Here is a 144,179-nt window from a genome sequence, read left to right on the forward strand (position 1 = left end):
TGCCCACACTTGCAAGAAATATGAGCTGGCACCCTGTTGCAACAAGGAGAAACCAAGACTACTTTTTTCTTCTTTCTCTTCCTCCTTAAAATTCACCCATTCAAGTAAGGATAAGATGATAGTTTCCAGGCAACATGCAAAAATAAGGGCAGCATTCTTTGGATTTCTGGTAAGTTTATCAAGCAGATTATGCGTTAACTGATGGCACTAGACGGGTTAGCTACCATCTGTGTTTTTCCCTGCTTTTATCTCCAGTCATATGTGCTTCCTCCACATCCCCCCACTGCTGCATGAGCTTCCATAAATAACCATACTTCTTGATGTATAGGCTCCACCTTCATCCTTGCCAAAGAATGTCTCCACCCCAACACCGTAGCGGTGACTTCCATCCACGTAGCTTTCTGTGGTGCCCACAGCGGCGCGCACCCATTTGTGTTCTTTATGGTTTGCTTCTTTTACTTCCTAGACAGAGCTTCGGCATAGAGATATGTGAAGCCATAGATGCTTTCCTTTGGGATCTCCTTCTCATTTCCTCCTCAGCACTCAGGTGGCCACTTTGCGATTGCACCTTTTCCTGTCTAATGTCTGCTGTTGAGCAGCTCTCTCTGCCAGGAAGCCCTCCTTATGCACAGTGACGCTTGCCAAATGCTTTCATTCCCAAACCTTCTCCCAGCTCCAACAACTTTAATTCCTCTTTCCCGAGTCTGCCTTCTAGGGTCACCAGGAACACCTGTGTGCTTGGCTAGAGCACCATGTGCTTGCAGAATTGAGTGAAGACTGAAGTCATGTCTTCCATTAGGGCAGGCCGCCTCAAAGCACTCCCTCTTTTCTATTATGGTAAAGAAAAATGCTTTTTTATTCTAATTAAACAAAAAGTCTCAGAGACAAGGGCTTAACAGGCAGCATTCCCATGGTCACTCCTCCTCCCTCTCTCTCACTGCTCCCCAGCCATTGGGCCTTCCTGCTGTCTCTCAAACACCCCAGGGACCCTCCCTCCTGAGGACTTGGCTCTCAGGTCCCTCTGCCTGCACTGCTCTTCCTGCCCAGTCCCAATGGGCTCACTCTTCGCCTCCACCAACTTTACTCCAATATCACCTGAGCCCCCACGACCTGCACACTCTGTCTCAGAATTCACGCTGCCCCAAATTCTTGCTCTATTCCCTTGTTCGTAGAAAATGATATAATTTACTTACTTACTAAATTTATTGCTTATAGCTCACCTCCCCCAGGCCTCTCCAGGACAGCAGGGATGTTCGTCTCTTCATATCTCCTCACCACATATCCCAAGTGCTGAGAAAATGTCCAGTACATGGCAGGTGCTCAATGAATTCATTACTATATGAACAAGTTAATGAAAGGGAGCGGGGTATAAAAAAGTGAAAACATATTACTTGTAAGCAAATTTCAACTGGTTGCCTTTTCCTGATGAAATATTTCCAGCTCTATTTACTCTTGATGCTTTTTCACAGCTCAGTGAAAATTGGCCATTTGGAAACAGGATAAAAGTTTTAATTGCCAGAAACCCTAATTTTGACAAAGGATCATGTGGTGGGTGGGTTTTGAAAGGAGCTGGTGGCAGCCCAGGTGAAAGAACAAGGTTGGATGGATACAGATGCAGGAGCAGAGGTAGAGGAGAAAGAGCAGGGTGGCATTCAGGTCTATGGATGGCTGGACAGAGGGAGTGACCAATTCCAAATGAAGCCGTGTGTTCTTGAAAGGGTCCAGGCAGGAGAATGTGCCGTTGCTGCTGCTCCGTCGCCCTTGAGGAGGGAAGGACTTCGAGCAGAGCCAGAGCCAGAGCCAGAGCCAGAGCCAGAGCCAGAGCCAGACGGCCAGGAGACCCTGTACTGTTCCGGCCCAGAGAACACCAACCTCAGGGCAGACGAGCCTTTGTTAAGCAAACAATAGGTATGGGTTTGTGTTTGAATCAAGGTAGTGCAGGTGCTGCCACAGTGGTGCCTCCTGGAGGTGAGCGTGTGTTATAGCATCGGCAGTGACCTCAGAGTGTTTTCCCCTGCGCTTAGCCATCTCTGGGCTAGAACTCCTCATTCTCAAATTCCCCAAACTGGGAAGAGGAGCTTTGCTAAGCGGAGGACTGAGACCGTCCGAAGCGGCCTCTTGGCGCCTGGCTGTGCGGGCGCTGTGAGGCCTGAGGGAACAACACATGCGGCTGCCCTCAAGGTGTCGCCATCCAGGGAGAAGCAGGCGTGTACCTGACCACACAGCTGCCGTTCACAGGCTGATACAAAGCCTTTCATCAGAGAGTGGGAGGGAGGGGGTGTTTGGGTTGGAAGGATCGGGAAAGCGTTTACAGAGGAGGTGACGGTGAGGCTGAAACAGGAGAACTGGTGGATGTTAGAGGGGACTGCATGGGAAGAGACATGGAGATGTCAGGCAGCAAGCATACAGCGTGTTTTCTTTCCAATCAAATACATGGCACGCTTCAGGAGCAGTATGACAGCGAAGACAGTCATGTTCCAACTGGGGAGCACCCCAAAGTCCGGTCAGGCATGACCTTGATTCTGGCCGCAATGACAAGCCACTGGGTGTTTCTAGTAAGTGTTTCCCTGGGTCCGTTTAGATGCTGAGAACTGGAAACAGAGAAGAACCCATTTGGAAGGAGCTGCGCAGTCATCATGATTCTCAGGCGCAGTCACGATCGACACTGGTCATCAGGAGGCAAATGAACTATCACAGACGCCCAGGAGGTGCTCCCACTGCTCCAGGCTCCGGGTCCCCACGTGCAGGCCTCTCCAGAGCGCCCTGAGCAGGGACCGCAGGCCGAGATGAAGGTGTGCATCAGGCCCAGGAGAAACGGCAGCCATGTATCTGAGATTTATGCTTCCTGAATAGATTTCGTGCTGCAAATCATTCCTGTCAGCTTGCCAATTTCTTTTTCTGGCTTTACATTAAGTGAAAAAAACATTTTAAATACAACCTTTAAAAGGAAACATAATAGACAAACCGAGTGAAAAATAAGCGGACGGGAGCTGTAAATCATATTTCTAAAAGCCGTAAGATGAAATAATCACATCCATTTGAGAACCGCGGTCACCAAGGCATCACCTCATGTCTGGTTAGAGAGTCCTCTACATGAATAAATAGAGATGCTGGCAATTTTGTTGCTCTCCGTGTATGCCATCCTGGGCCTGGCTTCTGCAGAGGTTACAGGGCACGAGGAGAAAAATTGCTTTAAAAATAATCCTCTGTCATTTTTCAATTTCTAATCAAAACTGGTTACTTGGCTCAGAAAGTACTGGACGAGAGATAAATCATTTTTAAGAAAATTGAACTGTCATTAATTTTTTAACTTATGTGGTAGACATTTTAAAATAACATATACTTTACAAATGAAAGTGTGCCAGGAGCATTTGTTCTACAGGATCGGATAGGAAAACATGTTTAAAGGAGGGTGCCACCTGTTACCCTGCCTTGTGTGACATGTCATGTGCCTACATGCCTGGGCATACGTCATACATTAATAACAGACTGTGTGACAGATGCCCCCATTTCTGCTGCTTTTTGAAGCTGTAACATATTGTATTTAGTTATTCCACAATTACCTAGTCTCGTGTGGAACTACCCCAGTAGACTTAGCCAAAGCTAAGCACCAGCCAGTTCTGTGTCTATGACCCGAGCATGCTGGCTGGGGAACAGCACGGTAAGACCATGGTTATCTTGGTCTGCTAGGGCTGCTGTAACAGACTATCCTAGACCAGTGATGGCGAACCTTTTGAGCTCGGCGTGTCAGCATTTTGAAAAACTCTAACTTAACTCTGGTGCCGTGTCACATATAGAAACTTTTTGATATTTGCAACCATAGCAAAACAAAGATTTATATTTTTGATATTTATTTTATATATTTAAATGCCATTTAACAAAGAAAAATCAACCAAAAAAATGAATTTGTGTGTCACCTCTGACACGGGTGTCATAGGTTCGCCATCACTGTCCTAGACTGTGTGGCTTCCACAGAACAGAAATGTATTCTCACAGTTCTGGACACTGGAAGGTATGCGGCCAGGGCACTGGCAGATCTGAGTCTAGCGGGAGCCGCCTCCTGTTTCATAGCCTGCTGTCTGGTCCCTGTGTCCTCACATGGCAGAAGGGGGAAGGGAGCTCTCTGGGGTCTTTTAAAAGGGCATTAATTCCATTAATGAGGGCTTTGCCCACATGACCTAATTGTCCCCCACAAGCCTTACCGCCGAATACCATCACATTGGAAATGAGGTTTCAACATGCGAGTGTTTTGGGGGTGGTAGTAACACAACCGCTCAGTCTACAGCGAAGGTACGGCAGCCTCATCTGCCTCCTCAGGCCTCTCTGCCCTCTCTTCTGTAACAGGCAGTGCTGGGCTTAACAGGCATTGTGGTTTTTAACATTCCTGTATATGTTGACGTGTGCAGAAATACTTCATTCTCAGTTAAAAACAAGGCATTGTGTGTATGTGCACACATGCATGCTCACACACAGGCACACACCAGGGTGTTGAGGTTGCATGTGTCCTTAAAGCCCACAGCGCCATCCCAGTACTTGAGGTAAAATCCGATTCGAGTGCATCGTCAATCAATCCCCACATTTGTTTCAGTCACTCCACTCAATTCCACTTGCACACATCTTTGTCTTTACCTAATACATCTTTGGGGTGTCTCTACTTGGTTAAAAAGCAATGCCAATACATTTGTTTATTGTTTTAATACAGTTACCAGATAGAAGCACAGTATGTGCCTGCTGGTGACAATTTATAGACCTTGCTTGACAGCTCGGTCCCTTCACAGAGTGTGGGAGCTGTTTTATAGCGTGCTGTTGAATTCAGGCTTATCGTGCAGCATGGATGCATTTATTAGCTTACATCGAGGGTCCTCTGTTTACATGCAATCATAGTTTTATTTTCTTTTTGTCTAAACACTTCTGCTGAACACATTGTATCCTGCAGTTAAGGGTGCCATTTCCCTGCTTCTCTTTCACCCTGTCTGACCCATGCCCATTCGCTGAAGACCTCTGTGCTACAGGACGTGCATACCCCTTCCCACGGCATGATGAATCTGATCGAGTTGTGTCCTAGAGAAGGTGAACATATTGAGGCTGATGTGCAAGGGAAGCTGGAGGGGAGAAGGAGGAGCCAAGGCTCATGGCAGAAGGGGGGAGGGAGCTCTCTGGAGTCTCATAAGCAGGGCCATCCTCAGGTGAGAATGTTACTAGGAATATTAACATTATTAATATTAATACGGCCTCCAGGGCACCATGCTTCAGGCACCTGAACCCTTCTGGGTGATGTCCAGAAACTGCCATGCAAAGAATGAGGAGACTGCTGAGGAGCCTCTAGCCTCCCTCACTCCAGCCACAAAAAGGAATGAGTTGGGAAAAGGAGGGGGAAAACTGGACCTCTGTCATTCCTGAGAACAGAGTTAGAGTCAGGGTGGGGAGGTCCGAAGGGGTTGATTTAGCATTCTAGCAATGCGATAATATTGTGCCTGGATTTGCCCCTAGTGGAATAAACGGCCTTGGGGACTCAGTGGCACTGACGTTTCTATGGGAACGACAGCTGTTCCTCTCTAGAGGATGAAGTTGGCCAGATCAGTGGTTCCTGGAGGTGGCCCCCCTCGAGAACCACTGGAAGAATTTCTTCAAACTGAAGATTCCTAGGCCCCACACCAGTAAACGAAATCCGGGACGCTGAACACCACCCGCCAGGAGGCTGGGAAAGGGGAAGGGAAGCATGGGCCCTGTGCCTGGTGCGCAGTGAGAGTGGGAGGACATTTACTGAGCTTGTGTTGGCGGGAAGGAATTTCAGAAGCCTGTCATCTCCTTTCACTTTCTCATTTATTTTACTGTCTTCTTCTCTGGACATGCCGGTGTTGCAAATGAAAAAAAATGTTACTGCTTTTTCCTATAGAAATTCCAACTCTTTGGCCATTTTTAAGGTCGTATTTGACAAAGAATACCCTGTCGTCATAAAATCTGTTGCAAAGTAATCAAGACAGGGGCCTGAGAGCCAAGCAGGAGGTGGTTTGGGGCACGATTCCACAGGCAACCTGTCCTCCCGGGAGCTGCCACAGGCCTGGACTGTGCCAGCTCAAATTATTTTTGGATCCACCATTCTACAATTCTCACTTAAACAAGAGACAATGGAGTGACTGTCTTGACTTTTTCCCCCTAGAATTTCTTTTGCCTCCCACCATCTAAACATGACAGACACATTTTCTGGAGCGTTTTTAACACCCACAGCCTGGCATCTCAGAGGAGGAAAAAAACTCATGCACAATATATACTTAAAATAGTTTTAGCTTCTCCCATGAAGTGACATTTTATTTTACTCTTCTTAAAAACATTTAACTGTCAGCAATGGCTCATGTCTGCTAAATTCTGAAATTCCTATGAACTTACTAAGTTCTTCAAGACCATCAACAGCTTTATCCTAACCTGTTTGCCCAAGTCATAGCAGGCTCTGAGCAACAGGGGGTGGTTGTGAAACAATGAAGTTTGCTGAGAAGAGTGGTGGAATCTGCTCTCTAGACCCCAAGTCCTAATCTAGAAGCTCCAGATCTACCTGACATGGTACACATGGGATGGATGAGTGCCCTGGGGGGAAAATGTCAGATCCAAACCCGGGTAAAGTAAGAAGAGTTCTTACAATGATGTGGGCAGGGTGTTGGGAACTAATAAAGACATCCCCAGGGCTAGCAACAGAAGGGAGTCACCACCCTGGGCCTCAGATGGAAGGAACAGTTATAGAAACCCAGGAAGAGTCGCTGCAAAAAGAGAACTTCCTACCCAGACCTCGCTCTCTGCCCACCTTCCAGTCTTCTGCCAGCGAGTCCCATTAGCTGGACCTGTCGGAGCCAGATGGCAAGAGAGCCCATTGATTAGCCTCCTGGACCACAGAGCAGATGGAGAAGGGTGGACAGTGGATTCCAGGGCCAACAAAAAATATGCAGTAAATGGGCAGGTAGGGAAACAGAGGTGATCAACTGAATGCTCTTCATTTCTTTGATCATTCTGTCATTCATCAAATATGGACCTGTTAAGCACCTTCTATACTAGTAAACAAAAGCAGGTGAAGGTGATAAGTGATCCCTTCTCTCCAGGAGCTCTGAATAGAAGAAAAGAGACATAACCACGTGGAGAGTCATAAGACAAAAGCTTGCTGCCCTGGCCAGTGTGACTCGGTTGGTTAGAGCATCATCTCATGCACCAAAGGTTGCAGGTTGGATTCCTGGCCAGGGCTCGTACACAAGTTTCAGGTTCAATCCTCGGTCGGGTCACATGCAGGGAGCAACTGATTAAGGTTTCTCTCTCACATCAATGTTTTTTCCTTCTTTCTCTCTCTCTCTCTGCCCACCCCTCACCCCCTTTCTCTAAGATCAATCTATACTAATAATAGCCTAGGTGTTACGCCCTCATGCATCATGCCCTAACATTGTCACAAGATGGCCGTCACAAGACAGCTGCATGCACAGTGGAGGCGGGGCCCGGTGGCTGCTCTGTACAGTGAGGCCTGGGGGTCCTGCGACTCTGCGCGGAGTGGAGGAGGCCAGTCCTGGCATCTCTGCCACCTCTCGCAGAGGCGACAGGTCCTGGCGGAGGAGGTGGGTTGCTGCAGGGGAGGGCAGTTGTGGGCAATCGGGCCAGCAGGGGAGGGCAGTTGTGGGTGATAAGGCCAGCAGGGGAGGGCAGTTAGGGGTGATCAGTCTGGCCGGGGAGGGCAGTTGGGGACAATCAGGCCAGCAGGGGAGCAGTTAGGGGCAATCAGGCAGGTAGGCGGGCAAGTGGTTAGGAGCCAGCGGTCCTGGATTGCGAGAGGGATGTCCAACTGCCAGTTTAGGCCCAATGCTGCACTGGCAGTCGGACATTCCCTAAGGGGTCCCAGATTGGAGAGGGTACAGGTCAGGCTGAGGGACAACGCCCCCCCCCAACATGAATTTCATGCACTGGGCCTCTAGTTAAAAAATAAAGCTTGCCGAGTGTAGTAGGGGAGTAGGGAGTGTCAGAGGAGGTGGCAGTCAGTGTGGGCCCTGAGGGAATGGGGGTTCAGGGGGAAACATAAGAGGATTTTAACAGGCCTTTAGGCAGGGGGCCCGAAGCCTTCAGTCCCTGCCCTCAGCACCTCTGTGGAGTGACGGACTTTCCTAGTAAATTCTGTATGTTTTTATTGAGTACTTACAACGTGTCAGGTATTGTACATATAATATCTCACTGAAGCCTTATGAGGACATTGCTGAGATGAATATTCTTTTCTACATTTTATGGATGAGAATAAGTGAAACAATAGCTGGAGTGTCTTATCTGAGGTCAGACATCTAGTAGCAGAGGAGCTGGATTCAGAGCTAGGTGTTCTTGACATCAAATTCTAAGATACAACCTCCTTAAGTAACAAGGACAATAAAGGACTTAGAATGGTACCTGCCTTGGGTTGAAACATTTCCTCTGGTAACACCCCGACGTGATCTCAGATGATCGGAAGTGAGAACCTTTCTTTTAAGAAGCTGCTTGACTTGCAAAGTAGGTTGTGTTTTCATATGAGCTGCTTGCACTTAGGTATAGCATTGGCAGCTGAGGACATGTGTACTGGGTCTAACTTAGTATCATCCCTATTTAAAGCCCTCTAATGACTTCTCATTGTGCTTGGAATTAATTCCATGATTGGTATGGACAAGTGATCTGGCCTCTCCTACCTCTGATTCGATTCTGGTCTTTGAGTAAGTCTCACTCTTCCCACCATGGTTCTTTGCCCCAGGTGTCCCCTCCATCTAGAATCCTCTCCCCACGAATCTTCACAAACTGGCTCCTTTTGATTTTCAGCCTCAAAAGAAATGTCAGAGCCCTGGCCAGTGTTCTCAGTGGTAAGAGCGTCAGCCTGTGCACTGGAAGGTCATGGGTTTGATTCCTGGTCAAGGGCACATACCTGGGTTGCAGATTCAATCCCTGTCCCCAGTAACCAATCAATGTGTCTCTCTCACATCGTTGTCTCCCTCTCTCTCTCTCTCTCCCCGCCCCCCTTCTCTCTCTCCATGCTCCCTCCCTTCCACTCTCTCTAAATATCAGTGGGAAAAAAATATCCTTACTCCTTGGATGAGGATAAAAAATAATCAGAGAATTCTTTTCTGACCATGCCCCCCACTCAATCTCTCATACATCACCTTGTCTTCTATCTAACCCTGATCACTATGTAATATTTCTTGTTGGTGCATGCACTCTCTGTCTATGAGGCTAGAAGCTTTCAGAGCCTTGTGCCCTGCCAGAGATAAGCCCCTGCCTTGGACAGTGCCCGCTTCTTCAATGTCTGCCGCATGAAGGAATGAATTCATGGAGATGCACCCTGGTTCAAAAAGAAAAGTAAGAACAGCCTGGTGTATGCATGTGTTTGTCATTTACTAGTCCTTTGCCGTTTAGGCATTGTTCCTACTTATATTTCAGAATGAGCAAGGTGAAGTTTAGAGACGCCCAAGGACACGCAAGCAACAGAGCAGAACTGTAACGGGCACCTTTTGACTCCAAGTCTATTGAGCTTTCAAATTCACCATTGCTGCCTGTGTGAGTTATGTCTGTGATTATGCGGCCCCAAGTACAGTGGCTTAAATAAGACAAACTGGTTTTCCTCTCAGGTGTTAGGACAGAGTGAGCGTCTATGCCAGGCGGGAGGTGTGGCTTCCCTCTCTGGGTCCAGGCGTCTGCTGCAGGAGTTGCCATTTCCCAGCCAGGAGAAAGGGGCGGGAGGGAGTGGCTGCCTTGGCCTCCCTCCCTGTGAAGACACACTCAGGCGGTTGCTCGCCTCACCTTCACCAGCTACAGAGAGACTAGGAGATCTAAAGGCTACTTTGAAGAACATGTGTCCAATGAAAACGTGCTGAATTCAATTACTAAAGAGACGGCAACACTCCATGTGGGGGATAATAAGACGTTTAGGACTTAGATTAGTATCATCTCCATTCAGAGAATCTGGGGTTAAGATCCACCATTAGTTAGTGAAAGGGCAAAAGTCTCTCTCTCTTCTCTCTCTCTCTCTCTCTCTCTCTCTCTCTCTCTCTCTCTCTCACACACACACACACACACACACACACACACACACTCACACACACACCCACACTCACACAACTCAGTGTTCCAGGCTTGGATGGGACTTACTCCATTGTCATCCTTGGAATGTTATTCAGTCTTGACCTCATAAAGAGAATTCAACCAACAAGGACAAGGAGGGAAGTAGAGGCAATGTCCCGAGGGCTGGGACCCTGTCTGACCCTCTCACAGCAGAGCTTGCCTCCTCCGGGTGCACAGGGCTCCTGGGAAGCTTCTTTGGGGGCAGCATGTACTGACGAGTCAGGACCTGGGTCTCAGGTGGACAGGTGGAGGGGCTGAATGTGCAGGGGAGGCTTTGTAAAAAATGAGAGCAGGGTCCCGAACTCCCCAGCAACAATAACAAGGCCATTAGTAGGTACAGTGGCTCGTGTCTTCTCATACTGGGATAAGTCCTGTTTACAGTTGTCCCTGTGTGCTTATTAAAAATGCCCCAGTCTGGATGATAAACTATATAGTCACCCTACCAATAACCCTACGTTACCACTGGTACTGGGCCTTAAAAATGTTGGGGGAAAAGTCCTAAATCGTTTGGCTCAGTGGATAGAGCATCATCCTGTGGACTGAAGGATCCCAGGTTCAATTCCGGTCAAGGGCATGTACCTTGGTTGTGGGTTCAATCCCCAGTAGGGGGCATGCAGGAGGCAGCTGATGGGTATTTCTCTCTCATTGATGCTTCTAACTCTCTATTCCTCTCCTTTCCTCTCTGTAAAATTAATTTTTAAAATGTTGGGGCAAAAATGATGGGGGATGTTGAACAGCTAACTAAGGCAGGGGAGATGCCTAAATATGAGTCCCTGAATTTGCCATTGTAAAAGTCCCAATAAGAAATTGATCAATGGTTCAAATTAACAGGAATTCCATTCTGCTGGATAAACCCAAACAATCTAATTATAAAGGTTAATTTTATAATTCATTCTTAGATTACCAAACAGAATAAAAATGTCTTGAAGGGTGTTTTATGATTGAATGCATTAAAGATTAAAATGTCTGAGAACAGAAGCATGCATAGTTACAAATTATTCAAACCACATAAGGCTTTATAAAATTCTGTCTATGAGAGGCATTCAATAAATAACCCAGAATTCATCTAGTTCATGTTCATGCCCTTTGGTTTCAATGACATTCTCATTTTTCAAAACAATATTGAGTTACACCGCACATGGACTTTCAGAAAAGTTCTTCCTAGCTAATCAAAGTTTGCTCCATTTATAACACAATAATTTCGTTCCCCAGAGGTCATCACTGATACTCCATTTCTATGAACCTGACCCAAAAATCCTGGAGGGAGTTTGTCAAAATGACATTCCTCAAGGAACTTTGTGATTTGGAATAAGAAAGATGTAATTAACAATCACATTAAAGAAGTTTCTCCTTCTTCAAGTTAGAATGAAATATAGTACATATTCATTATCTAAGGATGATGGGTAAAAGGAAAAAAAACATGTTATAATAAATGATAAAAATTGAAAATGGCTCCATAGGATTTCATGAAATTAAAAATTGCAGATTTTTGGTGTAACTTTCCAACAAAAAATTGTACTTTAATGTAGACCACATTTCTTGTGATGCTTGATTTTCAGGACCTGATGACCACAAGGAGGACCTTTTAATAACAGTGTGCGAGGGTTTCATGGGTCTCCCTAGGGGAGTGTCTTAAACCTTTTCATACTCAAATATCCTCTTTGGGGTACTTAGCCAGTCAGCCGCTCAGGGGCCAATCTAGTTCCACCAGTGCCTCACTTGTCAAAGTCTTAGCATGTGTGATTTTGAGCAGTTCTCTACCATCACTTCCATCAACCTCTTCAAATCCTGCATCTTTCACAACCAACAATCCCGGAGTCCGAAAAACAAAGACATGGAGGGAACTGGTAAGAACCGACAATAATTGGAGCAGCATATGTGAATGGGAAATAATTTATGATGGTTGGTCCATTAGGTGATATCTTCCTTTTAAGCTCCCCCCTTGCCATCTCTATACCTGCAAGGCCTTACATAACAAACTCTGGACCTCCTTGTACTTCAGGCTTGAATTCTAACTCCATCACCGTATTGCATAGTCTTGTCAAGTCACTTTATCTCAATGACCCTCCGAGCCTAAGAAACTCAGATTCTTTTTCTGGGACGCGCGTTCTGCATATTTGTTTTAATGGTAATGTTCTCAGGGAGTGTGCTCATAAATTTCCTCAAGTTCTCAAAAGAATCCAAGCCACCAATTGTGAAGAATCTCAGATGTTCTCTAAAAGCTGCTTCTAGCACTCACATTCTCCTATGTCTGACTCTCCCTGGTTAGACTACCTGTGGGGGGTGGAAGTGGAGGACTGCATTAGGCCAGGGGGAAATATCTAAACTGCTACCTGTAATCAGGGTTGAAATATAGGTAGGTAATCCATTCAGTGTAACAATCTACCTCCCAGATACCCCCTGACCCTTGTTTTGAGAAACTAAATGAAACATTTTCAAGTCTGTTTCAGGGCAGGGAGAATGCCACATTGATGCAATGACGCATGTGCAGATCTTAGAGAAATACAGGCACTCAGCTGGAGCTGTACTTAAGGATTGGAAACGTCACTAAATAACCACTGTCCTGATTTGTAGTTAATTATGACTAAAATCATTGCAAATACTGGAACTAGAAAGACAGAAAATGATACATAGCATCTGGTGTGGGCAGAGCAAGTAGGTTTTCTGAAAATCGTAGTAGCTGGGCCTTTAATAGGGACTCCAAACCTTGACAGTGTTATGGCTGTAACTTGATTAAATACTAAATGCTATATTTACATTCTAAACTCCAGAGACCTCAATATGATAACCTTGTAACAGCGAATACAAGGAGAAGAAAGGAAAATTGCTTTGATAACAATAGTTCTACTTTGTAGGCCTCAAAGGATCTGAGTCTCATTTATTTATCTCTTCACTGGAAATGGGACTGTGGGTTGGGAAATCTGTTTTGACACTCCTGTGTTAGTGTAGGCCTGAGCTCATGAAATCTTGACTGACAATGTTCGACAGTGGAGGGAATAAGGCCCAGGAATTTAGGAAAATAGTTTATGTATTTTTATTAGGCATTCATAGGCAAATAGAGCCTATTCCTCTGACAGCATGAGGTTTGAGAACATTGCGGAAAAATTTAAAGCAGGTTATAGAGGCGGAGTTAATTCACATATAATCAGAGAGGACACAGAAAGTGGTTAAAGTGACTTCCTGTTTTTTTCTCAGCCATAGAAATTTTTGGATTTTCCAAAGGGTCTGAGAAACCAGATTTGTTGGGCTTCTGATCAGCCTTCTTTATAGACATGAAAAGTCAAATGAACAAAATGATTGAACTTGTATGAAAAACAGAGTATAGCTTACTAATTCAAGAATATGCCAGGATTTAGATGCACATTGAATAGAAATGTTGAGTGACTGACAACAGACATATTTTCTATTGCCAAACTTCCAAGAGCTTATTAAAATAACAGATTTTCCAAAATTGGTGAAAGTAAACTAATAGTTTCAGAAGAGACTTATAAGTTTTTAGGAGCATGTAGCTAGCAGTGGACATTTGTGGACACATGTCCACAATTGCCTTCCCAGCATGCATTTTCCCTCCTTTCATAGAGTTACCCCGATTTTTCACTGGGATCTGCCCCTTCCCCACTATCAGTCCACATCTATGGGACACCATCCAAGGATCCAGGGGCGGGCCTTGTGCTCAAACATGTGATCAGGCCTGAACAATGACAGCTCCACGTCTCTTCAGGCCCAGTGACTGGAAGAGTAACGGGTACAACCAAATGGTTGCAATACTATTGACTCTCTGGCCTGTTGGGGAAGCTAGTGAAAGAACCCTCTTTTCTAGACTTGGGCCTAGGAGGGTGCGGGGAGGTAGCTGCTGTAAGGACTTTGCCAAGCACCATCTTGAGGAGCCTGAGAATGAACCCTGTCGTCATCTAAGCCTCAGATCTCTCTCTGGTTTAGTTCTGAATCATGCACTGCATGTAATGATGATGTCTCTAAGGACCCCGTTAGTCTGGAATAGTTTCTCAGTTTTTCCCTTAGAAGTTCTTCTAAAGGCCTCACATTGGGATTTAATTTGTTCTCATTATGGATGATGTTTGTTCACTTTGACAACACAAATAAGGTGATATCTGCCAAATGCTTCCACTGCAGTTACCGTTCTACCCTTTGCAATTTTGTGAAGTACTTAAAAATTATGTAAATGTACTTTTTTATCAAAGTATAATTTACTTGTTTATTTATATATAAATGAATCCACAGTTTCCTATTTTATTTAGTGGGTTACAGTCTTTCATGATCATTAATTGATATACAAGTTGTTCCCAACTTGGCCAGTGAGAGTCCCTTCTGCTGCCTGTCTCCATCATTCTCTGGTCACTACCTTTTCTGGCTCAAGGTCTTACAGGCTCATCTTATACTTTTCCTGTCCTGTCCCTGGGGAATCAGCCATTTTACTGACAAGCCCTTATTCCTCTTAGTGGAAGTTTGTTTTTGGAGACCAAGGTGTGAGTGTCAGGATTATCATTACACCTAAGCATCTCAGTGGACAGAGGTAGGGGACGTTTGTATGCACACACATATCACATCTTTATTTCTTTATCAACATATACTGAAAACCATGAATTCACATGGACATGCCCAATTCCAATCAACACTACAAGGTTCATTCTAGTTTCCTCCTTCTCTACATTTGTAACTTCCTTTGCTGACAGTGACAAATCTGGAACCCGTATCAGCAATATTTTTATTTTATCAACCTCCCTGGATGTAACTCCCCCCCCCCCCCCCACCACCACTATCCTGCCCTCACCTCACTGGTTCTCTGAGCTGGGTTGCCCTGCCTGGACGCCATCCTCACCCAGTGTGGCATTGATGCTCTCCAGCAGAAAACCCCCCACATGCCTCCATCCCCACCTTTCAGCTTGGAATGTGATTACCCTGGTGGGCTATTCTCTGTAGGGACCCTCTACACACCTGTTGGACTCCAATACCGCACCCTATGGGACGTGAACATGTCATGCTATGCTGCCTCGCCATGGAGATGCCTGTAGGGCGCAGCTATAGGGTTAAGCCTCGGACTGACCTGTTGCAAAGCCACAAATAAGTCCCAGCTTAGAGGGCACAGTCCTCTTAGCATAATTAGGTTTGACCTTATAACTCCCTAGATCTTATCTGGGAAGCTAATGGGCTGAGGGAGATGCAGCAAGTGCTGCCAAAACAAGTGAAACTCACAAGAACATTGTAACTATGGTGACCACTACCTTGTTTACCTCTGGCTGTAAAATAAAGGCTCAGCTTGCCTCTGATCTCTCTCTGTGGCCTCAGCCAGGCTTATTCTCTTTGTCATTTCTCCATCCTTCACCGCCCTCACTCAGGCCTTCGAACCCTTGGCAGAGCTGGCTCGGCCCAGATGCCATTCTCTTTGATCAGAAAGAAGGAGAGAGAGAGAAATTTTGCGAGTTGCCAGGTGGTTTCCTGGTCCTCCCTATGCTTTCTGTTGAGGGAAATGGGTGAAGGGATTATGAGCACCTATAAAGGGGCAGCCTGGAAGTGCTTTCCCCTTCATGGGTAAAGGAGACTACTGGCCTGGGAACCAGCACTGCTGGCCTAATCTTAGGAGTACATAGCTCGGTCCCTCAACACCGACTGCACCCCATAGTGGACGACTGCACACATACTTCAGGGGGCTCCTGGCTCATGAGCCTGGCCTCCTTAACTGCTACCAAACATTCAAAGTAGAATGAATACCACTCCTCCTCAAACTCTTCCAAAAATCAGAAAAGAACACTTTCAAACTCATTTTACAAGGCCAGCATTACCCCAATACCGAAACCAGACATGAACACCACAAAAAAGGGAAAATTACAGGCCATTACTACTCATGAACATAGATGTAAAGATTTTCAACAAAATACTAGCTAACCAAATTCAACAATCCAAAAAGATATATGCATGCCATGTTTATTGCAGCATTATTTACAATAGCCATGATATAGAAACAACTTAAATGTTGAATCATGAATGAATGAATGAAGAAATTGTAGTACATACATACCATAGAATATTATTCAGCCATAAAAAGAAGAAAATCTTGTGATTTGCAACAACATGAATAGACTTTGAGAACATTATGCTAAATGAAATGTCAGAAAAAGACAAATACTATATGATCTCACTTATATGTGGAATCTAAACAAGCAAACAACCAAGCTCACAGATAAAGAGAACAGATTGGTTGTTGCCAGAAGCAGGGGTGCAGGTGGAGGTGGACAAAATGGGTGGAAGTGGTACAAACTTCCAGTTATAGAATAAACAAGTCGAGAGGATGTAATGTACAGCATTTTGACTAACTATTGTTAATAATTCTTAGTATAGGGTGTGCAAGGCCCTGGAAAATATTTTTGTTGGGCCCTGGTCTATACAAATAATTTAATTAAAAACTATATCATAGAACCCATGGGCACATGTGAGGTCTGGTGATTTATCAGTCAAGATTTAGAACAAATAATGAGCAAAGAAGACACATTTACATATTTGTTTATGGTCCCATCAGTGCCTGTGAAGATTTTTCATATTATCCAGGCACTATTTCTCCTGTCCAGGCCCAGGAACCATTATTTGTGTTCTTTACTATTACATGCACTTTCTGGGCTGATTTCATATCTCCCACAGCGAGAAAATGCAGCAGTGTTATTACGCGCAATGCCATGGCCGTTCAGGACCAGTGTGTATTTGAACAATAGAGGTCACCTTGCCTCTGCAGTCTCCTAATTCCATTTAGTTAATGCTGACCAGTCATCTGTGCATACCAACTTCCAGTGACTATCACTGATGACCACATATGCAAGTCTTACCCAGAGCATGAAGGAAAATGTGAACAAGAATTTATTGTCTAGATCAGTGGTTCTCAACCTTGGCTGCACATTAGAATCACCTGGGAATCTTTTTAAAATCCTGATTTCTGGGCTTCATCCTCCAGAAATTCTGTTTCTTTGTTACTAATGGCCCCAACCCATAACAAAGAAACAGAATTTCCGGAGGATGAGGCCCAGAAATCAGGATTTTAAAGATTCCCAGGTGATTCTAATGTGCAGCCAAGGTTGAGAACCACTGGTCTAGATACTTTAAATGTACTGCCTTAGCTAAGTCTGAGAGAATAAACAAAACAGCGTATCTTCCAGCTATACCTTCTCTTGACTTTCTTAGGCTGTAGTCGCTGCATTCCTAGAATGTGATCTCTTTCCCTGTCTTCCTCTCCCATCATATCATCAGGGAGGAGGGGCAGTAGGTGGAGGGAGAAAACCAGTTCCTTTTGCACAAGAAATGCCAGTCCTCCTCCAGCATAGTTTAAGACCAACCTGACAGCAGGATGTCACCACGACTGGAGGCAGCGGAGGACAGGGATGGGAAGGGCCGGCTGGTGTTGGGGAGCAATGGTCCCAAGTGTCCTCAGAGGAGAGGGGCACAGTCACCCCGGAGACCGCCCGCTGGGGGTGGGTAACTGCCCAGGTGCCAGCGGTGGGGTGGAAAGGGTGCAGGACACCTGCTGGCTTTACCTGAGTGCCACAGAGCGGGAGGCATGTCATGACATGGGTCCACACGTGCAGCTCCAGTCAAGACTTGCATGTGCTTGTTTCTGATGTGAGAGACACTCCAGTACCTCTGGGAGCCTAATCTTGCCCACTCTTGTGAAAGGAAAACCCTGCCAGTCAGTGGGAGAGTTGCTGACCTAGTCACCCTCCTGGAACCACAGCCTGGCCCCGGGGCCCCAGAATAGCCCCCAGGCGAGAGTCCTGGGACCCCTTCCGGAGTCTCAGTGAGCCAACTTGCAGGATACAGGGTGAGAGAGCACCCAAAAGGCACACAGGATGGAGGGCCCACACTGATCTCCGCCCAGCCACTCCCAGGCCCAGGAGGGGGGCCTGGAACATTTGAGGCAGGAGCTCCCAGGGCAGGAGCCCGGCTTGTGACGCAGGGCGGGCAGGCCTCAGGGGCAGTGCTGCTGTCCCTAACAGTGAACTTGGGACTCATCCTGACTGAGCCTGCGTCCAGCACAGCCAGAGCAGGTCTCACAGGAGGGCTGCCCTTGGAAAAGCAGAGGCCACTGCTCACTTGTAAAAGAGGAAAAGAAGCTGAGACAAGCAGGCCAGTTTACTCACCCCAATCCCAACCGGGTGACGCCTCGCCAGCAAGTAAGGGTGGCAGCCCCGCCCCCCCCCCACCCCCCCCTGTGTCTCAGCAGTGGCGTTCCCTACAGCTGGAGGGAAACGTGGAGAATGAGAAGTGTTCCCACCTGAACGGGAGAGGATCCTCAGTACTTGCGTACTGAGAGAAATACCACCTGTATCTGTTTTATAGATGAGGCAATATGGAGGCCAAGTAAGCTGCCTAAGACTTCATGGCTGGTACTGTGGGATTTCGGGTTTAAACTCAGGCAATCTGGCTGATGAAGAAAATGGGTGAAGGAAGGGGAGCAGGGAGAGAGGGAAGGAAGGAGGGTGAAAAAAGGCTAGTGCCTGTCACCTCTGGAGTAACTGGCAGGAATGGAAGGTTTTTTCCTTCCCTTATAAACTGGAGTGTGCAAATACTGCCTTAAGCTTCCCCCTTTCCAGGCTCAAGAAAGTCTGCAGAGAACAAGCCTAAATTCGTATTGCCATTTGAAAGGAAAATATTCTGCGAGGGTGCAAAGAAGCTGATCCTCACTTCTGTAGACACCTGACATTAGCAGGTCACTAGGGAAGGCTGTTACTCAATTTACAAGACAAAATGTTCCCTTCCTTGTGATTTATTTATTGAGACCCAGCAGGTTTCTTACTTCAGGACCATGAAGCAATCACCGGTCCTCGGCATTATTCATCAATGTTGTCATCATTACAAAGCTCAAAATTTCATCCTGTACTTTCATTTTAATAGAGGGCCTGCTGCAAAGAAGCTCTCAGAAATGCAAAGGCAGGTGAGACCGGCGAGAAGAGACGAGACGAGCCTGACCTCGAGTGCGTGCTGCTTCCCCGGAGCCTCCTGCAGACTTACAGGGTGGCCTACCGTGGCCCACAGGTGGGAGGTCAGACTGCAGACGTTTCTGCAGGGTCCAACAGAGAAGGGAAAAATCTAATTTTTTTAAGACATGAATTATGATGAAGAACAGAGTGTGACTCACCTTTTACAGTGACTTGGGAGCTCGGCATTACAGCAACGTAGTCTCTTAAAGCCTGCAGGGAAGCAAGCTGATCTAGCCGCTGCCTGAGCAGTTGTGACCCATCCAGACCACAGCAAACAGAGGTGTTGGGGGACCATGGAGAGAGCTGTGAGCTGTGAGCTGTGAGCAGGGACACCTTATACATTCCCAATGTCTCTCTCTGAGCTTGCAGTACTTCCTCCAGCCAGCTGATCTGAGCTGACAAGTTAGGCAAAGCCTATGTACATCTTGACCACAGGAGACCTACATGGTTTTAGGAGGGTCTCTGAGGAGTCAGGGAGTGAAGGTTGAAATCAAAACAGCTTTCCTAGGGAACAATGCCCTTTTTTGAGGAAAAGGAAAAGCCATATATACATAAATATACATATGTGCATTTTTTGCCAACATGGTAAAAATGTTAATAATTCTTAAATTATCAAATCCACTACAGATAGATGACAAGTGGGGGTTTGTTATGTATTCTTTTAATTTCTCATATATTTTAAAATGTTAATTAAAATTTTAAAAACATTGACATTTCTATTTTAAAATCTCTGAGTTTAACGTTTGTGCTCTCTGAGTGTGCCAGGTATCTGCTGAGAAAGTTCCAGTTGCTGGAAGCTAGAGAACCACTGACATTTGCTTTTATTTTGGATTTCATTCCAGTTCTCCTGCTCTGCCATTCTGTGTTCTCCTTCCCTCCCCACCCAAACCTTTCCTAATTAAAACTGACCCCAAAATGGAAGCAGACAAAAATAGCAAATGTCTTCATCTGCTAATTTGTCATTCTTTTCCCACTTTGTCTGCTGGCAGCTCAGGACCCAGGCACAAAGCAGGTTTGTAAGTAAACACAAACCTATTTCTGATCTAAACTTAGCGGCTTTCTGGACTCCCCGAGGATTGCACAGGGTGAGAAAGCAGGAGCCTAGCTGCTGGGGAGTGGGAAAACCGCGGTTGTAGTCAGACCTGAATTCAAGTTCTGGCTCCAACGTGTCTGGCTGTGCCAGCCACTGCCTGCTCAAGAGAGGATATATTTATATATATATGCAACTTAGTTAATTTTTCATTAGTTCTAAGTACAAAGCAGTCTATGAATAGACAAGCACCTTCTGCCAAGTTGCTTTGGCAGTGCTCCCCCAGCCTCCCGAGGTATCTGTTACTGGAGATGATGAGGCCGTGCGTATTCATTAACCAAAAGGATTAGCTGTCTGGGACAGAGACTAATCAGGACACAACAAGACCATGTACAGCGGATTTAGCATGACTGTGGTACTTGACATTTACTCCTATTCAATCACAGCCTGCTTTCTACCCAAGTGATACCAGTCTGTAGAGACACAAGAGTTCCCTCTGACCAGATCACTGTTCTTGCTCATTTGGAGATGTGGATAGTGGTCACTTGCACTTTGGGTACCACAGGGACTGACCAGGAGAAAAAGGATGAGACAGACTTCTCTCTGCAGTGAACTTCAAAGTAACACAAACGTCTGCATCTGCTGAGATCATTTTTATTCCAGGTAGGAGAATAAATCAATGTTTAGGCTACTCTCCTTAGCCTCCTTGGGCTTATTCTCTGGTTATTAAGACAGGTAACTACCAATTTCTGCATAGTTTTTGATCCAAATGTTTAGTGTTTTCATCTCCACTGAGACAAAGTTATAAAAAGCTATTGAACTTGCAGGTTAGGAGCTGAAATTTACTTCATTTGTACTTACCTTGAATATTAACCCACCTATGATCCCAACTCCCTTACTAGCTGGGTGACCCTAGGCAGCTCTTTAACCTTTGGATGCCTTTTGGAGAATAGTCTAGCTCTACGAATGTTCGTTAGGATAAACTAAAATAATGCATATAAAACCACCTATTAAAGTTTCTGGTGCATGTAGGATGCCCTCAGTAAATGTTAGCCATTTCCCTTGCTGTCCTACATTTTTCTGCACCTCTTCTGTTCTTTATAACCAGAGTTTCCTTAACTAAGAGACTCACTCAAGTTCTCTGCAATAATATCTGTGTATGTGTTATTATAAAGGATGCCCGAACAGTGTGGGTGGCAGAGGGTATTGCACAGTAAGATGAGATGCCTTGGGAAAGGACAGCTATGGCTGCTTCTATGTTCTAGTGTTCCATCCGTAACGAGGCTCAGCTTCCTTCTCTGCGCCACAGTTGGCGTCCTTTTCAATCCACTTTTAAAAATATATATGTATTTTTATTGATTACTGAGATAGAGGGAGAGGGGAGAGATAGAAACATCAATATGAGAGAATCATTGGTTGGCTGCCTCCTGCATGGCCCACACTGGGGATGGAGCCTCAACCTGGGCATGTGGCCTTGACCAGAATCAAACCCAGGACCCTTCAGTGGATAGCTGATGCTATATCCATTGAGCCAAACCAGCTAGGGACAATCCACTTAAAATTTTATTTTTTGAGAGAAAGAGGGAGAGGGAGAAAAACATTGATGAGAGAAAAATCATTGATGCCTTCTGCACACCTCACACTGGAGATGGAACCTGCAACCTGAGCATGTGCCCTGACGGGGAATTGAACCGTGACCTCCCAATTCATGGGTTGACACTCAACCGCTGAGTCACACCCGTTAGACTTTCAATCCTCTCTTGATTTCTTTTACTTGTGGTTTCAAGTTGCTCTTAATTTTGGCTTCCTCATGTCTTGGCTACTCACAACTTTAATATCTCATGCAACCCTTTTGTTTCAGCCCCATTTCCTACTGGGAATTCCTTATTTCCCAACATACATTAGCAATAGAACCTGGCTGGCCGGTCTTGTCTTTAGTGCTTGGTCACTGGCCAACCTCTGAATACACAGGCCTTGGGTCTTCCCACCACAGTCTAATCAGCTCTGGCTAGGAGTGAGTTTCTGTGCCCTGCAGTGTCCCAAAGTCTGTGGGTGTTGGGAGACAATTCATGGGTTTCCTGTGTGTCTGGAGTCTTCTGAGAAACAGGCACTGACAGCTTTGTTTTGCCTTTTCAAAGCGTTTATATAGGAAAGTTTTAGAAGACAGGTATGTTATCCTCCCCTACCCCCAGGGCAGAGGACAGATTTGTACCCTAACCAAGATAACAGATGTCTTGCTCTGGCAAAGGCCAGGCTGGCTTGTCCAGCAGCTCGCAGACTGGGGCTTCCTAAGCTCAAATTTCAAGTAGAAGAGCCATGGCAGGCACTGCGGTGAAGCCATCTAATAATGCAGCTCTGCACTCCCCTTCCTCGTCATGGCGTTTCACCTACATATGGATTAAACAAGCTCTCATGGGTTCTCCAAGGCCTTTATTTTGGGGAGGAAAATGCATTATACAGCAGTGGGAAGAGGGAGACACAAGAACCCAAATGGCTGTGCAACTTTTCTGCCCTCCTCACCAGATGTGGCACCTTTCTGTGCCACGTTGTTGCTAAGGTAGGCAGGGGCTATCCTAAAAGCTGCATCGCGTAGCACTTACCACGCTGGCTGCAACAGCCTGTTTTCACGTGGTTCACTGTTGTGAGAGTCAGGATATGGCAAAGCTGACAGTGGCCCTTTACTGAGACAGTTTTCAGTGTATGTTAGACCGGATCCACCAGCAGGTTACCCAAATATTTTGCACCAGAGGCTACATACCCAGTAGGAATGCAATGTTTCGGAATTGCCTGTTCTAAGTTCCATTTCCTGGATGCTTAAATGTAAATGCCTTAGAGTACAGCGAATAAAGGGGAAAATTAATAAAAACATAGCGCAGGAAACAAGGCGAACCACTTTTCAGTTTGCTTCTGTCCATTCTTCTCAGCCCCATCTCTGAGAAACATTTTTCAAACTTCCCTGGTTCTGAGACATCATGACCTGCTGGGGCAATGAAGCTCCTAAGAGATCAACCAATAGATGAAGCAACATAGCTATACATCTGTGGGTCTGAGGGTAGTCGCTGACGATCTCCCCTTGGGGGCTCAGCACTTATTCATTTTCCCTGCTCTGGTTGTTTCTCTCCTCAGGCTCTGTGAGCCCCTGGCCAAGGGGAAACCCTTCCCATACAGTGAATCCAGCTGCTGGGGGGCGTGGGACACATGACATGTAATAGTCTCCTCACTATAATGCACACTCCAGGAGGCCAGGGAGTTTCACTATTTTGTGCCAGAGTAGGTACTTGATAAACATTTTTTAAATGGACAGAAGCTCAGGATATGTAGTTAATTTGTTAGGTTTGATGAAAGTGTCTTTCCAGCAAATTCAGGGAGGATGCCACACTGATGTCCTATTATTTTCATAAGCTAACTTGTATTTAATAATTTTTTAACATCTTTCAGGTGTTTGTATGTGGGTGTAGTCAAGGTCTGCACTTTTTTTAAAAAGGTTTTCTATTTATTTATTTTTTAGAGAGAGAGCAAGGGAGAGGGATAGAAACATCGACGAGAGAGGAACATCATCGATTGGCTGCCGCCTGCACGGCCTTTACTGGGGATTGAGCCTGCAACCAAGGTACATGCCCTTGACCAGAATCGAACCTGGGACCTTTCAGTCCCCAGGCTGATGCTCTATCCATTGAGCCAAACCGGCTAGGGCGAAGGTGTGCACTTGTGATTCACCATCATCCAATCTAGGCTAGAACTTGCGTTCCAGACAAGATTGGTTTTGTAAGCTCCCAATCCCTATGTTCATCTACCCTAAATGTGAATTTAAACTAAAATTAAAAATTTGACCTTCTGTAATGGTACCAAACACAGGGTACTGCAATGCTAGGGTTGACAGATCCTGGGTCTAGGTCAAGAGGAGGAATTCTTTGGTAAGGCCAAAGGCTAGTCAGTATGATGTTATGTAATGAAGCCCCTTACTACAGTTGTCTCTAACAGTTGAGTCCTCTTAACAAGAAAATGGGAATAAAAGACAAATAGAATTAGAGCATAGCTTTAAATGCCTGGAAAGCACTTAAAATAGCATTTAAGGACTGAAATCAAAAGGAAACCCTGTCAAATGTCTCTTCCTACTGATAAAACAATTTGGGGGTAAAGTCTCTCCTCTTTGGAGTGACTGCAAATGTCCCTGGCTTCTGAAGGAAGAAATGCAGATACTTTAGCACCTGTCTAGGTGTCTGCACTAGTGAGCTCTCACTGGTTTGATGTCATACACCTATCAGGGCACAGAGAGTCTCTGCAGAATAATTTAAGGATCCCAAATCATCAGGCAAAAGTAGTTCTCACGAGGTCTTAGTGGTGACTAAGAAACTTCATTAACCAGGCCATTAGAAATTTGGTAAGGGGTACATTACTTAAGGCAAACATGCCTCTTTATAGCTATTTAGCAAAATAAGTAAACACTAACAAAACAGTTTTTTAAAAGAAATTTGAACAGACACTCCTTCCACTGCCCACCCCCATTTTTAAAACTCAGACTATATCTCAAAAAACTTAATTATTAATGTTGATCAGGTAGGATGCTCCTACCTAGGAAGGTGGCATGAACCAGAAAGAACCCTCAGGCTCTGGCTTAAGAACCAGGACTCAAATTTTTATTTGTAAAGTTGGGACCACCTCAGATTCATTATGAATTATTAGCTAAAACAGAGAGCCTAACAGAATGTCTAATTTTTAGCACTTCATAAATGGGAACTAATCTTATAATATAAAAATACATTTTTCAATGAATCTTATTAAGAAGAAATACTGTGTTATAATCACAGGAAAAAAAAAAGAGAACTTTGTGGAGAATGTCAGTTACAGTGAATGATTATGAGGTAGTATCTTTTTAAAAAGATAAAAAAGACAAAGACCTCTCCTTTCACTTTCCACTATTAAAACTATATACTGATTATAACCAAGATGCAATAAATTGCCACATACAGGCATGTAGTCTTTTAGCAAAATTACTATTAAATTTTATTTATTATGATTTAATAAAGATCACCTGTCAAATTCTTTTAACTCCTGAGAAGGGACTAACATAGTTTTTAGGTTTTCATCTGAAATGTTTATCAAACCTAAAGGTAGTGTTAAAATCAAACAAGGATGGACGCAAACCAAAGAACATTTATTAAAAACTTTATTCATGCACCAACCAGTGGTAATTTAGATTCGTTACTTTATAGAGAAAACAGAAGCAGAGAGGATTAAGTGACCTGTCAAGGTCATATTACTTCAAATACCACATATTTGAGAGGAAAAAAGTAAACTCTAAAAATTAGAAAAATGAACTCGACAATGATCACTTATCAAATTGTAGGTCAGATTAATAAAGGGATGGCATGTGAGCAGTTGGAAAAGGAGGTGGTTTCACTAAGAATGAGGTATTTCCTGCTAACTTCATTTCCTTTCTTAATTTTAGCAGGCAAGGCTATTTCCATATACAGTGTAATCTGCCTGTCGGCCAAACATGATAAAATTTCTTAGTGTTGTTTTAGGAAAGATGAAGAAACATGAGCATAAAAGTGCCTGGTAGTTGCTTCAACAACTATATTCAAAGTACTGACTAATGGATCAAAGTCACCTGGAGGGCAGTCTATAGTGGCATTCATCCTGTTCTGGTCAATATTTATCAATGATTTGGACAACACCACTAAATACCAAAGGCATGCTTCATCAAAATTGGACTGACACAGGCTAAGAGGAAGAATCAAGAGGTCATAAGGACCTTTATAAATTAAACTTAGTAAGGATGAATTAAGTAATTATTAGGAATGGATTTGACTTACCAGCAATGCCTGTAAAGTTCACAAGAGACAACAATGTGATATGCCTGCCAAGTAATGTACAGTAACGAAAATAATATCAACATAGACCAGTCATAGGAAAATCACTCTGAATTTGGCAGTAATGCTCCTGGACCCAGTTCTAGTCAGACCACAGAGGAACCATGTTTAGTTCTGAGACTACATATATATAATTTTTATTGATTTCAGAGAGGAAGGGGGAGGGAGAAAGAGAGAGATAAAACATCGATGAGAGAGAATCATTGATTGGCTGCCTCCTGCACGCCCCCCCATTGGGGATCGAGCCCACAACCCAGGCATGTGCCCTGACCAGGAAATGAACCTAGGACCCTTCAGTCCACAGGCCAAACTGGCTACGGCTGGAGCACCATATTGTAAGAGAGGGACTGAAAGAGCCAATGCCAGGCTGGTCTGGAATAGTTACCATGAAAGATCTGAGAAAAGTGTGAAGCCTGAAGAAAGACATGAAGAGATGGCAATACACAAGAGACAGGACCTTTCTATGTAATTTCACATGTGTGCTATTTATAAAATCATTTGGGTGACAATTCTAACAACAAAATCCATCTCTTATAGGGAGTGCTGAGTGACTCCAACTCTGGAAGCAGTGGCTTCAAAAATATATGACAATTATAAATGGATTTTGGCACTAGAAAGAGGTGTGCCATTGCTGTTTCTGTGACTGCATTTTTCTAGAAAATGTTTATTATATTAAGGGAGAATCAAAGTGATTACAGTTTTCTAATTTAATGCAGACATGATGGTTCTCAGTTTACCCTTCTGAAATGGGTGAGGTTTTTGAACCTTTTGGAAAGCACGAGGAACCCTCCTAAACAGTATTTGACAATACTGCCATACCTGATTTGGAGAAGCCACTGAATCGAGGCGGTGTCCATCCTGGAACTTTGAGGGTGTCTGCAGTCCTGAGTTAGTGTGGAAGTCAGGCTCTGCTGAACACACAGGACTGCTATGATGGTTGGGCAGGGGAGAGCAGGACTACTTCTTCAGAGCCCTTCCAGAAGCAAGTCCACCAGCCACTTCTACACAGCTGGGCCTTCTTAGATCACAGTTCAAGGACTATAAAATCATGTGCTTGGGAGCCTGCTCCAGACTTCCTTGACAGCTGTATCCTTTGCCATTAATGTTAAATCCTCCAGGGGTTACATTATAGAAGTGATACGACTGCCCAATTAAATATTAGAAATGACCACTGAGTATATCCTGTTTATTGTTTATGATTTACAGAAAATGAGAGTGGAGTTGTAGAACAATAAACCAATCATTACATTTAGACCTGGGCTTTTGAAAAACTTGCATTCCATTTGAACAGTTCTTACATATTTAACAGCTTATATATAAATCCAGATCACAAATAATCTTGAGAGTTAGTTAGCTTACAGATAAACAATTAAGCAACACAAAAGAAAACCATATGGATCTATCTTTAAATATCAGCATTTATATTACAAGAAGAAAATGTAAAAGAAAAATTATTAGGTCAAGTAACTTAACATATAATAGAGAAGTAAGGGAAAAAACATTTTTATTATTTATACTTATTTCTAATTTACCTTCATGTAGTCTTAACTTTTTCAGAAGGATCCAAAATCTGATCAAACAATATTCTGGTGTCTGAACTTGTCAACCTCAGCTTTTATCAGCTTGTTACAATGAAAATACCTAAAACCTCAATTTTCTTTTAAAAAATTTTTATAATCCAACTCTTATTTAACTTTCTTCCTTCATAACAGCTGTTTATAGGTAACAGAGAGCCAAGAATGAAGGACAGAAACAGATGGAAAGCAAAAAGTACAACAGCTATCTTAAATTCAGCTCTCAACGCTGCTGGTTGAGTTTGGAACCAAAACTGCCTAACAACTGGCAGATAATAGCTAAATCTTAACAGGCAAAGAAGAAATATTTTCTTTGGGACAACTGCTATCTAGGAGAAAAAAACCAAGCTCCCTTAATACTGCCTAAATATAACGTGTGGCTTATTAAAGAGAAATCTGTAGCAGTCAGTTTAACCAGTAACTGATCAATATTACTTAAAGGGAAAAACAACAACATAAAAAAACACTAGCCACAAATTTCTGGAAACCAAAAAAGAAACAAACAAAATCATACTAGTCACAAATTTTCACAATATACACATGAGAATTCATTTTAATCTGATTTGACTCCTTGACACTAACTGATCAATGAAATATGGTGTGGAAAGATCACAGAGTAGAAAACAAGCAAAGATTAGTTTATACAACAGAGACTATGTACATCAGAAGGAAAACATGCCAGCTAATGCAACATTAAGGCCTGAATGTAAGCATTTCCAAAGTCACAGAAGCCCCAAAGAACCCCCAAGTTACAAAGTCACCACATCACATACATGCAATGTTCAGTTTGTTTTACTCATAAAAGGATACACAGTATTTGCTGTAAATACCAGACACATTTACAATATATGCAAAAATTAGAATGCAAGTGTTATATTCCTATATATTTAAGCCTCAAATATGACAACAGTGAAAATTCACTTATTTTTAAGAATGAAGAAAAGAGATGGAATATAAATACTCAGAGAAATTACACATATAAATGTAATTTTGCATTTGGGAAGCCACATAAATATTCCTTTTATATGTCCAAACTAAATTATAAATTTTCTACTCAAATGGATGTACACTCACTATGTGCTTTACTATTTTACTTGCTCAAATGTGGTATTCTAACAGCCATCATTCTCTGGTGTTTGATATCAAATCATATTCATAAGTTAAATATAGCATCCATGTTTATACATAATTGTCTATTGGTTGAGATCACCTAAGCAGAAAGCTGTGCAGTCTTCGTTGGGGGTTATGTAATTACAAAGATGGCCTTGTAGGTCAATTTCCCATAAAAAGAATAAGGAAAACTGACTTCCTTACTTTTGTAGAAGAAGCTTTTGAACAGAAAACTCTTTTAGAGGGTAAATCTGAGGTCAGGATCTTCTTTTCTCCTTTAAACAAAGGAAAATAAGAAAGAAGCTGTGTTACATGTTAAGTTCTGTTCACACAGTCACTAGGCAATCATATAATCTACTTCCTTTTCAGCCATGGCTTAATTTGGCTTAATTTGAAACTACTTATTTTTATTTTAGTTCCAGGTGAATAATTTTACCAAAATAAATTAGTGTAAAGAAACAAATACTGATAATGTGATATAAATAATATTTGTTCAGGAAACTTTAAAGAAATAAATTATAACATAGTAAAGTTTAGATATGTTGTAAAAAAGGTATGATCAATTTTGTCCTATACCCCATCAATTTTATGCTTTATACAAGTCAGAACAGTTAACACAGTTTTTTTAAGGATTCAGATTTTCCTTTAGGATACAATAGAATGAGTGTTAAAAACCCTTTATGCATGTTTTCAGACTTTCTAAAATATTTCAGAACCAAAATCATCTTACAATAACTATGCCTAATAGTTATTAAACAAATGTGCCAGGGGTGTTCTGAACCTTCAAGTATCATTTTAACCAAGTAGAAAGAATTTCTATAAGGCCATCTAATTCACCAGGCGCTGAGCACACTAGATAGTTCATATGCTTTACTAACCTGACTTTAAGCACATCCAACATTAAAAAAATAATTTATCTTACTACCTAACCATTTCCAGGGGGTTACATATAAGATTTTGAAATTTTGTGATGCTCAGCCACAATTTTAACCAGTTTGAAATTCTTTAAAAGTCCTAATTTTAAACAAAGATGGAAGACTATAGACACCTTCCTAAAAACCACTCAGTATTATAAACCAAGAGGTTTTGATGTAGCAAAAGCAAAGGGACCAATGGAAAAGCATGCTTTAGAATTCTTTTTATTTCCAATGAAACCAAACTTTACTACTGTTGTGATTATAGTCTTCACATTTGATGCAAATAGGAGAGCTAATTATAATCACTTAGTGGCAATATTCAGACAAAACCAGTAACGCGTGCCACACAGATAATTATTTCTTCTGGAGAGAGTCAAATGATCAGCTTAACTTTTACAATTAATATCAACACCTTCAACTAAAAAAAAAAACTGGATGTACTGCTTCAACATTCAGCTTGAAAATGTTAGTACTTTCTGCAAACCTATACTAGTTTAGAAAGGTCAATATTCTCTTTCTAAACTATGGCATAGACTATATATAGCATTTTAATATATTTATATATAATTATTTGCACATCAGGTTTAGAAGGAATTTTCAGATTTACTTTATAGAATGATCTCATTCAAGTGTTAAGGTTTAAGGAGCGTCTGCAGTACTGTCATTTGAAGGTGGGGCATCGTGACCAGGCTCAGAGGAAGCAGCTGCAGATGCTTCAATAACTGCAGGTGGGAAATGACGACGGCACACAGGGCATGTTCCTGACTGGAGGGAGAAGAACAAGTTCATAGCCAATGAGAAGGCCTTAACTACCACACAAGTATCTTAAAGACAAAACAATATCATTATCCTGAAAACAAAACAGAAAACTTAAAAACCAAATAAACGTCAAACCTACACAGTACAGAAAGGAAAATCTTTGATGCTATTTCCTTTTATCCCAATAAGGCACTAATTCCTTTAGGGTAAACTGTGTCTCTTAATCATGTTTGTATCTTTTACATCACTCATCTTTCATTTAGTGACTATTCATTGAGAGTCCACTACACTCCCTGGTTGGCAATGGTGCTGCTGTAGGGAGTGAGCAAGGAGTCACAGGGCATGTCCTCACCTATACTGGTGATGATACTGATGATGATGTGGCGAGTCAGATGCTTTCTAAATGACAAAACAAATCAACCACAGACCTGACAGGGAGGGTGGGACAGGGACAGCAGCTATAATGGGAGTACACCATTGTAGGAACAAACGATTCCAGAGATATGTCATCTGATGTTAAGATTATTCTTTTGCAAGTCTGGTCTTTTTCCCAAAGCAACCTCCCTGATAGAAAGCGGGTTGAAGAAATCATGCTGTTAAAGGTGACCAAGATTTGTATCTTGGGAACCTTCTCCCTAGAGGAAAGGCTTCACACTAAGCTGTTTCCTGACAGGAAAGAAACTACAGAGATTATTGCCTTGAGTTATAGCCAAGTCAATGACAAGTCATGACTATACAACAATATGTTTACAATTCAAGAATTTAATCCTGCCAACATTTTGTTGGGCACCTGCCATACAGATTGGGGCCTTAACAGCAACATTTTAGAGTCAGATAGATGTGTGTGGTTTCTACACAAGCACATACTAGCTGTGTAACCTTGTACAAGTAACAATCATTGGAAAATGAGAACAAAGATACCAATGCAGAGTGGGAAAAAGTAGGGTTACAGTTGTTTGTATGGAAAATAATATAATAATAAATAATAATACAAGAATAAACTCTGTTTCATGTGCTCACAATTATAGACCCATTTTTGCCCCATCTTGTATGTCCCAGAGTTATTGTGAGGAATAAATGGGAAAATACACATGAATCATCTAGCACAGCGGTTCTCAACCTGTGGGTCGCGACCCCTTTACAAGGGTCGCCTAAGACCATCGGAAAACACATACATAATTACATATTGTTTTTGTGATTAATCACTATGCTTTAATTATGTTCAATTTGTAACCATGAAATTGGGGGTAACCAAAACATGAGGAACTGTATTAAAGGGTCGTGGCATTAGGAAGGTTGAGAACCACTGATCTAGCAGTTCCTGACACACAAAACACTAAATCCTTATTAAGGCTTTGGTACTATTGTAGATGTTTAAAGAATGGGGATATTAATAACAGAAAAGGTGAAATTTAAGCAGGACTATCTAATCTTGCAGGTGCAGAGGAAGACCACACCAGGCTAAGCAAACATGAGCGAAGTTACAGAAGTAAATCTGCAGAGGAGGCTGGGAGCAAGATCACAGAAGGCCTTAAAAGCCAAGACAGAAACTTTAGAATTTATAAAAGAATGGTGACATTTTCTGCATTGGATATTAAAAGTGTTAAGTAGAGTTTTGACTTTTAAGGGGAGCAACAGCAAGAAAAGAGAAGGGAGAGAGGAAGAGGAGGCGAGGAAGAAAGGAAGGGGAAAAAGAAGGGAGCAGTTACAGGAAAGAGAGAGTTATTTTCATAACTAAGCAGCTGGGAAAGTGATTTGGGAATTTCCACTAAACTGCATGTAAAAATTCTTTATGCAAAAATAGAGGTAACAGAGATTTAAATAAAACTCTATTTTTCTTTAAGTATATAATTCAAATATACTTAAAATTTTGGGATAAATATTTTAGGGTAATATATGAAGGTTTGAATATAAGATAGTTGGTAGTTTATTAAACATTTCTCATGTAAGAGACACTGATACATATTATCAGAATATCGGTATATTGTTACATTACTCTGAGTAGTGCCAAAAGCTTCTTTGCTTGAGGTATTTCTAAAAACACCTAATTTCTGGGATATGATTAAATATGTTAAGTAGTTCAGGTTGTCTACACTGTTTTTTAGACAATGTCAGTAAAGTAAAATAGTTTGATATTATCATTAATCTGTAGTCATTAAAAGGTAACTGACTTTAATTAAAATGAATTAAACTGAACTCAAAAGTACTATAAGTACGTAGTGAAATAAATAGGATTAAAAGACATTACTGTCATCCTTAAGTTGTAGGAGAAAACTATTAAAATATTAAAGGAAGTAAATATAAAACTTACCTTCTGCAGCCAAATTGAGACACAAGGTTTGTGAAAAAAATGGTGGCAGGGTAACTCTGTTGCTATATCATCTTTGATATACTCACTACAACAGATTGGACAGCACTGCTCCTGACCAATAGCTAAAAACAACAAGGAATTAGATATATTAATCCGATAAAGTTCAATTTTAATAAAACTGAAAATCAACCTATGAACTCATAGATGATGCCTGTGAAAGACAAATGAACCAGACTTTGATCAATAAATTGTCAAACATGTTTCTAATACATGACGATTTGAAATTTAATTAACATTGCTTTTGTAGAAAGTTGACTAGGGAACATTTGTCCCAACCTATCACTTAATAATTAAAAATATTCTTCCACTAGGTAAAAGTTTTTCAGAATCTGGTTTCATAGAAAATTTAGTAAGAGTTTATAATAGTACTTTATCTTCTAGGTGCATATAATTATATACTTAAACACGCAATGTGTCATTCAGCATTAGAGATCAACTTTGCCCTTCTTACCAGTGTGATCCTCAAGAACAAGTGTCTCTGGAAGACCATCAATGCTCTCCTTACTGGCTGGTGGATTGGCTACCTCAACATCTACTGCAAGAGACTCTAAATGTGCCAGGGCAGTCTGAAAATAAAAGTCACAGTTCTTTGTTAGGAAACACTTTAAAGCAGTAATAGAAAACTATTTTTAAGGTATCTTCCGAACTTATATCCACCATTAGTCTCTTCTGTTAGTTTACTTTGCTTCAGTCCCTTGCCCTTTTGCCTCCTTTCAAAAGGAACCATCATCACCACCATCAAACAAACATCAAAAACATACCAAAAAATAAGAGCCCTACTTTTCATAAATATAACAAAAATCTATTTTGTTTCAATAACCATCTACTTGTCCACCCTATTTATATTTTCAGAAGAGTGGCTACCTCATTCAACTTATGAGTTTCTTATGGGATCAATACTATAAAGAATGTAAACATTTTGAACAGGTTCAACTCATGAAAGATAAAATGTAGCCATGGTTAATAGATGTTCAAGGTATGCAACCAAATAATGCATTCGTGAATAGCAATATCTACTACTATCTTAGAGTCAGTACACCCACATTACTAGCTCACTAGTATTTAGTATTACTAAGTTATCTGGGTTATGAACTTTATTCAAGGGTACAGAATTTTATTTTTATATAATGTTACTATTCTAACAAGGAAGGAAAGAACATTAGATATATGATCATCTAACACAAGTCGCCATCATCCTTTTGTGAACTGATACACTTTCCTGGCTACAATTAGATTAGAACTTCAGTAGGACTTATATACACAAGTCCAAAAAGGTGGAGACAACCCAAGTATCTATGAATAGATAAACAAATGTGCTAGGTAAAGGTAAGTATATAGTCAAATTCAGAATACTCTGATACTGTAATATAATGGTGTATTAACCAATTTAGGCAAGTATAAAGGTTAAAGAACAACAGTATTAAAATAACTATTACTTAACAACAATTTGTTAAAAAATACACAACATACAAATAGGCAAGTTGGGAATTCAAATGTGTGCAGAAAAGTATATATGGAACCCAAGTAGTGAAAGAGATGTCTGTTTTAGTTATCCATGATTGCTGCTCAGATCCAAATTCACAATTTTTGTCAGCTCTGTGAAAATGAATTTGGGCCATTTAAAGAGTTTCTCTTCTGACATCTGTTATGTTGTTAAGCTTGTTCACAGAGGACACTAAGGAGGCCCTGTAAGAGGAAAAGGACTTTGCTTCTGATCCCAGTGTGCCACTTGGCAGGCTTCTGTGGCAGGTGTGGCTTTCTCTAGCACCAGACTCCTGCAATATGCACAGCTTCTCAATGTCTAGCTCTGGAAATGCATGCAGCAGAAGCACCAAGTGGCAGGTAGATTCCTCAGCATCCCCTTGGATAGTTTAGTAGCAGAGTGCTTCCAGTCAGACATCTCCCTGTGAATATAGCTTTCCCTAGCACCCTACAGGGCTGATTTCAAGCCAGCAGAGCACCAGTGACTTCTCTGCCACTCATTAAGCCACAGCTATGCCATTTTCATCAAGGTCTGAATCCCAGCCCTGGAGTGGGAGTGGTGACCCTTCCTTAGGTGACCTTTGCTCTACAGGTGGTGACTGCTCCTTTTACATGGTTTTTCTATATTCTTTAGAATTATCTTTATTCCTTACTAAGCAATCCCTTGTTACTCTAATCCCATTATAGTTAACTAGAGGCACAGTGCATGAAATTTGTGCATGGAGAGGGGGGGGGGTCTCAGCCCAGCCTGCACCCTCTCACAATCCGGGACCCCTCAGGGGATGTCTGACTGCCCGTTTAGGCCCGATCCATGCGGGACTGGGCCTAAATCGGCAGGCAGTCAGACATCCCTCTCGCAATCCGGGACCACTGGCTTCTAACCACTTGCCTTCCTACCTGCATAATCACCCCTAACCACTCACCTGCCTGCCTGATCGCCCCTAACCACTTTGCCTGCCTGCCTGATCACCCATAACCTCTTGCCTGCCTGCCTGATTGCCCCTTATGTACTTCCCAAGATAGACTCTGCAAGAATTCATCTGTGTTATACACAAACAAAAAGAAGAAATACTATTTTTAATGAGTCCCATTTTTGGGGGGGGGGCGTGAGGGGGTTATTCCAGGTTAACTGTATTTTCATAACATGTTTGTCTTAATGGATTCATTATTCTTTTCTAATGATTATCTACACATTTGCAGTGCTAATAAATACATGGAATTTCATATATATAAAAATAATTTATTGCCTTGATACTGACAAATATTTAAGGTGATCTGGGATCACTTATAAGCAACAAGAACAAGAGAAACCATTTTATAGCCACTACTATGAAAATCTATAAAGATGTAAAAATTTACATCTGAGGGAGTACAAAATATTTTCAAAAGTTAGAAAGACAACTAAACAGCTTAAACAGCCTAACTGGAATATATCTAGGATTAAAGTAATGCATTCCTTTGTCAGCACAAAATTTAGTTTCTAAAGAATAAAACAGGATTTAGTTTTTAAAGAATGGAGATTTATATAACAAATGATTTAATAATGACCAGATATGCAAGATAAGTACCAGTTGGTTGACTACTAATTTGAATATATCCATTTACTGAGAACCTACCCACTGTACCAGGTATTTTGCTAAGTGTTTAAACACAATTTCACAATAACGCATGAAGTAAATTTTTTTATTCTCATTTTATAGAGGCCTAGAAGCTTAAAAGAGTTAACTCTCCAAGGTCACATAGCCTTAAAGAATCTATCTCAAAAACCATGCTCTTAACCTCATGTTTAGCTTCCTAAGGCTTTCACCTCAGTATATGCGAGGTGCTCTGTTAAGTATGTAAAGACTTTTCAAGGGGCCCAAGGGTAAGCAGGGTCTCAAAGAGACTCAATTTCAATGAACTTTCTTATGTAATTTTTCCTCAAACTGATCTGCCTAATAATGCTTCTGCAGTTAAAGAAACATGCTGCCCTGTTCTTACATTCCTCTTTCTACTAACCATCCCTCACTTTATAAATAAAAACATACTTCTTACCCATCCAAAGGAGCAATTTGAAATACTTGGGTCAAACTGAATTCTACGGACTGAATAACAAATCTCTGTAGATGGCTTCCAATCCTCTGCTTTCAAAAAAACTGAAAGAGGATCTAAACAACTTGCCAAGTTGATGTAATTTTAGCAAGACTTGAGTGAAAAGGCTATGATAAATTTCTTCCATCCCTATCAACTTACATGAACAAGGTCTCTCAAGCTTATATTCATAAAGATGAAAAAAAAAAGAAATAAAATTGATGCTGAACTATGTCTCATTGTAGGAGTAAATAAAACTCACTGATAAGGTAACTAGGGAGAAAAAGCCTCCATTTCATTAAGAGATGCATTTTACCAGAAAAATTTTACTTTATGTTTAAATAATTATTTATCAAAACTATTATATGCAATATAAAGATAACACATCATAGACTTGTACACTTGAAATCTATATAAGTTTATTAACCAATAAATTTAATTAAAAAATAAATTTTAAGTGAACATTTGTTTTTCATCACTACTCCTAACAATTTTAACTCAACTTACTTTACTTTTTACATTTAAATTCTTAAACATATTTTTACTGCAAAGAGGTATCATAGGATAAACAATATTACTTAGAATTTAGGCTATAAATTTTTAGATGTCAATATAATGGCAGGGATACTTTTTCCCAAAATATTTGGGAGCAAGTAATAAGCTTCAAACCTTAACTATTTTGCCCTATTCTCATTCAAATTTGAGACACAGCTATGAAGCAAATGTTTATTGACACTATTTTCTTAACAACCATTACCTGAAAAGAAAGATCAGTCTACTATTGAAAAATAACAGAAATAAAAACAAAGAGTTAGGGCTGCATGAGGAAAAAAACAAAAACAAATAAAAGCACAGTTTGTCTTATTATTTGTTTTAGTTTCACTTAGAGAATGTTAGTGTTAAATCTAAAAGAAAAAATCATAAATTATACATTTTAGCTTCATTTTTCAAAATGATTAAATAAAAAGACAGAAGGCAAGACAAAAAACTTAGAAATCAAATATGCTATTTATTAAAATGTGTATGCATTAAGCAAAAGATATTATTTAGAATCTGTATGAACAAAAAAAGGTAAGTGATTTGTAATATATTCTTAGAGATTTTCAATTTCATTTCACAAATATACCTGTGCATGTGTGTGTAAAATTTTCAAATTCACAGACCCATATAATTTAATAGAGGAAAGTGTATACAGTGGGGCCTTGACTTACGAGTTTAATTCGTTCAGAGACCGAGCTCGTTAAGGAGCTTAACTCAAATCACTCTATCAACTCAATGCAAAAAATCGGCTGAGAGACAGCTGGTATCTCCAAAAACTCGTTAGTCGGGACACTCGTAAGTCAAGGCCCCACTGTATTATAAATGTAAGCAAAACATTTTCCATTCTGTAGTAAAAATTTTAGGAAAATTGGCAGGATGTCAAGTATACACACACTGGTAGCAATCAGTAATCAGTACTTGTTATTAAATTGATAAAGAAATTATTCACCTTTTCTTAAGAGCAGTTAAAAATATTTTACTTTTTCTTATTGTGCACCCCACCAACATACATGGGCATCAGAGTCATTAAAATACCTCCATAGCCTGGGCTAAGCGTTCTTCTAGTGCCATATAGGTGAGGAACTGAGGATCCACATAAGAAATAGCTTCAGCAACTCCTAATCCATCCGCAAAGCCATCAAACAGACTGGAAAAAAAAATACGACCCTGATTTGGGAAATCTTTATGGTGAAGACATAATTATATTAACACTAGAGGCCCGATGCACGAAATTCGTGCAAGGGTAGGCCTTCCTTCTATAGAATGGAGCATCATAAAGGAGCTGTAAAAAATTATTTTTACAGCCCAGCCAGCGTGGCTCAATGGTTGAGTGTCAACCTACGAACCAGGAGGTCACGGTTTGATTCCCGGGCAGGACACCTGCCTGGGTTATGGGCTCAATCCCCAGTGTGAGGCATGCAGGAGGCAGCCAATCAATGATTGTCTTTCATCATTGATGTTTCTATCTCTCTCTCCCTCTGTCTTCCTTTCTGAAATCAATAAAAAGATATGTAAAAAAATTATTTTTACAAAATTTTCAAAATGTGCAATAGATAAAAATGAAACCAAAATTGCCTCCTGACATACACAGATGATCTAAATCAGTGGTCACCAACCTTTCGGACCTCACAGACCACCAATGGTCCGTGGATCATCTGTTGGCAACCGCTGATCTAAATAGATAATTCTGTCATCTGCTGAGTTCTTTGAGGAATGAATGACTTTGCACATGGAGAGATAAGACACCAGAATAAATGAGTTCAGTAAGAGGGCAGACAGAAGAAGATCAGCAAGGCTAGGACTAGGTGAAGTCACTGATTTTCCATAATGTTTGGGAAGCCAGAAAATGGGCTCTGGAGAAAGGGAATGTTTAAGATAGAAATACAGATTGTTTTTGTGGCTGTGATAAAATTCCACTTGTACTTCCACAAAATGGTCAATAGAAATCTGCTCTGCACATATAATTCTCCACCTCCCCACCTCCCCATGGAAGTGAGAACAGAAACGGTAAGAAGGAGATGTTGAGTTTCGTGTATGGAGAAGCACAAAGTAGCTACACACACAAAAAGAGAAATTGAAGATGTATAAGATGGCTTAAAACAATAAAATTTGTGGAGATATCAGGGGATAGAAATGAGTTTTTCTTATCTTTATTTTTCTAAATTTTCTGTAATGATATTTTTACTAGAAAAAACAAGACATTCTTTAAGACATTTCTGTGCAGACATGCAAAACATGGGTAGTACTAAGCCATATTTTTCCTAGAAAAAATAACAAAAATGATCAGTTGGAACATCCTTTCCTCCTCTCAACAATTAGCTGCTTACACAGGGCTACTGCACACTTGAAAGATACTCTATTCTAACCATCATGAGACGTAATGCACTTAATTCATGTTACTTTTATTTGAAGCTATTCTTTGTCAGCCTAAATCTAATACTTACAACATTTCTGGGTAAGTACTATTATAGTTTCTATTTAAAATATATAAAGAAGGAAAATTATATTCTATGATTCTGATCCAATCACAGGTTTTAAAATTCTTCAAATAATGTTCAGGACCTTGTTTAAAAAAACAACAACAATACACACAGGATTATACTAAGTGCTATATTTAGCATATAAGGGTAAAATATAAAAGCTGGAAATCTCAAACCATGAGTGTATAATTCACTGGGATATAATAAGGTGAACTTCAAGAGAGCTAAATGTCAAAGATGGAAGAGGTCATTGACTGGAATAAGTAGGAAGGTGTCCCTGTAGGAAGTAAACCTATGAAATGAGGTTTGAAGAAGATGGGGAAATAAGAATACTTTTTAGCTACCAGAGATTCAGTTTTCATAATTTAAAATCATGAACAAATTCTACTCAATGAACAATTAAGCATGGTGATAACACTGCTACCTACCTCCAGTCCACATCTAAATCTTCACTCACACTGGAGTCATCCTCAAGGTTATTGTTACCATCCAACATGAAAGCCTCTGGCTGTGCAAATTCATTAGCCTGCTCATTTCCCTCATCACTGCTGCTTTCATTGACTTCATTGTATTGCAACCAAGGAATTTCTCCCTCTTCCAAGGATGTCTGTTCCCTAATAGAAACATTTTAAGATAAAAAATATATTATTTTAAAACACATCATACAATTGTCCTTTAAAGAGTTCTATTTAGTGCAAGCAGATTCTTTATCCTTTGAGTCCTAAACTCTTGGTACTTATGATTTTTAAAAATCTGTTTTCTTTAAATGTAAAATTATTTAAAAATGAAGTAAATTTGCTATAGGGTCACATATATATAGAAATAAGCTCCTAATTACATAAGGACCTACTTATTTGATATATAAATTATCTAATCTCCTATATTTCTTCTTTTTGTAGGAGAAAAAAAATTAAAAAATTTACCGTAGATCATTTAAATTCTTAAACACTACTCTTGAATAGTTCCCTTCAGTTAAAATAAAATCCAAAGTCCTCCATCTGACCTACAAATCCCTACATAAAACATGCTTTCTCCTTGGCCCTCTTCTCCAACTATTACCTCTCACTACTCTTCCCTCCATTCACTACATTCCTACAATCACTCTACTCTGGGAAGAGATGGAGATCATTTCCATCCTGGGGTCAATTCTTCTATGTGAAAAATTACAGTGGGGCCTTGACTTACGAGTGTCCCGACTAACGAGTTTTTTGAGATACCAGCTGTCTCTCAGCCGATTTTTTGCATTGAGTTGATAGAGTAATTTGAGTTAACGAGCTCCTTAACGAGCTCAGTCTCGGAACGAATTACACTCGTAAGTCAAGGCCCCACTGTATTTCACCAGATTTTTTAGCACAGCTACTCACTCCTTGATATTCAGGTCAGAGTAATATTACCTTCTCAAAGAGGAAACTCTCCAGTCACTGGCTACCAGGTTACTCGGCCTTTTAATTATAGACTTTACTCTTATCATTTTCTTATTTGTCAATATTTCTCACACTAAAAAATAAGCTCAGACAGACAAATAAAAAGTACAAAGAAAATAAGGAAGAGAAGCAGTACAGAACAGCATGAAAAAGGGCTATTCAATACATGATATTGGGACAACTGAGTATCCAACTGGAGAGAGGGAGGTTAAATCTCTTAAGTTATTATTTACTCTTAAATAAATTCCAGATATACTTTTAAAAAATGCATGTGCACTCCCACCACCTCTAAAACAATAAAAGTACTAAAAGAATCATGAGGAAAATTTTTACAAAAAAAAATCTGACATTCTAAGCATGATTCAAACCCTTGAAGCCACAGATTGTTAAATTTCACGACATGCACGTTAAACACTCATGGAAAAGTCAGGACACCAAAAATATGGACACAAAGATCAAATTGAGAAAAATTAATTATAATACATAAGAAACAAAAGGCATGTCACAGCGGCAATAAACTAAAATAAAGGTACTTTATGAATTTATAAATAATATCATTATACTGGTATGATTTTCTTATTCATTTTACTTAACAGAAAAATACCTTTTCGTATATCAAAAGGATCATAGTATTGCCAGGGCTGAATTTTAGTTTGGTTAAGTTTTAAGATAAGAAATAATGTTATGCAAAAATTTATATATCTCAACTTTTAAGAGCAGCTATAATTAGAATTCTATTCATTTTAATATGCAAATTTAACTTTGGGGGTAAAAACATATGAAAGGGATGTAAACAATGTCTGCTTATAAAAATCAACACATTTTAAATACATAGAAAACAGTATCTCTTTATATACCTAAACTCGTAAATGTTTCTTTAATTTCAGTTCCTAAACTATACTTCAGAATAACAGGCTTGTAAGATTTAGTATCTAGTACAGCCAGTCTAGTAAAATCAGAGAAATTAGCATGACAATATACTTTCCTCAAATATATAAAGACTAGAGGCCCAGTGCACAAAACTTGTGCATGGGTAGGGTCCCTTGTGGCTGCTGGCTGCTGGCCGGGGTCTTCCTTCATTCCACACTGCCCCCTGACGGTCAGTGCACGTCATAGTGAGCGATCAAACGCCTGAGGGGACACTCTGCATATTAGGTTTTTATATATATAGATAGTGAATATTTTCCTTTTGTGCATAATTAGGTCTAATGAAAAATTTAACCCCAAATAGGTTTAAAATATAAAATCAAACTAAAAATTCCTAAGCAACAGATCTTTATGCACACCTTTATGGAAGCACTCACCACACTGTATTGTAACTTTTGTGGTGACTCGCTTGTCTCCTCCTAGACTAGGGGTTTTTCAAGGACATATACAGTGTTGTTTCTCATCACTGTATCTTCACCCCCTAAAACAAGTGCTTGGTACATAATAGATACTCTATCTTTGTATTGCAAATGTAATAAATCCTTAAAAAACAACCTAGTAAGCCTGGAATAAACCTTGAAATTTCTGCTATTTCTAATGTATTCCTACAAAAAATACGTTTCTTTCCTATTATACAGATATCAAAATTACCTAGCTACTCTGTACTTCAGGTATCTATATATATAAAAGGCTAATATGCAAAGTGTCCCAACGGGAGTTCAACAGGGAGTTTGTGATCATGGTATCTCCCCTGCCAGGTAAGTATAGGGAGTATGATCGCTCGCTATGACATGTGCTGACCACCAGCTTGCGGCGTGGAATGAAGGGAGGCCCTGGCTGGCAGCTGGAAGGCCCCAATCACCAGCCAGGCCTAGGGACCCTACCCATGCATGAATTTTGTGCACTGGGCCTCTAGAATAATTAATATAAAACTTAAATATATTGGTGAAAATTATTTAGTTTAAGATATTTTAATGTATGGGTTTTTTAATTCAAAGAAGAAAACTAAAATAATAAGTCATCATAATGAATCTAAATAACTTATAACATGTCATTAATACTCCTACTATATAACCAATTCCTGGCTACGTATTTTGCTTAAACATTTCATTCTGTCTTTAATAATTCATCATAGCACAGTTATAGAAATAGAAAGTAAGTGGTATGGCATATGCTTTCAACATGTTATACAAAGTTTATATAAATTCCTACCATTTCACATAAATTTTCGCAGGCTTCAAGAGTGGCAATGTGCTGGATCAAAGTTATCTTGATAGTATAACAAAAGGAATTTTGCTCTTAAAAAAAAAAGAAGATTCTGAACAATGGGGTCAAAGTATCTTTCATTTTGTGTAGCTAACAACAGAAACTAGTATCTCCATGGGACTATACGCATACAATGTAAGTTTTAAATGCTTCAAAAACCTTGAAAATATTTAGGACAATATCTCAATCTTCTTTCTCTCCACATATGCATTCATACATACACACACCCTAGCTAACATATTCACAAAAATTTAGAGCTTTAATGGTCTTTCTTCATTCTGGCAACTCAAAAATCAACAAAATGCCATTATAACATTATACAGTAATATATCAGACTTTAAAAAAAGACGTTATCTAGTCATGTCTCCAAATGGTTCATTCTTTTGCAATTCCATATTTGGAAGATAGGAAGTCTATATCTACCACTACCACCACCAGAGTCACAGGCATTTCAACTAGGAAGGGACACTGCCAACTTGTCCTTCCCTTTTGAGGATTTTTCAGCACAGCTTAGAGAAAATGAATGCCACTACCATGCCCGAAAGCTGAAAATACCTCATCATGTATCCCCACCACCTAATCCCAGTGAAAATCTTAGAAGACCACCAGCATCATCTATTCTCCTGATTACAGTCTACACTGTTACCCCAAATCTTCAGACAGACTGTTGCTCCTTCCCAGAAAAGGATTAAAGATCCCTACTCCTCAATAGAAACTAAAATTGGTAACATTCTATGAAGAGAAATATTAAACTTATTAAAATATACCAATAAGCTAATATTGAATATTTTAAAGAAATTTTCATTACTGAGTTTTAAATTTGCTGTCCTATAATCATGCATCATAGAATTTTCTGAGAAATTAAAATGAAAGACAGAAAAATCAAATTAAAATGAAAACACTAACTATTCTGATTTATAAATGTGAGTAACTTCCTTTAGCTAATAAATCAGCAGTTGTAGTATTCATTATTTGCAGCACAGAATTTCAGATGTTTGGGTTAATGCCAACACTTTAAAGGGCCAAGGCTTTCATAAAATAAAGCTATCTTATAAGAAATTTATTTTATGAAAATCCTGGAGAGCATATAACATTCCTAATTAACTAGTATTTAACTAACTGGTTTTCATTTTACAGTGGGGCCTTGACTTACGAGTGTCCCGACTAACGAGTTTTTCGAGATAACAAGCCCGTCTCTCGGCCGATTTTTTGCTTTGAGTTGTGAGCTAAAATTCAGGTTACAAGTCAGCTTCAGATACCCCACCACTAGTTGGCGCAGTGAACATCACAGTGAATGCCACAACATCAGCCCAGCATCACGTGTCTCACTCGTTCACTTTTTGACATACGAGTAATTTGAGTTACGAGCTCTGTCACGGAACGAATTAAACTCGTAAGTCAAGGCCCCACTATATAACTCAAGACACATATAAGTAGCTGCCAAGCTTTAGGTATAAGCTCACTTTTAAGAATGATGATTGTCTAGCAAATTTTTAAGATTTCAAATCCCTGCCTTATAAAGGGAAGTAACTGAAATTTGAAAAAGGAGTCAAAAATCCTGAAAGGCCAAGTGCCCATCAGTAGATGAGTGAATAAAAAAGCTGTGGTACATTTATACCATGGAATACCATGCAGCAGTAAAAAACAAGAATCTCTTACCCTTTGAGACAAAATGGAGGGAACTGGAGAGTATCATGCTAAGTGAAATAAGTCAGTCAGAGAAAGACAAGTGTCACAAGTGTCATATGTGGAATCTAAGTAACAAAATAAACTGATGAACGGAGTGGATCCAGAGACATGGAAGAATGGAACAGAGTGTGGAATCCCAGAGGGAAGGAAGGGGAGGGTGAGTGGGTGGGAGGTAACCAACCAAAGACTTGTATACACATATGCATAACCCATGGACACAGACAATAGGGTGCTGAGAGCCTGGGGCAGGGTTGGAGTGGGACAGGCTGGAGGGGGTTAATGGGGGAGGGGGAGGGGACATATGTAATACTTCCAATAATAATTATTTAAAAAAATTTTTTTTAAATCCTCAAAGGGAAGTATAGCTTACAAAATCAAGGGTACCCTGTTCTGTCATCCAGTTGCAAAGATGGAATCCCACCACTTAATTTGAAGAATTATTTCTTTACTAGAGGCCCAGTGCATGAAAATTCATGCACCTGGGGAATGAGGGTCCCTCAGCTCAGCCTGCGCCCTTTCGCAGTCTGGGAACCCTCAAGGGATGTCTGACTGACGGCTTAGGCTTAAGCTGGAAGTCAGACATCCCTCTGGCAGCCTCCAGGGAGCGAGCCTAAGCCTTTAGTCCAGCAGTTCTCAACCTGTGTGTTGCGACCCCTTTGGCGGTCGAACGACCCTTTCACAGGGGTCGCCTAAGACCATCCTGCATATCAGATATTTACATTACAATTCATAACAGTAGCAACATTACAGTTATGAAGTAGCAACGAAAATAATTTTATGGTTGGGTCACAACATGAGGAACTGTATTTAAAGGGCCAGAAGGTTGAGAACCACTGCTTTAGCCGGATATCCTTAGTGCTGCTGCAGAGGCGGGAAAGGCTGCTGCAGAGGCGGGAAAGGCTCCTGCCACTGCTACTGTGCTGGCCAGCCATGGGCCGGCTTCTGGCTGAGCAGTGCTCCCCCTGTGGAAGTGCACTGAACACCCAGGGGAAGCTCCTGCATTGAGCTTCTTCCCCCTGGTGGTCAGTGTGTGTCAGAGCGACTAGTGGTTCCACCATTAGGGTCAATTTGCATATTACCCTTTTATTATATAGGATTCTAACATATTTACTGTTGAGTAACAAAAATTTAAAGAACATTTACATAAAGTTTGTAAAGCCACTAGAACAGCTGTAAAAGCCTAAAGGAAAACACACATGTGATTAAATTAAAAAAAACACACACCACAAATTTCAAATGGACACTCATTACTTATTGACCAGCAACTAATTACTCAGTTTACCTAAAAACTTTGTTACTCTGCTCTCTAAAAGTCTATTTCCCACCTTTTCTTTTCTTAAACTTCACAACCTTCCTGTCCTAACCAATTCTCAACATCTAGTAACAATGAGAATACTGAAATCACCTAAGAGACTCATCTTTCTTCCCACTAGTAAATCTACAGACTCACCTACACTTGTACCTACCTACTATACAGTGGGGCCTTGACTTACGAGTTTAATTTGTTCTGAGACTGAGCTCGTTAAGGAGCTCGTTAATTCAAATTACTCTATCAACTCAATGCAAAAAATCGGCGGAGAGACAGCTGGTATTTCAAAAAACTCGTTAGTCGGGACACTCGTAAGTCAAGGCCCCACTGTAGTTACAATGGAAGAGTCTCTGCTTCTAAAGGCCCTCTCCTTGAAATCTGGATCCCAACCCTTATTGTCTTCTTTAGGACTTCACCTTATCTTTCCTATAATTATCTGTTACTCTCCTCTGGAACATTCTAGAAGCAAACAATCATGCATCTTGTTTTTTGGGCAGTGGAGACAAAGCTTTGCTTTCCTAGGCTGAACATCCACCTGTGATTCCTTTCTTTTTATAAAGAACTGGGTACAGTGACTGTCTCTACTTTCTCACCTTCAATTCCTGTTATTTTTTAACTCTTTTTTTTTTTTTTTACCCAATGAAGAATGTATACAATCTACTTATGTTAGAAAGCACATTATATTGAACTAGAGGCCCGGTGCACTAGTTCGTGCACAGGTAGGATCCCTAGGCCTGACCGGCAATCAGGGCCAATCTGCGGGGTGACCAATGGGGCCATTGGGGGGCCCCCACTGGCACCTGCCTTGGCTGGCCTGGGGCCTGCGAGCTTGGGGCAGCTCCTGAATTGGGCATCCCCTGGTGGTCAGTGCGTGTCATAATGACCAGTTGTTCCACGGGTCATTCAACTGCTCGGTCAATTTGCATATTAGGCTTTTATTATATAGGATATCCATTAACCCAACATCCAGACCAGGAAACTAGAATATTACCGACTATTACCACCTTTTACTCTACATGTTGGCCTCAACCCCCCAAGAAAAGAACTATTTTGATGCTGCTATTGTCATTTCATTGCCTTTTGAAAAAAGTTTTCATTACCTTTGTATGCTTAAAGAAGATATTTACTTCTGCTTGTTTTAAAGCTTTATGAAATAAGATTCCAGAAATGATTATTTTCACTCAGCACTGTATCTCTCTGCATTCATCCATGTTTATGTATGTAACTGTGGCTCATTCATTCCCAATGCTGCATAATAATACTCCATGTATGAATACAGCATCAATTTTTCTCGTATTAATTAATATTTGGGTTATATCCAGTTTTATGGCTTTCATGAAAAGTACTGCAAAGAACACTCTTATAAACAACTTCTGAGCCATATGGGGAAGTTTCTCCAAGGTTTGTATCCAAAAGTGGAATAAATGGGTAGTCTACCATGCAAATGTTACAGTTATTACATAATTTCATTGAATTTGACCTACTTTGTACCTTAACAAGCAGTGTGTAAAAATTATTCATATCTTCCAAACCCTGACATCAAATTTCCTGATTTTTGCTAATCTAATGGGATAGTAAAAAATGATACCTCCTTGTGATCTTAGCATACAATCCCCTGGGTACTAAAGATCTAAGCATCTTTTGATACGTTAGTATCAAAAGCATATTTTATTCACCACTAATATTTCCTCTTCAGTGAGTTATCTGCTCAAGGATTTGGTCATTTTGCAATTAGATTGTCAGTGTTTGTTTCTTTACTGATTTCTAGGAGTTCTTTATACATTCTGAACATTAAGATTTTATGTTCTAGAAATATATTCTCCCAATTTTTTTCTTTCCTTTTCACTTCCTCTTCTTTTTATAGCTTTCTACCCTTTATTTTCCCATCATGTCATGATAAGACCTCCAGCAACAATGGCTATGGAAATAGTACTAGTAAGCACCCTTGTCTGTGTCTGTTCCTATTTTAAGCGGGGATTTTTGAAGTCTACCTTACTGAAAATGATTTTATTTTTTTACTAGAGACTTTTTATCAAATCAAGGAAATTCTCTTCTAGTCCCAGTTTCTGAATTTTTATTATGATGAGGTATTAAACATTATTAAGTGATTTATTTTCTCCATCTAAAGAATCTACATATGAATTTTCTCCTGTATTTTGCTAGTGGTGAATGACATTTATACTTATGTGAAACTACCATTGCATTTCTGAAATAAATTCAGATTTATAATTGAGTTTTACCTTTTAAAACATTTCCAAAGTCAAATTTCCAATAATTCTGTTTAAGATTTTAATATGTATTTTAATGAAAAAAAATATATAATTTTCTTCACATACTCTTGGTATTAGGGTCTACTGACCTTATTAAAATGATTTGAAGAAATAATTTTTTTCTAGTCTTTAGAAGAATAGAATGACATGATCCTTAAAAGTTTAGTTTAAGAGAACTGAGCTCTAAAACCCTCTGGGTCAGTTGTTTTTCTCCATGGGAAGATTTTAAATCATTGATTACCAAATTGAATAGTTATAGTATTATCAGGCTTTGTATTTCTTCCTGTGTTTTGATGAATTATATTTTTCTAGAAATTTTTCAAATTCTTATAAGTTTTCAAAATTTACTGGTACAAAGTTTACCAGTACTCTTTTTAATATTCAATCTTTATTATTTTATAGCGGTATCCACTTATTTATTTCAGTCTTATGCCTTGTCCTTAATTTCTTATTTACTATCCAAATGGATTGTCTCTTTCTTAATCTTTCAAAGTTTCAACTTCTGATTTCTTTCATCTCTGCTTTTGTCTTTCCTAATTTTAATCTACTTTTCTTTGATTATTCTAACATTCCTTTTCTATTTTAAGTTAAATGCACAGCTCAATTTTCAGTTACTATTCTTTTTTAAATATAAGTATTTTTAAAATTTCCCTTTAAGTACCAATTTCATTGCATCCAAAAAAATTTGACTGGTGGTATTTTCATTATCATTTACTTGTGAACATTTAAAATTTCTATTATTTCTTCTTTAGCCTCCTGATTATTTAAAAGAATGGATAATTGAATTTATTTCTAAGTTAATAGCATTTTGGTCAGAAAATATTGAGGGCAGGAAAATGACACTGAAATGTGTTAATCTGTGCTTTGTAATCTAGTACAAGTTTGGTTTTTATATGTTTGTGTATTCCAAAGGATGCAGTGCTCATTAAACCATGCTTAAATGAGTTGTTAAAATATGCTAAAGATATATGAATTTTTTTAGAGCCATGAATTACCAGTAAATGAGAAACGTATTTAAACATTTCCCAATAGTAAGTTTGTCAATATTCTCTAGTTTGGTCAAATTTTGATTTATTGTAAGTCTATTTCATTAGAAGTATTCAAATTAAAATTGCTACATTTTACTGGTAAATTGGACTTATTACATAATGACTCTCATGTTCCCCAATAATGCTTTTGTGTCTTTAAGTCTACTTTGCTAATGTTAATATACTACCATTTTCTTTTAGTTAGTATTTGCCTGAAATATCATTTTCTACCCTTTTATTTTCTTTCTATTTACTTATGCTTTTTGTAAACAGCATTTAACTTAAAGAAAACCAACTGATCTGAAGCTTTTATAAGCAGGGATTAGGCAATTTATATTTATTGCAGGACTTGTTTCTATATTCTATGTTTTTCATCTCTATTTTCTGCTGTTTTTTGCTTTTTTCTCCCTTTCTTTCCTTTTATTCAAATTGACTTTAAGTGTTCTTTTGCACACCTTGATTCCTTTCTTTCCTCCTCTACAGGTTTCCAGTACATATACCTTATAATGGTTAACCTTGAAATTTTACCATACAAATTTAAACTACGTCAAAACTTAACTTTCAATCCTCTCCCAAACAATACATTTCACCTCTGATCTTCTCCTTAACAACTTAAGTATGATTGTTGTCCAGTGTTTTAGTTCTGTACTTCTCACCTCCCACTTTTATTTTTTTAAACAAATTAGTGGGTTTTTTTTTTTAGATATATATTTTTTATATATTTTATTGATTTTTTACAGAGAGGAAGGGAGAGAGATAGAGAGTCAGAAACATCGATGAGAGAGAAACATCGACCAGCCGCCTCCTGCACATCCCCCACCGGGGATGTGCCGCAACCCAGGTACATGCCCTTGACCGGAATCGAACCCGGGACCCCTCAGTCCGCAGGCCGACGCTCTATCCACTGAGCCAAACCGGTTTTGGCTAGTGGGTTTTATTATTATAGGATATCAATGTAGGTAGCTGATTTACAAATGTGTTTTTGTTTATACCCATATAATATTTATATTTAATTACAATCTGGGACATTTTCCTTAAACTTGAAAGTTAAATATCCAGTTGCCTACATGCCATTTACACTGTATGTCTGTCCAAATGGCACTTAAAACTTCCAAAGAGTTCCTACTTCCCAGTTCTCTCCCCAGACTTCTCCATCTCAGTCAGTGACATTAGCATCTACCCAATGCTCAAATCAAAACACCCAGCCATAATTGACTGATTCCTCCTTCATCTTACACCTTATTCATCCTTTAATTTATAACTCAAAAATATTCTCAAACCTCTTTTCTTTACTTAATCCTCACTTATCATCCCCTAGTCCAAAACCAAATTTACCGCTTCCCCCGTTTACCTTTAATCCCTTTCCAATTCAATCTCTATGAAACAGCTAGTGATCTTTTAAAAATGTGTGTCAGATCAATGACTTCTCCAGTTAAAATTTCACTGATCTCTGAATAAATTCTAGATGCTGTATGTCCTGCATAGTCTGGTTCCTGAGCACTTCATCTCATTCACTTCAGCTATACTATCTTCATACATACAAAGCCCTTTCCTTTTCAGTGCCTCTGCTCTGACCTTTGTTTCTGCCTAGAAAGCTCTTCCTCAACTGCTAATTCTTATCTTTCATATCCCAGCTCAGAAGTCATTTTTATGAAAGTCCTCCCTGAATGTAGGCCCCTATCAGTTACTTCCTATCAAATTAGTGTTTTATTTCCTTCAGACTAAACATCACAGTTTGTATCATGTTTGTATCTTATTTGTCTCTCCCACCATAATGTGAGCTTCACAAGGGAATCTTCTTTTGTCTTGTTGACTGATATATATTCCTGGGAACCAGCACAATGCATAGCACATATTAAATGCTCAATAAATATCTGCTGAATGAATAATTACTACCACAAATTACTATGCCGGGGTCCAACCCCAGCGGGTCCAGGGGTCCCCAGAGGTGTGGACGGAGTCGGCGAAGAAGGAATGACATGGAGACAGCGTTCAGTTGATCAGCAGCAGGATCTCTAGCCAAGTTCTGGTCAGGATCTTCAGAGAGGTTCTGCTTAGGATCGCCAGCCAGGTTCTGTCCAGGTTCTCCAGCCAGGTTCAGTCACCAGGTTCTAGTCAGGTTCTCTTGCCAATTTCTGTAGTCAGGTTCAGTCCAGGATCTTTTGCCATGTTCTCTCGAGCGAAGTTCTTCTGTCTGTAGGTTCTGTGTAGGTGCTGTCTTCTTTCTGTCTCCTAAGTTCTGTGTCTAGGTTCTGAGGCCAGTTTCTGTCCAGGATCTTTTGCCATGTTCTCTCCAGCGAAGTTCTTCTGTCTCTAGAGAACGTTCTGTGTAGGTTCTGTGCCAATTTCTGTCTCTCTCTCTGTCTCTTGCTGTCTTGTTACATCTGTATTTATACCAGTTGATTCAATCCTATCAATCTCTATTACAAAGGTTAGGGCGTTTCTTATCTCCATTCCAGGGAGTAAAGATTATGTAGCTTAAGCATGATTGTTCATAGTTAAAGTGATTAATTACCCGCCTGGCACTTAGTTAAGAGGTTTTATTCCCTCCCTAACTTCAGGGGAAAATCCCTACCTGGGGAAACAACCTTTCTCAGAGACCTTGGTTAAAACACATAGTGCCAAGAAGGTGAGCAAACATATTAAGAACAGTATGCCATATATGCCAGGTCCCTTGAAACAGCAAGCATGGACCGGCTCCCGGCAATATGAAACAATAGTATTAGTAAATTAAGTAATAGTGATTAAAGATGACAGAACATATAATCTTGAAGAGCAAGAGTCCACCTCAACCTACCAATGTGTCAAAACCAATTATATTTGTAAATTTCTTTCTTTACAGATTTTCTAATGTTTTACTCCCAGATTTTCTTACAGAATTCATCTCAGCTGGAAATTTATACCCTTTGAGAAATACTAATTTTAATATTAGTCTAAGCTGAAAGATTTTTCCTAAGAAAACATATTCTCCAAAATCGATCCCATGAGACTAAATATTAGAACCAACTAATTATCATAGAAAAAAATTAAAATTATCACAAAGCTACTCCATCACCAGGCTAGGTTTCACAAACAAATACTAACAACATGTAAGGTAATAAACAAGCTATTTAAATAAGAAGCTATTTAAACAACTTTAAAGGAATGAATAAGTTATTTAAAGGAATAAATAATCTACTTAAACACCAAGAATTCAAAAAGAAAAAAAGGAAACATAATCTTTTAGCAAAGTATCAAATTGTTATCAAGACAGAAAAAACTAGCAACAATTCGCACAATGGCTCTCAATATTAAAATCCTATGTAAAATATTAGCAAACAAAATCCAGCAGTTCACTATAATGAGAATAAACCATGATTATGTGATCATGTTGAGTTTATTTCATGAAACAAGCGCAATTAAATATTAAGAAATACAGTAGCCCTAACCGGTTTGGCTTAGTGGGTAGAGTGCCGACCTGCGGACTTAAGGGTCCCAACTTCAGTTCCAGCCAAGGGCATGTACCTTGGTTGCGGGCACATCCCCAGTAGGGAGTGTGCAGGAGGCAGCTGATCGAGTGTGCAGGAGGCAGCTGATCGATGTTTCTCTCTCATCGATGTTTCTAACTCTCTATCCCTCTCCCTTCCTCTCTGCAAAAAAATCAATAAAATATATTTTTAAAAAAATACAGTAAAAGAATTATTCTTTAAAAGTGAAAAATCTTATGATCATTTCCTCTGATGCTAAAAAGACTTTAATAAAATTAGCAAGCATTCTTGCTAGAAATCTATAAAATAACGGAGGTACTTCCTTAGTGCAATTTAAAAAAAGTGTGTGTGTGCGTGAAATCAACCTAAAAGCCAGAATCACTCTTACTGTGGAAATGACTAGTGCAAAGGTTGGTAAACTGTGGCCCATAGGTTATTTCTAGCCTGTCACTCACTGATTTATATAATTAAAATCTTGTTGCAAGACAGCTATACCCATTCATTTACTCATTGTCTATGGCTACTTTTACACTACAATGGTAGAATTGGAAATATTTGCTATTTGGCATTTCACAGTATATAGCCACTGTATAGCAATTATAGCTCTAATTCACTCATACCTAACTCCATCAAAGTTATCTTTTCAGCCGAAACCGGTTTGGCTCAGTGGATGGAGTGTCAGCCTGCGGACTGGGAGGTCCCAGGTTCGATTCCGGTCAAGGGCATGTGCCTAGGTTGCGGGAACATCCCCGGTGGGGGATGTGCAGGAGGCAGCTGATCGATGTTTCTCTCTCATCGATGTTTCTAGCTCTCTCTATCTCTCTCCCTTCCTCTCTGTGAAAAATCAATAAAATATATTTAAAAAAAAAAAGTTATCTTTTCAATGACCAAGTTTTCTTTAGTAAAGCGAAGTGGAAACACATGCTGTATTTTAATAGAAGGTACTGAAATTGCCTGTATTTTCAATGTGACTGTTCTTTGTACCACACTAAAACCATAATGAAAAAAATCAGTAGGACCTACTGGTCCTACACAGGGCTTATAAATGCATTTAATAGCATACTCAACATCTGAATGTGATATATAGCATTCTTAAAACAATAGATCTCAATGTTAAACATACCCTTCCTGAAGAGATAATTCTTGGTTTACTTCAGGACTACTGCTATCACTGTGTAGTCCAGGTTCATTTTCATCTTTTCCTGGTAGAGTCTCCCAACTTTCATCACTTGAGGACTGATCTTTTTCTGTACCAGAAAATCGATGAGGCAAAGAAGCAGACCATTCTCCATCACTGCACTCTGAACTGGAAATTTAGAATAGAAAGAAAATAAATTGTCATTATATGGTATGCACATTTATCTTTTGGAGTGTTAACCAGGCATCATGGTATGGACTACTGATGTCACACATTCTTCATCAGCTGCTAATTTTTTTTTCAGCTGCTAATTTTTAAAATGAATAAATAAATATATTCAGCAGAATGTAACTTTTTTAAAATCCTCACCTGAGGACATGCTGGGAAGGAGGGGAGGGGAGAGGGGAGAGAGGAGAGAAACCTAGAGTGAGAACGAGAGAGAGAAACCGAAACGTAGGGTCTGTGCCCTGATGGAGAACTGAACCAGCAACCTTTTGGGGCCAAAGGGGTGATGTTCCAACTGGGCAGAATGTAACCTTCTCAAATGAAGGTAGCATATGGCATGGCGAGTTATGGAATTATTAATTTATTAGTTTCTTCATGGAAGTATGTAATTCCATAGTGCCAAAATATAGATTCTTCATATTTTAGACATAGTAAAAATTTAAACTTAACTTGGTAATTATAAGTTAAATGCTATATAAAACAAATGATGATATTTATTATTCACCTGGACTGATTAAAACAACTTTCTAATTAAAACAACTGTCTAAACATGATGAAATGTCTTCTATGAATAAATTTCTACTATTATCATGTTTTAGAAGCTTAGCTATTTTTTCCTTCCTTTTTCACAGACTTTAAAATGAAGATACATTCAAATTCATATAAAGTAGCACTGACAAATCTTTAGTGAAGTTCTTTGGTAGGACTATGAACCCAAAATATATTTCAATTCAAGAGAATATTTAGGTAAGAAACCAAAACATATGCTAAGGGGTTAATAAAGAACCTCAGAAAATTATTTTATTGGTTATATTTAATCTTGGTTAATCTGGTTACATTTAACTACTCTTAAAAGCACCAGTCATACTACCAAAGGCAAAAATATTACTTACTGATGTTAAAAAGAAATCAAAAGGCCAAAAATTATTCCTCTTTAAAAGTATGTCCCAGAAATTAATATGCATTTGTGATATAAGTGGTAGAAAGTAATACATGAACAATTTTCTATTAGTATTTCATTCTGAACATTATGACAAATTTCAAACTTAAGGTCTATCTATACTAATAAAGAGCTAATATGCTAATGGCCGGGAAGCCATAACGTGTAACGACCGGACCATTAGCATATTAGCTGGGCTAAAGTGGGGAGGTGCCCAGAGGAGGCGGGACCATCCCATGCCAGGGAAGGCGGGGGTGAGAGCCCATAGCGCCCTCCCTCACCAGTCCTTCGCCACCCACCGCTCACACTCAGAGCGCCCCACGGCCCACCTGCCAGGGGAAGGAACACAGCACAGCAGGCAGGAGGCTTCCACACTCTCCTCTGGCACCATGACAGGGCAGAGCCGCCGTGTTCCTCGGAGACGGTGTAAAAGCAGGGAGGGGCCCAGAGAAGGCGGGACCATCCCAAAGTGACTCGAGGGACTGAGGGCGGGCCTTGAAGTGGCCAGAGAAGGCCAAGGGTTTGGGGGCTGGGCCAGGCGCACTGGAGCTCTGTGTGGACAGGTTTGGGTGTCAAGGCAGGGCTGCAGGTGGGTGGGCGGCGCTGTGTGATTTCACGCGCTGGGCTCCTAGTTATTAAGTTAAAAGTCCAAATTGGCTCAGATGGAGCTAGTCAGAAGAGACTGTGTAACTGATTACTTTTTTTTTTTACTATAAAAAAACAAAAACAAACAGAAAACCAAAGAACCTACCACAGGCAATTTCCTTACCAAAGAAACAAAATACTATATTTATATATTTTACATCAGGTGAAAGTTCCATCTATGACAGCCTCTTTTTACCCCTGGTAGTGGAATGCCACATTGCTAAACACCAGCTTTGAAGTAAGACAGATTTAGGTTAGGATCCTGGCTCAGTACTTACTAATAATATAAGCCCAGGCATTCAACTTCCCTAAACTCACTTTTCCTCATCTGTAAAATGAGAAAATTAATATTTACTTTTCAGGGCTATAGTAATGTTTAAATGAATACTATAGATAAAATGGCTAGCACAATTTTTGGAAAAGGGTAAACATTTAATAAAGGTGGCAGTTACTTTCTTCATTATATAAGCTGTTTGCTTAGACCTTTCACTTGGATTTCCAACCAGCACACCACCATTTTTCTGTTTTCTATACCTAAGAAAGTCTATATCCTCTGGTTTGTCTTACTAAATGGTAATATCAGCCACGTGGTTATCCAATTAGCTTTAATTTTAGTCTCTTTATACCAGAGGTCAGTAAATTCTGCCCTGGCCCATGAGTCAAATCCAGCCACCTGTCCATTATTTTTATGAGCTGGAAGCTAAGAATGGTTTTTGTGTTTTGTTTTTCATGTTAAAAATGTTACAAAAGTGCCTACACAATATCCTCGCTTTATCTTTTGGTTCACAAAGCCTCCAGGGGTCTGGAGGAGACATGGGTCGATGGAAGAGAAACTGTAGAGCAGGAAAGGGTGAGCAAGCTCAGTAATCTTTCCTCATGGCTCTGAGCAAGCTTAGAAATCTTTTTTGAATTGTACCTGCTTTCTACAACTTTCTGGTTCTTTCCCTTTTACTAGCACTGTAGTAAAAGAAAATGAATACGGAAAAAAGTCACCTGACTGTGGAAATCAGGTAACTGTTAACATTACAGAATAGACAAATAATACTGAGAAATAGATTTGGTGGTGTTTAAGAAGAGTGGGTGGCTGTGAGTATGGAACATTTACTCTGAAAAGTCAGCAATGAAAGAGAAAAACAAATGGGCAAGTAGTTAATAGAGGGAGCAAGATCAAGTGAAGGTTTTCCCCAGACTTAGAAAAACTGGAGAATGGGAGGTGGAGGGGAGCAACCTAGGAATAAGGATAATAGATAAGTAAGGTGTCAGATATGACTGCAGGTACAGAATGAGACAAGTTACCTCTCTTCACTAAAAAAATTGAAAATAGAAATACTGAGATATTCTAATATAAGGAAGAGGAAAACAAGAAAGTTCATGGTTAACTATTTCAGTATCTATAGGAAAGCAGGAGACAAAGTTATCTACTAAAGAGTGACAAGAGTGCATAAAACTAAAAGCAAAAAGAGAAAGAAATTAAAAATAAGTTTTCAAAGAGAATAAGCAACAGAACAAATAGGATATGAAATAATTGTGGGTTAGAGGACCATTTGTTCTTGATTATAAAAACACATGAGTTAAAAATTTAAATTCTCAAAAGAAAAACTAAATTAAGTACCAGTTTAATTTTCATATGCTCTAGTACTATCTCCCATTAACATTTAGAGCTATATTAAAAAGCAGACCACTATAACTTATTATAATGTTACACTTTTTACACATTCAATTGTGACCCAAAAACTTTTTTCACATATGGAATGAAATTATGTGATTTCTAAACAAATAATTTATGTACAAATCATAGCTAGAAATAAGATCCAGAAGTGAAACCAATCAAAAGCAACTTCTTCACAAAATCCCTCAAGGAACTGGTTAGTTTGTCTTCCTCTATACAGTGGTCGGCAACTCATTAGTCAACAGTACAATGACTGAAATTTCTTTTGAGAGCCACATTTTTTAAACTTAAACTATATAGGTAGGTACATTGTTATTAACTTAACTAGGGTACTCCTAAGGCTTAGGAAGAGCCACACTCAAGGGGCCAAAGAGCCACACTTTGCTGACCACGGGTCTAGGACATTTCACCACTGCTAACATTTAACTATATTGTAATAGAGCGATACATAGAGTTGTTTAAATATACAAGCCTGCTTAATTTAGTAAATAAGGCCCAAAATGGTATCTTTTTTGAATTGTACCTGCTTTCTACAACTTTCTGGTTCTTTCCCTTAATATCAAAATATTATAATCTGTAACCCCCTAGCATGCCTGTAGAACAGTGGTTCTCAACCTTCCTAATGCCGCGACCCTTTAATACAGTTCCTCATGTTGTGGTGACCCCCAACCATAAAATTATTTTCGTTGCTACTTCATAACTGTAATTTTGCTACTGTTATGAATTGTAATGTAAATATCTGATATGCAGGATGTATTTTCATTGTTACAAACTGAACATAATTAAAGCATAGTGATTAATCACAAAAACAATATGTAATTATATATGTGTTTTCCGATGGTCTTAGGCGACCCCTGTGAAAGGGTCATTCGACCCCCAAAGGGGTCATGACCCACAGGTTGAGAACCGCTGCTGTAGAACAAAGCCGTTTATCCCTAATTTAATCCTAAACTTTTATGAACTTGGAAATAAGATGAAAAGGTGTGCTAAAATGTTAGAGTGTGTGTTTTAAGACCTTTGTCTTGGCTGCTCATAGCTATCTTATTTGTCTCCATACAGGAAGATCAGAGATCTTTCTTCATGGCTCTGACCTAACTTATATAGAAGAGGAAAGGAGCTTAATTTAGTCTCATGATAATTACCGGTACATCTTGTCTTCTTCATTAGGATGGTGAACACCAAGGAAACAGAAATAATGATCATTTGCATTTACAGAATACCCAGAACAAAGTCTGACACTTAGGAGGATTTCAATAAATCTTTTCTGAATATATCAAATTGAAATAAACTAAATAGCTAATACTCTTTTTATTCTCCCAATATCAACAACAAAAAAAGCTGTCACAATATTTTTGTCTGAGGTAAGTTTTTTACCTTTTAAGCAAGGTTAAATAGGGACAGAAAAAACTGTGAAAAAGCCCTCAAGTGCTGTAAGAAATGGTTAGGAGAACAGTTAGGCCCAAGGTTAAAATGTACTGACATGGCTAAAAGGTCCTTTTAAACTCAAGATCTGTCCTCAACAGTTATTAAAGTTCTCAGGGTTTATTTCAAAAAAGCAGGATATTAACCTTAGCTCTTTGGTCTAATTCCAAGTCTGGTAATTATATGCTGCCTATTAAAATTCCCCTTACAGTTCTAATTTAATAAGGTGGTGCTCAGTTCCTGTCAAACAGCTCAGAGCAACGCTACCAGCTACAGTGCTTTTCCCACAGATTGTAATGTTTCAGATGTGATTAAGTGATCATTTAAATTTTTCAGGGAAGAATAGGTTCATACATTCATTAACCCTTTTCGGTTCAACGTGGAGGCTGACTCAACGTGGAGGCGCTAGGAGCAGGTCCAACGTCGAGGCTGAGGTCGAAACCACAAACCGGTTCAACATTCAATCCCATCAATTAATTTGGACCAGACTGTTTGAATTCCAAAAATAAAATTGGACCGCAAAGGGTTAAAATGCCTTTCCACTGATAAAGAATACATACACTATATGTTTCTAAAGTGGCCAAAATTTCTGTATCTACATATATCACAGTAAATTTTAGTTATACTCTTGATAAAGGAGTTCAATTTGTAACTGTTATAATACAAACATAAAATATTTTTCAAGTACATCATCTATAAGTTTTACTAAACATTGAACACTCAAAAAAATCATGCAGATTCAAAGCAGAAGCTATTTGTACTTTCCTTCTCAAAACACTTATTTATGGTAGAGTGACTGTGTTCCCAATTTCTCCAAACTGCTAATATCAAAACTGAGCAGGACTACCGTAAAACATCAGGTAGATGAACAGTTGGCAAAATGAAACTAAACAGGAGCTACAACTATTAAATTTCAATCTTTATCTCGCATCATATTAAAGGCATCTGGCAACTGTGATCCTTTGCAGGGAACAAGAGCAGAGGAACTGAAAACACTAAGACAGAAATAGAATTCCTTGTTAAAATTGTAGTGACTACTGAAATGAAGTCCTAAAACATATCTTAAGATTTATAAATGAGCCCTAACCGGTTTGGCTTGGTGGATAAAGCATTGGCCTGCAGACTGAAGGGTCCCAGGTTCGATTCCAGTCAAGGGCATGTACCTTGGTTGCGGGCACATCCCCAGTAGGGGGTGTGCAGGAGGCAGCTGATCGATGTTTCTCTCTCATCGATGTTTCTGGCTCTCTATCCCTCTCCCTTCCTCTCTATAAAAAAATCAATAAAATATGCTTAAAAAAAGATTTATAGGTGAAAATATAAGTGGAATCCTAAATAGAACCATTACACTTATTCTGTGGTGAATCTTTTAAAAAAATCCTGTTTCTGGCATTTCAATATGTTTTTTAAAAGTGCTCCAAAATTACTTTAACCATTTAAGCACAGCCAACTACAGGTTCTATAAGTCAATGTATTACTAAAAAGTTAATAAAAAAAAGTTTCTATTAAACTATAAGTACTTTTCTCATCTGTATAATCTGTTTGTAAAATAATCTATTATTGTTCAGATTAATGACATTTCACTTAAGGAAAAAAATTATAAATACATATGCTAATACAACACCATATAACTATTAAAAACCCAGAGTTATTCTAAGCAAAGAAAACACTTCCATTCACAAAAAGAATCAATTTAAAAGCCAAGAGTCAAGAAAACTACGTTTTCTCTTTAGGTTGGCAAATAGCATAAAAATTTTAACTTCATTAGATGACATTACGCCTGACTATTAAAAGCAACAGAAGAGGTTTTTATTTTTGATTAGTGTGTCCACAATGGAGAGGGCACAGCCAAATTAAATGACTTTCTTCAAAAAAAGCAAAAAATGTAATGGGAAAAAATGCAACACGCTTATACTTTCAAAAAGATAAATTATCTAAGACGAAGTTGTTTTATTTTTTAATAGTAACTTCAAGGTAAATGGAGTTAACAATCCAAAAGTCATAGGAATAATTATGTTTTGTGATTTAGATCCCCCTCCCACCCACCCCCATCCCCCCTGCCCTTGAGATTTAGAACATTACCTAACAATTCCCAGTGGGTCTAAAACAGCACCCAGTAATCAAGCACTCATAATACTGCAACAAAATTTATAAATACTTGAAAAAAAGGCCTCATTTTAGTTCAGACCCAGAACTGCTGTCAAGTAACTTAACATCAGGTCAGGTTTTGCTGCCAACATCCATTTTTAGAACTTTGTGGATTTTGGATAAAAGATTGTGGATTTAAACTGGAGAAATGGAAACGTCAGACAAGTTTTTAACTATCTTTACCCTTAACTTAAAAAACAGTAGGTTACAAAAATATAGTCTATTAAGCCTTAAAGTTTACACACTTCCATGATAGTACAGGTATTATATTTCAACTGTTCCTACAAGTTAGTTAATTCATATGTCCAAAGAAAATAACACCAAGCTAATAAAATCTTGAAATTGCTTTGTAATTGATCATAGTTAGGGTTTCAACTAGCTTAAAAGGACATTTGGACTCTGGGATAATAGACTCAGCAACTGGACAAAGAAATTCTCCATTTCTCTTTCTGTTGTCTTACATTTTGGAAAAATAGAAAAAAAGTAGGTAACAGGTATCAGAATGCTTATTATAAGAAAAGTTATGGCCCTAGCCGGTTTGGTGCAGCAGATAGAGTGTCAGCCTGCAGACTGAAGGGTCCCAGGTTTGATTCAGGTCAAGGACACATACCTCGGTTGCAGCCTCGATCTCTGGTCCCATTCTGGGCAGCAACCAGTTGATGTGTCTCTCTCACACCCATGTTTCTCTACCTCTCTCTCTCCCCCTTCCACTCTCTCTAAAAATCAATGGAAAAATATCCTCAGGTGAGGATTAAAAAAAACACAATATACTTAGACTGGTTTTCCACAGAATTTTTAAAACTATGATAAATGTTCGCCTTGCAATTCATTAATTGCGATACAAAGAATTAAAATAATTAGTATCTATTCTTTTGTAATAACAATCACCTGGTTATAATTTCTGTGAACTCCTGAAATACCTCAAAGACAGTTTCTGTAAAAAACTAACCACTACTTTGCATGTATGGTTAGCACTTGGTAAATAAGAATAGTTAAACCTGGCCAGTGTTGCTCACTGACCTACAAACCAGATGGTCACAGTTCAATTCCTCGTCAGGGCACATGCCCAGATTGTGGGTTCAATCCCCAGTGCAGGGTCATGCAGGAGGCAGCCAATCAATGATTCTCTCTCATCACTGATGTTTCTATCTCTCTCTCCCCCTCTCCCTTCCACTCTGAAATCAATAAAAATATACATTTTTAAAAGTATTTGATGTTAAAATATCTAATTCCCTGAGATGCCAGAGAATACATCCATCAAACATCATTGTACTAGAAAGAAATCACTTCGCTCACTACACGATCTGACGAAGTATTGAATAAAACCTTACCTGTCTTCATCTTTGTCATACAGTTGGTAATAATCTCCACAGCCATTCCAAAAGGTGTTATCCATAACTCCTTGCCTTCCTGCTGTGGCTCCACTTTCTGATGTTATTTGGTTATTTTCTGTTTCACTCTGTGTAACTCGTGCAAAAGGTAGATCCAAGAACATACAATCATGTTCTCCATCGTAGTCATCACATTTTATCAAGAGGTCATCTGAGCCATTTTCCTCAACTTCCAAAGCCTCCCTCCACCTCTGAACACTTCTTTGTTTAGCCTCATGCCTATTAAAACCTGATTCTTGGTTCACCTGGCTTGAACTTACCAGTTTTCTAACTTTAGGCCTCACTACCTGTTCAGGAGAACTCCCCTGCTTGTTGTCCCTATCCCTGGTATTTTGTTCACTGCAAATATGCCCCAGAGCACAGGCTGTATCTTCAGTTGAATTTTCTCTCTTTCTCTCCTGGCTAGTATTATTTTGTTCTTTCTTTCTAATAATCTCCTCTTCAGAAGAGGACCTCTGAAATTCCTGATTGGTTTGACTGACAATGTCACCAGTAGAACTTTTCACTAAAGGAGCTGAATCAAACTCTTCAAAATCATCTCGTTTTTCACAGCTAAAAGCGGGAACTGGTGGTAAAAGACCTGTATTTGCCTCTACCTCTCCGTTTTCCAACTCAAATATTGTACTGCCCAAAGCTTCCTGATATCTACCACCTTCCACAACTTCTGAAGATGGCTGAAGACAGTCATTATCCTCCTCTCCATGTCTGCCATCTGGATCATGAGAGTCAGTATGAACCAATGCAATTCCATTTTGGACACTTGAGGCATTACAGGCTGCTGGAGTATATTCTCCCTCAGAGTTATTATGAAGATTTGTACTGCTTCCTAAGGTCTCCCTGCCTTCCCCACTATGTTGTACTGCAGCAAAGGATGGACTGCTCTCAATGGTCTGATTCAATGCTGTATCACAAATGGGAATTTCTGTTTCACTTTTTTCAAATAAAGGATTGTTGGGTAAAGAAGACTGAACTTGATCCAATGGACTGGAACCTTCGTAGAGAACAAAAGAAAACATATTTGGAGAGATTAATTTAGATAAAATTCAATTTAATACTGGCTATTTAAGTAAAAATCATATCAATTATTACCTCTTTGAGATTATAAAAGAATTTCTTTGACAGGTGCTTCTATGTACCCTTATTTTACTGGGAAGGCAGAATGGTTACCCTATGAGTTCATTTATGCCACTGTGTAGTCACTGAGTATCATCTCGCATATCTTTTGCAGGTTTTCCACTAAATCCTAATATTTAAAACATTCTGTAAAGTACATTAAAAGCAGAGGCTAATGAAAGACCAAACAATAAGGCTTAAGTGAAGTCACTGCCCTCCCAGTTCTTGGGTTGTGCAATTCAAACTTAACTTTTCTATTACATGCAGGTGCAAAAAAAAAAAATTCAAAAGTACTTAACACATTGTATGCGGGAAACGTGTTTACACGTTTTACGTATTTATACGTTCTACCAGTGTAGTCGAGCGTGGGACACGTATTAATACGTTTTTTATAGACTAGCGGTAGAATGCGGGTAACGTATAAATACGTAAACTAAAGTTATCGTAATTTTACTGAACATTGCCATTTGCGCAAAAAATTAGCAAAAATGGCCCGCGCCACCTGTTAGCGCGCGGTAAAAACTACCCACAAACAATGTGTTAAGATAGATATAAGATCAGATTACAGATATAACAGAAATGAGACTGCACTGTGTTTGATGTCAATTCAGAAGATTATATCTCAGTAATATGGCTATAATGAGTTAACTTTAGGTATGTTACAGCCATGAATGAAAAACAATGAAAAAGTCAATGTTAATTCTCTTTGCCACAGTTTGTCAGAATCTTGATACAATAATAAAATCATATCAAGTCTATAAATTACTTTAGCATGAGTATCTTTTATTACTACTAATGGGATAATAAAAATAAAGACATGAAATTTATTGAACAAAAATTTATAAATTATAAATAACTGAAGATCAGTCTTGTCCTATCACCAACAGGCTTCTTTAATAGAATGACCTTACATAATAATTCAGATTTTTATATGTATGTAAACTAGAGGACCGATGCACCAAATTCATGCAAGATTAGGCCTTCCTTCCCCCGGCTGCCGGCACCTGCTTCCCTCTGGCACCCGGGACCTGGGCTTCCCTTGCAGCCCCAGCTTCCTTCAGAAGGTGTTCCAGAAGATGTCGGTCTAATTAGCATATTATGCTTTTATTATTATAGATGACAGTAAACATAATCTAGAATTATCAAGTTTGTTCAAAACAAGAGGAAGATGGCATTCTAGTCCAAAATCATGTATTTTAATACATGAATATCTGCAAAATACTTTTCAAACTACTGAATGGTTAAGAAATTTTAACTAAGAATTAGTTGACATTTATATTTTATAAATGATTTTTAAAAAAAATCAAATGAGCCAAGCTATATTGCTTCAAGAGACAATTCTAAAAAACAAAATTTAAACTTAATATGCAGGGAAAAATATACTCAGTTAACATTTTAAAAATGTATTTGATTAAAACATGATTTCCTCTGGTTGAAGGATGTGACAATGTAATCACTGATATGAAAGTGTAGTTATATTTTGATAATTGGCCATATTCTATTTTCTTCTATGTTTAAATATTAACTAGTGGCCTGGTGCACAAAAATTTGTGCACTCGGGTGGGGGGGGTTCCCTCAGCCTGTGCCCTCTCACAGTCTGGGACCCCTCCGAGGATGTCCACCTGCTGGTTTAGGCCCGCTCCCCAGGGGACCGAGCCTAAGCTGGCAGTCAGACATCCCTCTGGCAGCCCGGCAGCCCTCGGGGGATGTCCACTTGCCAGCGGGGAGCAGACCTAAGCTGCAGTCGGACATCCTTAGTGCTGCTGAGGAGGCAGGAGAGTCTCCCGCCACCACCGCTGTACTGGCAGCCACCAGCCTGGCTTGTGGCTGAGCAGAGCTCCCCCTGTGGGAACACACTGACCACCAGGGGGCAGCTCCTGCATTGAGCTTCTGTCCCCTGGTGAGCAGTGTGTGTCATAGTGACCAGTCATTCCCAGTCGTCCTGCTGTTAGGGTCAATTTGCATATTACCCTTTTATTATATAGGATATTAATTCAATAAAAATTTAAATTAATTAAAAATTTCATGCCGAAGCCGGTTTGGCTCAGTGGATAGAGCGTCGGCCTGCGGACTGAGGGGTCCCGGGTTCGATTCCGGTCAGGGGCGTGTGCCTGGGTTGCGGGCACATCCCCAGTGGGAGATGTGCAGGAGGCAGCTGATCGATGTTTCTCTCTCATCGATGTTTCTGACTCTCTATCTCTCTCCGTTCCTCTCTGTGAAAAATCAATAAAATATATTTTAAAAAAAAAATTTTCAGAATAGAATTTCTTCATAGAAATGTACAGCAGTTTTACTCATAGACACACATAAAACCCATTCATAATTTCAAATATCACAAGATTAATTCCTTCTGTCTTATTAATAGTTTTTAAATAATTCTGTGGTACATACCTGAGGAATTTTCCTTTGGAACATCATCTAGTTCCAACACTTCATAGTCATCACCAGCTCGACCTAAGCTTCTTTCATGCCTTGTCATACAAGGTTTAAAACTGACATAGGCATGTCTTCTTCCATATCTCCTGCCTGTGATTGTCTGATATCCTCCTGCTGGTTTGGGCCAGGCAGCCTTGCTGGATTCTTGATCCATTGCTGAAAAACAGAGTTAGAAATAAGAGTCACAGCAATGACTTTCATACTGGTGATTGGTTGGGGTACTGTTTGAACATATATGCTACTTGTCAAATCATATGCTATTAAACATCAAGTGTTCCTTACTTTTTTTGTAAATTAAGTTTCATTTATTTACTAGTAAGCAATTCAAGAGTGTCAACCAATTTCTAAAAATTACTTATATTGAAATCTTAATGTTTATGTAATTATACTCTCTCAATACAGATTATTTAGAAAATAAAACACAAAGTAAAAATAAAATAATCAACACCCAATATTTTAATATGCAAGCAGCTCTCATTTTCTCAAGTGTACCTTATTAATATGTACTATGTTATAAAAGTTATGTGGCCTCTTTACCCACAAAAATATCTTTTAAAGTTTGGTTCCTTTAAGGTATTTAAGACTTTTATAATGTAACCTACCAAAAAGATATTCATATGCAAAACTGCTATAGTGCAAAAGCTCATTAAGGATTGGAAAATGATTCTCCAAATTATCTCAGAAAAGTACCTTACATATAAGTGCTCAATACATATCTGTTGATTTCATTACTAGCACATGATATGATGATGGTTTCAATTACATTAAGAGGAATACATTCCTGTCAAAAGTAACAGTTAACTTCTTTAAACGGTATATATAATACCAAAAAGAACCAACTGGACCCACAATAAATAAGTCCAATAAGTTAGGGCCAGATAAAATTCTCTAAAAAGAAAATAATGATGAGCCAAGTCAAATACATGCTACCCCACCTTTCAAAATTACCAATGGTATACATTATGGTAAGAAAAGCCACCAACATTTGAATAACTTGAATACTAAGTTATGATGATTGAGAAATATATAGTAGTAAACAGTAGCATCTTTTACTAAATATGATATTATTTTATATGTATTAAGTATAAGTTTACTTAGTCAATTCGATTTTATGTATACAATGCGGGAACTAAACAAAATATTATCCCACAGTATATGGAATAGTCAATAAATACGATAGTTACATATTTTTATTGCATTAAAATAAGAAGTATAATTGCTTCCAAGCATGAAAGAAAAACAAACATGTACTTATAAAATACAATAGCAAGTATCACATTATGTTATTTAATCCCCTCAACAACCTAATAAGGTAAATACTGTAGTTTATTTTAAAGATAAAAAAATTAAGGTTAAAATTAAGTATTTAAGTAGTTTGCTCCATAATACAATAATATGACTCCAGATCCAGTGCCCTTAACAATAACTCCAAAGAAATAGTCTCCAAAGTGAAAAGTACAATTGAAGCCAAGGGTATGTGAAAGGAAAATATAAGAATTTCTACTTGCACTTATTTTCATATAAAAAATTAGAAATGCAGCTTTATAAATATTTAACATATGGAGGAAAAACTGGCCTTAAGACCATAATCACATGTCATGTATGACACTGAGGTATCTGGAGGGAAAAATATAAAGTCCTCAATGTAGAGATACTTTGCTTACCTGCTGGCTCTTTTTCAGTAAACTGTGACATATATGGCAGTTTTTGTGTGTCCAGTTCAATGGAATTTTGGATGTGACTTAGTTTTTACTCACACAGTAAATAAGCTGCAGAAGATTCCTACAAAGAAACAATGGATTAAACAAAATAACAACACAAGCACAAAACAAAAAGGCAAAAATAATACTTCTGCTTCTAGTGAAACCTTTGTTAGCTTTATAACAACAAAAAATATGATCAGACAAGTTAATAAAAAAAACCTCATCTATATATATGGCTAATATGCTAAGTGTCCCTCCGAACATCCGCTATGACGTGCACTGACCACTAGGGGTCAGATGCTCAATGCAGGAGCTGCCATAATGAGCACTGGCCATTTACAAAGAAATGGCACCGTAAACCTGGTGCTGACAAAGCAACACTCGGCTTCTCCCAAGTGGGACACAGGCCCCAACACCACCCCGGAGCCACAGCCCACCAAATCACAGCCAACGTTGCCGAGACCCCATGGCACAAAATGCGGCCCACAGCCCAGCCCAGCCCAGCACAGCCCAGAAACAGTCGCTGTGGGCACCGAGTAATGACGCCCACACATAGCAATGCCCAGCTTCTAGCAACTTGCCTCCAAACATTTTACACTTTAACCAAATGTCTGTGAAGCATTTTCCTGTGACTCATCTCATTTGATCCTCACAGAAGTCCTACAGTAGGTAGATAGGACAATCAGTGGAATCCTATTTTCTTTTTATTAGCTGGAAAACGGAGATTTAGAAAGTTTAGAAACTTGACCCAACGGAAAAGAAGTAAGAAATGGTGGACCTTGAAAATGACTTCAGGTTTTCTCACTGCATAGAATATAGTCAAACACTGCTGCAGTTACATATTTTACCCTTTGTTCTCCCTTCGTGATCTACAATAATAACCTGCTTCATATTGATATTTACCACTGTGTTGCTGACAATTATCTGAAAGAGAAGTTGAGGTGCTTCACTGGGCTGGAAAAAGTTTAGCTAAATCAGAAAGCAGGTCTAAGCAAGTTTATTCTATATATATATATATATATATATGCAAGGCTAAGTTGACTTGAGTATGCATGATACATATAAAGCTCTCGCTAGCGCCAATCGCACGTGTGTGTTTCAATCTGTCACTATCGATCGTGAATTTGGTTGACACTTCTATTATAGAGAAAGGGTGAATAGCGGTATTAAAATATTTCTTCTGATTAATTCCCTTTCAATGTGCACTGTGCCACTAGTATAACTATAAAATGACCATTTGAAAACAGTTTTACATATCCTCTTGAAAAATCTTGCTGTAAGTATATTTCATCCTTAAGACTGACAATAATAACAACACACACAATTATTAAGTAAATAAGCAAATTTATTTGGAGAAGTGCTGACTGGGGTATGTGATCAAATTATTTGGTACTCTAGTACACTATGTTATATCTTTGCTTCTCCATCAAGCACTATATTGTTCTTTTAGCCCTGGTTTATTAAAAAAGTTAAACCTAAGAATACAAACTTAGGCTTATGGTGATTAATGTATAATGTATACAATGTATAATGTATGATAAGTAATGTATAATGGCTTATGACAATTAAAAATTAATGTGTGTAAATAATGATATACTTACGCTTTACATTAGTCAATTGATCATTCAAGTATTTTAATCCCAAATAAGAACCTAGTCTAAATTAGAAAAATCAAAGTCTACCATGTAAGAATATTAAAAGACCCTCTGCAGTTTTGAAATTAATACACTTATTTACTATTTCAAAAGTTGCCATCTGTGCTCTTCTCAAAGTTTGATAAGGACTTAATTTTTTATTTAAATACCTGATTTAAATATTTGAGCTATTGCTAACTTCCTATCACCAACTCATATTTATTAAAAGACGATAGTTCTGTAAGTGAATTTACGTTATCTGTCTAGCTATGGATAGCTATTAACATACATAGAGTATACACATATCTATATATATAAAGGCCTAAGCAACCGTTACAACCAGTTGACCAGAACGACTGATCGCTATGACATGCGCTGACCACCAGGGGAAGGATGCTCAACGCAGGAGCTGCCCCCTGGTGGTCAGTGTGTTCCCACAGCAGGAGTGCCACTCAGCCAGAAGCAGGGCTCATAGCTGACAAGCACAGCTGCAGCGGCGGCAGGCAGCGGCGGCTGGAGCAGCAGGGAGCGTGAGTGGCAGGGCACCCAGCTGCAGCTTGGGATCCTCCCCAGCCACCTGCCACTTAGGCACTGCTACATCCCTCAGGGGATGTCGGACTGCCAGTTTCGGCCTGGTCCCCACAGGCTGGCAATCCAACATCCCTTGAGGGGTCCTGGATTACGAGAGGGTGCAGGCCAGGTTGAGGGGCCCCATCCATGCATGAATCCATGCATGAATCCGTGCACGAATCCGTGCACTGGGCCTCTAGTAAATTATAAATTTAGCAACAAGTTGTAATCCTCTATCTCAGTGGTCGCCAACCTGTGGTCCGCGGACCACTGGTGGTCCATGGGATCTGAAAGGTTGGCGACTGCTGCTCTACCTGAACTGAGTCAGACTGTTAGCAATAGATAAAGGGTGAAAATATATCTAAAAAATCATACTGGCAAAAATAAAAGCTCTAATTAATACTGTTTTAATAAGAAAAAAATCTTAACTAGAATCCTTATACATTTACAGTACAATAAATGGCAATCTTAAAGGGTAACTATGAACTTAAGTTCATGAGTATTTTTTTTTGGAATAAGGCTTTATTCTAACATGTTCCAGGGCACTATTTGCAGTGCTGATACAACAATAAACAAAATGAACAAATATTCCTGATCCCTAAAAGCATCAACAAACCTCTATTAGAATAATGTGGTGGTTTTAAAACATACCCATAAATTATTTAATACTTCACCCTTCAAAAAAGCAGAGCCTAATTTGCTCCCCTTAAGTGTGATCTGTACTTAGTAACTTGTTTCTAATAAAGATAATGTGATATAAGTGACAGTTCAGGATCTAAAAAATTAGGGCACAAAAGGCATTGTGGCTTCATCCTTGTTTGCTCTCCCTTTGCTCTCTTTCTCTGAGGGAAACCAGCTGTTACATCATGAGATCACTCAAGAGTTCTATGGAAAGGTCCATATGAGGAGTAACTGACAATTCTTGAGGAATTGAGGTCCTCTGGCAATAGCCATGTTACTGAACCAGCTAGGAAGTAGTTGCTTCATCCACAATCAAGTCTTCAGATGACTGTACTCTAGGCCTAAATCTTGAGTGAAACCTTATGAAAGACCTTGAGCCAAAACCACCCAGCCATGTTGCTCCTGAATTTCTGACACACCCAAACTATCTACACTAATAAAAGAGAAAAATGGTAATTGGCGTACGACGATACCCTTTTCATTGGCTAATCAGGGCTATATGCAAATTAACTGCCAACTAAGATTGGCAGTTAACTGCCAACTAAGATTGGCAGTTAACTGACAACTAAGATTGGCAGTTAACTGCCAACAAGATGGCGGTTAATTTGCATATGTAGGCACAATGCAGGGAGGCGAAAGGGAAAGCAGGAAGAAGCCCCCTGCCACTGACAGTGATGGGAAACCCAGGGGGGAGCTAAGAGCTGGGGGCCACCTTTGCCCTGCCCCCCAGCCATGATCGGAGAATCAGGCGCCTTTGCCGCCCTGGCAGTGATAGCAGGAAGTAGGGGTGGAGCCAGCGATGGGAGCTGGGCACGGTCGAAGCTGGCAGTCCCAGGAGCTGGGGGTCCCTTGCCTGGGCCTAAAGCGAAGCCCACGATCGCGGGGCCGCTGCAGCTGTGGGTCCCCGCTGCCGGGGCCGGACGCCTCAGCCAGAGGCATCCTGCAGGGGCGGAGCCCATGCAATCGTGGCCCCCCCACCCCCCGCTGCCACTGCAGGTCCCCGCTGCCCAGGCTGGACGCCTAGGCCAGAGGCGTCAGGCCTGGGCAAGGGGCCGATCCAGTGATTGGAGGGTGATGGGGGTCAACGCCTGAGGGCTCCCAGTATGTGAGAGGGGGCAGGCTGGGCTGAGGGACACTCCCCCCCCACACACACACCCAGTGCACGAATTTTGTGCACCGGGCCCCTAGTCTACACTAATAAAAGACAAACATGCAAATTGACCATACCTTCGCTGTGCCTTAAGCCATGCCCACCAGCCAATCAGAGTGACTATATGCAAATTAACCCAACCAAGATGGCGGCTGGCAGCCAGGGAGCTGGAGTGAGCAGGAGGCTTGATTGCCCCAATGATGAAGGAAGCCAAGCTTCCCGACTGCCGTGGCGGCTCTGAGCTCCACTCAAAGCAACAAAGTTTCAATTATAGAAGATAAATAAACTCCAGATACCTGCTTTCAGCTGGCCATGGCCACGGAGCTGGGGCGAGCAGGAGGCTTGGTTGCTCCAGTGATGGAGGAAGCCAAGCTTCCCGCGGCCGGCTGTAGCCTCCGCAAAAGGCAACAATGTTTCAATTATAGAAGGTAAATAAATCCCAGAATAAAAAAGAAAAAGAAAAAAAGGAGAGGCTGGGAGCTTCAGTCGCCGGGGGGCTTGGCCAGCCTGAAAACAGCCCTCAGCCCCTCACCCAGACTGGCCAGGCACCCCAGTGGGTACCCCCCACCCTAAAGGGAGTGTGGTCAGCCTGAAAATGGCCCTCAGCCCCTCACCCAGGCTGGCCAGGCACCCCAGTGGAGACCCCCACCCTGAAGGGGGTGTGACCAGCCTGCAAACACCCATTAACCTCTCACCCAGGCTGACCAGGCACCCCAGCGGGACCCCCACCCTGATCCAGGACACCCTTCAGGGCAAACCAGCTGGCCCCCACCTGTACACCAGGCCTCTATCCTATATACTAAAAGGGTAATATGCAACTGACCCTAACAGCAGAACGACTGGGAATGACTGGTCACTATGACACACACTGACCACCAGGGGGCAGTTGTTCAATGCAGGAGCTGTCCCCTGGTGGTCAGTGTGCTCCCATAGGGGGAGCTCTGCTCAGCCACAAGCCAGGCTGACGGCTGCCAGCACAGTGGTGGTGGCGGGAGCCTCTCCTGCCTCCTCAGCAGCGCTAAGGATGCCGGGCTGCAGCTTAGGTCTGCTCCCCGCTGGCAAGTGGACATCCCCCGAGGGCTGCCGGGCTGCCAGAGGGATGTCTGACTGCCAGCTTGGGCCCAATCCCCCAAAGAGTGGGCCTAAGCCAGCAGGTGGACATCCTCCGAGGGGTCCCAGACTGCGAGAGGGCACAGGCCGGGCTGAGGGACCCCCGAGTGCACAAATTTTTGTGCACTGTGCCTCTAGTAAGACAATAAATGTTCTGAGCCATTAAGTCTATTGTAGCTTAATGCATTATCCTACAACAGATAATACAAATAGTGAAAATTACATGTTCTTAGACACTGGATTTTATTATAGTTCCACCTATTACTAGAACAAGATTTTCTAAAACCATCTCATGAAAGTATATTTCTCCCTTTAAAAGCTCTATTTCTCAGCATGCAAAGTGCCATGTTGTGGTTGACAGCATCAAAAGGAATTATACCAGCCCTAGCCGGTTTGGCTCAGTGGATAGAGCACTATCCTGCGGACTGAAGGGTCCCAGGTTTGATTCTGGTCAAGGGCACATGCCCAGTTTGCAGGCTCAATTCCCAGTAGAGAGCATGCAGGAGGCAGCCAATCAATGATTCTCTCATCATTGATGTTCCTATCTCTCTCCCTCTCCCTTCCTCTCTGAAATCAACAAAAATATATTTAAAAAAGAAAAGGAATTATACTGGTCTTTTGCTTGTTGGGATTATCAGAACTGCTGCTTAACACCTATACTCCACCTATCACCTAGAAGAGACTCATCAAATAACTACTGAATCAGGGACACTTACTTCTAGAATTTAAATCTAACTGATTCAAATGAAGCTTTACACAGAGGAAGATAGAAATTAGTTAACTTCCAGAAGCGTTTCAACTGAAAGAGTGGTTCTATACTCCTGTGACCCATTTGCTGGGAGCCAGAAATAATTCTCTATTTTTTTTCAAAAAAAAGGTGAGGTACAATTGACATATAACAACATTAGTTTCAGGCATTCAACATAATGATTCAATATTTGTATATATTGCAAAACAATCACAATTAAGTCTAGTTCACTCCCATCACAGTAGAGTTACAAATTTTTTTTCCTGTGGTAAGAAGTTTTAAGACCTATTTTCTCAGCAACTTTCAAATATGCAATAAAGTATTATTAACTACAGTCACCATGCTGGATATTATATCCCCAGGACTTACTTTATAACTTTTGAACCCCTTTTGAACCCCTTCACCCAACTTGTGTGTATGTAAAATCACACTTCCCCAAGAAGATCTTATTGGGGGGCAGGGAAGGGAGGAAGGGCAGTTTAAAATAATTTATTTTCTCATAGTTCTGGAGACTAAAAATCCAAAATCAAGATGTTAGTAGGGCAGTGCTCTCCCCAAAGGCTGTAGGGAAGAATCCTTCTGTACTTCTGGTTGGATGCCAGCAACCCTTTGGGATTCCTTAACTTGATACAACATCATCTTTATCCATTCATCCATTGATGGACACGTAGGTTGTTTCCAGCAATGAACATGATGGGGTCTTTTCAAGTTAAATGTTTTCGTTTTCTCCAGATAAATACCCCAAATTGGAATTTCTGGGTCATATGGTAATTTTCTTCCTAATTTTCTGAGGAATCTCCATGTTTCCTATAGTGGCTGTACCAATTTACATTTCTACCAATAATACACAAGGATTCTCTTTTCTCCACATCCTCCCCAACACTTGTTACTTCTTGTCTATTTCATAATAACCATTCTAATAGGTGTAAATTGATATCTCATTGTGCTTTCATTTGCATTTCCCTGACAATTAGTAATGTTGAGCATCTTTTCATGTACCTGTTGGCCATCTGTATGTCTTCTTTGAAAAGATGTCTAGTCATATCCTCTGCCCACTTTTAAATCTGATTTTTTTTTTTTTTTGCTATACTGGGTTGTAAAATTCTTTATACATTTTGGATATTAAACCCTTATCACATACCACTGAGTTGCAAATATTTTTCCAATTCAGTAAATTGTCTAGAAATAACTCACCTTTAAAGTGTCTTTTCTTGAATCATATGAATGCATATTTTTAAAAATTGTTATTAAATTTACTGGGGTGACATTGGTTAATAAATTACATAGGTTTCAGGTATCCAAACAAATAAAACAATTTTAACAGGGTCTTTTCTAGAAATAGATAAGTTAGTTGAGAAACAATACAATTTGATCCAACTATTTAAAAGGGAAAGTCTTGATTACTCTCATAAGCCCATTATATTCTCCAATATTTAGCTTTATATGTCTCGAAATATCTTAAAAATGTTTCTCAAAATTCCTTTTAAAACAAAATTATATAATTATCTAGCCTACATTTCCTTTTAGTAAAAGAATTCGTCACAAAATTTTGATAATTATTACATTTGAGCTATAAATTCAGAAATACAGACTTCATGACAAAATGAGTTTATAACAATGACAAAGGCTACTAGAAAACTTTTGTATATATATTGGAACCAATTATACTTCAACTTAACCTACAAACATTATTTCATCTATTTTCAGTTGCTAAGGCAAAGTAACTATTACAAGAGATTAATAAAACATCTATTTTTTTTAAATATATTTTTTATTGATTTTTTACAGAGAGGAAGGGAGAGAGATGGAGAGTTAGAAATATCGATGAGAGAGAAACATCGATCAGCTGCCTCCTGCACATCTCCTACTGGGGATATGCCCACAACCCAGGTACATGCCCTTGACTGGAATCGAACCTGGGACCCTTCAGTCCGCAGGCAGAGGCTCTACCCACTGAGCCAAACGGGTTTCGGCAAGCATCTATTTTGAATAACAATTTAAGCTTGTATTTAAATTATTCTCACTTTTACATACCTTTTAATCTACCTCTAGACTTATCATATCTTCTATCCACAAGCACAAGTGGTTGCTTGTACATATACACAACCGCAAAATAATCAAGTAGATGCAATTAGTAGATATACAATAACTAAGGGATGAAGTGATAATACTAGTATTCCTATACGTAACTAAACAACTGGGCACATTACTAAAATTGATTACAGAAAGTCTCAATCACTAGATTTTGACATTATAGACTGCTACACAGAAAACTTACAGAATATGACTCCCAAATTCTTCAGTCAGACAACAGTAGAAATTATAATTAAATCAGAGAGAAAAAAATTAAAGTACAAATGTTAACCTTCTGAGATGAAATGGGTTTGCTATCTCTGGTAATACTCAGAGGTATTCTGATAAAAAGCTAACCTTGCTGTAGCTGGTTTGGCTCAGCGGATAGAGCGTCGGCCTGCGGACTTAAGGGTCCCAGGTTCGATTCCGGTCAAGGGCATATACCTTGGTTGCGGGCACATAACCAGTAGGGAGTGTGCAGGAGGCAGCTGATCGATGTTTCTCTCTCATCGATGTTTCTAACTCTCTATCCCTATCCCTTTCTCTCTGTAAAAAAATCAATAAGATATATTTTTAAAAAGAAAGCTAACCTTGCTTAAATACTATTCTTCTCTGAAAATTTTTCGTAAACTATTATAAAAGAGGAACAATAAAGTCAGCATTGATATAGTGAAAATTACATTAAAAACATATGTGAAACATAAAATATATGTAATCAGGAACAGATATTTGGATAATCCCCAAAGTTTATACTTAAATACCCAAAAAATGTATTTCCAATTTGTTATGGTGAACCCTTTATCTCACCAAATGTTTTTAAGTTATGTTGTTTAAAAAATGTTATCAAACACTGCTTTAAAAAAATCTACCTACAGAGAGAAATCTGTAAAGAATTGAATGAGCATATACCCAACACACTATAACAATAAATATTTTCTATGGTTTAATGGAAGTAAAATTGGCTAAGGCAGAAAAAACAATTTAAAGGGAGTCAAAAATAATTGAGATAAAAAAATAAAGTCCCAATCCATTAAAAAACACAAGATGAAGAATATTCCTCAAATTTCTCTTTCATTTAGATAAAAAAATATCTGATTCAGATGTAGCACAAATAAAAAGGGCCCACCCTCCTTTGAGATACACAAGTCAAATTAGTGCAGAATAAAGCAGCAGCAGAGATTTACTTCCACATCTAAGCCAGGAAAACAAGAAACAAAGGTACAGGAAAATAGAAAATTCAATGTTGCAATTACATTTAATAGTAAAAGTAAAAAAAAAAAAAATGTGCTCAGAATAAATTAAATATCTAATATTGAGACACTTAAATGTGTGTTAACTACCAAAAAAAGGCATATATGAGAGCGGAGGGGATTAGGTGATAAAAAAAATTAAAAGAATGGCATAATGTTGAAACAAGATGTTGTGTATTTGGAGTTTTTTGTACTCTAGAAATTTGTTTGGAAATTTTCATGGTAAAACTTTTAAAATATTTCCTTTTCTTTGCACTCATTTGTTGAAGAATTAGTTATTTATAATAATAAAGTACAAAACTCTTAAGCATACATTGTAGTTCAATTAATTTTTATACACATATACGTATGAATAAATACCACCTAGTTCAAGATATTAAACACTATCATCACTTCAGAAGATTTTCATTTGCCCCTTCTAAGTAATCAACTCCTCCCAACTCAGAGGCAACCACTTTCCTGGCTTCTATTACCCCAAATTATTTTTTTCTATTTTAAACTTCATATAAGTGGAATCATACAGTATAAATTCATTTGTGTCTACCTACTTTTGTTCAACAAAGTATTTCTGAGATTCACTGCTACAGACACATCTGTACATGGTTTTTATGTTTTACCTTTCTTGGGTACATAAAATCTGAACTCACAGTAGAGGGCTATGTTTCGCTATAACAGCTACTGATAGTTTTCCAAAATGGCTGAAACAATTTATATTCCCACCAGCAAAATAGAAGAGCACCAGTTGTTTCACATCCTTGGCAACACTTGTATTGTCAGTCTCTAATTTGGGCCATTCTGGCAGGGGTGTGATGGTTCTGCATTGTGACATTTCCCTAATAAGTAATAATGTAGAGCACCTTTACCTATGCATATTGGCCTCTTAGACATCTTCCTTTGTGATATCTTCCTGTAAAATATGCTCACTTTTTTGCATATTTTAAAAATTGGGTTGTTTGTGCCTTTTCCTTCTTGATTTGTAACAGTTACTTATACAAGTCCTTCATAAGATTTATTTATTATGAATAAATTCTTGCAGTATATCGCTTGCTTTTTCTCTGTATGATTTATTGATGAATATAAATTCTTATGTACTCTAACTTATTAATTTTATGCTCTAAGAAATTTTTGCCTACTCCAAAGTCGAGATATTCTCATAGATTTTCTTCTAGAAGCTGGATAATTTTAGCTTATACATCTAGATCAGGGGTGGGCAAACTTTTTGACTCGAGGGCCACAATGGGTTCTTAAACTGGACCGGAGGGCCGGAACAAAAGCATGGATGGAGTGTTTGTGTGAACTAATATGAATTCAAAGTAAACATCATTACATAAAAGGGTACGGTCTTTTTTTTTTTTTTTTTTAGTTTTATTCATTTCAAACGGGCCGGATCCGGCCCACTGGCTGTAGTTTGCCCACGGCTGATCTAGATCTATTATCTAACTCAAATGAACTTTTAAAATATAATGTGCCTTTTTTATACAAATATCCAGTTTACCTAATAGTTTATTAAAAATAAATGCTTTCTTTTAACTTCAGTGAAGTTTTTGTCATGAACCAAGAAACTAGATATGTGAAGGTCTATAGGAAGAGGTCAATGCCGCTGACTAGTCAGTTATTGCATGTTTTAAAAATTAGTGTGGCACATCAGTGTGCCACTGCACACAGGTTGAAAACTGCTGTTCTAATACAAAATATCTTAATTAATATTACTTCATAACAAGTCTTGACATCTGAGACATTTACATTTTGATATAAACTTTGGAATCCATTTAATCAATAAAAAATTCTGGGATTTCTACTGACACTATAGCTCAATTTGGGGAAAATTGGTATTTTAACAATACTGAGTTTCCTACTACATACAGATGGAATATTTCTCCATTTATTTAAGTATTTTAAAATGTCTCTTAGCACTGCTTTGTAATTTTCAGCATAAAAAATCCTGCCCAATTTCATTAGATTTACTTTTAGGTATCTTACATATTTTTATGCTATTCTAAATGTACTTTTCTAATTTTATTTCACATTATTTTGGTTGTGTTAAAATAAAAAATAGAAATCAGACTTGAATATTCCCTGAACAGACAAAACCAGTTTAGTCATACAAAGAAAGCTTAATCTAGCTTATTTTACCCGGCTAAATTGACCTGGGTCGTTTTTGGCTTATGATAGCCCTGATTTACAATGCTTTGACTTACAATTTATCAACTTTATGATGTGGTGAAAGCAAAATGAATTCAGAAGAAACTTTACTTTGGATTTTGATCCATTCCCAGGCTAGCTATATGATACTCTCTTGTGATGCTGGGCAGGGGCAGAGAGTTGCAGCTCCCAGTCAGACACATGATCACCAGGGTAAACAACCAATACTTTACAATGTACTCTGTTGCATTTCTTGGGGATACTGCATTCAATAAATGACATGATATATTCAACAATAGGCTTTGTTAGACGATTTTGCCTAACTGTAGGCTAATGTAAGTGTTCTGAGCACATTTAAGATAGGCTAGGTTAAGCAATAATGTTTGGTAGGCTAGGTGTATTAAATGCATTTTCCACTTATGATATTTTCAATTTATGATTGCTTTATAAGGATGTAATCTAATCATAAGTCAAAGAGCATCTGAATTGTAAACAATAACATTTTCACTACATTACCTACTTTATAACAATACTAGAGGCCCGGTGAACAAAAATTTGTGCACTCGAGGGGGGGGTCCCCTCAGCCCGGCCTGTGCCCTCTCGCAGTCTGGGACCCCTCAGGGGATGACCACCTGCTGGCTTGGGCCTGCTCCCCGGGGGATTGGGCCTAAAATGGCAATCAGACATCCATCTGGCAGCCCGGCAGCCCTCGGGGGATGTCCACTTGCCAGCGGGGAGCAGACCTAAGCTGCAGTCAGACATTCTTAGCGCTGCTGAGGCAGGAGAGGCTCCCACCACCACCGCTGTACTGGCAGCCGTCAGCCTGGTTTGTGGCTGAGCAGAGCTCCTCCATGTGGGAGCGCACTGACCACCAGAGGGCAGCTCCTGCATTGAGCGTCTGCCCCCTGGTGGTCAGTGTGTGTCATAGTGACCAGTCATTCCCAGTCGTTCTGCTGTTAGGGTCAGTTTGCATATTACCTTTTTACTATATTGGATAGAGGCCTGGTGCACGGGTGGGGGCCGGCTGGTTTGCCTTGAAGGGTGTCCCGGATCAGGGTGGGGGACCTGTTTGGGTGCCTGGCCGGCCTGAGGGGCTGATGGCTGTTTGCAGCTGGTCACACCCCCTTCAGGGTGGGGGTCCCCACTGGGGTGCCTGGCCAGTCTGGGTGAGGGGCTGAGGGCCGTTTTCAGAATGGCAGGCGACTGAAGCTCCCAGACTCTTTTTTTTATTATTTATTCTGGGATTTATTTACCTTCTATAATAGAAACATGTTGCCGTTACTGGCGCTCCCAGCTCTGAGGCCACAGCCGGCTGAAAAAGCAGGTATCTAGGGTTTGTTTAGCTTCTATAATTGAAACATTGTTGCTTCTGGAGCTCAGAGCCAGGCCGCGGCAAACGGGGAACCTTGGCTTCCTCCATCACTGGAGCAAGCAAGCCTCATGTTCGCTTCAGCTGCGTGGCTGCCGGCCGCCATCTTTATTGGAAGTTAATTTGCACATCACCCTGATTAGCCAATGGGAAGCATAGCGGAGATACGGTTAATTACCCTTTTTTTTTTTTTATTAGATAGGATACCCCTGAGCCTAAATCCATGTTTTGGTTTGAGTGCTCCTGGTTTACAAATTCTTTTTGGTGTGTACTAGTATATAGTAAACTTTTACTGATTACTAATACTTCAGTGATTCATTGGTTTTACTTCTGTTATTTCTGAACTTTTGACATTACATGGCATCAGAAGTGGGATCCAAAGTCCTCCAGTGACTCCAAGGTATCAGATAAGCAAACAGGTGCTGGTAACCCACAGACGCCACTGAGCTCACTGCTTTCTCACCAATACTGGAGTTTGAGACTAAGTCTCTCTTTGATCCAAGCTCCATTCTTTTTGTGTTTTGAACTCTCTGACTTATTGTGTATACCTGTGTTTTGTTTGTTGAAGCTTCTTGGTAAGTCATCCGACTCTATGCCAAAGGGGGAAAAACACAGTTGGGAAACAAGGCTTTTTGTAATAAAGACATCTTCGGACATCTAAAGGCAAAGATGAGTTCTACCTGGTCGATGGACCAGAATCTTTGCCTTTTGGAAAATGGGTGAACTTTTGAAATTGTAGTGGCCACTCTGAAGAACCTTTAACTTAGATAGGTCCACCTTAAGAAGCATCCTTAAAAGAGAGGATTCCAAACCACAATGAAACAATGAAATGCATTCTTTGAATAGAAGCTTTTAATGAATCTAAAAACAGTTTTAAAAGGATCCTCACAGTATGCAAATAAAAAATCTTCAGTAAAACACTGGTCATCTGAGCAAGTTACCTTAATTTAGTGCATCTGCTAGAAACATAATCTGTATCCCACTACTTTTGAGTTTTATACAGGATACATGGATAAACATTTTAAACAAAACTGTAAGATCTCTGGTTATGTCTTTCTATATGTTTATGTCTGTATGTTATAGACAATATTTTTCTATCTCTAAATGGTATTGCCAAAATGAATTTGTAAAAAGCTCTATTTGTCTTTAAAAAATTAAGTACACACACACACACACACACACACACACACACACACACACACTAGGTGTACCAGTTAATAATGCGGATTTTTTTCAACAGCTGGAGTTACACATGTGTTGATATATATGTGATTTGATATGTATGCTATTTTGTTGTATTGACAGCAAGCTTCAAAACTTTGTATGTCAAATTTTCTGAAGGTGCTAACATCATAGATATTTTTACACTTAAAAATGTCAAATTTTGTGCCCAAAAAAGAGCATTTGCAGGAAGTTTTAATTCATTAGTTTATTTTGAAGAAAAGTGCTGCTGAATACAGGAAGCTTATGGTGAACGTGCTCCATCTCAAGATACTTGTGAATGCTGGTTTATACGCTTTAAAAGTGATGATTTTGATGTGAAACACAAAGAACGTCCACGTCAACAGAAAAAGTTTGAAGACCAACAATTACAAGCATTATTGGATGAAGATGTGTGTCAAACTCAAAATCAACTTGCAGAAAGATTAAACATTGCTCAGCAAACAATTTCCGATCATTTATAAGCAATGGGAAAGATTTTAAAGGAAGGAAAATGGGTGCCACATCAACTGAATGAAAGACAAATGGTAAACTGAAAACTCATCAGTAAAATGTTCTTCAATGGCATAAAAGAAAGTCTTTTTTGCATTGAATTGTGACTGGGGATGAAAAGTGGATTTATTTTGAGAATCGCAAATGCACAAAATCATGGGTTGATCCAGGTCAATCATCAACATTGACTGCAAGGCCAAATCGCTTCGGAAAGAAGACAATGCCCTGCCTTTGGTGGGATCAGGAAGGTGTGGTGTATTATGAGCTTCTAAAATTAAAGCATAGTGATTAATCACAAAAACAATATGTAATTATATATATGTTTTCCGATGGTCTTAGGCGACCCCTGTGAAAGGGTCGTTCGACCCCCAAAGGGGTCGTGAACCACAGGTTGAGAACCGCTGTTCTACTGGGACAGTATCCACAAATTACCTGAAAGATGGGGAAATGTGTAGCTAGTGATGAACATTACTTTGATTAAAACACTTTTGACGTTTCTCTTGAAATTATCATGTTTTCTTTGATTACAAAATCTGACATTATTAACCAGTACACACACTATTCTCTCAGAATTATAGAAATTAATCCCATTTTTTTTTAAATTGATTTCAGAGAGGAAGGGAGAGAAGAGAGAGAAACATCAATGTTGAGAGAGAATCACTGATGAGCTGCCTCTTACACACCCCTACTGGAGATCGAGCCTGCAATCCAGGCATGCATCCTGACTGGGAATGGAACTGTGACCTCCTGATTCATAGGTTGGCGCTCAACCACTAAACCATATTGGCTGGGCAGCCCAAATGTTTTTAAGTTCACATGATCTAAGATACTCTTTGATTAAAATTTTAAAAAAGGTTAGTTTACATTTTTTGGCTTAATAAAAACAGGTATATCTTCAAAATTTGTCTAAAAAAAATAAGATGATGATTAGTTCTTTAATATCCAAACCAAGCATAATTATTAAAAGCAAGTACATTAGTTAAACAAATAAAAGTTTATACTAAGTTAAACCAAATAATGGATATTCATTTATATCTAAAGCATTTCCAAGATAAATATTAAATGCTAAACGTAAGATGATCTACTTACGGTTTTTAGATTTTTTTACAGAAGATACTTGGGTCTGTGAATAAACATGTCTTGTACTAATATGAAACTTTTACTATGAGGAAGAATATACTTCTAGTATAAAATGTGTTTACAAATTTTCTATCCCGTAATTGCTCATTTGTTTTCCACTAGGTTAGGGGTTAAAAATTCTAATTAATAAACTAATTAATATGTAATTAAAACTACCAGAAATAATAAGGGTGAAAGAAAAATGAATGTATATGAAAAGCAGGAAAAGAAAATAAAATGTGCTTTTTTTGGGTAAGGAAAATATGGACATGTTTTGTTATGTTTTGTAAAGGAAAAAAGAAAATTTTGTCCTAAGATAAAACGGCTGTTACTTGTAGGACAATAGCTGAATGGATAAAGAAACTTCTTTGTAGAAAATGAATATTGAGAAAGGAATTTTATGTGTAGTAATGTTAAAACTAGAATCTATTTATTTAAGTTTAAAGACAAGGGAGAGTTTTAAAATACAAAGTATCCTGGTGCAAAATTAGAATTTGGTTTCCCCTGGTGAAAGAAGGAAGTTTTTTGTTTTGTTTTGTTTTGAAGTCTAGTAGTTTTTTGATGGAGTCTTTGGGGTTTCTATGTACAGTATCATGTCATCTGCGAATAATGAGTTTTACTTCTTTTCCAATTTGGGTGTCTTTTATTTCTTCTTCTTGTCTGATCGCTATGGCTAGCACTTCCAGTACTATGTCAAACAGGAGTGGTGAAAGTGGGCATCCCTGTCTTATTCCTGTTCTTAGGGGAAATGGTTTTAGTTTTTGCTCACTGAGTATGATGTTGGCTGTGAGTTTGTCATATATGGCCTTTATCATGTTGAGATATGCTCCCTCTATCTCCACTTTGCTAAGAGGTTTTTATCAAAAATGAAAGTTGGATTTAGTTGAATGCTTTTCCTGCATCTATTGGTATGATCATGTGTTTTCAGATTATTGGCCTGCTCTTAATGAGAAATTAAAAACAAAAACAAAGGGTTGTGATTTTATTTAACCTTTAATGTAATCTGCCTTGGAAACAAAGATTCTGTGTCTTATGAAAATATTTCCTGGCCTTCATAATATTTTTATCAAGTCTTTGATTACTGAGAAAAATCAGTCTTCTCTCTTAAAAGAAGAAAATTCTTTTACAACTATGTAACTTTCTGTATTTTGAAATATTTTGTCACTTTGGTTGAATGGTAACTAAGTCGACTGAATAATTTCTGAATGTGAGTGTATGTAGATGTATGTGTGAACTCTTAGAAGATCTTTAACCATGGCCATTTTCAAGTATTTTCTCATTTACAGGGTGTTACTATTTCACTTTGATGCTTTTGGAAACTTTTCCTGCAAAAGTTCTCCATCTTCAAAGAAATTCATGGAAAAGAGCCTGACAAGTTACTCAAACGTAAAGGTTTCCAATAACTAAGATCGTAACACTGAATGGAGGGTAAGAATTTTTTAATGGAAAACTGACTGATTCATAAAGCTGCTAACCCACGATGAAGCAAAACAAGAACTACATAGCACTGAATAAGACAATAAAGATGATTATAATTTTTATTATCATTTCAAACATTGCTAGTTCTTTAATGTTTTGTTTCCAGATTTAAAGGACCCCCTTTTTGCCTCTTTTATACCAGGTATAGAGCAATTTGATAAAGTGTACCTTTGTAACAGAAGTTGAAAAATCTACCTTTTGCTCTCTACCTGATTCCTCCAGAATTCAGAAACTCTTATTAAATATTCCTATTTTTCCTGACTATATATGTATTTGCATAAATCCAATAAAAATCTGTTCTCTTTGTAACAGGACACAATTGAACAAGTCCTTAGCTTGGCTTCCTATCCCTAAGAAGCTTTTGAAAATCCAATCTGAGATTCTTTATGAAAAGTTCCAACAAAGCAGACTTAAAAGAACCTATATGGTCAGTCACTATTCTTTCTGCACTTACTACTACTGGTACATAAATCGCCAAGGCAAATTTATTTTCACTAGACAACATTGCACGCAAATTAATCTCACTATGGTTACCTTTTCTAGAAATGGAGATGATTATAAAGAGAAAAAAATGTATTTCAGCAGTACACCTTTGTGAATATCAGATTCTAGTGCTATTGTCTTTGAAGTTGTTTTCTACCTATAAACTGGATTCTGAATTCTTCCAGTTTCCTCCAATATTTGGCTAGAACTTTCACTCACTATGTATGATGTTAGCTGTGGATTTTTTGTTGATACTCTTTTAAAAATTAAGGATGCTTCTTTCTATTCCTATTTTGATGAGGATTTTTAACACAAACAGATATTGAATTTTGTCAAATGATTTCTCTGTATCTACAGAGATGATCCTATGGTTCTTCTACATTATTCTGTTAAAGTAGATCAGATTTATCTTAAAAATATTAAATCAACCATGCATTCCTGGGACAAATCTGTAATATATTATCCCTTTTTACGTATCACTGAATTACTTCTATATGTATGTTCATGAAAAATATAAGCCTATAATTTCTTTTTTTGTGTGTGTGTCATATTCTTGTCAGGTTTTCCTATCAGGACTATGTTAAAATCATAAAATATTCTGGAAAACATTCTCCTTTTTTTAATTCTCAAAAGAGTCTGTATAAAACTGATATTATACCTTACTAAATGTTTGGAAGATTTACCAGTGAGTCATCTGGGCCTGGGGTTTTCTCTGTGGAAAAGTTTTTTAATAAATTCAAATTATTTAATAGACAATGGACAACTCAGATTTGGCATTTCTTCACATATCTGTTTTGATAATTTTTTGAATGATGATGATCTTTCACTGGAGTTATTAAGTGTATTAATATAAAGTTGTTCATAATTTCCCTTTGTTAACAATTTAATATCTATAGACTCTGTAGTGATGCCTCCCTTCTTATTCCTGGTATTGGTAATTTGTGTTTTCTCCCATTGTTTTATCAGTTCATTACACATTTATTATTTTTAAAAAGTTTTCTAAAACTGTTGATATTTTCTATTTCATTGGTTTGTACTTTGACATTTACTATTTCTTTCTTTCTACTTTCTTTGAGTTTGATTTCTCCTTTAAGTTGCAAATTCATATTGACTTTTAACCTTTTGTCTTTACATGCATATAAAACTATAAAGTTCTTTCAAAGCACTACTTCAGTTGCATTCCACAGGTTGTTTATTTTACTGTTTTTCAATAAGAATGTTCTCTAATTTCCATTATGACTTTGTTTTTGATTCATGGACAATTTAGAAATGTCTTGCTTAATTTCTAACATTTGGAAGCTTTGTAGTTATTTTTCTGTAACTGAGTTGTGATTAATTCCACAGTGGTAAAAAAGAAAAAATGCACTGTATAATTTCAATCCTTTGAAGTCTGATACTTCTTTAAGAACCAGAATATTTTGGCAAGTGTTCCACGTGCACTTAAAAATATGCAGTCTTCAGTTGTCAGATACAATATTTTATAAATGTCAATTACACCAAGTTAATGAATCATGTCATTCAAATTTTCTATTCTCTTACTAGTTTTTTAATATAATTGTTATATCAGTTACTTTAAATAGATATTTAAAATCTCTAGCTATAAATGCATATCTATATTTCCTGTTATATTATCTTCTATATTCAGAAGTTGTATTACTAGATGAATACATGCTTTAAGGATTTTTTAATCTGGGTAAACTGACCCACTTATTGTATTTTCCTCTTCATCACTTATAATACTTGTTTTGCCTTAAGTCTATTTTATACAATGTTAATAGAGCTTTCTTTTGGTGAGTGTTTGCAGACAATACTTATTACATCTTTTTACTTTCATCCTATCTGAGCTTTTAAAGTATTTTTTTCTATAAACAGAATATATATTTGGATTTCACTTATTTTTAAGCCTAAAAATATTTGTATTTTCACTGAAGCATTTATTTAAACTTAACATAACTGCCAATATAAACGAGTTTAAGTATCATCTTGCTATTATTTTCATTTTCCTTATTCATTATTTGTTCCTTTATTCTTCCTTTCTTGACTTCTTCGGTATGATTCCATTTTATTTCATCTACTAGCTTATTTGATATACCTTTTAGTGCCATTCTTTTTTCTTTTTAACATATTTTTATTGATTTCTGAGAGGAAGGGAGAGGGAGAGATAGAAACATCAATGATGAAACGGAGTCATTGATGGGCTGCCTCCAGCACGCCTCCCACTGGGGATTGAGCCTGAAAACCAAGTATGTGCTGCCCTGACCGAGCAGGAACTGACCCATGACCATAGGTCGGTGCTCAACTCCGCTAAGCCACACTGGCTGGGCTAGTGTCATTCTTTTAATAGTTCCCCTAGAAATTAAAAAATGCATCCTTCCTGAATGCTGGATGTGATTTTCTAGAGCAGGGGTTCTCAACCTTGGCTGCACATTAGAATCACCTGGGAATCTTTTTAAAATCCTGATTTCTGGGCCTCATCCTCCGGAAATGCTGTTTCTTTGTTATGGGGTGGGGCCACAACATTAGCAACAAAGAAACAGCATTTCCAGAGGATGAGGCCCAGAAATCAGGATTTTAAATATTCCCAGGTGATTCTAATGTGCAGCCAAGGTTGAGAACCACTTTTCTAGAGACCCTGGATAATTTACTTCCCTCTAAAGGGTTTCTAATTTTCCTTTTATCAGGCAATTACATTGCAGGTAAAGATAAAGTGTGGGTTAAAGAGTATAGAATCTTTTTTGTAGACTTACATAGTTGGAAACGCCTCATAGAATATGCTGTTGCCTTTATTCACAGAACTGTGTGTTAGATCTGTGGGAAGGAATTACAAGACAGCTGCAAAAAAACAAAAAAAAAAAAAAAGAGTACAGAATCTCTGAGAATTACAGATATATAAAGTTGGCAGTCACTCACAGGCTCTTATCCACAGATCCCTACTCGGTGCTAAAAAGATTGGAAACAAGCTGGGAGACTAAAGAAGCTATTTTTCAGTGGCGGAAGAAAGGAACTGACTGCCAATGTGGGAAAAGAATGAAACCCTACCTAAATTCTAACTCCGATGGGGGGGAGGGGAGCATTAAACCACTGGGAGAAGGGCAGCAACCAGTCCTCCATTTTGGCTAGGGGATAAGTAAAAGAGAAAGGGCCTTTGCTGGAGCAGGGTTCGGAAACAGATCACAGATTTCAAGAATGAAGATGAAAATTCAAGAAATAAAGAACACATAAACAGAGATGAAGAATGTATTTTATGGGCTCATAAAAAGACCAGTCAAGGAAAGTATAAATGAGCTTCAAAACAGGTCATGAGAAATTACCCAAACTGAGATACAAAGTACTTTTCTAAAAGTGTGTGTGTGTGTGTGAATGTGTGTGTGTGAGTGAGTGTGTGTGTGTGTGTGTGTGTCAAAGGAGGGGTGTTGGGGAGGAGGCAGTAGGGGGAGGACAGAAAACAAACCCTCCAAGAATTGTGGAACTGTAGCAAATGAAGTACCTACCACGTGTGTCACTGGAACCCCACAGGAAAACAGTAAATGGGACAGAAAATATATTAGAAGAAAAATGCTGAGAATGTTCTAAATATGATTCAAAGATCAAACCATAAATCTAAGCTCAGTGGTGAACCACAGAAGTCAGGATAAATACAGAACACATACACACACACAACAAATCATATTCAATCTACTATAAAAACAAACAATTAGGGGAACATTTAATGGAGAGAGGAATTTCAACTAACTTATCAGAAACAATGCAAGCCAAAGAGTATACAGTGTCATCCTTAAAGTGATACGTATGAGAAAAACATGTGAACACGATTTCTGTACCAAACAGAATAACCTTTCTAAAGAAAAGGTAAAATAAAGCATTTTAAGTCAATCCAAGAAACTTTGTTAGCAGTAGATCTGAACTGCAAGAAATGTGAAATAAAGTTCTTCAGGCAGAAAGAACAGACACTTGATTCTACAAAGATCTGAAGACGTCTAAAAATAATTAAATTGAAGGTAAATGTAAAATATTTTTTCTTATTTTTAGTCACTTCAAAACAGAACTGTGTACAGTAGCACTGATAGAACGCTGTGAGACAGAAATATTCTATATCTTACACATAGCTACTAAGACTTGAAAAATGGCTACTACAATAGAGATAGTCACACTGGCTAGTGACTAACATACTGGACAGTGCAGGTCTAAAGCAAACATAATAGCGAGATATCATGAATTTATGGCATAAGTAAAAGTATGACAATAATAGTACAAAAGATAGGAAAGAAAAAGTGTAAATATACTGTTATAGGGTTCTGACACTATCTAAAAAAGTAGTATTACAGTGCTTGAATACAGACTGGAATTAAAGATGCATAATGTAAATCACAGAGAAAGGAGTATAACTTTTTAAAGAAGCAAAATAAATATGAGTAGTAAAGAGCAAACCAAGAAAAAAAGAGCTAAAAAATAGAGACCATAAAGCAGATGGGTTAAATAGAAAATAAGATGGCAGATTTACATCAATGATTACATTAAACATAAATGGTGTAAACAACTGAACTAAAAAACCAGACTGTCAGGATGGACTTAAAAAGTGAGCTGTCTACAGCAAACCCACTTTAAATATAAAGGCATAAATTCAAAGTAAAAGGATGTATCATGCAAAACCTAATCAAAAGAAAGGTGTAGTGGGAATATTAATTTCAGATAAAGTAGACTGCAGAAGAAGAAATATTACTGAGATAAAGAGGAATATTATATAAGACAAAGGAGTAAATTCAAGAAGACATACAACCCTAAATATACATGCACCTAACAAGAGAGGTTCAAAATACATGAAGCAAAATTTGTTAGAACAAAAAGGAAAAATAAATATGCAATTATATTTGGAGACTTAAACTTTTCCTATGGTGATCAACAAGTAGGTAGACTCCCCATAAGGAAACAGACAACCTAATAAGCACCATCAATTAACTTGACATGACAATTATAGCATATTTAATATAAAATATTGAAATTAACCTTTAATATGTAATAAAGAACTTATAGAATACTCTACCCAAAAGCACAATCCACAATATTTGGAAGTACACATAGAACATTTACCAAGTCTAACCATATTCTGCCATAAAAAATATTTCAAAGAGTTTAAAAGAAATTATATATTCTATATTACTTGCTTATAACAAAATTAAACATAAAAATCAATTACTGAAAGAACTAGGTAAAATCATCAAATATTTGGAATGTAAATAATATACTTCTATTCTAAATAACCCATAAGTCAAAGCAAAAGTCACATAAGAACTTAGAAAATCCTATATAATAAAAGCCTAATATGCAAATTGTCCTCTCAACTGAGAGTTCAACCTGGAGCTCAACCGCTCACTATGACGTGCGCTGACCACCAGGGGTGGCGCAGAACATGACAGGCGTAGGCAATGCGGTGCTGGCAGCAGATGGCAGTGGAGGCACTCCCGGCCCCAATGGGCCTGGACAAGAGCAGGATGGCGGTGGGATGGTAGAGCAGGTAAGCGGTGGGATGGTAGAGCAGGTAAGCGGGGGCCCAACTGCCCCGCCGATTGCCCCATAGACGGCAACCAGTGGCAAAGGCAGGGGGCAGGGCCGCCGCCCTGCTCCCAGGTGCTGAGGGAGCCAGACAGGGGGCCTGGCCCCAACCGATCACTCTGCAGACAGCGACCAGCAGCCGGTAGGCCCTGATTGCCTGATCGGGGCCGGCCCCGGGCTGGGATGGGGTACTGGGGTTGGGTGGCAGTGACCAACCTCCCACGGCACCTGGTCAGGGGGCTGTGACTTCTTGCCAGCTACCTGGGGGCAGGGGTGACAGGGGCAGAGGTGCAGTGAGAATGCGAGGTGTCCACCGAGCTTACTCTCACTCTCCCTACTATCCTCCCCCAGGACGCCAGGGCTCACGTTCCAGGGAAGCCCCTGTACTCAGGTGCCGGGTGCCCGCGAGGTGCCTGTCACGCACCCGCACGGCTGCTTCTGGGTGAGCCGGCTGCAGCCTCCAGGACTGCAGGGGCTCATAGGGCTCCCCGTGGGTTTGCACAGGAGCCGGTGGACAAGGCCAGCCAGGAGAGAGCGCACTACTCACCCGGCTTCTGTGCGGCACCGCTGGGCGACCCAGAGGCCCACGTTGCGCCCTGGCCTGTGGTGTCCAGCTGTACTCACTGCATCTCTACATGGGGACTCAGGCTCGTGACTCAGGCGGAGAGGGGCGCGTGGGGGTCCGGGGGCCCAGTTGCTGCCCAGGGCCCAGAGATCAGCGACCTACCCTTCCACGGCAGATGCTCATGTTTCAATAGCAGGCTAGGTCTAGGGACTGCACTGGTGCACAAATTTCATGCACCAGGCCTCTAGTATCAACACAGCAAAATTTATGAGAATATCTAAAGCATTGCTGAGAAGGAAAAGAAGGTCAATGGCCTAAGCTTATACCTTAAGAAATTAGAATAGAGATTTAAACCCAAAGCATACAAAAAGAGATAAAGAGCAGAAATCAATTAAATTAAAAATGTATTTTAAATAGCAATAAAAATTAAAAAAACTGGATCTTCGGAAAAACAAAACATTTTTGATAAACCAGAAAACCTACTAATAAAGACAAAAGTGAGGACACACTGTCAATATCAGTAATGTAAGAAAGGACATCACTACAGATGCTACAGACATTAAAAGGGCAATAAAGAAATATTATGGCAATGAATAGATGAAACAGGTACATTCCTTGAAAGATACCAACTATTAAAGCTCACATAGTGAGTAAAGGTCACTCACATCGTCAAAGACTTCTGGAAGCTTTCAAAAACAGATAACCCTAATCATCCTATACCTATTAAAGCAAATAAGTTTATCCTTTAAAACCATTAAAGAAAACGCTAGACCCAGATGGGTGGCTTACAAACTCTAGTGAACATTCATGAAACAAGTATTAAGCCTATCCAAAATTTTTCAGAAAATACAAGAAACACTATATAAGGCCAGCATCATTTTGATACCAAAAAAATTTATGAAAAAGCATCTTTCATGAAGATACAAAAAAGTATTCAACAAAGTATTAGCAAATTAAATCCACTAATATATGAAAATGATAATACATCATGTCCAAGGGAGGTACACCTAGAAAATGCAAGGTTGATTCAACATTTGAAAACAAATCAATGTAATTCATCATATTAACAGACCAAAGAAGATAAACCATATGACCACCTCAATAAATACAGCAAGAAAGTTTGAGCAAACTCAATGACCACTCATAATAAAAACTCAGCAATCTAGGAACAGAATAGGAACATCCTTAACTTGATAAAAGACCTATTACACTTACTGTAACTATATATAGTTGGTTGGTTAAAGGCCCTTTATACTTAAAGAACAAAAGTTTTCCTCGTAACATCAGGAACAAGACAAAATATCTGCTCTGACCACTCGTTTAATATCATGCTGGAAATCCTAGCCAATGAAATACGGGAGGAAAAAGAAAGTAGGTTGTACACACAAAGTGAAAACAAAGAAATAAAACTGTTCTTTATTTGCAAATGACATCATTATTTACATAGAAAAATGCCAAAGAAACAACAACAAAAAACCTTACTAGATTTAAGTGAATTTAGCAAAGTTGCCATATTCAAGGTATACAAAAAACAACTGTATGTCTATACTATCAATGAACAACTGCATACTAAATTTTAACTGGTATCAGAAGTAATGAAATACCTGGGTACAAATCTTAACAAAAATGAGATTTTTTTCAGTATACACCTGTATGCTGAAATTACAAAATGCTGATAAAAGAAATCAAACAAAGTTTAAATAAATGAAGATATCATGTGTTCATTAATTGGAAGACTCAATATTGAGATGTCAATTCTTAATTGGTGGATATATTCAAGACAATCTAAATGAAAATCTCCTCGGCACTTTTTGTAGAAATCCTATCACTTCTAAAAAAAATTATCGAAAAGCAAAAGAACTAAATGGCCAAAATGATTTTGAAAAAGAATGAAGTTGGAGACTCATTATCTGATTTCAAGACTTATTAAAAAACAACAATAACCATAACCATGTGGTACTTAAAGATTTTTTAATTTACAAGTTGAGTCTAAAGTTCTTCTGGAGAAGAAATGCATAAAAACAGTAATGAGTAACTTCGGGGGGAAAATGAGGAAGAAATGGTTATCAAAATTTAAAGTATGCATACTGTTTAACCCAGCAATTCCATTTCTAGGAATCCATGCTCCAGAAATAACCACATATTGACGGAGGAAGTTTTCTGAAGAGTTGACTTTGAAGGTAGAACTATAGGAAGGTGTAGAACAATCTTATATTCTCCAGTACTGTTTTTAAAATTTACAAAGATTTAAAGTTTGTAATTAAAAACATTAATACATTTAAAAGTTGGCTTTAAAGAAAGCATTTTTGTGATAGCAAAAAGAAACTAATTTAAATGTCTTTCAGTAAGAGATATCGTTAAATAAATTCTAGCCTATGCGAACTAATGAAATATCACTTAACCTTTAAAAAAAGTATTAGGGAGACCTATATGTAACAAGTAAAGATGTCCAAGATATATAATTAAGTAAAGAAAGCAAGTGATATATCAATGTGTTTGGTATACCATCCTCCCAAACAACTTTATGTGTATGCACATGTTTAAAAGTGCATTTAGAAAGATGAACGTAAATTGTTAACTCTGCACAGTAAAACGGGACTGAGGGATGAAACGTTCACATTTCACCTAGTCATTATTTTTCTATATTGCTGAATTTTACGTCGTTTGCATGTCTGCCGTTAATTTTAAAAACTAAAGGTATTGCATATAAAAAGACACGAGTTTCATAAGGCAATTGAAAACTGAAAAAAAAAATAGCTCAAACGTTTATTTCTTTAATCTTCATGCTTATTTACACTCTTCAAATGGTCTGTAGTCTTCAGCAGAGGTGACTGCCATTTTAAAAAATTTAACTGATCCAATAGTTCATGATAAAAAATAACAACATATTAGGCCTTTTGTGATAATCGTGAACTTCACAGAACCAGCAGATTCACAGCAGGGTCGATGAGCATGTAAATAAAAATAAAAACACGATCATGTCTGGAGAGGGGCACCTCCTACACAGATTTCTTCCTCGCTGCCACAAAACTCTCTCCTCCCCTTTTCTTTAACTTGGTCTGAGAGGCTTTAAACTCACCATTTTGAATGTGCGCAAAAGGATGTACAGCAGCAATCTCTGGGAGGCCACAGCTGAGGCTGACTGCCAGAGCGGGCCCTGACCTGGCATCGTTAGGGGGAGAAGCACTGAGGAAATGGGGCTCCGATCGGGCCCAGCGCGACTGCGTGCCCGGGCCTCGGGTGAGCTCGGGAAAACGCGCACACAGCCGGCAGAGCCAGGGCGACGGACGGTTCCTCGGGAGAGCGGGCCGCAGGCCTATGGCGTAAGATGGACCAGCTCTACGCGGGGAGACTGCAAGTGGGCAGAGAAGGCGGTGGGGGTGTCAGTGCGGGGAAACTCATTCAGTCGCCAGTGTGGGGAGACAGGCAGCGGGGTCCTTGGCCGAGGCACCAAGGACAGCAGAAGAGGCCACAGGAAAAGCGGACGGTGGAGACCTCCGAGACCAACCGATGTCATCCGCTGGGACACGAGTGCGGTGCCGGGTCCCGGCTGGACCGGGCCCAGGAGGCGAGGAGGCCTCTAAACAGCTATCAACCCCACCCACCATGGCCGGCGCAGCGGACCAGAGATAGGCCCCGCTCCCTCTCGACAGAAATTAAGAGAGGAAGGAGGTAAAGGCAGCAATTTCCTCGCCCGACCCTCCTATAACCAACATCAGAACAAGCCAGATTAAAAAAAAAAATCCCCTCACCGAACTGTGCAGCGGCTCCGGAGCGAGAACAGCGCTCGATCCTCCACCCGCCACCACCGCCTTCTTCTCCGCCTCCGACTCCTCCCCCGCCTAACGCGCAGTGGCAGGTGGCGGAGCCCGCGGTGGCGGCGGCGACGGCGGCGGAAGCAGAGGCGGCGGCGGCGAGTCCCGCCCCTCGCGCCGCAGTAGAGGCGGAGGATGGCACGTAAACCCCGCCCCCAAAACAGCACCGACCAATAGACTTAAAGGACTCCTAGTGGGGCTGGAAAACGCACGTATCCAATCGGAACCTCGGGAGTGGGCTCACGTCAATGGATGGGACGTGGCAGAAAAAGGGGGAAGGGACTTCAGGCGTCTCCGCACCCGGGTCCTCCCTTCTCGGTCGAGGGGACTGCTCGGATTGGCCGGAGAGAGGAAGGACGAGGCCACACTGTTTCCCAGCCCACGCCCGCGTCTGGGCCCGCCTCCTCTCCCTGCGGCACTGCGACGTTTGGGGCGGGGCGAGGCACCGTCCTGGGCTGGCACTGCGCTGCCTTTTGTGGTTAGGGCTGGGAGAAGAGGGTGGGGTCTCCAGGAAAGGGAAGGGGGTGTGGGGAATTACGGCAGGACTGGCGCAGCTCGGCTTTCAGAAATTTGTACAGCAACCACCAAAATGGAGGCATTAAAAGTCAATCCTAATTCGACTGGGAACCTGATTAACAAGGTTAAGTCTCTTGGCATAACGTTCACTCCGTTGCAGTTCAGATAGGAGCGGTACAAGAAAAAAATAGACGGAGGAAGGGCACGTTTGCCCACGCAGAGGCCACGCCCATATACCCTGCAGTCTCACCCCGGCTCCTTCGTTTCTGAGTCTGTTGGATCGGGGGCGGGTTCTAGGAGAGGCCTGCGTTTCCTCTGTAGGGCCTTGGCCCGACCCGAGCCCTCCAGTTTGCATCTTGAGGCTGATAGGTTGTCATGCTGGGAAGGAACAGCTCCCATCACATGCAACTAAAATAAACACGACAGCTGTAGTCCCTAAACACCTTGCTTAATTTAAACTCGGCCAACAGTTGAGTTAATCATGTCAATGATGCTAAATTGTTTCTTCGTTCCGCACGAGTCCTCTTTACATCCTGAACATGTCCGCTTCTCTAATTACAGTCCTGTTCTCTTCCCATCTTATTCCCAACCCCCACCACACCCTCCACACACAAGCCCAGCGTCCAGGATATATTTAGCGCACTTCCTCCACCAAGAATTAAGAGCCCTATTACTTGTGCTGTCCTGGAAACTGCACAAATCTCTTCCCAGTAAATCAAAACTATTCCTTTTTTTTTTTTTTTTTTTTGGTCTTGATGAAAACAAATTAGCCAAAATTTACTATAGAAATTTAAGTTCTGAGAATTTGCTAGATATATTGTGAAACCAAATCTAAATCTCAGTCCATCTCTGTAGTACATTTCTTACGAAGGAACCATTTCCCACTCGATATTTATCTGCTTTATATATGTTGCTCTAGAAACTGGCTCTTTTTTCATCCCAATCTCTCCCTCTTGAAAAGAGAATTCACACTTTAATCACACTTCCCTAATCTCTCTTTAGGATATTGCATGTTGACCCAATTGGTTATACTAGCCTGTTAGTTGGGGAAAGGTTTCCCAAATTTCAATCTTTTTTATACCATATCTGTGCATACTACTTGCAGTATTATTTATTATTTTCTTTACATAAATGCATTTTTCCATTTCTTTAAGAGGGAAACTTTATAAAAGTATTATAAATGGAAAACCTCCATTAATTATCCTAAATTGAAAGTAAGTATAAGTGAAAAAAAAACCATGTTTTTAAGTTCTAGCTAGAAACTATTGTCTACTGGAATCTCTGCGCCAAGGGTAGGTTACCAAACATTAGACATATATTAAAGACCAAGCATGCAAATGGCATTTTTATCATGATGTAATCAAAAGGATGGTAAAATAGAACCAAAATAGGAATCACTTTCTCACCATGTGAGTCATTGTTTTTAAATTCTGAATGCATGTGCCAATTTAAGTCATCTAAGGCATCAGAACTGATCTCTGTTACTCTCTGGGCAATCTGCATACCTCTCTAGGCTCAATTCCAATTTAAATATTGGGAAAGTAATAACATCTACCATTGAGTCATTGTATAGATTAAAGTAACCTAATCAATGTAAAGCATACCATCCTTAGCATGTAGTAAGTACTAAATACATATTAGCTTATATATTGAATTATGTGTATAGACAGATAATATGTATTATTGACTTATATGTATTATTCTTGATTCTGAGGTGAGAAGAACTTCCTAAGGCAATGGGTTGAAGATATCACATTATGTAATGCAGTGGTTCTTAAAGAGTGATCCCCAGACCCACAGCCTCAGCATTACCTGGAAATGTTTTAAATATGCAAATTCTCAGTCATGTTCAACCTCAGGCCTGAATTTGAAACCCTAGGTGTGGGGCCCACCAATCTGTATTTTACCAAGCCTTCCAGTTGATGCTAATGCACATATTATAATATAATGTGTGCATTATATTAGGAGGAGGCTTGGTCAAGGAGTGAGAGGGCCTGAGTTCTAACCATAGCTTTAGAGTGACATCAGCAAAAATGAAGGCATAAGGACCTCTGGAAATCATTTTCTTCACAAAGCAATGAGAAAACTGGCAAAGTCATCAAAATCAACTTTTTCAGAATTCTGGAAATTAACCAAAGGCTTGCAGCAGTCTAGGAAGCATTTATGCAAGAAAACCAGCTGAATCTCAGAAAGAACAGTGAGCTTTGTGATGTTGTGACTTGCTCTAATCCAATTCCTTTGTCTCTAGTTCTGCTCTAGTATTGAAAAACAATAGCCCACAATTATGGTGAAAACCAGCAGCCTGGCAGCTACCAGATGAGGCAGAAATAAACTCTTTCAAGCCTAATTCCAGGAGAATAGTCATTATTTCACCTATCTAGGGAAAGATCTCACTTGTCAGATTGTCTTCACTTGATTTGATTCAGAGCCAACCCCAGTGCAAAAAGCATTTTCCCTAGAAGCATTTATCAAAAGTAATGAGAAGGAATTGATTAACTTTGCTGCTGCCCTAGACAATGCAAACAGTTGGGGCAATAATAGGTTAACCAAAAAGCTTGAATGAAAAAGCTGGATGATGTCTGCAGGAACTTTGAAAAGCTCCAACATATTCATGGGTATCCAGAAACCCACAAAGATGACCAGGGCTGAGCTAAATTGTGCATAAACTCAGGAAAGACCAGAGAAGACCCTAAACATTTACCTTAGGCTGACCTTGAGAAGTTAAGGCTAAGAGAAGTTGGCAATTGCCTGGCTTAATGTTGAAGCCATGCCCCAGCATACATACATACACACACACACCCTCAACGAACACCGGGTGACATATTGGTTCCAAGAGTTTAAGGAAATCTGTCTAATTATTAACTGGGCACTAAATAACCACGCAGAATCGTCCATGGCCACACATGAAGAACACAGACTTTATAGAAGTCTGAAAACTCATTCAACAAATAAAAAAACAAGTATTATAACAAAGAGCAATAACAAAACTCCCTGGACAGGAGGAAGAATCTGATTTCCAGAATTTTCACATCATATTTTTTAAATGATTGGTTTTCAACAAACCAAAAGTTGGTTCTTCAAAAAGATGAACAAAATTGACAAATCTTTAACTAAAGGTAAAAAAGAGAGAGGAGACTCAAATTCCTAAAATCAGTAATGAAAGAGAAGACATTACTACTAACCTTACAGAAATAAAAAGTTATTATATGGGAAAACTGAGAACATTTGTGCCGGGGTCCAACCCCAGCAGGTCCAGGGGTTCCCAAAGGCGTAGACGGAGTCGGCGAAGAAGGAATGACACGAAGACAGCGTTCAGTTGATCAGCAGCCTAGCCAGGATCTCCAGCCAAGTTCTGGTCTCGATCTCCAGAGAGGTTCTGCTGTTTATTGTCTTGTTACATCCGTATTTATACCAGTTGATTTTAATCCTGTCAATTTTTATTACAAAGGTTAGGGCGTTTCTTATCTCCATTCCAGGGAGTAAAGATTATGTAGCTTAAGCATGATTGTTTGTAGTTAAAGTGATTAACTACCCGCCTGGCACTTAGTTAAGGAGTTTCATCCCCTCCCTAACTTCAGGGAAAAATCCCTACCTGGGGAAACAACCTTTCTCGGAGAGGTGACCTTGGTTAAAACACACAGTGCTAAGGGGAGCAAACATATTAAGAACAGTATGCTATATACGCCAGGTCCCTTGAAACATATGCTGTGCAGATGTTTCTATCCTGTAGCGACTGTGTCAAGCAGCAAGGATGGACCGGCTTCCAGCACATTTGTATCCTAATAGGTTAGAAAATCTAAACAAAATGAACAAATTTCTAGGAAGACACAAACCACAACAACAGACTCAAGAAGAAACAGAAAATCTAATTTTAGCCTCGTCATTTATGCACTGAATGAACTTAGGTTAGTTATTTAATTTTCCAGAGCCTTAGTTTCTTGAGATAGAAATAGAGATAATAAAATTATACCTTTGTGAAAACATTTCAGTGAGATGATAAATATAAAGATAAATAGTTAAGCCACTGTAACAGATAAAACCCTCAAGTCTCAGTAGCATAATACATTATTTATTATTAAAAGCCCATTCAGCAGGATGGATGGGAAGCTCAGCTTCACCTTCAGGAGCCTGTACCTCCAATGCATGGCATTCACTATAAGACTGAGCGCCATTATCCAGCCAGTAGAATAGAGGAAGTAAAAGAATGTGAAAGATTTCTGAGGTTTTTAGTGACCTAACATGGAAAAGGCCTAGTGATTAATGATCATGATCTGCCAGCAGATCACCTTAATTTTAGGCTATGTTAGGACTAGTCTATTTCAGTTTTGTCTTTACTCTTAGGAAGTAGCTCTTATTTTTGGGTGTGGTACTAACTCTTAGAATGTTACCCTTCTGGGGTCTCAACTGAAAGCTAAGATATTTACCAAGGTCTCTCTCTCATATGGCAGGACTTAAATTCCTATCTTTGATATCCAGACCATATGCCTGCTGAAATCTCTACTCAGCTCTTCATAATCTCAGTTGCTGTTTTCTGCTGGGTTTCTTTTTTTTTAACTAAATCTTTATTGTTCAGATTATTACAGTTGTTACTCTTTTTCCCCCCCATAGCTCCACTCCACCCAGTTCCCACCCCCTCCCCTCCACCCTAACACCCCCCTCCACTGTCCTTGTCCATAGGTGTATGAGTTTTGGCCAAACTCTTCCCGCACCCCCCACACTCCCTTCCCCCTGAGAATTGTCAGTCCACTCCCTTTCTATGCCCCTGATTCGATTCTATTCACCAGTTTATTCTGTTCATCAGATTTTTTATTCCCTTGATTTTTAGATTCACTTGTTGATAGATATGTGTTTGTTGTCACTTTGTTGTTCATAATTTTTATCTTTACGTTTTTCTTCTTCTTCCTCTTCTTAAAGAATACCCTTCAGCATTTCATATAATACTGGTTTAGCAGTGATGAACTCCTTTAGCTTTTTCTTATCTGTGAAGCTTTTTATCTGACCTTCAATTCTAAATGATAGCTTTGCTGGGTAGAGTAATCTTGGTTGTAGGTTCTTGGCATTCATCACTTTGGATATTTCTTGCCACTCCCTTCTGGCCTGCATAGTTTCTGTTGAGAAATCAGCTAATAATCGTATGGGTACTCCCTTGTAGGTAACTAACTGTTTTTCTCTTGCTGCTTTTAAGATTCTCTCGTTGTCTTTTGACCTGTTTGGCAATTCAAGAAACCATCACTCCAGTTCCCAGATCCCGAACCATATCATATAGACCAAAATCCACATCAACAAAATGGATGTCTCACTCCCTAACTTTGGACTGTCACAGAACTCCAGATTAGATTTTCCAACCAAGGCTTGCAGTTCAAATAACCAAAGCAGAGCAAGAGTAGCTTTGGCTTGTGCTGGGCCCCAGCCCAAATGGTTTTGATTCAGTAAATCTGGGACACAGACTGAAAAACCTCACTTTAAAGGGAGTTAGCAGTCTTGCTGAGAGAATCATAAATATTAAAACACAAAAATCTTGCTTCAGGGTCATTCAATTTCTTTAGGGGAGTGAAAAGAGACTTCACTTTTCTGTCTTAGACACAGACATTTGTTTTATTTTTCTGTGTGGAGTTTCATATAGTTAAATAGTCCAATATAGTAGCCATTAGCTACATGTAGCTACTGAACACTTGAAATGTAGCTAATCTGAATTAAGATGCATAGAAGTGTAAAATACACACCAGATTGTAAATTTGGTACAAAAAGAGAAGAAAATATTGCAGTAATAATTTTACATTGATTACATGTTGAAATATTAATTAAAATATATCAAAATTAATTTCACTGTTTCTTTTAACTTTGGCTATAATAACATTTAAAATTATATATATGGCTCATGTATATTGCTCTGCACTTATATATAGTTTTCAATGACATTTTTTTCAGTTTTGTGTGTATCTTATTTCGACTTTCCATAGTACTAATATCTAGCTTTCTGAAATACCAACTATATTTTCTTTAAGATTTTTAAATTGATTTTTTGAGAGAAAAGATGGGAGAGGGAGAGAGAGAAAAAACACACACATCAATATGAGAGTGAAACATGGATTGGCTGCCTCCCGCATGTTCCCCACAGGAGATTAAGCCCAAAACCTGGGCATGTGTTCTGACTGGGAATCAAACCAGCAACCTTTAGATGCATGGGACAAAGCCCAACCAATTAAGCCACACTGGCCAGGGCTGAAATAGTAGCTATCTCTGTTCTTTGTTTGCTAATTTCTATGTCAGCTATAATTCCTTCCAAGTATTCTTGAGTTTTTAGCTTTTTTCTTCCAGCTCCATCAGTTACATTCCTCCAGCTGGTTTCTGTTTTCTTAAAATTTGTTGAAAGCTCTCATGTGCTGATGCCCTTCCTCCTATTATCTTCATATTTTAGGGTTTATACTTTTAAATTTCTTTAATATTATTTTCAGGAAGAAGAGATAACTTAGAAGATTCAAGAAGAAGAGGAGATAATGTTGTTTTGAGCATACTAGACTTTTCATAATAGTATCTACACTAATAAAAGAGAAAAATGGTAATTGGAGTACGACGATACCCTTTTCATTGGCTAATCAGGGCTATATGCAAATTAACTGCCAACTATGATTGGCAGTTAACTGCCAACAAGATGGCGGTTAATTTGCATATGTAGGCACAATGCAGGGAGGCGAAAGGGAAAGCAGGAAGAAGCCCCCTGCCACTGACAGTGATGGGAAACCCAGGGGGGAGCTAAGAGCTGGGGGACAGGGCAAAGGCGGCCCTGGGGCCGCCTTTGCCCTGCCCCCCAGCCATGGTCGGAGAATCAGGCGCCTTTGCCGCCCTGGCCAGTGATAGCAGGAAGTAGGGGTGGAGCCAGCGATGGGAGCTGGGCACGGTCGAAGCTGGCAGTCCCAGGAGCTAGGGGTCCCTTGCCTGGGCCTAAAGCGAAGCCCATGATCGCGGCGCCCCCCACTGCCACTGCAGGTCCCCGCTGCCCGGGCTGGACGCCTAGGCCAGAGGCGTTAGGCCTGGGCAGGGGCGGAGCCTGCAACCGCGGGGAGCTGGGGGTCCCCTGCCCAGGCCTGACACCTCTGCCAGAGGCCTCAGGCCTGGTCAAGGGGCCGATCCGGTGATTGGTGATCGGAGGGTGATGAGGGTCAACTCCTCTGGCCGAGGCATCAGGCCTGGGTGGGGGGCTGAGCCAGGGATTGGGGAGATATGATGGTCCCCTTGCCCAGGCCTGAAGCCTGGGTCAGAGGCGTCAGGCTTGGGCGGGGGGTGGAGCAAGCAATCAGAGGGAGATGGGGGTCCCCTGCCCAGGCATGATTCCTGGGCCAGAGGCCTCAGGCCTGGGCGGGGGCCAGAGCCAGTGATCGCGGGGAGATGGGGGTCCCCTGTCCAAGCCTGACACCTCTGGCGGCGGCGTCAGGCCTGGACAAGGGGCCGATCAGGTGATCAGAGGGTGATGGGGGTCTACGCCTCTGGCTGAGGCATCAGGCCTGGGCAAGGGGCAGAGCCAGCAATCGGAGGGGTCTGGGGGTCCCCTGCCCAGGCCTGACATCTCTGTCAGAGGTGTCAGGCCTGGGCAAGGGGCCGATCCTGCGATTGGAGGGTGATGGGGGTCAACGCCTGAGGGCTCCCAGTATGTGAGAGGGGGCAGGCTGGGCTGAGGGACACTCCCCCCCCTCCACACCCAGTGCATGAATTTCGTGCACTGGGCCCCTAGTAATTAACATAATAGACTATTATGTTAGTCAAACTTAGAGGACTTCCTCTGAATTGTATACTGGGGAAGTCTTCAGCACTGCCTTACACATAGCACTAAAAATAGTAGAGATTCATTTAAGTTCTAATAAATCTCATACTTATAAGATAAAAAGACTTCATAGTTAAACTGAAAGTGATGAATTCCATTTCCTTATTATGGGAAATGTATGAGTTAGGGTTGTAATTAACCAAAACCAGTTAATTAAAGAGAAAAAGGAAATTATTGAAAAGATATTGGGTGGCTTCCAGAAGTGTAGAGAAGACTGGAAAAGCAAGCTTGGAAACTGGCAGCCACAAATGGAGGCTGAGCATGCACAATCATAACCTAAGGCATGAGACATAACCAGACTGGTGAGCACACTGCTGCCCCCAGAACACCAGATGATGCAGCCCACACCAACACAGGATGGTGCTCCTGACAACTCTGCCAAGCAAAATTGGCTGCTCTTGTTGCCAATAAATTCTCCCTTGACTATGCTTCTTTACATCACTAACTCCTGCTTCAGAGTCCTGAGAGGACTTTGAGTACCAGAGCCTAAGTCATGTACCAGTAGAGGGTAGGAAAGAAGGTACTGGCACTTTTACTACTAAAATGGGAACCTCTGCCTCCCCTATAGGTTTATATAGTAGGGAATTCCTCAAATAGAAAAAAGTTTAGATTCCAAGCAGCAAAAAGAAATGATAAATATCCACTTCAGAGCACATAACTATTTTTCAGAACCAACATTCAGCATAAATTTCAGATATGTGAATGTTTAGATATCGTTTAAATATATATTCTCCTCATCATAATAATTGCAAAATATAAATAGGTTGTGTGATCCACTATAATATATCAGATGATTAATAAAAAGATTTTTAAAAAAAGAAGATTTAGAAGAAAGAATTGATATCAACAGGCCTAGCTCCTTACTCAGTGTAGAAATCTTACCTCAAGATTCATTTCAACATTTACAGTATTTGGGGAGCTCATTGAAATAGGGTTTCATTCCAACTCTGAATTGTTAGAAGTGGACTATTAGAAATTTCCTTTTTATATAAGATGAAATTTTCCTTCTTATAAAATCTGCCTACAAGTCCCAAATCTAATGGCTTTGGGTATTCAAGAATAGAGCCCAGTACAGTAGTCCCCTTTATCTGTGGTTTTGCATTTTGGGTTTTCAGTTACCCATGGTCAACTGCAGTTAGGAAATATTAAATGGACAATTCAAGAATAAACAATCCTATATAATAAAAGCCCAGTGACTGAAAGGTAGAATGACCAGAACGACCGGTCGACCAGTCGCTATGACATGCACTGACCATCAGGGGGCAGATGCTCAATGCAGGAGCTGCCCCCTGGTGGTCAGTGCACTACCACAATGGGAGTGCTGCTCTGCTGACTGGGATGAGCGTCTGCTCCTGCTGTGAGACCCAGGCAGACGGGGCTGGAACCCAGCTGTGACCATTGCCTCCTTGCCCCAGGTTCCTCCTCCTCACTCCCTGCCACCTCCTCTGGATGCCTGCAGGCCATGCAGCGCTGCCACCAGGCTTGCAGAGCTGACCCCGAAGGCTAGGAGGCAGGTTCGTGGCTGCTGCCTCTCAGTGCTATTGCCCCTGGGCCCGGCCCCAACCCAGTCCCATGGAGAGGCGAGTGCTCCAGCTCCACAGGAGATGCTGGACCAGGGAGCAGCCACTCAGAGGGTGGGTCCACAGCCGCTCAGCTGACCTGGATGAGCAGCACTCCCATAGCCGGCCAATCCCCACAGGCCACACCCCCCACTAGTGCACAAATCCCGTGCACTGGACCTCTAGTTTATGTGTGTTGTTCTAAACAGCATAATGAAATCACACACCATCCAACTTGTCCTGCCTGGTACGTAAATCATTCCTTTGTCCATCACTTCCACACTGTATTTGTTCCCGCACTTTAGTCACTTAGTAGCTATCTTGGTTATGAGATTGATTTTCATGGTATTGCAGAGCTTGTGTTAAAATAACCCTTATTTTACTTAATAATGGCCCCAAAGTTCAAGAGTAGTGATGCCGACAACTCAGATATGTCAAAGAGAAGCCATAAAGTGGAAAGGCATATATGCATAGGAAAAAAACATAGGAAAAAAGGGTTTGGTACTATCTGTGGTTTCAGGAATACACTGGAGGTCTTGGAATGTATTCTCCACAAATAAGGGGTGACTACTGTAGTTAAATGTTTTTTAACTAGCGGAGTCAGACCAACATTTAATTTCTCGCTTTGTTTCTTACTGGCTGGGTTACTTCTCTAATTCTGGTTTTCTATAACTGGAAAATGAGGATTATACCCTAAAGCAGTGATGGCAAACCTTTTGAGCTCGGCGTGTCAGCATTTTGAAAAACCCTAACTTAACTCTGGTGCCGTGTCACATATAGAAATTTTTTGATATTTGCAACCATAGTAAAACAAAGACTTATATTTTTGATATTTGTTTTATATATTTAAATGCCATTTAACAAAGAAAAATCAACCAAAAATATGAGTTTGCGTGTCCCCTCTGACACGCGTGTCATAGGTTCACCATCACTGCCCTGAAGAGTTATTGTGATGCACAAGGAGATAATTAAGTGCTTATGTCAGAAACTAGCACATAATAAGCATTCAATAAATATCAGTGATGATAATGATTGATGATGATGATGATGGCAGCATTTCTGGAATTTAAGGTCAGCTGCCATGGAAATGCAGAATGATAGTAGAGAAAGAACACTGAACTGATGTGAGATTTCCATTATAATCTTGATTCTACTTAACTAATTCTATAATCTAAAAGAAGTTATCATATTATCCTTTTTGCACAATTACATATTTGGACTAAATGCTCTGAATAAGATCTCTTGAAACTCTAAATTTCTGAGATTCTATATATACATCTTGTCAATGGTTTTTCATACTGAGCATTACCAGTTCCCTCAACTATACCTAATACAACTTGATTAACAGATGCATCATAGCCTCTGTCACCTTTCATCAGCAATGCTTGTCAGTACTTGGGCTATTTTATTAGTAATCTTGTTTCTTCAGGTAACTGAAATTCTCATCCATATTTTAAAAATGAAAAAACATAAAGTCATGTGTACAAAATACAACAATATGAAATTATGAACTAAATGGCTTGCATTAACTCTATGAAAAGGAAGTACTCTAATCTTACACAAGCAAAAATTGATGATCTGTTTTAAAATGTCTTAAATACAGGTCTCATATTCCTTGAAATATATTCTACATATAATCTATATGTTTGGTCTATAAACTAGGAGGAAAATATATGCCTATTTTTTACCACTGTATCCTGGTGTTAGTAAAGTATACTTTCTCATACACACACACACACACACACACACACACACACACTGTGAAGAAAAAACCTACAACATCTGGACAACCTTAAACCTACCTCAAGCAAAGACTGGCATTACCTCTTTAAGTGCTCATCTTGGAGTTGTGTTATTTAGAATTTTGATTGGCACTTCAAAAACTACATGGTGCTATATATTTTGCTAAATCAATTTAATTCAGCCTTTTCAGCCATTACCAAATCTTTGAAAATTCAGTGTTACCTGAAGTTTGCCAAAAGTTTGGAAATGTTGGCTTAGAGGTGGGAATAAGTACCAAGAAATTGCTTTTGTAGTATACCCCCTAATTTTGTTTTGGAAAGAGCCTAAGACACTGAGAAGGAGAGATATTTTGGACTGCAGAGGCATCATTATATAGATGTTAAGCAAGCAAACATCAGCTTTATTCAGCCATACATCTCCTTTTCCTCTAGCCCAGATGGTAAAATGACTCATATGTTCCACTGGCCAGAAAAACAAGGGAGGCAGAAGAGGAGCTGTTATAATCCAGATAAAAATGGATGATGTTTCAGAAGCAAGAGGAAAATATTTCTAGGCAGTGATGATGATACATTGATAGTACCTGTTATTACTTTACATTTCTTTTCAGATTCACAGCTTGAGCTTCACATTCTAGAATTTGAGGAGTACCTCTGACCAGGAATTCCTTTTATCTTTATCATGTAAGTTGCAAACATTTTTGACCTTCAATTAACCTAACTTAGTAATTTCTCTTTGTGAATCTTAAACATCAACATTCAAAAGTGTGATTTATAAAACATTACTTTCCTTGAAAGTCACTTAGCAATTTTATGTGATGCATATTCTAAGTTAAATAATGTAGCTAAGATGAATGTATAATTCCTTCACCAAGTAACTGGGGAAAAATAGCTATGGGACAGGAAGAACAATGAGATAGATAATTAAAGGGTCTGATAGACAAAATTGAAGCGAGTAGGATAAAGAAGGCATTGTGTACACTTGCTTCTGTGGTTGTCATTGTGGGAGGTTATGCTGAGTCTGTGTGTGGGTGGTTTTAGTTCTGTCATCACAAAAACAACAACAACAACAAAAACCCTTGAATCTTGTCTCCTTCCCCAAGGATCTGGAGAACTCATCGCTTTCTAGGAAACCAGACTAGTCTTCACTAACTAGAAGTTCAGTTTCCTATACAGGAGTGCGAGGGAAAAAACTAGGTAAGATTTGTTCATAGCTGCTAGTGGCATACTGTGTCTCTGAATCTAACTTCCTGTTCCATTTCCTACCAAAGCCAATAACCTGAGCTTCCTTAACTACAGTTCCAATCAGATTAGTCTTCATTCCTCAAAATGTGATAGCTGCCTCTTTCTTGTAACATTGGTAAGATCTTCCACTTGCGCACTGAGGGACAGATATATACTCCACAGCCTCCTTTCCTGTTGCTACTTGTGAAGTCTATTTAATGCTACATGCTAGACAAACTTAACATTCATAAAATACGCGGTTTATTATGATCCACTACAACCTAGCAGACTCTGTTATTATTACCCCAAATGACTCTCCCTACTACAGTGGGCCTTGTTTTGCTTGCCTAACATATGTTCTCCTTCTCCTGGAAATAATATCTAGATTTTTCATTGGGAAAGAACCTCTTCTCATTACACATAACCTTGATAGGTCCCTCAATCAAGGTGTTCATCCCAGCTCTGGCTAAGGAGTAGAGACATTCCTCAAGGCAAGCCAGTCAGATTCTATCTCTCCCTGGAATTTAAATCTTGAGCAGCATAAGAATAAAACAAAGTTGGAGCTGATTCATCAAGATAGTGTTTATTAAAAAGGTTATCAATTATTTATTTTCTATATATCCAGAACTGCTGTTTTACATCATTTTTAATGCAAAATTATTTGTCTTTTCTGTAATTCTATGAGCTAAACTTATATCCACCTAATAAATTCTCTATCTGCTTACATTAGAGATAATTTCAATTGCTTGTAAACAAAGAACACCAATGGACCCAATGGTAGGTAGTATAATGGCTTCCCAAAGATATCCATATCCTAATCCCCTATTAATATTATTATGCTATATGGCAAGAGGGAATTAAGGTTGTAAATGAAATTAAAATTGCTAATCAGCTGACTTTAAGATAATGAGATTATCCCAAGTGGGCCCCATGTAATTACACAGTATGTAAATGGGTGAAAGGGAAGCAGAAGAGTCAGAATGAGAGAGAAAACATGACCCACCATTGCTGGCTTTAAAGATTGATATGGACCATGGGCCAATTAATGTTGGCAGCCTCTAGAATTGGGAAAAGGTAAGAAAACAGATTCTCCGCTAGAGCCTCCAGAAAAACACAGCCCTGCTGACATCTTCATATTACTCCGGTGAGACCTATTGTAGACTTCTGACCTTGAATATTGTAAAATAACCTGCATTATTTCAAACCACTAATTTTGTGGTAATTTGTTACAGCAACAGTAGGAAACTAATACAAACTGATAAACTATGACTATGTATATCCTGTATGTCCTTCAAGGCAAATATCACTTTCTCCATGAAAGCTGTTGTTTTTAATTAATTTTTAGTTGGAAAATATTTCAAATGTTTATAAAAATTTAGATAAGCTTATGATAAATATACATGTTTACCATTCAGTTTTAAAAATAATTTTATTATTTATATCAATAATATGTAATTTTCTTATACATCTTTTTATAAACCTATATAAATCTTTCAGCAACTCACTTCTTTTCACTGAAAATTGTATATTTGACTTTTATCCATGACAAAATATAAACCTAATCAACTTCTTATAATTTTGGTATCTGGTAAGATATAAGCCAGTGATGGCGAACCTATGACACGCGTGTCAGAGGTGACACACGAACTCATTTTTTTGGTTGATTTTTCTTTGTTAAATGGCATTTAAATATATAAAACAAATATCAAAAATATAAGTCTTTGTTTTACTATGGTTGCAAATATCAAAAAATTTCTATATGTGACACGGCACCAGAGTTAAGTTAGGGTTTTTCAAAATGCTGACACGCCGAGCTCAAAAAATACCCCCTCAAAATGTGGAAAAAAGGAAACCCCCTCACAGTGCTGGTGGGAATATAAATTGGTTCAGCCACTATGAGGAATAGTATGAAGGTTCCTCAAAAAATTAAGAGTAGAGCTACCACATGACCTAGCAATCCTTCTTCTGGGGATCTACTAGAAAAATTTGAAAACACATATTTATAAAGATATATAAATGTTCATTGCATCATTATTCACAGTAGCCAAGACATGAAACAACCTAAGTGTCCTTTAACAAATGATTGGATACAGAAGATATGACTCATATACACGCGCATGCGTGCGCGCGCACACACGCACACACACACTGAATACTACTCAGCTATAAAAAGATGAAATACTGCCATTTGTGACAACATGGATGGATCATGCTAAGTGATATAAGTCAGATGGAAAAGGACAAGTACCATATGGTTTCACTCATATGTGGGATATAAAACAAAAAAGCAATAAACAAACAAACAAACAAACAAACAAAAAAATAAATGAACTCATAGTTATAGACAACAGAATGGTGGTTACCAAAGGAAAAGTGGTTGGGGGAGGATAAAAAGGGTAAAGGGGGTCAAATATATGATAAGGGAAGGAGGCTAGAGTTTGGGTGGTGAGCACACAATGGAGTATACAGATGTTATATTATAAAGCTGTCTACCTAAAATTTATGTAATGTTATTAACCAATGTTATTCCAAGAAATTTAATTTAAAAATTAAAAACCCTTAAAATAGAGCAGCTTAAAACTACATAAAGGTGTATTTCTTTTTCACATAATAGTCCAGAGGTGGGTGGTACAAGGCTGTTCTGTCATCCTCAACATGTGGTTTCCATCTATAGGATAAAGCTGGTTCTGATTAGCTCTTCCCACTTCTCAGTAAAATAGACCTAGTAGAAAGAAAGTCAGCAAGAACAGAGAATACCTGAATCCTATCAACTAATTAAATATAGTTGACATTTATAAAACATTCCACACAATAGAATACATATTGTTTTGAAGTGTATACTTATCAAGTTAGGTCATACTCTGAGTCATTAAACAACTTTAACAACTATAAAAGAATTGCAGTCATGCAAAATATATTCTCTGACAATAATGAAATCAAACTAGAAATCAATAAAAGATGAGTGACAGGAAGATCTTTAAATACCTGGAATTTTAAATACATTTCTAAAACTATCAGTCAAGAAATAATTCTAAAGGTGAATAAAAAAATGTTAGACTAAATAAAAATGAAAATACAACTTAGCAAAATTTGTTAGATGCTGCTAGAGCAGTGCTTTGGGAGAAATTTATAGTATCAAATAATTACACAAGAACAGAAGTTTCAAATAAATAATCAAAGCTTATACCTCAAGAAACTGGAAAAAGGAAAACAAAATAACCCAAAGTAAGTATGAGGAAATAAATGATAATGTTGAACCATAAATTACTGGGACTGGAAGCATAATAACAACAGAGAAAAAAATTAATTACAATAAAAGCTGTTTTTTTAAAAAAAGATTAATGAAATTGACAAATCTCTATCAAGACTGGGAAAAACAGAGAAGATGCCAGTTACCAATATCAGAAATTCAAGAGGCTATATTTACAGATCCTGCAGAAATTAAGAGAATAATAAAATATCACCACCAAAAAACCTCTACACACATAAATTTAATAATTTGGACAAAATGGACAAATTCCATAAACCAAAAGATGAAATATATAATGAATAGTCATATAACTACCAAAGAAATTGATTAGTTATTTAAGACCTTCCAAAAAAGAAATCTCCATGCCCAGATGGTTTCAATGGCCAAAGCTGGACCAATATGAACAACAAAATAAAATAGTATTGGATTATAGCCCAGAGTATAAAGTAATGATCCATGAGTCCATACTGATATAAATAATTGATTAAATAAAGTAATAAATTAGAGAGAAGAGATCTGTCTGTGCAGAAGAATTCCAAATAATTTATTTGGGTACTCTACCCTTCTCTGAGCATAACTCCCCACTCCTCAGGTGCAGACTGGCACAGTGACTTCCATCTAAACAGTATACTGTATGAAAAGGGGGGGAAAGGAGTACCTTTATAATGGAGAAACCTGACAATCACCACCTCAGCCAGATAATCAAGGTCAACATCAATATTCATAAATCATTTGCAGATAGTATGTACCCTTGATATGATGTGATGAAAATCACAATTTACTTTTTGTGGTCTTCCTCCCCCAACCCATAACCCCAGTCTTATTATGAATAAAATGTAAGACAAGTTCTAATAGTGAGGCATCCTACAAAATACTGGCCAGCACTCTTCAAAATTATCAAGGACATCCAAGACAAGTAAAGTCTGAGAAACTGTACAACCCAAAAGAACCTAAGGAGAAAGATAACTAAATGCTGAATTCTACCTTAGATGTGATCCTAGAACAGAAAAAGGACATTAGGTAAAAACTAAGGAAAACTGAATAAGTTATGGGCTTTATGTTGCCAATAAAGAGAAATATGTGTAACCAACTGATGGGTAATAGCCTTAGAAATTTATCTTTATATTAAGGAAATGCAATAGACAGGGGCAAAAATGTTAAGTTGCCAACTTAAATTAATTATAAAAGATATGTCCATAAAATAATCAAAGCAGAAATTTGTTCTTGGCCTAGATGGCATGCAGTACTTTTGGATCATCCATCATGTTTTCTGTAACTTCATTGGTTTTCAATATTTGATGTACTTTTATCTTAATAACTGTATGGTAGTGATGAGCATCAGATGAGGATAAATTTGTATCTGAAGCAAGTGAATAATGTCCTAAAACCTTTTTGTGAAGATTATAGCCCACATTTGAATGAAAGATCCAAACATGTTAACAATACCAAAAGAATTACAGTATCAACTAAAAACTGTTCAGGTGCTGTTGTCTGCACATTATTTTTCTTTTCTTAAACTTTCCATGTAACAGGTAGTGATACATCTCAATTGTAGATGTATCAATAATTTTAGGCAAAGCTTAAAATTATGAAATGTCATTAATTCATTTGTAATTTTATATATTGACTATTTGCCAAGTTAATTTCATTTTTCACATGACTCTTATTTCAGAGCATTTTTTAAAAGCTCACAATATGTTAGTTGTAGGAGATAGCTTGTCTGCTAGAAGGAGTCTTGAAAGGGAGACATCCTTTTATTTTGTTTTTGGATCATATAGACAAGTATTCTGAATCTAGAAGCTGGAGTAACACTATCCTCTTGGGTCGAATATGGCAGTAACTCCTGGGCAGCCATTGGGGTTGGGAAGGAGTGATTTAATTGATTCAACTAAATACCTAAAACTTTTTTTTTTTTTTTGGTTGTCAATCTTTTAATGTACAAACATAAAAAAAAAAGACAAAGCAGAAAGCAGTTCTACATTGAATGAAGAGAGACAATTACATACAGCTACCGACTCACAGCTGGATATTGAATCACTACAGCGCCTGCTAGACCTTAACTCCGAGGCTGAACTGTTCCACCCTCACAGAAGAATCAGAGCACTAAGCAAGGCCAACATTCCCAGGCCTTCACTTCTCATCGTCCTTCTAAACCAAGAGGTCAGAGCAGATCTAGGGAGGGTTGCACTATTACCCAGGAGACAATAAGAATGGCACTGGCGACTTCCCTGACTGCTCGGGACTCTGTCACAGAGAGACTTTAAGAGGCCCTTGTGTATACAGGTATTTTGGTCTGAACTATAAGGTTTACAGCAAATACAGGGTGGGTCAAATGGTTCCAGGCCAGGGAACAATTGTCACAAATGTCATGTCTTCAGTGAAATAAGGCATATACTGCTGCCCCCAAATACCCTGAGGCAAGGATGGCTGCCTGACCAGTCCATCCACATGAGACTCAAACCTGGGACTTCGCAAAAATCAAATCTGGGTGCTGATGATCCTCCTAGTGAAAGCCAATGGCCCTACAACAGAATGCTAGAAAGTCTTTTCTTAGTCACCCTTGGTTAAAATGACAATTCAGGCCCTAGCCGGTTTGGCTCAGTGGATAGCGCATCGGCCTGCAGACTGAAGGGTCCCAGGTTCAATTCCAGTCAAGGGCACATGCCCAGTTGCAGGCTCGATCCCTAGTCGGGGGCGTGCAGGAGGCAACTGATCAATGATTATCTCTCATCATTGATGTTTCTATCTCTCTCTCCCTTTCCCTTCCTATCTGAAATCAATTAAAAAGAATTTTTTTTTTCCAAAAATGACAGTTCCGGTCATTTGGGAAAGCAGAGAAATATTAACCACCCCTCCTTTCATGTTTCAGTAGCCAATAGGAATCAGGGCCCTGAAAAGCCACAAACACTTTTTCTTCACGATTATGAGCAATTGCAGCAACTGGCCAAATGTGTTAGTGATAGGAAAGCTGGGAGCGACCCATGTGAGTGGGTCTCACAGCGGGGACTTCATGGCCATAGCAGCACACTGGCTTCATGACTGCCATGCTGGACAGAGTGCCTGCTCTGCAGCCTGTCTCAGCAGTACCCAGCCATCCACAGGACCGAGTGGGAGTGCTACGAACAGATGAGTCTGTGTCCCACAGATAATGGTATGAAGTGACTGTTAATAGGTACGGTTTAAGCAGAACTTTTGGAGACAACTCCTCCAGATGGTCTATTATTAAAGTCTTAAGAGCTCAGAGCCGAGGATGATTGAGAACTTCAGAAGAATTAAACAAAAAACCCAACAACAACAAAAAAGGATGGGTAGAAGGTGTCAAAGACATAAGAGCTCTTTGTAGATGCTGACTGGTTCACTTTGTCCCCAAGTTCATCTTAGAGCTCAAGCGAATTCAACACGAGACAGACACATTAGTCCTGAGTCAAGGGCAAAAACTTCTGGTAGTAGCTCTTGGTGACGTCAATCATCAGCTCCAGGGTACATTCTGGAAGCTCCCCTGAGAAGAGTCCTGGGCAGCCTGAGAAGACAGTGAATGGTGGGACCACCGTTTCTGGGGGTAGTACTGTGTTGTCAAGAATTTTGCAGCAGTCTTTCAACACACACCGGCGCCCAATCACACAGTTCCTGCCAACATGAACGTAAGAGCCAATCTGAGCCGCGTTGACCACATAGTCTTCCTCAATAAAAACATGGTCCCCAATATGTAAAGGGAAGAATGCAACCCCTTTGCTGAATTTCTTGAACGGCGGCCTTATGACACTCCGACTTTTCACAACACAATGACGTCCAACTCTTACATTTGCCAGATCCCCTCGGATAATACAGTCATTCATCACAATGGTCTTGCCATTGAGAACGATGTTCTGACTTCCGCACAACACCGACTGGCGACTAACTTTGTTCCCAGAGGCCGTCTCGATGTACTCGGACTTGTTGTAGAGCAGCTCGCCCAACTCCATGGCCACCAAGTCCTCCAAGCATCTCGGGCTCCAGCCAAAGCCTATCCGCCGCTCAGTCCGCCGGGGATGCCGGGGATCAATACCTAAAACTTTTATGTAGCAATCCAGTCCAGTGAGGAAACAGGCCATGTGACCTAGATGCCTTCAGCAATCACTGGGTCATGTGAAACTTTGGGAAATCAACAACTCAAAGAAGTAAGGTCTGGGGTCCTATTTGGCTAGTGAGGATATTACCCTTTTATTATATAGGATTGTAATCATGAGGTTAGAATCCACTGATTGGCCAATGTCAGAAAACATACTATCCTTGGAGACTAGCCAGCCCAGCTGAGAATAGCTACATGAAATGTGGAAGAGAGATAGTTGCTCAAATGTTTAAATTCAGGATCGATTCTGAAGAACTGACAGGTAGCCTTATTCAAATGCATGAGGGCTTTCATAAGAGAAACTTACACACATGGGCAATGCAGCTGCTCCCAGTGGTAGCCAGCAGGGGAAAAATCCATACCCCTCCAGGACAGATTCTCTTTGTATAGGGTGTTAATAATAAAACCATTTAGTTAGTAGTCAGTAGACCAGAATGAACAATGCATTCCCAAGTTAGCAGATAACATCAGGCAGTTATCACACTCTGTACATTCATTAGCCTCCTTCCTGGGTGCACACTATTTATCTTTGGCATTCCCATTTTCTGTGTAGTCAGCCAAGCCTGAGGCTACAGAGAGTTAAGAGTCTGACATTGCCCAAATATCTTTGCTGCTGGAGCCACATTGCATCTCAGTGAGTTCCCCTACAGATACTAAGATGTATAGCTTTTGGGGGTGGCAATGGTTGCATGGTTGAGTTTCTGGACCTGGACTGGCCTTGATACCAGCAGCCTTTGAGCTCTTGGCACCAGTGCAAACATAGCACCCAATATTAGTGGTGGCAATAGCAGCACTGATGGTAGTTCTTTAGATCATGCTTGTCAGAAGCTTGGCTACAAGAATGGTTCTCCAGCCTTTACAACAGTTCTGTAGCCTACAAGGTAGTCTTTTAATAAACACCCTTTCTGTTTAATCCTCAGAGTCTGTGGTTATAAGTAAAATTCCAACTTTAATGTAAAAATGTTAAATATAAAGCTGGAAATTCCATGGGCCCTGACATGAAGGTAGCTTGTTTGAAAATGCAATCAGCATAGAAGAAAAGATGGTTGAGAGATCAAGAGTTAGAGACAGAGATTTGATGAGTACCTGGATCTAGGCTTGACAGAAACTAATAAAAAATAACTTATTTATTGGCTTACATATATAATATGTAAGATATGTAAGCCAATAAAAGTTTTTTCTTCCCCACAAATCATTTTGGGTTGGATTATCTGTCATTGCAATTGAAGACATTCTGATTAGTATAGACTCTTGATTAATATCTATTTATATCTATATTTATAGCAGAACAGTCAAAGAATTTATGGGTGTTTTAAAACCAGCACAGTCACACAGTTGGTCAGTGACAGAGTGGGATTCAAACCCAGCAAGTCTGAATCTTACCTACTATGCCAAAAGGAATTTGTAAATCAGAATATGATATATATATACATATATATATATACATATATATATACTGAAAATTAAAGACATTAAAAATGATACAGAGCAATGATTTTCAACTATTCTTTTTCACAGATGAATAAAACTTTTAAACAGATGAATAAAAAAATAAACTGTATTGTTTAAAAAGATCTTATTGATGAAGGTGGGATATAGGCTGGATGGGAAGAGATAGAATTATGTCCACTCAGCCACACTCCACACCCTGAAAACCCTTCAGGCATTCCTGAGGAAGCAATAGGTCTCATCAAAGTGCTGGTTTGAAACTGTCTATACATGAAATCCCAGGGTTATGTGAAGGTGTTCAATATACTGTATGGTACTGGTGACAAAAGCAAATCAAAAGGCAATATATGCATCGTGGTCCTATGTTTTGTTAAAAACACACCCACACATATATCAGAAAAATAATATAAGGAAACACACAAAAATATTAATGGACCGATGGGCTTGCAGATGACTTAAATTTTTAAATTTGTATAGAGAAAATAGAGGCTTTTTGCTAAGTTCAACCTTTCTGTGAGATGTCTTCCCTTATACTGAAACCACAGTCTCACTATCTTAAAATAATATGTTGACAAGTCTGTGCTGAATAAACTAATTTTTTGAAATTCTGAGTAAACTGAGAGACATGTCAATGATGTCTGGGAAGTTATGCATTTAGTGTAGATGTAGCAGTATGCTGACATTTGGGTGTATTTCAATCCTGCACTAAACTTAAAACTTTTGGTTCTTGCCTCTTATTCCATTGAATAGAAACCCCCAAATTGCTTCATAGCTTTTAAACTAGCCAAGCAATATTTGCCCCTTTCAAAAACATGGTGTTTGAATAGACGTCATGGCTTTTAGATGCAAATAGATAATTTATTTGATACAGAGACTTCATCTCCTCTCTCATCAAAGCCCTTTGCAATCTCCCTGAGATAGATGTTCAAGCATAGTCATTTAATCTGTTCTGGTTCAGTGGTGGACAAAATTAGCCTATATGCAGATAGCATTCTTCCACATTTACATGAAGAAGAGTAAATCGTTATCGGGCCTTCAATAGCACCACTAAAGATTTTGCCTTTCTGATGAAAAACTGTAGTGTTGTGTGTGTTTTTTAAGTCACTGAAACAGGCTGAAGAATTCAAACTCTATTTTATTCTCCCCTCCAGGAAATTACATCAGGATTTGTATATTTAAAGACTGCTGTAATGAGAAAAGTCACGGTGTGTGGAATTTTAAAGGACCTTAGAGATCATATGGACCTGTTTTGCTGGTAAAGAACAGACATTGCAAAGGCTGTGACTTGTCTGGGGTCCACAGTACACAGTGAGATAACCACACTAGAGTACAGCTTGCCTCGCTCTGGGGCAGCTCTTGTTTAATCATGTCACACTACTTGTTATAAGAGAGCTCCCTGAAACTTCCAAATGGGCTTGAGATCTCTGGCATTTCCATGTAGTGATTTTTTTTCTTATGGGAATATGAAATTATTAGGTCATGATTATTGTTCTTTAGCCAAATATGCCATCTTTTCTGAAAAAGATGTTGTATGTCTGTAGTGAGGGTACCTGAGTAATACCTGTGTACCTCCTGCAATAACGCTACAATTGAATTTCTTGTTGAGGTTATAGTAGCTATTGATTGAGAATTTATAGGGAATGGAGTATGAAATGCTCTATCTGTTGGTATCCTAATAATTCTTTCTTATTGCAATAAAAATAAATTTAATACAAACAGGAGGTAATTCCAAGTTTAGGAGATCCCTACAATTGTATGACAGCATTCTAGGATTTAAAGAGCAACTTTATTTTATATATTTCTCTTATTGGTTCTTTGATGTTAGCACAGATGAGGACAATGAGGTCCACAGAAATGAAGGGACAGGACCACATCACATCCTGGCTCTGCATGAGGAGCTGCTCCTTGGCTTAGTCTGTTGTTGATGCAGCTCTAGGACTTCTACAGACATGGAAACCATCAGTTCAGAAGAATATAAAGATTAAACAGCAGAAAGCATTGGGTTAAGAGCAAAAAATCCTGTGACCTAGAAAGTCAAAACAGGGTCAACTACATACACTGTCCTCACAGGGTTAGCTGCTTCTCGTTCTGGCTTTTGGACATGAGTTTGTAACTTTGGGAGACTATTCTTTTTCTCAGCTGGCATAAAAAAATGAAAACGTTTATTTTTAAAATTGTATTCAAAAAGGGAACAAATGCTTTTCATACCATTTAATGTCATTGGGGCATTACATTAGAAAGCAACTGGCTTTTGACATGCCTTTCTTATGGTTGATAGACATAAAAAGCAGTACCACTGGAAATGAAGGTCTCCACCAGGCGGAGAAGTGAACTTTAAAGGTCTGCTGCAGAATACTTCCTGCATCTGGAGAAAGGTTTACAGATTGCCAATCTGCAAAGCTGTCCTGATGACCTTCCCATACATCAAGGTGGCCTAAAGCAGAATGCTACACTGGCAATAGCCAGCAGATTGGACACGAGGTTACCAGTTAGGGCATCTGATAGTTTTCACTTCTGTTTTTATTTCAAATTACTCCTAGGCCCATTTCTTTTAGGTTTAGTTTAATCTCTTTCATTTTCTATAATTCCCATGGCTGATTTAGCAAAATTATGTTTTTCTGGTAAAAATTTCCTTTGATATTATTCATTCTTTATTCAATATTCACAAGTGATTTTTAAGTTAGACATTGAGCTGATCATCAGTGTGCAACTCTTGTCCCTCCTTTATCTAGGAGTATCTTTCTATAAATATACTCTTTTTCCATCTAGAAATCTTACCCTCTTTCTTTTCTACAGAACTGCCCCTTATCCTGCAAACTCACCTCTTCTGAAAAGGCTTTCTTAGCCCACAAATTACATCAGTGCCAATATCTTAATTTATGCCCCAATGATAATAGATGAGCTCACTCGGGACGAGCACCGCATGAGAAAACAGAGTAATTGGTCTGTAAGGAACACACAGAGTTAGCAATGCCTGCTGGGGAGATAGAGAAGGAGTGGCTAGAGAGGTAGGAGAAAAACTAGGGGAGAAGCCCAGGTATGGCCATTTCTAGGTGTTGAGCATAGTAAATTCTATTTACTGCTTCAGGGAAGACTAATGAGCCAAGAACTGAGAACCATCATTGGTATATATTTGTATCAGCCTGTATAAACAGAGAGTAACACCAAATGATTCATAAAAATCTAAGAACAGTGTTTATCCACAGAGGAGAGTAGGCCCTGGGCAGATGAGAAATATGGATGGAAGATTGCCTTTATATTTTGCATACCTTCTAATGTTTCTGCATTTTGAATTATGTGAATGTCATATTTTTAATAAGTTGAATTAATGTTAATTAGTCTAGTTGTAACTCTTATTAATGTTCACATCAAATTAGGAAAATAAAAACTTCCAACATTTTGTATATAAATAAAAATTGAATTTAATGGGTCAAATGATTTAATCAACACATAAATGAAATTTGTGTAATAAATCTTTGATAAAAATCATTATTGCATTTGTTAATTATAATGAATTGGAAAACAGAAGATGTTTTCCAATCCATTTTAACTGGGAATCAAAATATCCTGAAATTACATAAAGCATTTCTTAGAATCCTTTCAGTTTATTTTTAAGTAGGTAAAGTAACCAAAAAAATCAAGATTTGCATGTACCTAATCAGGGATCAAATCTTTATGTTTATCATGGAGTTTATCTAAGAATTAAGAATCTTAAAAAAGACATCTTTCCATTTGGGGAATGAAGTATTAAAGAAAATGATAGATTTATTCAGTTTTCCAAGGAATACTTATCATGTTAGTGTTAAAAGATCACATAGATAGGCTAAAGAGTTTTTCCTTGTTTTATATGTCATACTAGAGGCCTGGCGCATGAAATTCATGCGGGGGGGTGGGGGGGTGTTCCCCTTGGCTCAGCCTGCACCCTCTCCAATCCGAGACTCCTGGGGGGACATCCCTCTCACAATCCTGGACCGCTGGCTCCTAACTGCTTGCCTGCCTGCCAACCTGATCACCCCTAACCACCTCTGCCTGCCGGCCTGATCACCCCTCACTGCACCCCTGCCAGCCTGATTATCTCTAACTGCCTCTGCCTGCCAGCCTGATTATCCCCAACTGCCGCCCCTGCTGGCCTGGTTGCCCCACACAGCCTGCTGGTTGTTTGGTTGTTTGGTTATCCCTCACTGCCCCCCCCCCGCCCCCCCGCTGGCTTGGTCTCCCCATGCAGCCTGCTGCTTGGTCGTTTGGTCGTCCCTCACTAATCCCCCTGCTGGCTGGTCGCCCTACACAGCCTGTCTAGTCGTCCATTTGGTTGAGATGGTTGCTTAGGCTTTTATATAGATAGATATTTTAGCATTAAGGTTCTTAGTGCTGCCTGTAGAAATACGTTTTTTTAAATGTACTGGTCACATATGGTAATTTCTGTGTATTAAAGCTTTCAAAATGTTCCTATCCCCTTTTTTGGTAATTTTTATTTCTTTCCATATCAAAACTCCCTTGTGGGGTCTTGGGATGACACCCAACCTGCCAGATTCTCCTTTCCTGGATTATTTGTAGCTAAATAAGAGATTGTTTTTCACTGATTTTAGCTGAGCAGACCAAAATGAATTCTAATTTATTTTTATATTTTTGTAAAAATCCAGAGTTAGGAAATCCCCTGAAGTTCAGAAAAAGTAATAGTAACTATTATTTTCAAGAAGTATATAAAATATCATTTTTTACATACCAACATTTCTATTTTTTCCTCTAAAACTTCCAAACGGATTTTCTAAGGGCTTAACAGTTTTTAATGTTTTAAGAATAACACTTTTTTCCAATGGTTAAATTTCACACTTTTACCTAAGAGAAATCTTTAGAATATGATAATGGATGTGTATTACATTTTAATTTAGTAATTCAAAATAGTGATAAAGAGACATACTCCATCTTTAGAGCAGTTTTGTGAAGTTTAGTAGGCATATATGAACCCTTAGGGAAAAAAGTGTCAAAAGCCCAACACTTGATTCATCCCCTATTGTAAGCATAACCATATTATAATCTATACTTTATTAACAATAAGAGAAAATAAACTGATTTTTATAATTTTGTTTTTTTTATAAGATAAAATCCCAAGCAAGTCATGTTTGCCACTATTTATATTGAAAATTGTTTGCCCAATTGAGTTAGGACAGGCTAGGCTACCCTACAGTAACAAAGTAATCCTGAAATTTCTATGAGTTAACACAACAAAGGTGTATTTCTTGTTCACAAAAGTTCTAATCCAAGAATGACATTGTCAGCTATGTAGTGACTCAGGGATTCAGGCAACTTCCATCTTGTGGTTCTTCCATCTCAACAGGTAGCTTTGAATGCTGTGGCAGAGGCAACTTTAACTTCACTTATAAACCATTGGCCAGAATTAGTTGTATGCCCACAACCTGCCATTTTTTCTTGTGTTTAGGAAGAGAAAATAAAGTAGAACTAGGTAAACACAAAGCAGTACGTTTGCCATGGTTTTAAGTGCAAGCCCTTTGTACTTTTTCTAGTATTGAATATCCTTGGAAAATGGGGCCCTCTCTGATTGAAACCAAATTAGAAGCTGTTATTCATCTCTGATTCCTTCTGGTCATTATGGAAAATGTTTCAACAAGCCATGTGCAATCAGGGAATATATGAACACTGCTGGCTTATTATTGCCTTCAAAATTTATCATAATTTGTTTTGTTTTGATTGGATATTGCATATGAGGAGGGACTGGAGATGCAACAATGAATCAATTTATAGTCTTGCCAAGCAGAGAGTCTCCTACCATGACTTTGGTTTAGCTTTTAAAAATATTGCCATAAAAAATGGTTTGCATGCCTCTAATAATAAATATGGTCTTAAAACTTTTACTGCATTAAGTATTTAATGGAGTTGAGAACCTACATCAACAAAAATGAAATTATATCTAATAAAAATAGTCTATAAATGTCATAGAAATAAATGAGGTATTTTCATAACTTAAAAATCTCTCTCTTCTGTGAGTGTTTTAAACCTAAAATAAGAACCAAAAATGTCCCCAAATTTTATCATTTCAGTCTATTTTGAACTCTACTATAATGGTATTTTTTTAAACCAAAGTTTTCCTTCTAAACTGTGAAGTGTCGTGAGAGAAGGTGGAAATATTTTGCTGTTGGTTTGTTTTATTAATGTGAAGACATCCTGGGAAGAGAAGAGAATCATTGGCTATGTATCTAACATACCTAGACATTTTCTTGGCACACAGGGTACTTGGAACAAACCATATAGCTGTCATTTGAGGTCTGTGGGTTAACCTACTGGGTACAACATAAGAGTTATATATGGTAGCTGGCCTGGCAGGTCTGAGCATTGGTACAATATTTATGCATTCCAGCTTGGTTCCTGGACTCTTTACAGTCTCAAATAAGTAACAGGTGAAATCCAGAAAACAGTAACTTTACTGTTGGAAGTGATGCAAAGTCTTGCTTTAGCCAAAATAATAAGTAAATGAACCAACAGACAAAGAAGCAAGAAAGTATTTTTTAAAAATTCCACAGATTTATCTCACATTATTATTAACAACATTAATGGCAAAAAGTAATAAAGAATGAATGAAAAACATAATGCAAAACACATTTTGATCTCCTAGTGCCCTTTGACTCAGAAACAGTGAACTGAAAAGATCAAGAGTTTTGTTAATTCCTGCAGTCTTTAGTTGCAAGTCATAGCTGTGGATCAGGGTGCCAAGAGAAATTTTTGCATGAGAGCAGAAGAGAACTCAGAAAAGGTAGCTCTCTTCTGTAAGCTATTCTTCATAGTCTCAAAATATGGACAGAAGACACATATCTTTGCAATGTCCTGAAACATAATCCACAGGTATCATTACACTCAATGGTCAGAGAAGCCAAGATTGATCTAGCTATGGAACACTGTCTGGCCAATACCATTCATGCAACCAAATTAGCTTAAGGCTTCCAGTGGCCAGTATAGCCATTAGAGTCAAGCTGGGCAATATGATGAGAGGGATTTGGGAGTAGTCTGGAAGTCCTTAAACGTAAGGCTCAGAGAACTAGTCATGGACATTCTAGTTGGTGGTGAAAGTTGTGGACCTTGATTTGAAGATCAGGCACCTGTAGAAGACATACCAGCTGTATATATTTTTAAATATATATATGTATATGTATATTAAATACATGTAACTCCCAGGCAAAGTGAGATTAATAGTTAATAAGACTGTACCTATAGTAGACATACATATTAGTTATTTTCATAAACACCCTAGGGAACATGACAATTATCCTAATAATATTTCATAGTCAGGGATTGTTTAATAGGGACTGATTGACACCCTTAACGAGATAGGTTCCTCAGTGGCTTCTCAGCAGTAAGCCTGGCTTTGATATCTGAAGTGTAGTGCCTGCAAAAAGTGCTTTGGTAGATCAATAATATGCTGAGTTGGGTAACTGCCACCAGAGAAGATCTTTTAGGAATCATGTATTTACCCATCAAGCCATCTTTTTACCCATTCAAGAATATCTCCTGAATACCTACATTGTGCAGGCATTTGTATGAGTGAGATCTATTCCTTGTCTTTCAGATGTCTACAACTTAGAAAGAAGATAAATGATCAATGTAAGGCAAATGTACAAGTAATTTGAAGAAATGAGCAAAGTTAAGATTCAGTTGTCAAGAAAACCACATTATGTTTTGACAATTTGAGCAATGAAGATAGTGAGCTGGAAGGGTTGTATAATCAAGGAACCCTCTCAGAGAGTTTCAAGGGCTTATTGCCATGACTCCTTTACTGAAATTTTCCACCCCAGCAGAACTGACCACCCCTAAATTTATCCTCTATTGTCAGTTACCTACAAGGGAGTACCCATGAAACTATGCAGGCCAGAAGGAAGTAGCAAGAAATATTCAAAGTGATGAATAGCAAGAACCTACAACCAAGATTACTCTTCCCAGCAAAGCTATCATTCAGAATTGAAGGTCAGATAAAGAGCTTCACAGATAAGGAAAAGCTAAAGGAGTTCATCACCACCAAACCAGTATTATATGAAATGCTGAAAGGTTTCCTTTAAGAAAAGGAAGAAGAAGAAAAAGGTAAAGATACAAATTATGAACAACAAATACACATCTATCAACAAGTGAATCTAAAAATCAAGTGAATAAATAATCTGATGAACAGAATAAACTGGTGATTATAATAGAATCATGGGCATAGAAAGGGAGTGGACTGACTATTCTTGAGGAGGAAAGGGGTGTGGGGGATGCGGGAAGAGACTGGACAAAAATCGTGCACCTATGGATGAGGACTGTGGGGGGGGGGGGTTAGGGCAGGGGGGGAGGGGGACCGGGAGGAGGGGAGCTATGGGGGGGAAAAAGAGGAACAACTGTAATAATCTGAACAATAAAGATTTAATTAAAAAAAAATAAAGAACATGCCAGTATAAAACTTGCACAAACTAGAATAGTTTCTGGAAGGCAATTTGACAATCTCTATTAAAATTACAAGTATCTACTCTTTGATTCAGGAATTATATTTCTAAAAATGTTAGGATCAATATTATCATATGTGTGAAATGATGAGTTGGCAAAGTTGTTCAATGAAGCATTATTTGTAAGAGCAAAATATTGGAAACAACCGAAATGTATAGTCAGTATGTTTCTGTTTCAATCTATCCTATATAATAAAGAGGTAATATGCAAATTGACCATCACTCTAACACACAAGATGGCCGCCCCCTTGTGGTCAAAGATGGCCAGCAGGGGAGGCAGTTGGGGGGGATTCAGGCCTACAGGGGAGGCAGTTGGGGGTGACCAGGCCTGTAGGGGAGGGCAGTTGGGAACGACCAGGCCTATAGGGGAGGGCAGTTAGGGGTGATCAGGCCGGCAGGGGAGGGAAGTTAGGGGCAATTGAGCCAGCAGGGGAGCAGTTAGGCATCAATTAGGCTGGCAGGGGAGTGGTTAGGGGTGATCAGGTTGGCTGGCAGAAGCAGTTAGGGGCAATCAGGAAGGCAGGCAGGCAAGCAGTTGGGAGCCAGCAGTCCCGGATTGTGAGAGGTATGTCTGACTGCCTGGTGGGATCGGGCCTAAACGAGCAGTTGGACATCCCTCAAGGGGTCCCATATGGAGAGGGTGCAGGCTGGGCTGAGGGACACACACCCCTGTGCACGAATTTTGTGCACTGGGCCTCCAGTCCTATCTAATAAAAGAGAAACATGGTAATTAGCGTATGACCGCTACCCTTCCCATTGGCTAATCAGGGCGATATGCAAATTAACTGCCAGCCAAGATGGCGGCCGGCAGCCAGGCAGCTGGAAGCGAACATGAGGCTTGCTTGCTTCAGTGACGGAGGACTCCAACGTTCCCGGCCTGCCGCTGCCGGCCTCTGAGCTGCAACTCTAAGCAACTATGTTACAAATATAGAAGCTAAACAAACCCCCAGAAACCTGCTTTAGTACGCCGGGCTTCAGCCAGCAGGATCGCAACATTGTTTCAAATACAGAAAGAAAAAAAGGCCAGAAACCTGCTTTCAGCAGTGGAGGCCTAAGAGCTGGACCCAGAGCTAAAGCTGGCCCAGAATAAAAAAGAAAAAGAAAAAAAGGAGTGGTTGGGAGCTTCAGTCACCCACCAGCCTGAAAACAGCCCTCAGCCCCTCACCCAGACTGGCTAGGCACCCCAGCGGGGACGCCCACCCTGAAGGGTGTGTGACCAGATGCAAACAGCCATCATCCCCTCATCCAGGCTAGCCAGGCACCCAAGCGGGACCCCCATCCTGATCCAGGACACCCTTCAGGGCAAACCAGCCAGCCCCCACCCATGCACCAGGCCTCTAATATGCCTCCCAGCACCGAGATCAGCAGAGCCGCGAGGCCTCCCGGCACTGGGATCAGCATGACAGGGGGCAGCGCCCAAACCCCCTGATCGCCCTGCAGCTCTGTGTGTGACAGGCGGCGGGGCCACAACCTCTCTATCCGCCCTGCTCTGTTCGTGACAGGGGAAGGCACCCCAACCCCCTGATCGGCCCTGCTCTGTGCCTGATAGGGGGGAGCTCCCCAACCCCCTGATCGCCCTGCAGCTCTGTGTGTGACAGGGTGCGACGCCCCAACCCCCTGATTGGCCTTGCTCTGTGTGTGAGAGGGTGCGGTGCCCACTCCGCCCCCCCCCCCCCCCCACGGGCCCTGATCTGTGTGTGACAGGGTAGAGCCATAACCTCCACATTGGCCCTGCCCTGAGTGTGAGAGTGGCGGCGCCCCAACCCCCTGATCGGCCCTGCTCTGTGGGTGATAGAGGGCGGCGCCCCAACCCCCTGATCCGCCCTGCTCTGTGTGTGACAGGGGGCGGTGCCCCAACTCCCCTATCGGCCCTACTCTGTGAGTGACAGTGGGGAGCTCCTCAACCCCCTGATGGGCCCTGCTCTGTGTGTGACAGGGGGGAGCTCCCCAACCCCCTGATGGGCCCTGCTCTGTGCGTGACAGGGGGGAGCTCCCCAACCCCTCTGATGGGCCTTGCTCTGTGCATGACAGGGGGGAGCTCCCCAACCCCCTGATCGACCCTGCTCTGTGAGTGACAGGGTACGGAGCCCCAACCTCCCTGATGGGCCCTGCTCTGTGAGTGACAGGGGGCAGCGCCCCAACCCCCTGTTTGGCCCTGCTCTGTGCATGACAGTGGATGGCACTGCAACCTCCCCATCGACCCTGCCTTGAGTGTGACAGGGGGCGGTGCCCCAACCCCCCAATCGGCCCTACCCTGAGCATGACTGAGGGTGGTATTGCAATCTCCCAATCCGCCCTGCTCTGTGCATGACAGGGGGTGGCACCCCAACTCCCCAATCGGCCCTGCTCTGACCCCGACCAGGGGCTGCACCTAGGGATTGGGCCTGCCCTCTGCCACCTGGGAGCAGGCCTAAGCCAGCAGGGTGTTATCTCCCAAGGGGTCCCAGACTGTGAGAGGGCACATGCCGGGCTGAGGGACCTCCACTTCCCCCCACCGAGTGCACAAATTTTTGTGCACCGGGCCTCCAGTATATATATAAAAGCCTAAGCGACCAAACGACCAATCAACTGGTCACTATGACGTGCACTGACCACCAGAAGGCAGATGCTCAATGCAGGATCTGCCCCCTGGTGGTCAGTGTACTCCCACAGCCAACCTCCTGCAGCCCCTCCCCCACAGCCAGTCAACCTCCCATGGCCCTTTCTAGCTCCCCACACTCCCCCACCGCTGGCCAGCCCCAATCAGCCCTGATCACTAGCCAGGCTGAGGGACCCGACCCGTGCACGAATTCGTGCACCAGGCCTCTAGTAAATAAACAATACCACAAGATACTGTGGAATACTATGTAGCCATAAACAGAATAGGGATTCTTTCTTTTATTGTATTGAAATAGTAAAATATGCTAAGGAAAGACAAGAAAGGTACAGAACAGTAAAGAATTATTCTTTACATGAAAGAATGGAAAAAAGAATGTATCTGTGTATACTTGTATATGCAGAAGGTATTCTTGGAAAACAGAAAAAGTTAGGAACATTGATTTGCCCTGGAGCAGGGGAACTGGGTAGCTGAGACTCAGAATGGGAAGGAGAATTTTCATCGAGTACTCTTTTATACTTTTGAAATGTAAAACCTTATGACTATATGGCTTATGCAAAAATAAATAAGTAAAAATAAACACACTATAGCAGATGCTGAGGTTCCTGGCAGGGAACCGCTGGCTGTTGTCATGGTCACCTGCTGCAGCTGTTAGAGTGGTGTGGTCGCCTACAGTGACATCTGCTGGTGCTTCCCAACAGCTCTTTTAAATCAGTGTTTTTCAAATTGCTAGTTTAAAAGTCAACACTGAGGTATATCACCTCACCTGTCAGAATGGCTACCACCAACAAATCAACAAATGACAATTGCTGGTGAGGATATGGAGAAAAGTGAATCCTACTACACTGCTGGTGCAGCCACTGTAGAAAACAGTATAGCGTTTTCTCAAATAATTAAATATGGAACTGCCATTTGACCCTGTGATCCCAATTCTATGAATATATCCTAAGAAACCCGAAACACCCAATCAGAAAGAATATATGCATCCCTATGTTCACAGCGGCATAATTTACAGTAGCTAAGATCTAGAAATGGCCCAAGTGCCCATCAGTAGATGAGTGGACAAAAAAGCTGCGGTACAGTTACATGGAATACTATGCAGCATGCAGCAGTAAAAAAAGAAGGATCTCACCCTTTGAGACAGCATGGAAGGACCTGGAGAATATTATGGTAAGTGAAATAAACCAGTCAGAGAAAGACAAGTACCACATGATCTCACTCATATGTGGAATCTAAAGACCAAAATAAACCGATGAACGAAATAGATCCAGAGATATAGAAACATGGAATAGACTTTGAATCTCAGAGGGAAGGCAGGGATGGGTAGGAAGAGATTAACCAAAGAACTTACCTATATATATAAAAGGATAAGTGACCGACTGTACATCTGTCTGACCGTCCAACTGGCTGGTACATATGACACACAATGGCAATTTAAAAATAAATGTTGACGTGCACAATACATACAAAGCTCTTGCTGGCACCAATTGCATGTGACACCAAAATGTATCTAAAGACCAACTATTGGCACATCGTATCTCTGAAGCTGAAAGAAAATGATGTTGTCAACAGAATATTACTTACTTACTAGAGGCCTGGTGCACGAAATTTGTGCATGGGGTGGGGGTCCCTCAGCCCAGACTGCACCCTCTCCAATCCGGGACCTCTTAAGGGATGTCCAACTGCCTGTTAGGCCCAACCTCTAACTGTCCTCCCCTGCAAGCCTAGTCACCCCCAACTGTCCTCCCCTGCAGGCCTGGTCTCCCCCAACTGCCCCCCCTGCAGGCCTAGTCACCCTCAACTGTCCTCCCCTGCAGGCCTGGTCCCCCCCAACTGCCCTCCCCTGCAGGCCTGGTCGCCCATAACTGCCCTTCCCTGCAGGCCTGATTGCCCCCAACTGCCCTCCTTTTCAGGCCTGGTCTCTCCCAACTGCCCTCCCCTGCTGGCCTGATTGCCCACAACTGCCCTCCCCTGCCAGCCATCTTGTTGCAGCCACCTTGTGTCCACATGGGGACGGCCATCTTGTATGTTGGAGTGATGGTCAATTTGCATATTACCTCTTTATTATATAGGATTAGTAAATTTATATATTATTTTCATATACATTTTACTAATTTTCTTTCATCTCTGACACTTCTATTATAGAGAAAGGGCAAATAGCAATATTAAGATATTTTGTATTTTAATTTTATAATACTACATTATATATACTATTTTGACATGTAATTTTTTGCAGTAATGTAATTACTGCACGAATCTTTCTTCTAATTAATTTCCTTTCAAATTGCATGAATCTGTGCACTGGGCCACTAGTATGCATATAATTGAGAAATTCAAGGACAGATTGGACCCAGAGGCTAAAGATATCATCAAGTCTCTCTCTCAGTGTGCATCAAAGCGACCGGTCATTCCACTGTTCAGTCAATTTGCATATTACCCTTTTATTATATAGAATTGTAATCATGAGGTTAGAATTCACTGATTGGCCAATCTCAGAAAACATACTATCCTTGGAGACTAGCCAGCTCAGTTGAGAACAGCTACATGAAATGTGGAAGAGATAGTTGCTCAAATATACATTAAAGGTGCTGTCACCTGAAGGAATAGAATGACAAAACATGCAAAACCAATAAATGTGCTTGTCAAATTGTAATCTGTACAATGAAAATGCCAACTTATCTAAGTACATTTTCTTTAGTTAGTACCTTACCTCTATAAGAATGAATCATTTAAGATAAAAATGTCATACAGGCAAGTGAGATTAACATTTCAGTTTTTAATGAATTGAATTCATTATTCAATTGTTCTACATATTTCTGGCTTCTCCATGATCTGTTTTCCCTCAGAATTCTATTTAGATCTCCCATTAACCAAGTCTAAAGAGAACCAAGTAAGTTATCAGTACAATCATTGTTTTTTGACGCATTGATTTTAGTCAAATATTTTAATCACAATAGAAATTTAAAATTTATGAAAGAAGACTAAAATACACTTTGAAGAGCATAGTTCTCATATTTGCTTTTGCTCATTCTTTCTCAGAAAACAAAAGTGTTTTTAAAGAGAAACATCTTAACATATCTGGTGTGATTTTCTATTTATCCAGTTTAAGCCAAAAGAAGAAAAAGAAAAAAGAAAAGAAAAATGGGGGGCGGGGGAGGGGTATCATCTGTTTTTCTTTTTTATGTTTTGAAAGATGGGTCTCCAAAAGCTATTTCCTAATATATGTCAATGCAACATCTGCTAGTTCTTGATAGCCAGAAACAGCCATGCTGGCAGCCCCTGCAGAAGTGCCAAGGTATTTCCCATTAGAACTGTCTTCACTTTGGAGTTGTCAGTACTATTTTTCTCTAGGGGTAGTATATTTCCCTAAGTTGAAGTAAACATGTGAATTGGAAGCACAGAGCAGAAAGAGTAAGTAGGATGATGCATTTATAGTTAGGTAGAGGTGTAGCAGAGAAAGGCTTCAGAACGCAGTACAGTTGACCCTTGAACAACAAGGGGTTTGAACTGTGCAGGTCCACTTAAATATGGATTTTTTCAATAAATACTGTAAATGTATTTTTTCTTCCTTATGATATTTAAGTAACAACTTCTTTTCTCTAGCTTACTTTATTGTGAGCATACAGTATATAATAAACATATCATACCAAATATGTGTTAACAATGTTCAACAGTAGGCTATTAGTAGTTAAGCTTTTGGGAAGTCAAAAATTACATGTGGATTTTGCCTGGGCAGAGGTTGACACCCCTAACTTCTACTTTATTCAAAGGTCAACTGTATTTGATAACAAAGACCATGTCATAGGTCACAGATTAAACTGCTTCTCTTGGTAAAGCATGTTTCAATATACATCTTAATTTCTCCCTTTTATTCAATATCAAGGTTGCAAGTAGAATTAAGATATATTAACCAGAACTAAGGATAACCAACCATGTCCAAAGTTTCCCTTACATTTCTTCTCATTTTTTAAGCCTTTGATGGAATTTAAAATGCACCAAGGAGCTTCCATTTCTGTCTGAGAATTCATAACAGAATTCTACCTTGACACTTATTTTGAAAAAGAGAGCCTAAGTGTTGGTCTTGAGAGAGATCAATATTTTCACCTGTCCTAAAATAATCTGGTCTTGAATTTAGCAGTTCAATAAATTTTCAGACCTAGCAATTTGGGGCCTCCAAATGATTAGTGTCATTTGCTCCCATCAATACATTCTCCCCACCTGAATGACATTATTGCCTTTTGTTTCATTGGACTTGAAAGAAGAGGTATCACTGTGGGCTTGTCAAAGTCAAGGCTATTGTTATATCCTCAATGTCAAACCCAGTCCTTGATACATAGGTAATGTGGAATGAATGAGACAATCTGTCCCGAATTTCTGAGATCCAACATTTGCTCTTACAGTCCTCAAATTTGGGTATCTTAACTTGTCTTACCTAAATTATAAAACACCAAATTGACTGTGATGAAGAAAGAAGAAATACGTTCTAGAGCTTGGACTTCCATAGGAGAACTTTAATAGTAGTTCTCTCTAAATAAATTTGGAAACTCACGTGTTCTCTACAGCAAATATCATTTATGACAATGGCCATTCAGTGGCTTTTTAGTGAAGATAGTGGTTTTGAATATAAGTATAGGGATTGTGGAAGGAGAAGGAGCTTTGAAGACTGATATTCTGGAGTTGAAATCCTGGATCCTTACAAAGTTATTTAACTTCTACTTTCCTATCTTCAAAAAGGGATAACAATACTACCCTGCAGGGCTGTTGTAATAAATTGAGTACAATAATAATATTTTTTAATTTTGTTTTATTGCTTAAAGTATTACAAAGAGTATTACATATGTCTCCTGTTTTCCCGCCTTTGATCTTCCCCCGGCCTCCCCTACCCCCCAGTGTCTTGTGACCATTGGTTATGCTTCTATGCATGCATATAAGTCCTTCAGTTGATCTCTTACCCTCCCCTCAACCCTCCCCGGCCTTCCCCCTGTAGTTTGACAGTCTGTTTGATGCTGCTCTGCCTCTGTGTCTATTCTTGTTCATCAGTTTATAATGGTCGTTATTATCCATAAATCAGTGAGATCATGTGTTATTTTTCTTTCATTGACTCGCTTATTTCAATTAGCATAATGCTCTCCAGTTCCATCCATGCTGTTGCAAATGGTCTTCTTCCTCTTCTTAAAGAATACCCTTCAGCATTTCATATAATACTGGTTTGGTGGTGATGAATTCCTTTAGCTTTTTCTTATCTGTGAAGCTCTTTATCTGACCTTCAATTCTGAATGATAGCTTTGCTGGATAAAGTAATCTTGGTTGTAGGTTCTTGGCATTCATCACTTTGAATTTTGCCACTCCTTTCTGGCCTGCATGGTTTCTGTTGAGAAATCAGCTGACAATCTTATGGGTACACCCTTGTAGGTAACTAACTGTTTTTCTCTTGCTGCTTTTAAGATTCTCTCTTTGTCTTTTGCTCTTGGCATTTTAATGATGATGTGTCTTGGTGTGGTCCTCTTTGGATTCCTTTTGTTTGGGGTTCTCTGCACTTCCTGGACTTGTAAGTCTATTTCTTTCACCAGGTAGGGGAAGTTTTCTGTCATTATTTCTTCAAATAGGTTTTCAATATCTTGCTCTCTCTCTTTTTCTGGCACCCCCATAATTCGGATATTGGTACACTTGAAGTTGTCCCAGAGGCTCCTTACACCATCTTCATATTTTTGGATTCTTTTTTCTTTTCTGGTTGGGTGTTTTTTGCTTCTTCATATTTCAAATCTTTGACTTGATTCTTGTGATCTTCTAGTCTGCTGTTGGATCTCTGTATGATATTCTTTATTTCAGTCAGTGTATACTTAATTTCTAGTTGGTGCTTTTTCATATCCTTGAGGGTCTCACTAAATTTATCGGTGGTTTCTAGAAAATTCTTGAAAAACCTGATAACCGTGGTTTTGAACTCTATATCCAGTAGTTTGCTTTTCTCCATTTCTGTCATTTGTGACCTCTTTTTTTGTCTCTGAATTTTGGCTGCTTCCCTGTGTTGATAGAATGGCTTTCTGTGCTAGGTGTCCTATAGGGCCCAGTGGCTCAGCCTCCCCAATTACCTGAGGTGCACACTCTTGGTGAACCCCCTTGTGGGCTTTGTGCACATTCTTGTTGTAGTTAAGCTTTGATTGTTGTAGGTATCGCTCGGAGGAATTGACCTCCAGGCCAATTGGCTGTGAGAATCAGCTGTGTCTACAGTGGGAGAACTTCTGTGCTGGAGACACCCTTATGGGGCAAGACTTGCTTCAGTGGGGCTTTAGTGCTCACTGAGTCTGCCCCCTAAGTGTGTCCCTTATGAATCTGAGGAGTTGTAATCTGGATGGTCCCACTCTGACCACTGGGTACACTGGCTCTTGGATCTCTAAGGAGGTGCTAATTTAGCCTCTGCCTGAGGCTACCCAGCAGGAGCTATGGAGAGATCTGCAGATTCCTCTTCTCTTCTTTTTTTGGAGGCTTGGAGGTTCCCAGATGAGGCCCAGCAGTGAAGCATTGCAAGCTGCTGTGGGGCCTTGGGCCTTCTTTTGGAAGTTCTGGGTCTCTCTGACCCACCTGCAGTTTGTTAGGTAATTTTAGATTGCAAAGGGCCAGGCCATTCATATGCAAAAGCCTCTGCACACAGCTTGGGTGGGGTGGGGTCTCAGGGAATCAACAGGGCGGAGCAAACAGCTATGGTAGATCCTCAGTCCTACCCTAAGAGGCCCCGCATCTCAGTGTCCTGGTAATCGCTGTAAGCACTTCTGAGAGAAAGCTGCCCTCGAGTTCCGACTGATGCCAGATAGTCCAGTTTCTGCCCGTATGAGTCTGGGTCCCCAGAGACTCGCCTGGAACTGGAGTTCAGAGCAGTCGGGAGCTTGAGACTCCCTCCCGATTGAAAAAGACAACCGCGTCCTCAGTTGCCAGCCCTTTCCATGTGCGCCTCTGTACCTCTGCACTTTACTTCCGCAGCGCCTCTGAGTCTCAGTGTGCTTTCTCTTTCCTTCTAGTTGTAGAATTTCCACTCAGCCGGCCTTCCTGTGGTTTGGATGATGTCCATTTATCTTTTAGTTGTATTTTTGAAGTGGTTGTGCGAGGCAGCAATTTCAGGTGTTTACCTATGCCGCCATCTTGGTTTCTCCACATGAAGTATCGCAATAATAATTTTTAAAAAGCTTAGCAAAGTCCCCGGTACTTGTGGTTACTCACCAAGTGGTAGTTATGATCTGTATTGTAACCCCTTTGGATATCAGCTGTTGTGATATTATATAGCACAGAGAATAGACTCAGCTACATATAACTCAAACCCTTTCAAGCTTTATAAGTAAAACCTGAAACGGTTAAAGAGAATAAAACAGGGCAGAGAAAAACTTATTGTGCTTAGCAGATATCTTACAGAAAGCCTGCAACCTTGAACACTGCATGACCCAGATATCCACTAGCCATCTGACGCTGGGAGGAACCAAAGACAGATCAGACCCTTATGTCAGCAGAGCGGCTTACAGCCAGCAAAAATTAATAAAAACCTATCTCTCCTGCTCTCTTCACTGACTCCATTTTGTTGGACTCAGCCCACCTGCACCCAGGTTCCTGGAATAAAATCTCTTTTGATACATTATGGCCTCATGTCATAGGTGCACAACCCTGGCCCACTCCGAACCATTCAAAACCGATCTCTGTCCAGTGCTGTGTTAGTCATTGTGGCAGAATGGTAAATGGTGCTCCTTTTCCTGTTGTATCTTCTGCAGCAGGACTTAACAAGACCTAAGTTTTGGGCAAGGTCATTAAAAGGTGGTCCTAATAAAAGTTATGCCATGAGGCCTGTGAGGCAAACCCAGGTAGTATTAATGATAGTGAGGTGAGACATGCTTAGTATTTCACACCAGGTTCCCCCTGTGGGAATTACATCTTCCCAATTTATGAACTATTATACTACAAACACAAGTATATAGTATTTTCATTGTGTAAGTCATAGTCAGAGACTGAACAGAAAAGTCTAAAGTGAATTCTTAATGTGATGCAAAAGCAGGCTTCTAAGAGAGCCCTCCCTGCTTCTCTTCATTACTTCTTTCATTCCTTAGGTGTGCCAGGCATTGTGCATACAAAGAATCTTTACAGTTGATGGGACAGGGATTCCAATATTTTTTTTTCTATTTTGACCTATTCTGAAAAAGGTGAAAGCCATTCCATGAAAAGTTAAGTGCTATAAAAATACATTGATTCTTCGTTCACTAGAGAGATGCTGTGAGATATGTCCTTAAATTTTTTTGACACATGAAAAGATTAAATATAAATAATTCCAATTTCAACTTTAGAGTCTATTCACTGAAGTCTTTTAAAAAAATAATAGTTGCTGTAATCCTTCTTAATACAGTGAGTAGAGTGCAAAATGCAAATCTTCCATACTGAATGAGTGAATTAAAGTCATTTCTTGGAAATTATTTGACAGTATGAGCTATAAGTAAGGGTGAGAGTTATAGTTCTACTCAAATGTTTAGCTTCCTATTATTCCAGCAATAGTTTATCTCCAAAGTTATTGATTAAAGTGGCACATTACTTACAAGTTCTCCTACTTTTAGAGAAAAAAAGAGGCCTACAGTTTTCATATTGCTACAAGTAGAACATTTAAATGCAGAGCCAATACCTTTTAATATACAAGGTGTTCCCCCCAAAAAAATTTATACATACTTCAATAGCTGATAGCTCAATTTTGAAAATGAAATGTATTTTAATAAACACTGCCTTTATAATTATTCAAAGTGTGTATACATTTTGGGGGGACACCCCATACATACATACAGATAGATACAAATAGATTTCTCTGAAATATAACAATTCTCTCTTGAAATTTATTTTTGGGATCACACATTCGCATAAAAATGACATCTGCAGGACACTGTTTATCTGGAAGTCCTCTCACAACTACCAAAGACAAAGAGAAAGTTAAAGTAATTTTGAATGTTGCTATTTCATGAATTTTTAGATAATTTGCTTCCTGGAAAGAACCGAAGACCAATATTGATCTGATTCATTATTTTGCACAATTCATGTCTTATAAAAGTTAATGATACTATCCAGTCGAATTACTTAAAAATGATCTATCATTATTTTCTTAAAAAGTTCCTCTTTCTGTCATGTATATTTTTAAATAACTTGCAATTCACTCTAGATTTTATTGGATTTTATAGAGGTAGATATGATACCATGGCTAATAAACAAAACTAAATCCAAATTATAATTTGGATCCACAGCAATACCCTTCATATACCCAAGGGTTCTCACACCAGTCCTATGAAATGTTTTATCTTTACCCCTTTTTCTTTGTTTTCTATCATGGAAAAACGTACTATCTTCTTGTTTATCTGGGCTTGAAACATTAAATTGGTTTTCTTTCCTGCTTTTCTTCCCTTTGCTACATAACAAACTGCCCTAAAACTTTAGCATAAAGCAATAATAATCACTTACTAGTATGAATTGTTCACAAAAATCTGCAATTTGGGTAGGATCCACCAGGGACAGCTTTTCTCTGCTCCACATGGTGTCATCTAATATGGATCAAGATGGTTCATTTACACTGATACATTGGCTCGAGGCTGGGGGCTCATCTGGGCTGTCAATTGGGGGCCTCTGTTCCTCTCCACATGGACTTTTCCATAAGGTTTCTTGGGCTTCTTCACAGCACAGAAGCCGAGTAACAAAAAGGAGTGTTCCAAGAGGCCTGGGAGGAAGCTGCAAGACTTCTTACGACCTAGCCTCACAAGTCTCAACATGCTACCTTTCCCACATTGATCAAGCAGGTCACTAAGACTACCGAGATGGAGGCTGTGCATAGAATAAGGAGCAAAGACTTTGGAAACATTTTTAATCTATCAAGTTCTGCTGAATCTACTGCCACAACATCTCTCAAATCCATTCTCAAACTTTTATCCATCCATTCATTTCTTGAGCAGAGCAGGCAAAAAACTCCCAAAGAAAGAAACAAAAAACAAACAAACCAAAAAACCCAAAACCACCACAAAAAAACTGCATTGGGCAGTGCCAACAGAGCAGGAAAAGAGATGATGTAAGACCTTTGTAACAAAGTATTTTGAAAGAGTTGAGGCACTAGGAAAGCTTAAAGAAATAAGACACTTTTAGCTGTGGTCCCCACCATAGTCATTGCCATCTTTTATTTTTATAATCATCTTGTAAACCATTCACTAAACCCTCTACTCTGTGGAGTAATTTTTAATAACTGTATATGGATATTTATAAAGAAAAAAATGAGGAGACATGTTTGTGGATTCCTTGGATTTTAAAAACATCTGGTCAACAAAAACAAGTTACCTTCCTCTTTGAAATTCTAAAAAGGAATAGAAAATGAATACTGGTTGAATGTATTAAATTGTTTTATGGTCAATGTTTTATAGCTGAATTATGTTTTTAAATGGGCTATAGATACATTTGCCCTCAGTGTAATCAATGTAGATGGGAAACTCATGCCTGTTTTGTAAGATGTGAAGTATGATTTTTACTGCTTAAATTATTTTGGATGTATCTCATTGTTGAATCTTTGTTTTTATGGCAATTAGCTGGAAAGAGCTACAGTTTATTTGTTTTGCTGTCTCTTATTTAGGACTGCGACCCTCAGATAAGAGACTAGTCTTAAGAGGGAAAGTGATCTGTGTTACCACAGATCCTTATATGAAACTAGAAGCCTGATGCACAAAATTCATGCAAGAGTAAGCCTTCCTTCCCCCGGCTGCCACCACTGGCTTCCTTCCAGCACCTAGGACCCAGGCTTCCCTCGCAGCCCTGGCTTCATCTGGAAGGTCGTCTGGTCTAATTAGCATATTATGCTTTTATTATTATAGATAGTTTCCAGGAATGCATTGTGGACATAAAGAAAGCCTACTGGTACTACTCCAGGAAGTATAAAGTATACAAACCAGTATTTGAGTGAACAGTGAAATGCACCTTGCAACCAACCACTGGATCAGGTACAAGACAAATAATAATTCTAATGGAACTTGGGGAAGACACTGAATGTAACTCAATATATTGCTGCCTAACTTACCTTTATTTATGACTCTATAGGGGGCTAATTGTTTTCTTCAACCCTGTAACAAAAATAATTAGAGGGACCAGAAGAGCAAGAACAACTTGGCTCTCAGTGAATTCTCAATAAGTGATTGTTGTACAGCATTGAGACCAATTTATTACTTTTAAAATTAACACAATGCTATTGAGACAAATGATTTTTGAAAAGTATTTCCAAGCCTGAATTGGGTAGATAATTTCTTAGACGGATCAACTTATATCCAACTATACCAGTAAAATATTACTTGAGCACACTTCCCCATTTTATTTAAAATTTTATTTCTAGTTGGGTCATTTTAAAATCTGAAAACTTAAAAATTTTTTAAACATTTACTTTAATATGCTGTGTTTACAAAGCAATGCTAAGTGAAAACATTATAACGGAAGTATATTTTCCAAATTTTCTATAGAAACTAGAAAAAAGATTATAAACAATTCTGTGGGCAACTTTTAGAGTATTCCAACTGGCAAATTCTTTTTTTAAAAAAATATTTTTATGGATTTCAGAGAGGAAGGGAGAGGGAGAAAGAGATAGAAACATAAATGATGAGAGAGAATCATTGATTGGCTGCCTCCTGCACTCCCCCACCTGGGGATCAAGCCCACAACCATAACTTGGGCATGTGCCCTGACCAGGAAATAAACCATAACTTCCTGGTTCATAGGTTGATGCTCAACCACTAAACCACACTGGCTGGGCTCTTTTTTTTCTTCTTAAATTTCACTGAGGACATGCTTAGAGAGAGGAAGGGAGCTAGATAGAAGGATGGATAGATGATAGATAGATAGATAGACAGATAGATAGACAGATAGATAATAGGTAGATAATAGGTAGATAGACAGAGAAACATCGATGTGAGAGAGAAATATCAATCAGTTGACTTCCGTGTCCTGACTGGGAATCGAACTGGCAAACTTTTGGTGCACAGGACGACACTCAACCAACTGAGCCACTCTGGCGGGGCCCAATTAGCAAATCTTTAATCCTAATTTAAGATTAAGCCATACTTAATCCTAATTTAGCAGACAGGCCATGTAAACTAGAAGATGAGAGATCCATATCATAGTCTTCTAAACCTCAGCCACAGTTGAACTACTGACATCCAGATACTTCTCAAGTAAGTGACTATTCCCTAAAAGTTATTTTCTTTTTTGTAGTAAATGATCACCTTCTTCCTGTTGATTCTCATAATTTCCTCCTTTTCTTACAAATCTGAGATAGGGAACAAAGTTCGCATTTTACTTTGAAATTTTCTCTGACTCAAACCAAAAGGCATGTGAACTCCATGATTTTGAGGAACGATGACACAGGATAGTTGATTTAGGGTGAAGATATGTAGGAAGGGATAAAAACATCTCGTTTCTCATAAAAAATAAATGAATCACTAAAACCCTCAAGTATAGCATAAATAACTTTCCTGATGTATTTAAAGTTCACATAATAAAAACAGATTTGCACCATTAAACTTAATTGACCGAGAACTAGAAAAACTGTGAACTGAAACTAGAAATATTATTAGGGAAGAATATGAAAAGACAATGCTGGACTTAAAAAGCAGAGAAAAGTCAAATGTTTGACAGAAGAAACACTAAAAATTGTTAAGGATAGGTGAGAGGCAAAGTAAAATATGACAAACCTGGCTTAGAATCCTGAATGCTGTTTTCCAGTGATGATCACATAGAGATAAAGAGAACAATAGTCAATGTACGAAGATAGAAGAGAAGAACAAAAAGGGAAAAAGCAAGTTTCTCTACCAGAAGATTCAAGAAACAAAAGGGAAATTCAAACCTAGATTGGGAATGCTGACTGACCAACAAGAAAGCACATTATCTGACCAGGAGAAAATACAGGAAAGGAGGAAACGGTATTCTGAAAATCTATATGGCAGAGATAAAAGGATGACAGATACCTTTGAAGCAGATTCCCATGAGGAAGAACCTGTAATTCTTGAAAGAGAAGTGAAAGCTACCCTGAGAGTATTGGGAAGAAATAAATTATCAGGAGTAGAAGGTATAGTGACAATTATTTCAAGCCATAGAGATGGAATCTGTCAAAATCCTAACAAGAATATGCTAACAAATATGGGGGAGGAACAATGGTGTATAGAGAGGAAGCACTCAATATACATTCCAATCTTAAAAAAAAAAAAAGGAGATGCCAAGAAGTGCAGTAACTATAGAACCATTGTTCTAATTTCCCACACAAATAAAGTAATGCTCAGGTCATGCAACACAGGATTTATCTTATATGGAGCAAGAAATGCCGGGTGTTCAAGCTGGATTCAGAAAAGCAAGAGGCACTCACAATCTAATTGCTAGCATTTGTTGGATGCTGGAATTCTCCAAAGAATTTCAGAAGAAGGTTAGTCTATGTTTATAGACTAGAGTGAAGCCTTTGACTATATGGAGGATGGAAAGCTATGCGTTATTCTGGAAGAAATGGAAATGCCTCAGCACTTACCTATCACTGGGATATAAAGTACAGCATAGGAAATATTATAAACTAAAGGCCCGGTGCATGAATTTGTGCACAGGCGGGGGGGGGGGTCCCCCTCAGCCTGGCCAGCAATCAAGGCCTATCAGGGGGCCACCTGGCTGGGGGGAGGGACTGAGGGAGGTTGGCCAGCTGGCCTCCTGATCGGGGCCAATGGGGGTTGTTCTGGTCGTTCCGGTCGTTCCAGTCGTTCCAGTCATTCAGTCGTAATGGTTGATTAGCTTTTATATATATAGATAATAACTATGAATGGCATCAGATGGATACTAGGCTTATCAGTGACCACTTTTTAAGGTACATAAATGTCTAATCACTATACTGTACACCTGAAACCAATGTAATATTGTATGTTAACTGTAATTGAAAATAAATTTAAGTAAATAGAACATACTTTACTATTTACTATTACTATTGTTCCCTGAATAAAATAAAAAAAAACAAGATAATACTGTAAAAATGACTACAAAACACCCAACTGTGAAGCTATTATGGAGAGCTGAACTGTCAGAATGCTTTTCTTATTTCTTTAAAAATAAAACTTGTATGTTGGAGAAAAAGTTTAATTTATAACATATTTAAATATATAATAAATACCCATGTACTTGATATTCAACTTTATAAAATCTCAACATTTTTCATATTTTTAAAATATTTATTCTTTTATAAAAGAAATGAAAAAATTGAAGTTTCCTGTGTCTTCCACTCCACCCTGTTCAGAGATAATATAATCATGCACTTAATACTTATCATTTCTAAGAATATTCTTATAATTTGATAAATAAAATCTATAAGCAACTTTTCATGTTTTTTAAGCTTTATATAAATTATAAAATAATGTAACACTATAAAAACCACACTTTTTTATCCATTCACTTATTAATAGAACATTTAGGTTGTTTCAAATTTTTGCTATTACAAAAAATGTTGCTTCTATAATATATATCTAGAAGTGGAATTGCTGGTTTGTTTGTATATGAGCATCTTGAACCTCACTTGATGACTGGTTGCCTAGAGAATAATGACCAATTTACATTCTACCAGTAGTATAGAGGAATTCCTTATTTTACACATGATCACAAAACTTAGAGATAATAGATTTTTAAAGTTAACACCAGTGAGACAGGTGAATTTCTGTAGTTTTAGGCTGTATTACCTTAATAATAGTGAACTTAAACATCTTTTCATATTTGTCATTTCAGTTTCCTATTCTATAAATTGACTGTTCATCTTTATATTGGTTATTTATTTAAGTAAATTTTATCTGTAACAAGTACACATGTATTTGTGTTGAAAATATACCTGCCCAGGGCTTGTCTTTTTGCTTTATTTATGGTATTTTTTCATGTATGTAAGTTAATATGGGAAAATTTATCATTTTTCTTTTTGTTTTGTGCTTTTGGTCTCTTATTTAATAAATTCTTCCCTATTTTGAGAAGAAAAAAAACCACAATACATTTTCTTCTTACAGTTTAAAGATATGGTTGAGAATATCTAGGTTCTTAGATGTCCTGGAATGTTTTTCACTCATGTCACATAAAGATTTAATTTTATTTAGATTAATATTTTCTCACATGAATAATCAATTCTCTCTTCTCTTTGATTTTTGGGAAACCATGATGGATTTTTTCCGGGTTTTATATTTTATTTTGTTGACCGAGTAAGGCAAGTTAACCCCATATTGTTCTTTTTTCAAATTAAACAGATTTTAAGTCATGTGCTACTACATATGAATTTAGTATCAGTTTGTTATCAGCTTGTAAATTTATAAAAATAATTGTATTGATATTTTGATTGTAATTGTATCTAAAATGTAGATTAATCTGAAGAAACTTACATCTTTATGTTATTTAGACTTTCCATCCATGAACATTGTATATCTGCCTTTTCCCGGATGTTTTAATGCTATTTAATAATACTGACAATTTTCTGTATAAAGGTCTTTCACATCATTTTTAATTATTCCTGAGTACTTTATACTTTTTGTGCCTATTGTGAATGGGATATTCTCATATGTTTTCCAATTGGTTTTTATGAGTGCCTCTACAGCAGTGCTAGTGATTTTTGTATGCTCATCTTGAGAAAAAAGCTTTGAACGTCAACATGCAATATATACTAACAAATTTTTATTAAAAAAAATAGATTTGACATTCATTCTAATTCTGCTAACGTCATGGTTCTCTCAAGATGAGTTAAAATTACCTGCATAGGAGTGCTGACTAAAACATTACATATCTTTGCTTTACAATCATTACAGTATATTAGATCCAGTTTGGTAAAAACTTAATGACCCCATCTAGTGGCAATATGAAGTTCTAAGCAAATTGGAAAATGCACTTTCAGGTTTTATTGAATAGCTGTTTGTGTTTAAAAAGTCATGATAGCAATCAATATTCTTGTTGGAAGTGTCCAGAAACAGCAAGGATTAATTTGACACATCAAAATTAATTATGCTTGTAGTCTTAAGTGTTTCTGATGTCAAGATTAGAATGAGGTATGCTTACAGAGAAAATTATGTACAACCTCCCATGCTGGAGCCAAATTGTGAATGTGGAGATTTAATTTTCAAGATTGTTATTCAGGGAGTTATCATAGGTCATGTTCACATAATGTTTTAGAAATAACTACCAACAGCTGGCCAGAGTCAAGACATACAACCTTTATAATAACACAATCCTCAGAGTCTGCCCTACAAGGACTATTTTATGGTTAAGGACCCCTTTAAATTAGGCCTAGTTTTATACTTTATTAATTAAAATTTTTATTTGTGTTGGAAATAAAATTTTATGTTTAATTGTACTCAATTTCAAAAACATAGCGAAAACTTATTAACCACTTGAAAAAAGTACATTTAACTCTAAAATAAACTCAAGATGTTTTTAAATGTATATGAACAAGAGATTTTAAAAGTGTAAGATTAAAATAT

The 144,179-nt window shown here is 39.2% G+C and overlaps 2 protein-coding genes across 3 annotated transcripts; both read right to left on the bottom strand.

The window, feature by feature from the left end:
- Nucleotides 1–27,148: 27,148 nt before the first annotated feature.
- Nucleotides 27,149–95,040, bottom strand: PJA2 (praja ring finger ubiquitin ligase 2). 2 transcript variants are annotated; one of them, XM_081088667.1, is made up of 12 exons: nucleotides 94,878–94,976; nucleotides 94,205–94,477; nucleotides 67,451–67,568; nucleotides 65,742–65,942; nucleotides 62,178–63,228; nucleotides 53,786–53,968; nucleotides 39,711–39,896; nucleotides 37,838–37,949; nucleotides 33,162–33,276; nucleotides 32,651–32,772; nucleotides 30,188–30,345; nucleotides 27,149–28,938 (listed from the first exon to the last, which is right to left on the bottom strand). In XM_081088667.1, the coding sequence occupies exons 3-11, from the start codon at nucleotides 67,479–67,481 to the stop codon at nucleotides 30,220–30,222; spliced, it is 2,127 nt and encodes a 708-aa protein (XP_080944793.1). In that variant the 5' UTR covers nucleotides 67,482–67,568; nucleotides 94,205–94,477; nucleotides 94,878–94,976; the 3' UTR covers nucleotides 27,149–28,938; nucleotides 30,188–30,219. The 2 variants fall into 2 exon arrangements, with proteins under 2 accessions (XP_080944793.1, XP_080944792.1); XM_081088666.1 differs by lacking the exon at nucleotides 94,205–94,477 and having other exon boundaries at nucleotides 94,878–95,040.
- A 19,420-nt stretch (nucleotides 95,041–114,460) lies between these two features.
- On the bottom strand, nucleotides 114,461–115,009 carry LOC308518517 (dynactin subunit 5-like; the record flags this gene model as incomplete). The annotated part of the gene is made up of 1 exon (XM_081090260.1): nucleotides 114,461–115,009. The coding sequence occupies one exon, from the start codon at nucleotides 115,007–115,009 to the stop codon at nucleotides 114,461–114,463; it is 549 nt and encodes a 182-aa protein (XP_080946386.1).
- Nucleotides 115,010–144,179: the final 29,170 nt, after the last annotated feature.

Source organism: Myotis nattereri (assembly GCF_964212035.1).
Source record: "Myotis nattereri genome assembly, chromosome: 4".
NCBI classification, from domain to species: domain Eukaryota; kingdom Metazoa; phylum Chordata; class Mammalia; order Chiroptera; family Vespertilionidae; genus Myotis; species Myotis nattereri.

Excerpts from the sequence above, each read along its gene's own strand:
- PJA2 (XM_081088666.1), bottom strand. The coding sequence starts at position 67,481 with ATGTCACAGTTTACTGAAAAAGAGCCAGCAG. Across the intron at positions 37,950-39,710 it reads GATTTAGATGTGGACTGGAG|TCTGTTTGATGGCTTTGCGG; the intron begins GTAGGTAGCAGT and ends TTTTTTTTCCAG. Across the intron at positions 32,773-33,161 it reads TGTTCTTGAGGATCACACTG|CTATTGGTCAGGAGCAGTGC; the intron begins GTAAGAAGGGCA and ends TGTTGTTTTTAG.